The sequence below is a fragment of the Mya arenaria genome, chromosome 2 (genome assembly GCF_026914265.1).
Source record: "Mya arenaria isolate MELC-2E11 chromosome 2, ASM2691426v1".
Classification (NCBI taxonomy): Eukaryota; Metazoa; Mollusca; class Bivalvia; order Myida; family Myidae; genus Mya; species Mya arenaria.
In genome coordinates this window covers 40057294-40177999 of record NC_069123.1, presented here as the reverse complement: position 1 = coordinate 40177999, position 120706 = coordinate 40057294, and the positions used below count along the sequence as shown (strand labels likewise).

At 34.7% G+C, this 120706-nt stretch overlaps 4 protein-coding genes and 1 long non-coding RNA gene across 6 annotated transcripts; 2 read left to right on the top strand and 3 right to left on the bottom strand.

The window, feature by feature from the left end:
- Positions 1 to 27043: 27043 nt before the first annotated feature.
- LOC128209446 (putative sodium-coupled neutral amino acid transporter 10) lies at positions 27044 to 40440 on the bottom strand. The gene is made up of 14 exons (XM_052913474.1): positions 40238 to 40440; positions 39614 to 39731; positions 39225 to 39270; positions 38840 to 38933; positions 37779 to 37919; positions 36907 to 37028; positions 36009 to 36111; positions 34936 to 35121; positions 34603 to 34714; positions 34083 to 34201; positions 32622 to 32784; positions 31951 to 32042; positions 31099 to 31626; positions 27044 to 30373 (listed from the first exon to the last, which is right to left on the bottom strand). The coding sequence occupies exons 1-14, from the start codon at positions 40334 to 40336 to the stop codon at positions 29234 to 29236; spliced, it is 3063 nt and encodes a 1020-aa protein (XP_052769434.1). The 5' UTR covers positions 40337 to 40440; the 3' UTR covers positions 27044 to 29233.
- Positions 40441 to 40624: 184 nt separating this feature from the next.
- Positions 40625 to 49709, top strand: LOC128209456 (jmjC domain-containing protein 8-like). Its single transcript, XM_052913487.1, has 9 exons — positions 40625 to 40736; positions 43091 to 43192; positions 43409 to 43457; positions 44774 to 44870; positions 45116 to 45184; positions 45683 to 45802; positions 46237 to 46304; positions 46611 to 46745; positions 47866 to 49709. The coding sequence occupies exons 1-9, from the start codon at positions 40642 to 40644 to the stop codon at positions 47944 to 47946; spliced, it is 816 nt and encodes a 271-aa protein (XP_052769447.1). The 5' UTR covers positions 40625 to 40641; the 3' UTR covers positions 47947 to 49709.
- Positions 49710 to 50726: 1017 nt separating this feature from the next.
- On the top strand, positions 50727 to 105480 carry LOC128211046 (E3 ubiquitin-protein ligase TRAF7-like). Of its 2 annotated transcripts, none has more exons than XM_052915449.1 (21): positions 50727 to 50900; positions 55939 to 56002; positions 63615 to 63709; positions 64899 to 64985; positions 67260 to 67352; positions 67689 to 67728; positions 70647 to 70824; positions 81919 to 81994; positions 82357 to 82415; positions 82633 to 82850; positions 84323 to 84396; positions 84942 to 84996; positions 85416 to 85468; positions 87222 to 87290; positions 88627 to 88749; positions 89421 to 89543; positions 89725 to 89841; positions 92053 to 92172; positions 93244 to 93375; positions 101794 to 101913; positions 103360 to 105480. In XM_052915449.1, exons 1-21 carry the CDS (start codon positions 50823 to 50825, stop codon positions 103369 to 103371), a joined length of 1986 nt encoding a protein of 661 aa, XP_052771409.1. In that variant the 5' UTR covers positions 50727 to 50822; the 3' UTR covers positions 103372 to 105480. The 2 variants fall into 2 exon arrangements, with proteins under 2 accessions (XP_052771409.1, XP_052771400.1); XM_052915440.1 differs by having other exon boundaries at positions 103344 to 105480.
- LOC128211135 (uncharacterized) lies at positions 94203 to 97871 on the bottom strand. Its single transcript, XR_008257217.1, has 3 exons — positions 97734 to 97871; positions 95446 to 95514; positions 94203 to 94508 (listed from the first exon to the last, which is right to left on the bottom strand). It is a non-coding gene; the product is annotated as an uncharacterized LOC128211135 (long non-coding RNA).
- A 5449-nt stretch (positions 105481 to 110929) lies between the features above and the next one.
- LOC128211059 (histone acetyltransferase KAT8-like) lies at positions 110930 to 119609 on the bottom strand. Its single transcript, XM_052915462.1, has 10 exons — positions 119445 to 119609; positions 116991 to 117062; positions 115640 to 115821; positions 115377 to 115430; positions 114956 to 115120; positions 113943 to 114032; positions 113505 to 113645; positions 113192 to 113285; positions 112185 to 112335; positions 110930 to 111831 (listed from the first exon to the last, which is right to left on the bottom strand). Exons 1-10 carry the CDS (start codon positions 119521 to 119523, stop codon positions 111615 to 111617), a joined length of 1245 nt encoding a protein of 414 aa, XP_052771422.1. The 5' UTR covers positions 119524 to 119609; the 3' UTR covers positions 110930 to 111614.
- Positions 119610 to 120706: the final 1097 nt, after the last annotated feature.

The window sequence follows — 120706 nt, the reverse complement described above, 5'->3', positions numbered from 1 at the left end:
TAACTTTTTTTGTTCGAATGGTTTTGCTTAACATTGAAAAGTTATTGTTTCTTCGTCTTTGCATTATTGTCTTGTGTTCTTGGTGCCATTTCATCAGACATATGTAAGACTGCTGGGAAATAGGTTTCCCCTATAATACTTACTGATGAGGTTCCACCATAATTTGACGGTAAAGGCCAAAGACATATAAAAACATAACTTTGAAACTGATTTAGTTCCAAACTTATAAAGACTTACAGTGTACACACAAATGCAACTGACAGCAGATTTAAAATCAGACTCATGAAAAAGTAATTGGCATGTCTGTATATCAAGTTATAGTTTTGTGAAGCAAAAATGTTGCCACAGACAAGGTCGCTGGCGTTTTGAATTTTCATGTTTTGCAGAAGGAGAAAATGGAATTTAAATCACAGAAATGAATATATGACTTGGTTTATCTTAATATTTTGACCTAATGCCTATGAATAGTGCCTGCTGACTTCATTTAAATCAGTCCATAGTGTAGGAATCTTCATTGTTAAGACGAAAATAATTTCAAAACTATAGTATAAACCGTGCATGCGTCACTTTAAGTGTTTATAAACTTGAACGTGTATAGATTTACAGATTCGGCTTGTCGGGATATATATTCCGAGCACATGCTTTATATATTTACGAAAAAAGGTGCTTGTTATATTCTCGACATTTCTTTACTAGTTTGCCTAATAGATATGTCTTTAAACTGAAGCCTAACTATAAACATAAAATATAATCCTTAAGCAAATGCTTGATTCCAGAATGTTACACGACGTTTCTTCTAGACAGGAGGTAATTGGTGCCCGATTGGTAGATACAGAGTGGCATTACTTTATTTACAGGGGTGGTTCCATGATTTGGCGTTAGAGGGGACCTCTTCTTATGACACAGTGATAAAATAAAAGTGTTTGTCGAGCTACCTATCAATATTGTTTAATAAGGATTGCTCTTCTGATCAAATTATAGTATATCCAAAATAAAAAGATAATGAGCGACCATATTAACTCAATGAGACAGCTGAATAAACATTTGTCCATTATACAGACAACAATCTATTCATGATTATCAGGAAATATGTAATGTTGAATCTTGATAAGCATATTCCGACTGAGGTTTGTTTTCGTGGTAGAGGGGGTGAAAATACAATTGTAACATTTTGATACTTGTGACGTCTTGGAAAAGGGACATCGCCGTGAAGAAGAAGAAAATGGAGTGTTTTTTATTCTTCATTATCGCCCGTATCTTAACTCTTACTATCAGAATCATTTTAGTTTGGAGAGTGGAAACATGTGAGATTATGCACGTTTTATACCCCCATCCTTGTCCTTTTGTCAGTTGGGGAGGGAATTTCTGCAATGCACAAAACATTATTACTTATCCGTTCACCTTTGTAAATTATTCTTTCTCGACTGTAAACATAAGTAAAACTATATTAAGTGCCACTAAACGGGTTTATGTTTAGACTTTATGCTACTGAGCTTGTTTCTGTAGCTTTTTGCATAAATATTGTCTATCCCTTCGATTTTTTAATGGAAATCGCTGAATGATGCTATAAACATACATGGCGATAGTTAAGAGTCAGATCAAACGAAACCTCTCCACATAGTTTTCTCTTGACTTATATAAACTTATAAAGAACAAATAGTCGAATAAAATCTAATTTGTATACAGTTATTGAATGTCATGTTATTTTTGTTTTGACTGGCTGTATTGATCTGTTTTACGAGAATCTTGTTATGATCATAGTTTTATGAAAATCATACCTCCAATAGGGTGTAAAAAAAATCATCAACATCCGACCGAGTGGCCAACATATTAACAAATGGATAAGGTTATAGTATTTTCCATAAGAAATCCTCCAATTCAACATCCATTGAATCCATTAAAGCTAATTTATTCATTTGATATCCTCTTCACATGATAAAACCACAGAGTTTTGCTATCTTTTCAGCAACATTTCTCTGTTTCAGCATGCCCTAGCTTTGAAGGAGACAACACACATATTTCATGTATACTTTAATGGTAACATTCATGGTAAATGGTCATAAATTGATCTAGTATACATTTTATGCGCCAATGTATGCATTATGTGTATATGTTCTGTCGACCTCCATAGAAACATAAACAACACAACAGAGCAGCTTTATGACTATATTCCCAAAATAAATACCTCTTAAGATAAATTTCTCTTTTCAAAATGTAAATATTTAGTCACAAGGGGGTGTTGTCATATAGCGCAAGCTTTTTATTGAGGTTTCGCAGGGATATCTTTAGATACTCGACCTATCATACGAAGTTTGTGACGTATCGTCAATAACCAAACTAAATGCGAGATAACATATAAAGTAAAGAAACAACTGCTGATATCATTGTGTTTGTGTTGTGGAGCTTCGAAGTGGAAACGATGCAAAAAGGTAGCTGACTTTCAAAATTTTGCAAATTCGGACATATGAGAAGTTAGGATAGAACGTAAATACTCATACGAATACTGCGGAAAAGCATAAAATATATACATATATATTTACTGCTTAATTTTAATTTAAATTGCTTTTAAGTGTTCGTTTATTTACTTTGTTCTAAAACGATTTTAGGCACTGAATGCATGTTTTCGGACGTTGTTTATATCCACATTTCGTACAGAAAACATATAATAATTATTTTTATTTTCTTTAATTCCTTTTCAATTTCGTTAAATATAAGACACAACATTGCCCTGCCAAGTTTTCATGCAATTATGTTCAGTAATTCTGACAATGTTTTAAGAACACTTCAAAATTGATCGGAAGTAGGAGCAATTAACCAGAAATATCGATAACAAATCTTACAAACACAAAACATCCTTGCAACAACTAAAACATCCAAAAAAATCGCAAAACTTGGCATTCCATTCGGCTAAAGTGATAGTTACGCGATATGGAAATGTTGTCGATATTTATCGCCCAACAGGCATGTTGCTAAAGCCGAAAACAACATAACTTATATATGTCTGAGTTTCCTGCATCAATACATAATCATTTAAACTTTTTTGCTGCAAACTGTTGCACTGATCTTGGTCAGCCTATCTATACACTTCACCAAATTTATACATTTTGTTTGAAACTGTTCATTGACAGTAGTAAAATATACAACACTGTTCACAACACTCGAGCACCGACTCATGTTGTTTTATTCTATTTGCAAGAACCATAAGGACATTTTGAACATAAATACTTTATACTTATAATTCATGTTGTCACTGTATTACGTCTCTTAGCATATTGTCTTATCATGATTTTTAAGATAAGCGCGTATTTCCTCAAACAGACGTACCCATCGGCAACTTACGGCCAAAAACAATATTCGGAATTGTTTTAACAACAATGTCACTGCCTGGAAACAATATTTGCATGCTTGGGTTATATAACTCTTCCACGATAAATCTGAACAGAGTTGTTTTACAGAACTCAATGAAGTCAATGACACTGTTTACGAATATTATTTGCAAATTTAAAACATTTTGTCTTCTATAAATATCGACAACGATTGCAAAACGGAAAATAGATCAATAAGTTAGGGCAAAATTATTCCTTCGGGCTGGAAATTTAAATATGGCCTTTTACAAATTGCAACAACTGCATAATACGATCATTACTAGACAAGAAAGAAATGAATATAGTGTTTAAGTGTTATTTACATACTGATCTAAAGTTTGCATGTCTGAAACATGTTAAGTAGTTTATTTATGTTAACATAGACACCCTATGAGTTTAGGAACACTGTGATTTTAACCTCAGTGTACAAGAAAAGGTTGTGTTTCTATGTATGTTTCCTATGTTCATGGGGATAAAAAACAAATACGAAGGAAGATATAAGAATAAAATGAAATATTAATTTGAAAATATACACATTTGACAAAAATAATACATTAATCATACTTTATATTTATTGAAATTCCACCACATTGGAATTGTGTTTTTATCTATACAACAGAATGCTTTAACTAAATTTGAAGTTGTTGGAATCCTTGAGAAAAATACTAATTGCATCTAGAATATATTTGAGTAAAACATGTTTATATTGTTATAACCTAGTTAAGATAATATAAACTGTTAGTGCGGGAAAAGATGAAGCTTTGAACTAGCTCCTTGATCATGATTATGGCAATACTACAAATGAAATAACAGGACAACGCCCAGTAGCCAAAATATTAACGATAATCATATTTAGATGCCTCTTAAAGAGAAACACACAACGTCACAATACAACAAAGAGATATATTTAATATCTACATTAATAAACGTTGAAGGTTACAGCCTTGGAGCGGTCAGTTTTTTTTAAAATGTGTTTCTGGCTTCGGAAACAGGTGTAGAATCTGTAAAATTCAGACACGTTATTACAAATTACCATATTTGCACAATTCTAAAACATCGTGGGACACGCAAACCTTTGGATAATAAGCAATTCTATTAAGGACAATATGAAGAACAACTCATTTATCATATATTCCTTTAATAGTAAGCTCTGATAAACATCCTACCTAAATTCATATGCTAAGTGTATAGATAAAAGCATGTTAGCGATTTTTTGGTGCTTTTTAAACTGGGAAATTTACCCATGTTGCTATTAGTTTAAAAACGTTAATAAAGTCTAAACATTTTAAACTGTACACAATACATATGTTTCGTATGATCATCAAAGTAAAATTATGCATTTAAATCAAAAACAGGCAAAACTGCATCATCTAGTCGTTTATGACGTTATACATCAAAAGTTACCAGGACGAATTAAAATGATGCGCTGTTTTAATTGCACATTAAAATTGGTATCAATAAATGTTGATGGTCCCGCTTAAATGCTGAGATCTAAGATAGATGTTTAAAGGCGGTTGAATCATTTTTGGAATTCGTTTTTATTTAATGCATTATATCATTTATGCAGCCACTTTGGTTGCAGATTAAACAACTCCATTATTCGTAAACTTGGACGTTATCCCCCGGAACAGACGGCAAGGCGTTATCATTTTTTGGATATCTTTTAATTAATGATACCAACCAGGTGAAAAGCACAGCCATCTGGCTGCAGACTAAAACAACTCACTTACTCGTTTATTTGTTACCTTTTAGATGATTTATAAAATGACATCAGTTGTATTTTACAATTTCACATGTTTCATTAATACAGAAAATAATTAATCCTACCACGACAGACAAACGTGTGTTCATACCGGGCAACTAACCGGGTTTTATAAATTACAGTTCAACCTACCACATGATGTCCAATGGTCCAATATCCATTTGGATGCCTTTCCACAACATATATCAACATATATCTTTTGTTCTGTGGTTAACCTTGATTTCGGCCCGTGTATGTCTAGGGCGAGGAACATTATTTGGTGGCTTACAAATAAAACGAGCATTCTTAAAGCTGGGTTGACGCACGAGTGATAAAGCTTTCCAGTGATGAACTGCTGACAATGGGAGCTAAATAGTTTAATTCCATTATGTACCCAGACAGCTCTTATTGTAAATAAAACGTATATGAAAAAAACGTAATGTAATTTTACGTTTAAGGGTTGTAATTTGCTATTCTTTTTTTTGCGACAATAATTTAATAACTAGTAGAACTTATAATTCTAAACATGAGAAGAACAAAATAATCTTACCAATGGTACCAGAATATTGTTTTGTTTCTTGTAAGACAAACGAAATAAACAGGCTGAAAAAGCAATATAGAACTAGTCCTTGCACGGGGAGTATTACACCATTTGGGATTTTAAGCTTACGTATTTAATCACTTTCTTTCCAGTTACGTGTGAAGAGGTTCCACCGGGCATCATAAGAATGCGCAATATTGCCACTCTGCGGGGTCAGGTAAATCTCACAGCTAATGGAAGGCATATTTTTGTTTGTAAGGCTTTACCGCATCTGAATTCTAGCCTATTATACAACGAGCGGATTTTTTTAAACTTCTATGAAAGTGAGTACAATTTATATAGTGACACAATATGCATAATATGTAGAAGTAAGCGTATATGTTTGGTCTTCTATGCAATAAGACGGTAGGCCGGCGACTTTTGTTTAGAAGACCAAAAATAAATGCTACATTTTTAAGCGTTCAGCAGAAAATACCTAACGCATGCCTTTATTTTAGTAAGTGCGCAATTTCGGGGTTGTCATCTGTATAATGGATTTTGGTTGTCAGAGATTTTCAATTTAATTAAATGTGAATCTGTCCGGCAATCCAACTGTCAAAGGCATGAGCCGGAACACTCAGACTGAGTGCTGCAGCAGATGGGTTTTAACAGAGTTTTTTTTAAATGATTTTGTTTTCTGTGTCAACTTGCAATGCGTTGCACTATTTTGTGGCACACTTGGTAGCGAAGAGTAGCTTTTAAATCACATCAAACGAACATCGTGACCGCAGAAATAATGGGTTTACATCTGGGTGCTGATAATTCAAAAAGTTCCTCGGTAAATGCATTATATAATTACGTGTGTTTTTTTGTTTTGTTTTGGGTTGATTTTTTTTCGTTTAAGCCTGAAACTCGATACAGTTGTTTTTGGTACATTGTCTAAACATCCCTTTTATTTGGAAACTTTAAATACCAAAAAACAATATATTGCAAGAAATTAAAACGAATCATACTATTGTAAAAATACCGTACGTGATGAGTTAATTGCCGTCTATTGGTTTTTAAAAAAGATGTAATCGAAATTATTCAACGCAAGTACACTTACAAAACAAATTATTCTTTAATTATGGTAAAAACGTTTTGAAAAAAAACATAAATACATAAAATACTTTATCTTAGTCCTTAACATGTTTTGAATAACGATCTTGTTTCTACATATATATTTAAACTTGTCTTTTAGTCCCTTGTTTAGATTTGAGATGAACGAGACAATTAAGACGACACTCTTTAGGAGCAGAACATTTTTTATAAATGTTTTCTATTTTTAACGCCAGCCATAAACCTTTCCTGTAACAGTATACAATTTTCTTGAGCATTTTTTCTTTGCTGATAATAACACCGTGAGTCAGACCTACATACTGAACAGACTATGAGTTTTAATAGTGTGACAATAACACACACTTTTAAAGTCTATAACATGTTTAAAGATTAGTTTAGGACCAATTCCAACACATTCAGTTTTTTAAATATCCTCATTTTAAACTAGTCGAGATGAACACAACTCAGAAACCTTGCCAAGATAAGTAGATATAACACAAGGTTCGTTACGAGCAAAGAGAATTACACTGTCATCTGCATACACAATCTAATAACGTTCTGGGTTAATACTAATAAATATATCGATGACGTTATCTTAAACAACATGCGCTCCTAAAATGCTACCCCAGGGTACAATCCACGGGAATTTAGATAGCAGATAAAACATAACTGAAGACATAAAGCAATCGGTATTTTCGACACCCATCACTTCCAATACACCGTATAAGAAGCTAACTGTAAGTGTTACATAGAGATGCCAGTATATAGTGCGGAATAACCTGATCCATCAAATATACAATGCAACGATTTCTACAACCTGATTGTATGTCAGCAAAAAAAATAATAGCCCCATCGTTCAATGATCTAGCGGGAACTTTTTCTAAAACAAGTACTTTAAGATGAATCGAAATGCATTATTTCCTTATAAAAAAGACACCGTCACCTGTATGAAGTGTATAAGTGTATAAGTTGTATAAGTTGTTTATAAATATTTTATTATATTTCTCTGTATCGGCGTAGTTACTGCAGTAAGTATATTGTTCGTGCTATTGTGCTAGTTCTCTTGTGCTTTCCTGTCACGTGACCTTACAGTGCTCATGCCACTCAAGCTGACCAACTTAATCCTAGGATTTTCCCGTTTGTTGTTTATACAAATAAGTTGCACTCAAGCTTTCACGCAAATTACAAATACTTTTTATATATAACGATTACACGGAAGCGTTTTATTGCAATGAACCATTCCCGACGAAACATTCATTACATATGACAAGTGCATTAATGGAAATGCTTGCTAGTTATTTCCAGACAATATCAAACGCATTACATGTTATGATAATCAACAACAACATGTCAACAACAAAAATATAATCGCCTGATCTAGCGGGACCTTTATCAAAAACAAGTACTAGTACTTTAATGTGAATCGAAATGCATTATTTCCTTATAAAAAAGACACCGTCACCTGTACGAAGTGTATAAGTCCCATCCTTATCAAAATATCTCACAGCTTGTGAGTCAAGATCAGGCAATTTACTTGGACAATGCCACTTTTCAACAAGGTTTGTAGCAACATTTGTAATTTAAAGGACTATCACAATTCCACGCTCAATATTCAGGACAACATTTGCATTACTATCGCGCATTACGCGGTTTGTACGTTTAAAGTTTTTTTCTGTTCTCTTTGCTTACTTAAATACGCTATAAAACTAAATATTGTAGCATTGTAGTCATATCAGGGTATAAAGTGTATGATTTCCGGTTGAATATAAATATTTTATTATATTTCTCTGTTTCGGCGTAGTTTCTGCAGTATTTAATCTTGTTCGTGCTCTTGTACCTGTTCTCTTGTGCCTTCTTGTCACGTGACCTTTCAGTGCTCATGCCAGTTAAACTGACTGACGTAATTCTAGGAATTTCCCTTTCAATATTTATACGAACAAAGTGCACTCTAGCTATCACGCAAATATCCAATACATTTTATATAAAACGATGACACGGAAGCGTTTTATTGCAATGAACCATTCCCGACGAAACATTCATTACATATGACAAGTGCATTAATGGAAATGCTTGCTAGTTATTTCCAGACAATATCAAACGCATTACATGTTATGATAATCATCAGATAATAGTGGCACTTTTGTACCATGACCTTACATGTGAATGTTTAGCAACATACAAACTTTATTCCTTTCTAGTTACCATATATTTCTGGACGACCTTTTCAATGTTCCAACGTTGTTGAACTATATTGGTCAGGTAAATTTATTTGTTTCATACTGATATTGGTTTAGACCCGCCTTAGTCCGATCTTCTCTATCAACATTTTTCAGGTTGAGTGGCGAAAGGCTCGAGAAATAGGTTTAATACATGGTCAGTATTAATCAATTCCTAACTCAATTCAATTTCTGAAGGTATCACAATTGTCATATTGTTAAATACTACCGCAACTACGTCATTTTCGTTGATGTTATTGAATATACCAAAAAATAGTATGAATGTTAAAAAATCACTTTTGTTGAAGAATGACTTCGAAACATTTAGAAAATCGACTTAAGTTACGAAGCTTTATGAAAATGGCTCCAGACATTTTCCACTCATAGATAAAAAGGTACATGTACAATCATATTTTGGTTGAAAACATAATAAGGCTAATCAACTATAGTAATGCACTTTGTCACAGGTTACATGTTCAAATGTTGTAAAAAGGCAAACTACGAAATAAGATATGTTTTTATTGTTTCATAAAATTGAATCGGAATAACTGTATGTACTATGTCCCATCGATTTCAGTGACGTGGTATGCTGGAACTTCCGGTGGCAGATCATTCTTCCAGTCTATTCGGAATGGTTCCGACTATTTACGAGCCTTGCACGTTGATAAAAGTTTGATAGGGGCATTGGCTGTTAAGGAAAACAATTATGTACGTACAGTTACTACAGTATGATGAAAAATAAGCACAGCAAGAACGATCCTTGCCTCGAAGAGAAAGAAGGCGAACATGAATGGAAACGGGAATCGGACAATTACTTCCCGGCCTCTCAGTCCTGACGAGGAGACAAATGTTCGCTACAAAAAGTGCCCTTGGAATAAAAGCCCTCAACAACTTACGAATTAAGTGTGGATAGATTGAAGAATAATGTTTGGACTGCGGTGGGATGCATGTTGCTAGAGTACTCGGAGATAAATACGAAAACCAGAACGAGCCATAAAGCTGTATCGATCAATGGGTCTCCACACTAAAACAGTATTTCCATGGAAATTAAGAAATCAATCGTGTTGAGCCAAAACGATATTTAAGAATACAAAGTCCGGAAGATATGTGCAATAACGACTTCTAACCCTCCCCCTCTATTCGGCATAAAAGTAGCGTGGATTTGTGGTATAAAATGGTACACCGCTCTATGAGAAAAGGTTGAGGGGTTTCATGAAACTAATGGCAAAATTATCGACTTACCTAGCCGCAATACTCATTACTCCGCTCATAAGACGCTACGGACACGCCCTCTTTACCATATAGTATCACCAATGTGCGATATTCGTAAGCCGAATTAATTAAATTTAAAATATTTCGTTTTAAACCAAGTTTCAATGTATCAATTGTCTATCATATCTAAAAAGAACTATTGTCATCGGAAGGTAATATTCTACTATCGTGGGATTTCGCAGATTAGGAATATGGATTCCGCAACAACCAAATTCAATCAAGTATAGCATCTTGAATCAAAATGTAGTACCAATAACCCTGTTTAACTTGCCCTTAAAAAATATAAGCAGATTATTTTGAGAGCATTTTTTTTAATATGAGCAGGTATATTTTTATATATAATCTTTAAGAGGATCTGCTTTCCAAAAGTCCATACGGATGTGTTGAACGTCGGTTAAAACTGTTTTTGTTCATTCTTTCACCATTGTGGTTTTCGTGACATTTAATCTGACCAACTAAAGATGAGGAGTTTTAGTCCTGAAGATGACCGTGTATTTGCCAAATAAATTGGATTCATAACTATCACGCAAACGACCAATACCTTACATATACCGTCTGCAATTGTTATTAATGGTTTTCATTCCAGGAACTATTCCCGAGACATCCGGATTTAAGCTTTAAAAATGCATTTATATATTGTATTTGCCTTGTTATGTTCAAAACTATTTTATCATAATCTCACTTGTTAGTCGGACTACTTTATCATATTTTGACACCTATCACCGGTCTGATAAAATATATGGAATAGCGTGACGTTCGAGTAGTTTGTAAGACAAAATTCTTTCTGACATTCCTTTTTAAAAATAGGGTAACGAACAATACGTTGTCAATCCCTAGGGAAATCATTGCGTTTAGCGAAAAGATGTTAAACACAGGTTTCCTGATAAAGTAAGTGGGGTTTTGTAGACAGCTGCAACACACATGCAACCAGATTGAATGTTTATACATACTAAAGAATAATAAGATAGTCCTTGGACAAGTTGTAAAGGAAAGGCATGTACCACCCGGCATCCTCATCCTCATCATCATTATCATCCTCATCACCATCCTCCTCCTCCTCCTCCTCCTCCTCCTCATCATCATCATCATCATCATCATCATAAAAACTCATCATCCTCATCAGAAGCAGCATCATCATCAGCAGCAGCAGCAGCATCAGCATCATCATCATCAGCAGCAGCAGCAGCAGCATCGTCGTCGTCATCATCATCATCATCATCATCATCATCATCATCATCATCACGTCTTGCCCTTTATCTCCTTTTAAAATAAATGGAATTTTCATTCCTGGCAGTATCGATCAGACCATTCCTACCTTCGGGTCATCTTGATGTATAGCTGATTTTCCCTATCACAATGGCTTCTAGCGTTGTTGTTGCAGATTACAGATTGGCTCTAATGAAACCATAAAACTGATCGTAACCACTCACACTGATGGGGGTAAGGATAAGTGATAGTTTCTCTCTAATATTGTCGTTAACCAAGCAATTGATCGCGAACTCTCCTTTCAGGAGTAATCACAATAAAACAAAGCTTTAGCGTCATCTGTGTAAGTGTCCAACAAAGATCCGCTAGTGTTTTAACTGACTAATACATACATTCCCTTGTAATGATCACGTCATAATAGTCTAGACCGGGTGATCAACAATCTTGATTGTGGCATACTGATTAGAATTTATGATATATCCTATGTATAACAACAGGCTAAGGCAATATTGTTTCCATTTTTCTTTTGATTAGTTGAATAATTAATGTATGTAGAATTTAATGACTGTAATACATCCTTTAGTATACAATTTGCATTGTAGTAAACACAATGATTTCCTTTAACTTTCCATCTTTTGTATTCTGGCACAATACATAGACAAATCCGAGTGTTGCTTTGGAAAAAGTTGATAAGTAACCAGATCAAATAAGGGATATCTGGACGTAAGAGAATTGGAAATATTATTCAATGCTCAATCAATATGACCAGTTACATAATGAGCTGTCAAAGTACAGCCACGTACTTGAAAGTTAAAAGAAAGATTGAGACCAATGTACATTCCTTGGAGTTACATTTTTTAAAAAGACGTAGATCATTTTGATACATGAATTTGAAATGTTTAGTGAAATTACCTCTAAAAGATGTGGTAAATGGCGGTTTTCAATTCAAAATTACGTGGCCCAATTAAAAAAGAACCTAATTATCGCGTATATGTTTTTTATATGTACACAAATCACTTTTTTTATAAATAAAGTGAGTAAAATGAGTTAAAAAATACAATGTTTTAAAAATAGGTGGCATAAACATAAAGTGTTCCTCTAGCACAAACGTTTAAGACCTTGACCTTGAATCTCTATATCTGTAGCGCGATTTAATAGAACTTATCACAAGAAAATGATCAATAGTTTTATGTTGTTACAATGCATTTAGATAAAATTAAAAGCAGAATAAAAGTCTGAAATAGATAGTTCGTCGCTTTTTCAAAAGCTGATATAATGTTCTTCTCCCTTGATGTGGATCCTCATCAAGAATAAGGGTGTTATACAGCTGCAGGCAAAGAAGCTCCAGATCCATTGAATGTCAACCGGTCGTTATAAATGTTGTGTAAAAATGAAAATATTAGAAATGTAATGCCTGATAAATTCCATGACAAGTTTAAACAGAATGTATTAACACAAAACAAGTCCGAACTATTTTTAAGAGGCATTGTTCTTCAGAATGGCGGATATATTGAAATAGAGATTGAGTTAAAGCATGAATTAGTGCCTGTTCTAACTTCAATCTTACGGAAAAATGAGAATTGCAAAACCATTTTTTTTTCGTATTTTTAAGAAACCATTTCAGAAAAAAACATCATCTCGACGATCAGTAAAATTCAGATCATGAGTATGTATAGTTTTGCAATGCTGTATATGATTCGGTGACCAACGACTCGATGAGACTAATGATAACTGTTTTAAATAATCATAGTATGTATATAGTGGACATAATGAAATATGCATATATATACCTTGTGTTTGACCGATGCCTTGAGTACACTATGAAAAGTGTCACTATGGTATCTAGATGCGCCGACCAATACAGAGTTCCAAAGTTGTCATTAGCAAATCCTACACCACTACAAAGAGCTATTCTAAACCAGAAACAGCGGATATATATCATCTGTTTAGGTCTTCTAGATATTGTTGATCCAAAACAAAGGGTAGTATTTACTGAATCAAATAATACACTAAAAGTCTTGTTGAAATTACTAGCATTATCGTGATCAACCGGTCGGACCTTCAACTCATTTACAAAGAAGCTGACGCTACAACTACAGAAAATGGCTGGTTTTGCAAATGAACCTGTTGCAGAAGTATCAGTTCTATCAGGTACACATTTTATGGTTTTACTTACGCATTTCTACATACAGAAAAAAATCCCTTATGTATGGACTCTCCGGTTACGGAGCTTTCTTCAGTTGGCACGTAATTTGAATTGGAAAGGAAACACTCCTGAGCAACCAGAGCAGTGGCCAGTTAACGATTTTGAAACTATAAAAGAGGAGTATACCAAATGTATATGGGCATGCTTTGGTCATGCTGTTACTTCATTTATATCAGACCTTTGGGTATCTAAAGTTAGGAAAACTACTGCAACAGCTCCGAAGATACAAACACTACGCCAAGAATAGAAGAATTTATGCAAAACGTAAACCGTTCACTTAACAGGAATATATCATTTAGGAACATGCTTTTCCTCAGACCCACCTGATATTGATATTACAGAGTAAGGCTGGTTAATACATGATGAATTCGCGAAATGTCCCCACCAATCCCGAAGTTGTAAATGTTCTTTAATCCTATTTTTTTTATGAAAATGTAATATAACTTGTTCGTGCATCACATGTTGTACCCTTCCAGTTAGTATTGACTGCAAAAAACGAGAAAACAGCTCAACAGTAAAACCAGTATTTTTAACATATAATGCAGTTTTGTACTCGTTATACGTTATAAGTTCGTATCTGAATGATACTTTCAGGGTATAGCTATAACTGTTCGATTCCCATAGTGCAATTGGTGGATGTTATCTTCTGAAATGATTACTGCTTATGCATAATTAATAGTTTCATTAATGGATATGGTAACAGGATAGAAATATGTTGATTAATACTGGTGTACTGTTTATAACCGTTCAGCACATCTAACAACGTCATTGTTAAAGACATGTGTTGTCCATAATAAAACGTAAAATGTCGTGGAAGTCAAACAAGTTAAGAAACGAGTTAAACAACAAAAATACATGAATAAGACTTATATTAAATATGAAATCTTGTAAGACAATACGACAAATAAATACCCAAGGGTAACAAGGGTGCATCTACAATGTTAACATCTAGTATGTATTTTATTATAACCATAAGAAAAAGATGAATAAACAAATAATGTGATTAAAACTATAGGGAAAAGCCCTGCAAATCAACTGTTTGGCAACGATCCTGTTAAAAGGCATAGGGGAAGGCCAGGCACATTAAATATCCAAATACCTAGACAACATTATATTCATTGAATATTTACTGACCTGAGGTGATCGTTAAACATGTTTTGAACAATATCTTTTAACTGCAAGGACTGGCCTTAATGCTGCACTCTCACATATATACCATTTTTACAACTTTATTATTTGTCTTGAAACGAGCCATTGTTTGCGAAAATCCAAAGAAACCAGTCATATTAGACTGCATACAAAAAATCAGATCGCAGATTTTTATATTTAAGTTCAAAATTGATGTTTTATGCATTTTTTTTAAACCATTAGTTTAATTTTCGAACGGAAAATATAAAAATCTGCGATTTGATCTTTTGTCAGCATCTTATATCATTGGTTTGCAGATATTGACGCAAAAACTTGCTCTTTCCAAGACAAAACATAAAAAGAGTTGAAAAATGGTTTATCTGTGAGAGTGCAGCTTTAATATGACTGAGATAAAAAAATGTCCAAAATTAATGGGATCTTTTGAAAAACTATGAGTTTATTTTTCAAGCGACTGAGTATAAAACATCATTAAGCATTTCAGCGTTTAGTTTAAACTTTATGACTTGAATCCTTCTTAAGGTAACTTTACATGATTAATTTGACATGTAGCCCTTGGACCAATCTAATGTTGCATCTAAAGCGCGATGTTCTAATAAACAGCAAATCAAATACTTCCATTGTTTATTATTTTAAGTAGAGAGGCACCAAACATAATTTGATTATTTTCCATAAACAATATTTAATGTAGTTTAACATACTGCAAACATCAGTCAATCAAAGCCGTTAATTTATGTTTACAAATATATCTTATCATGTATGTTTACATTTCTAACTCAAACGTTGGACCTTGTTATATACCGCCAGAACAGAGGGGTGAATGCGAAAAGGTTCTAACTGACATAAAATAAAGAAGCAGATAGAACCTTTTCGCTTTCACCCCTCGAGTACTGGAGTCCTTAGTTTTGATACGATAAGTTCAACTTCTAAGGTGTCCGATTATCAAATATGTTTGTATCGTGTCATTGATGTTAATTGTATATTCTGAATCCTGACTATCCCATATACAATGTTTGTAGTATTTGAATTGGTTGCTGATTGTAAATTTGCAAAATAAGTGACTGAAAATACACCAAAAAATAAGATATTGCGGTTGGTGTTTTGTTTGTTTTTCATTCCAACTGAAGTAGGACGTGGAACTACATATTTTGCTATCTTTGTAGAACAAAAAAGCTCGGATGCAATATGTTTTGGAATACTGCTTACATAGAAGTTCTTAGACTGGAGTTCCATCCCCTTACACTATCGATATCGGAATATCAGTAAACAGGGAACCAGACGAACTAGTTCTCTACATACGAAAACACTTAAAAGAAACCAAACTCAAATGGGTTTACCAAGCATCCAGAATTAAAACTAGTGTACACAGGATATCAAAGATATTGTGCAGATGAAAAAAAATCATGTAGGACCTTAGCGCATCTTCATGTGTTGAATATTATTAAGGTATTACAGTTTTTGTTGTTGTTTTTAAATGACACTTGGAATTCTGGTATTGTACACCAACATTTGTATTGCGGATGAGCCTAAAGTACAGCTGACATAAGGAGAAATATATGGAAATGTCTATGGCTGTTGTACGAGACTCAGCTTTAGAGCTGCACTCTCACAGATTGGATTTTTTTTGTCTTTGAATGATCCAATGTTTGCGAAAATGCATGGAAATCAATGATACAAGACTGCTAACAAAAATCGCAACGCTAGTATTCAAATTTATGATCAAAAATTTATGTTTTGTGCATTTTTCTTAAAGCGTTAGTAACGCTCTTAGCCATAATTAATTAATTTTCGAGCGCAAATACGGAAAACTGCGATCTGATCATTGATCAGCAGTCTAATACCATCGGTTTTAAGATATTTACACAAAATGGTTCATTCCAAGAAAAAAATGAAACAGTTGTCAAAACAGTAAATCTGTGAGAGTGCAGCTTTAAGACGAAATCCAGACGTCTGTGTGAAGAGACAATAGGTCTAAACTAAGAACAAAAACGGCGGAAAAATGTCCCCTTGACATCTTCTGAACTGTATCCCAGCGATAGACGATGATCGAGTCTGGCATACGACCGGTGGCGACATGCATAAATGTAATGTTAGCGTGATATGTCCAAACACATAATATTTTGTTACAATTCCACAGGGCTGAGATACGAATATACGAGATCTTTCTTAGAACTTATGTTTCCAAATATGGCACCTTAGCGTCCTGAAAGCATATTTCAAACTGAACTAATTGTGATATAAGTTTCGTTTTGGCTTCATTTTAAGGCTATGACCTAGAAGTCCTAGACGTTGATATACTTTTTTAGATGTTGCACTTTTCGAAGAGTACATTATATGCATTTTTTCCTAAATAGTTTCCATTCATTTCTGCCTACCATGTTACCAATTTCCCAAAGTTCAACTCAAATAAGATATATGTAAACGTCACCTTTCACGTGATCGTGTTTCATTACCAACTTTGGAAAAATCCAGTGAAGCGAAAATGCCTATAGGGTTATATAGGGAAAACATGGTTAAACAATTTTCTCTCAAGCCCCTTTAACATATCATTCCAAGTACCCTTTCGATTCACCAATTCTTTGAACTTCCTATTTGTATTAGGTCATTTCATACGCCATTTCTCATTCAAATGATTCTTTTAAATTGATTGTTAAGTAATCATCTAATTACCAATACTCCCAAAACTCCTTTTACCTTTGCTTGGAAATTGTGTCAGTAATATCAAAGGTATGGCCCTTGAGCATTAAAATAAAGAAACCTAATTGGCTTATCACTTAAATAGTTAATCATGCCATCAATGAACTTGACTGAGTGGATAAACTCTGAAATCAAAGTTAATTTAAAGAAATGACCTTAAATCTCTTAAGAAAATATTGTAAAAAATAGTTATAACCCTCTAGACTACAAAGTGTTCACCCAATCTTCATGCAATTTGATAATAATGTTTGTCCATGTTATAAGATCATTCGTATATTGAAATAAAGCATATCGCAACCGGTTGCAATACAAAGGGGGCAATAGAGACACATTAGTTGTTCCTTTGTTCAAAGAATATATATGCTGACGCTCATACAAAAATACTACAACTAATTTCCCTTGGAAATTCCAGGTAAATGTCGATATAGGAGGTCATCGTTAAACCAGGTCGAATAGTAAAATTATGTCCATTTGGACAATATGATATTTAGTGTCATCAACTTCACTTAATTAAACAAAATGCAAAAAGAGCACTGAAGTTAATGTAAAAAAGATTACTTCCCATGAACCTACTGTAACGTGCGAGCCTAACAAGGCCAACAGATCCCTTCAGAGGAGAGCATGCTCGACCCTGAAGCGGTCGACTGGTCTGTATAAATAGTAAATTATCAATCCACACGGAGCCCGGGTTTTGCTAATTTGCATACTACCAAATGTACATCAATGTAATATTAAAGTAATTCCGTCTATAACGGAATGTTGTATCATGAACGCACGTTCGCCTACAGCGGACCGTTACACTACCTTATTCAACTATTGCCTTGAGAGGAACACCACGCCGTTAGAGTTTATGCGGCACTCGGTAAAGGTATATCATGTTCATAAGCAGACATTTGTCCATATGCCTATGTCACAAAATAAAAGGGCCATTATTTCGCCTATTATTCGATCTCTCACAAGGGAAACTTTCTGATGGAAATTAGTACTGGTTTCACCCTGGGGACCGTGATTCTAGACGCTATAGGGTCTCATGACAAATTATCCAAAAGATAGACATATAAACTTCGTACGTTAATCGCAATGAGTACATACAAAAAAATAATATGTACTTTTTAATTTGAAAGTAATTTAATAGAAAGTGTTGTCATCAAATAAGAAAATCCTCGCGCCCTTCATTCAAATATAACAACAAGGGAAACGGAAAAAAATCCCTTCATGTTATCAATTTTGTGTTGTGTCACATTATTTTGTTATAAGTATATCTTTCCAGTCAGATCTTATGAAAGAAAAAATATATCCCAAAACGTTCCCGTATTATTATTTGAACAGAAAAAAAATCAAAAAATTAAATTCATTACCTATTGCATTGTTTATTTAATAGCATTGGTTATAAATGTTTTCAAAGCACTAAACAAAGAATTTCCCCCGGAAGTTATGTATGTTATGACATAGTACAACACAGAAAGCAGAAACCAGGAATACATGAACACACAAAATGACCACCAATGTATGTGTAGACGCCATGTTTGTCATTGAACTGTATGTAAACAATTCGGAAGACCTCGGCCATTTTACAACCAAAACAACCTTGGATGTATGCCGGTACATCAGTAGAAGTAGTTCGTTCAATTTTAAATAATAGTGTTAATTAATTGTAGTTTTTATAATATGTATTTTGTATTGGTTGGTTTATACTAATTTATTTAAGCTTGATTGTGACGAAAGCTGATAGCTTATAAGATCACTCTCCATTCCGTTTCCTGGGCAGAAACCAGTACTCTGTCCTTTTGAAAGACTATGAGAAAGTACCCATGGAGGGATCGAACCCACAACCTCTTGGGTGAGAGGCGGACACCTATACCACTAGACCACCCTCACCCTTTGTATTATTAAGTTTGAATTTATTGGCACTGAATAAATTATTGCATATTTGAGATTCCAAAAAGTTAAGTCATTCAGTCTATCTGCCAATTTGAAATTACTACGCGATCTTCTTGTAGCGTAGTTAAATGTAAAGAATTCTGACATTGTAAACCGCCCATAAATATCCGTGGTTGTTTTGGATGGGAAATTGCCGAGATGTTCCGATTGTATGTAAGCAAACAAATTTATTTTGCTTTCGGATACGTCATGTGTACAATAGTGGAGAAATTTTGCCGGACAACTATTGATGAGTATGCTTTTTTATGTATTTGTATCAATTTAAAAAACAACAACAAAGCATTAAACCTTTAGTTTGGATGAACTTACTGTTCATTTGTCTCTCTCTGTACAAGTACTTCATGGTATATTAAACTAAAAGCTTGCATATTGTGAACGCCATACTGTATATCAAAATTGTTGACTAGCATTTTCTGCTGTTCTGCTTCTCCTGAAAGTGTCATGTTTAAGTACTTTCTAATGCAATCGTCAAATTACGAGTAATATAACCGCTTTAACAAAAGGAAATCCTTAAATGCCAGAAGTTTTAGTACAGTTTGCCCTAGTCTGTGGAACACACTGCCTTCAAAGGTAAGACTGCCTTTTTAGGCACTTTTAAGAAAATCCAGAAAATACACTTTTTAAGAGACTTTTCAATATGGTTTTAGATATACATAATTGAGATCTGTGCTGGGCTGTTGTTAGTTTGGTGTGTGTTTTTCTTTGTATTCATATGCTTTAAAGTGTGTCATTAATTGTATGGGTTTTTTTTAATTGTTTTATAGGCTTTCCCTCATCTTTTATATTTTGTGTTCTAATCAGTTTTATGTATATTTGTATGTATTATTACATGTTTTAAACTGATGTAGCACACCATTTGATTTTGTACAAAAAAGGCGTTTAATTTAATAAAACTGTTTCAGTTTTAGAACGTTCACGGCAATCCATCTCAGTAGAATGTAATAAAACAAGAATATTCGTTTAATTTAAATGTCCTTCAAAACAAATTACTATATAATGAAAAAGAAAACGATGGCATCAAATTAGTATCGCTTTAATAACTAAAATAAACTTAATTAAACGCCTATGCACAAATATACCCCGCAAATGATAAAAGCTTTGACAATTTTAAGAATACTTTCCCTTCAAGCATAATGCCATTCAGTCGAAAAATATTGAACCCTTTAATCAATTTGTACACATTTTTTCATTATTGTAGAAATAAGCATGTACAAAACGGCCAGGACAATTCTGAGAAATGATGATGGGGGATGTCGCGTACATGCCAAGCCAGCGAAGAAGGATTTCGAGCGTAACATTACATGTTGCCAGAGGACTTTTCAATGATTAATTTCACATTGTTTTACCAGGGAAATCAGTCCCAGGGGGTTCAACAAAACTGCCGAACTTTGGGTCGAAGTAATAAAAGAACATAAAAAGAACGCCTATTGTGATACATAGAAGAAGAAATTTCATTTTATATGTTCTAATGGGTAACATTCATTCATGAGTGTAATACTTTTTCTTGTACTTTCTTGATGAATAGTTAGAGTTTTAACTTGCTCTAACACGTCCAGTACGTTATGGTAAATGCAACCACTAAATGTGTGTTTATAAACAGTTTCTTACGAAAAATGGATAAAACAGAAAAAATGTCATTGTATATGTGACCCAAATAAGAGTAAATGTCTGAAGAGCTCCTGGGGTATGTAATTGCTTTATTCCCAGGCATATCTTCTTCCATATGCTGAGCTGGGCTCTACAAAGAGCGTAAGTAGCATATATAAAAAAACGTTACACTGTTCTTCTGCGGACTCGCAGTTCGTATCAGCAAATAAACGTTAAACATGAGATACGAGGTTACATTGGTATATATTTATTGACCAAACTTAGGTTCGAACGAAAAAAAAACAACAAAAAAAAACAGTTTAATGCAAATTCGTATAGATGCAGGGTGAAAACACAACCACGTTAATTGAATGGGGGAAATGGCAATTATTCACGTACTTGAAGCAATCTGTCTTACGCATGGTATTCACTTGCTCAGAAGGAATATACTCGGAGGCCGATGAATCCAAAACCGCCACCGTGTTTGGAATATTTCATAGAAATTAATTACAGAAAAATCACATCTAGGTCATTGAATCTTTATTGCACAAAGTTCAATTAACATCTACAACAATAGATTTACAAAATGACAAACAAATATGTAATTTCAGTCTTCATGCCGCGACCTGTCCACATTTGGGGTTGCTGACGTACTCCTTGACGCCCTCCGGCATGTTTGCGAAAGCTACGTTCTCCTCACACTGAAATATGCGTGTGGATTTATATATCAGTTTTGTATTCAATAAAGGTAAACAAGGGGATTTTAGTTACCAAATATTTCTAGTGAATGTGTGTAAGGAGAGGACGAAACTAATTTAGTATTTAGTATTTCTTCACTGTTTTCTCTGTATGTTCTAATTGTATAAAATTTAGTATATTATGTATATAAGGTAAAAATAAGTAGAAAGATATGTGTTCGGCGTATATAACGTCTGTGCAAAAGTACGGCCAATGTTCAAAACATTGTTTAATTTTGGTCAAGTTTGTTTTATCGGAGTACAGCAATAGAATAGAATAAACAATTGGGTCCTAGCTATAAATGCAAAATAAACGTAAGTATTTCTTTATGAAAAAGATTTGAGAAATATTTTCTGATAAAGAATTTACTTTCATTTCGTAAAGTATATTAAAGGCAAGATTGAAAAAGGAGTTCAACTGTCTTTGGACATCAAATGGCTTTTTTACAATTTGCTAATTTTCGTTAACATGGCATATTCATGGTCAAATTAAAGGAGGGTCCCGCAAGCAGCCACTTATCTTCCTAGCCCACTTGTGTAGGTACTTGCATGAACTGTAGGCAATGATCTACATTTGTTTCCAAATATTAATTATAAAGTCTGAGAATCAACACACAAATAACGTGATAATATTCAAATGTCAAAAACGTTTCCACGAACGATCATTATATTAGCTATACGCCCCCTCCCTCACATCTCTTCGCCCCGGATAAAGCACTGCGTCTCGCTCACCATGATAGGTCGTCCCTCCGCGTCTGGGTCGGCTGAACACTCACACTTTCGTCCGTACACTTCTGCCGTGGCGCCAGCTTGCATGAACATGTCAAACACCATACAGCCTGTACGCCAAAACAGAACAGTCATCAATATTATTTCATTTTAACTTAGAATGTTTGCAATGCCTTGTCTGGATTTAAAAATGTGAGTAGTATGTTTTTGAAGTCATTGCCATCTTTAACGTAAGAGCAAAACTTAATATCTGAAACATGCATTTTAACATTTCGATTTATTTGTATAATTTTATGTTTTTTCCTTGGCTATATGTTGATCTCCAAATTCAACATTCAAACTAATTAAGTTAAAATGCATAAATATTTATTAAAGTAAAAACTACGATACTAAAATAAAGGCATGTTCTGTTTTAAGCCGTTACCTGCGACACATTTTCCTTCATTGCAAACGCTCCCACAATCACATTCTCTGCAAGGATATTAACATATACTTAAAATGTATCAGGTATGATTTTCTTATCGTGACAATGCCATAAATTACATTGTCCCATGATGGTTATCATTTTTAAAAGAAGATAATTTATATTTTTGACATTACTCACATGATTGCGAGTTTTTGTACTATTAATTTGTTTGAAACACGTTATAAACTGTGTTTTCTCTTAGTATTATTGTTAATTATCAAAGGAAATCAAATACACTTCAATAAATGTGTACAGATGGTGTTTATGTTAACATTTAATGTTTGCATTTTGTGTGGGCCAATGACAAATGAGGATTTTTCAAATTTTCTGTTTCATAGAGTACATTTCAGTCAGTTAATTACCTGAGTGCAAGTAATAAAAGGTATAATATTCTTGGTGTATAAACTTTCGTGTGGACCAAAAACACTCGAGGATTTTCAAATTTTCCGTTAATTAATTTTACACATATTAATTCTGACGAATGCACCCCAAAACACCAAATAAGTTAGAGTCCAAGTTAGACGATCTATAACAAAGAGCGGCCAATCTCGGCCGTCAGCCGCGGAAGGCCCGATCCATTTTTTTTGTAAACAGAAAAGAAAAATAGCAGCGTATGAAACCGAATTATTACTCTATAAATACATTTTATTAATATCACAACTTAAAACTCCGTTCAGTCTTATTTTAATGGGAGGTTACTGGTGTTGTAGAAAATAAATCATGTTTCAAGAGTTGTATCCCTTGAAAATGACAACCTTGGTTGTCCTTTAGCAGTTATGGATGGCGTGAGCAATGCTGGATTTAAAGACAACTATGAGTTAGAGGACGAAATATGCATGGACACTTGTGGACAGGGCTACCGGCATGAAGTCGTTGATAGCCTTCTACGTTACAAGTTGCACCGGCTTTATTGTTGTTTTGTTGGTTAACAAAACTAGGTCAAATAGGAAAATTTTAGCTCAGCGTTTTTCGAAAGGTGCACGAAATTCAAATTTGGGGTTGTCTTGCATATTTTTCTGCTATGTTATTGCCACATGTAAGGAATCGCTCAAAAGCATTTTAGCGACAAACAGTGCACACATGTACACGCACTGGATATGCAATCGCTCTTGTTGAGGAATTGGACGGCTTTATCCCTATACATATCTAAATACGTTTATTCAGCTTTCGGGTTTGGTTGAGTGCTGCTACTAAAATAAGTCATTTACACATGCACGTATTATATTCTAAAGATGTAGATGGTTTTGCACCAAAATACAGTTCACTGTAAACCCATACATACGACCGAAAGCATACGAGTATGATGGGTCTCTTAGCATTTGGCTGGTGGATGGGCTCAAGATCACTTTCTATTTATCAAAACCATTGCAAATACTACGAACAACATGGTTGTTCTAAATGTAACAAATAGCATATCAATTGAAATATTTAGTTTCTTAATGCGGTCCTTAACTTATTTCGAAGAGTAAAGTACATAATTAGTGATTTTTGAAAAATTATTATCATGTCATACTTAATGAAGACACAACTGTTTTATATACAGAAAGTTATACCATGCGGAAAAAATAATACTAGCGTCAGTTCGACTTACCCCTGTTCCGTGCAGGTCTCGTCCGCCACGACAGCAGCCACCACCAACATTAAAGCAACACATACAGCCCGCATGATTGTCTGTAAGGTACTACAAGAGAGCAGCTCTTTTTATAAGAACTTTTTATACTCGCTTTACTTTGACATTGTAAACCAGCATATTTGTTGGGTTTAAAAAATCATATTTATTTCAATTTACCATTTCCACTTTCCATATAAACGAGTGCACAGTTTGAGCATAATCAAAGGACAAACCGTGAAAATAAAACATGAAAGGTAGAAAAGTGAGAGATGCGCAAAACAAAATAATCATGACAGAATTGAGAAGGAAGCTTTGAAGTTGAACCCCGATGGCTCGAGCGAACATAACTCGAGCCATGTGAAATTCGAGCCAAGCGGAAATGCTTGCTTTCAGTATAAATAAATCGGGACTTTACATCCAGTTCGAGCCAAGGAACACTGAATCGAGCCAAGCAAGTTCGAGCCAACGGGGTTCGACTGTACTATATCTGGTATATTTGTTTTATATTCGGCTGTAGAACTAACTCCATTAAACAAGATGTACATTATTTGAATATTACTGCTCTAATAAATAAGAATGTGTATCATTTCAAATGTAATTGAAATTAATTTACGTAAAACTGGAATTATAAAACCGCAGCAGTAAATAAAATCAGCCTACCTTCGATGTCCACTTGGAAACCAAATGCTTGGTAAGCACGTGTGGGCTAGCTTTATAAGACAGATTGACCACACAAGCTGCTGGTCAGTGCCTGCAGACTCTCAATCTGTGCCATGTTTTATTAGGTCGAGTAGGTTAAGGTCAAAGCAATTTCTAAATGAATAAATATGATTTTAGCGAACAGCTGGATCTAGTAATGCATATGCATATTATATTTCTTAAGCACACTTGTTATTGACTTACTATCTCTTTTCCTGATTCAATTTGGTAAATTATTTAATGAAAATCTCCTGAAAAAATAACCTGAATGTATAATATCTGTCAAGGGCTAAAGCTGAAGAAATTAAAAATGACTGAATTTACATAACGTTACTGTCAACTGTCGATTTTATTATGTCTGTTATATAACCAGGGAGGTACACGTATTCCGAATCTGCAAGGGTTTAAGTGAGGTTTTGGAGCTTGATATGCAAGATGGCGGCGAAACCATGACGAAATAGGATTTTTGGAACCTGTTTTCGCCTGGTAAGTGGAATAAAGTATACATTTCAAAAATATTATGACGCCCAATCCCTTTGCATGTCTGTTTTGTATGAGCGTATTCTCAGTCATTTTCATTATCATATGTTGTGTAGATGTATCTTCATGCAATAAATATAATAAGAATTAAAGTGTCTGTAGGCGATTAGCGCGTTAAAATAATTACGAGTTCTATATGATGCTGTCGTTGCTGTGAAGTTGAAGTCTGCCAGGTCGGCCTTTGCCCATTGGCTTCAACATGGCTTGACCCCACCGTGTGTATCATTACGACTTGAAGCTGTGACAGCTGGTATGACAACGAACAATGTACATTAAATACGCTTCAAGACATCTAAAGACTGGCCTCGAGTCTTCGGATGAAGTCGGTTACATTCCTTCTGGACGGCAATAAGGTGTGACACCTTGGTGAGGGTCACATTGGTGGCAGTATCGGTCAACGATGGTACCATAAATTGGTATCGTCCCTGACCTATTCTGCAACCAGAGTATTTGTGAGAGATAGTGACACTGACGTCAACTTCAGGTCACCATGTCTGTTCAAGCTGTTCGAAGTAAACTTTTTAAATAAAGGCCCAACCTCGTTTGGTTAAATCTAGATAAGTTATGCTAAAATACCAACTTCGTTTCGTTCAATCTAAAATACTACTGACCGTTTGACCAACATTTGTTGCTATTTACAAAAAATCCAAGTAAATCATCGTCGGCCCTCAACCACCATATACATGGAATGAGAGAACTGACATGTGGAATGAATATACATGTGCACGTAACCTGTTGAATAAAGAAGTGACTACTTAAGCACAACTCTGTATGTTGCATCTAAAGCAAAGAACAAACCTAGCCGTGGATAAAATACAACGTCCGTAAAGTTTGATTTTCGGCCATTTGACTGCTCTCCCCAAAGTCAAGCTAGACGTATCACCTTACTGCATCTGCCCTTCGATAATGTTGTTATGATGTCACTTTTGAGGTGACCACATATAGTTGGTATCAATTGAAAAGTAATTGCTTGCTGATTTCATATATCTCTAATAAAAAGGCCAAAATTACATTATACATCAAGTTATTACAGTTTGTACGTGAGTTCTATATTACAACTGAAGTCACACCTGAGATAACCGATTTTGCAATCTTTCAATGCCAAACAACTACTTCGTTTTATTATTTTAGGTGTATGTTTCACGGAATATTTCTATTTAGCACATACCAGAATTGGCCTTCAACTCATTTCCATCTAAATTCCTTTCAGTATTTCTATGAATTTAAAGTAGTGTTTTTTAACTTTCCAATTATCAAACCTGAAGTTCAATCTTATATCATTTTATTACCAATATATGTTCATTTAAAACCACGAGTAAATGTTGCGCTTCAAACATTCAAACAAGAACACTATAAAGGTGGATTTACAATGAAACATAAATAAGTGTACCAAAATCCGATGTTAATGCCCGTCTGTTTTTGATGTGGTTCAGTCCGAAAAGGGACTCAACTCAACAAGTATAAGAGCCAGAGTTACGGGTTGGCCAATGTTAAAATTGTTAACAACCACCACCAACAACAACAACAACCCAAATGATGAAGATGACACCAAGACTATCACAATACCTTTCATTGAAAAACAGACCAGCTTAAAAGCATCAATTTCTTTAGGCTTGATGAATGAAGTAGTTAACAAAACATTTGATATTCAATGCCTTAGACACATTTTTTATATACCAGCTTCAGTAAATTCTGTATAACAATCACGATGACTTATTTACAGAGGATTTCAAAACGTGAGAACATTTGAAAATACAAATCAGCGATATAAAATATGAAGTTCGTTTATGAGCAGTGGATACAGTGTGAAGAATTGAAGTCTGGAGGTAGTGTTAAACTACAACTTGTGAGGACCTTATCACATGAATGCGAAATGTTGTGAAGGTGACACCCTACCATTAATGTTTGTAAGAAATGAGTATTACAATCATTCAGTCTGATTGACTATCAATGGTCCCTTAACAGTTCGGTTATGAAATATTGGTCTACTTTGAGGAATATTTTAGAGACTGAGTGAATTTGATGTTCCAAAACCAAAACAGATCAAGTGTTGATACTTTTGTTCAACATCGGAAATATATCTGTGTAGTTTTATGGCAAGTATATGTCGATGGTTTTAACCGGTTCTATGTGCTTTTCCATTTAATGCCACTTTGAACCCCTCCATTTGCAATAATCATAAAACAATCAAGAAAAAAATCTAGTCTACCATCACAAAAATATTAGTTAATTTTCTTAAAAAATACGAATTTATACCACAGATACATATAAAGGTCTATGACAGTTCCAAAGAGAATTTATACAATCAATGAGAATGGTATATTGAACATAATGTATTAAAAAGAACACAGAACAGGTAAGGAGCTAATAAAACATATCACAGTTACCATTATGAGATAATTCTAAAGCATAAGATTAATTTTTGTTGAATGAAATTCAAAAGTGACAGAGGAATTTAAATCAAATTAATGACATGGAATATTAAAATGACATGGAATATCAAAATAAGGCAAAAACTGGATGAAAACATACAAATATGTGAAGTTTAAATCACTTGGCAAAAATAACCGTCTATAGGATATTACAGTAACCATGGCAACAATATCTACTGCTGCAAGATGTCAGAGAGACAATCATACACATTAATCAACACATGAAAATAAATTAATTACAGACACATTGTCAATGTTTAAAGAATGCCCTACTTTAATTATATAATGAACAGAACAGTGATCATTTAACAAAAGTTGACAAGCAAAAAATAATTCAGACCTGGAAGGTACTATATCTGTAATTTTGGTAAAATTAGCCACTGATACAGTGTTTCTTAAAAGAGCATAATCAATATTATTTTATCATAATTAAAACACCATAAGGATATCATTTACAATATTGATATTTTTGTATTAGGGGAGAAAATACATCTTAATCATAAATCATAACAAAACTTCAATAGTTTTATTGCATTTACATTCTTCTTCATATTATTTTATTACAGTTGGTATAAATATAACGGCTACAACAGTATTGCTAATATTCTCTTTGGATAATCTATGGCACTTATTCAATAGAATCAACAGCCCGAGCACTCACTGCAAGCAGGTGCAGACAACTGTCTCACCTCAGTTGTACAAGGGGCATAACTTGACAATTACTAGAGCCAGAGTTATGCCTGTTCTATATATATGTATATTTTCACTGGTAACATTTGTATAAAGTTTCATGTTAATACCTTGAAAAATTTGTAAGAAACAACCATGATTCAAGTTTTTGCCTGACATCAATGACACAAAGGCTTTGACAATAGTTCAACTGTTTTATAAAAACATAAAATTCAAAATGGATCATACTTAACATCATGACATACTTAACAATTGCATTATGCTCCCACATTCTTTAACCCAGTGAGCAAATCAACATATCACTATAATATACATGCACCATTATCTTTTACTTCAACCAGTATCCCCAACTAGAAGAGCAGCATTAGGTACAGGGTCTTTTTCATTTTTCAGAATATCTAAATCAATCGGTTCCTTAGCAGCAACATTTCCTTTCTCTTCCTGATAACCATCATCATCTGTTTTGTCAACTATGTCATTCATATGCACATTAAGATTTAAATCAACAACACCAGTTTGTTTAGCATCTTCTTCGTTGACTATGTCATTCTTATGTACATTAAGATTTGAATCCACAACACCAGTTTGTTTAGCATCTGCATCTTCTATGGCAAGCTCATTTCCATCACCATACAAGTTTCTGTCTTTAAAACTTTTGTCCTCAACAGGTTCATCATTTGCTTCACGCTTTCCCCTATGTTTTACAAGATCAATGTTTTCATTATTATCCACTGCACCTTGTAGTTTATTCCCTTTATTTGACAGTCCAACATTTCCATCTAGGTGTTTAGATTTCTCAATAAAATGTTCTTCATTATTTATTATTAGCTCTGGTCTATTTCCAACCAAATGTTTGGCATTTAAATCATCTTGTTGTCCCTGTTTTTGTATAAGCAAACCCTGCTGATTCTGCTGATCAGGAATAAACTGCTGATTCTGACCAAGCTGGCCTGCGGCTTTAACATCATTGTTAATTTCTATAACATTATCAACACCATGCTGAAACAAGTTTGCCTGCTCCTGAACATGATTACCAATACCCTGCTGTTTTTGGTCTTCCCCTCCAAGAAGATTAGGTTCCCGTTTGAGCACATTAGCTTGACCTCCTTGAGGCAGTAGCTGACCTTCTGCTCCCTTACCTACATCCTTTAACCCTGCATTCCCATCAGCTTGCCTCAACATTCCATCTTGCATGTTTAAATTTTGCTGGTTTTGACCCTGGAGATTAACTTGACCCAGTATGTTTTGCTGTTGACCTTGCAAATTTTGCTGTTGACCTTGAAGGTTTTGCTGTTGACCTTGAAGGTTTTGCTGTTGACCTTGGAGGTTTTGTTGTTGACCTTGAACTTGAAAGTTTTGTTCTTGACCTTGAAGATTTTGCTGTTGACCTTCAAGGTTTTGCTGTTGACCTTGATCTTGAAGATTATGTAGTTGACCTTGCATGTTTTGACCTTGTTGGACTTGTTCCTCACCCTGAAATAAGAATAAATGTATTAATATCATTTTAACATAGAAATAAAATAAAAAATAAATCAACAATGTGTACAAACCATAGGAATGCATACACAAGAATCAAGCTCAGCCATAAGTCTCACAAGTTTTGAAGAAAATGAAAATACTTTTTCATTCAAAATTGTACATTTTGTAAATTTTCAAAACACAATAAATTAATGATTCCATAACAAACATGTTATTTTACTTATGAACCAATTTCCTTGTTTAACTCTGTATAACAGCACTTTAGCAAACAAAACACGAGCAGACATCACTATTTCTGCTTTCAGCACTCAGTCAAGGGAATTAAGTAAAAACATGTTGGGCTTGAGTTAGGGTCTTGTTACACTTGTGTATTAAATCAAAGTTGAGATGTGTACTGGGGCTGGTAGTGAATGCAAAGTGTAATGTCACTAATGAGCAGCCATGAAAGATAATCTAGCCCAAATTGTTAAATAAATCTTTGGCATAATGGGGTTCATCAACGTTTTCTTCAGCTCATTTGATTAATTACCTTTCATTGATTCATTTGACTAAAATTGCCTATTTTGATGATCCACGTACGTATTTTCAAACAATTCTTTAGTTTTTGATCATCAATAAGGTTATTTCACATTGTCAACAATGACACCATTGAAGGCAACAACAATACCTGGATTTTTTCCTTCACAAATGACTGAAGGTAAAGTAAGCTAACCCCTTACCTTGTGCTTGTCATTGTGTTCCTTCAATTCCTGCAAGATCTCTTTTTGCTCTTCAATCAACTTCTGTTGCTCTTTCTGCTGCTGTTCCAGTTTCTCCAGGATCTCTTTTTGTTTCTTGTCAGCCTCTTCTTGCTTTACTTCACCTTTCTCTGCTTGTTTCAGCTCCTCATCTTGTGCTTTAGGATTTTCTATACCCTGCTTATATTTGCTTTTGTCTCCAAATTTATCATCTGGATGTGCCTTATCTTTTTCTTCATCTCTCTCTTTCACCTTCTCATCTCGAGCATGAGCATGTGCGCCTTTGTCAATAACCTCTCTTCCAATGTCTTTCTTCATGTCCTCTACCTTTATGATCTTTTCATTCTTTACATCTGGTGGAACATGTGCATCCTTAGATCTCTTGTTCTCTTGTTTAGGATCTTTACCACTCTTCACTTCTTCAACACTTTGGTGTTCCTTTCCCTCTTCTCCCTGCTTCTTTTCTAATCTTTTGTCATCCTCCTCTATGATTTTCGGTCTGGATTTCGTCTGAAATATCAACAATTCTTTCAAAGATAAAGTTATGGTATTGCAAGTTTGCAGGATTTATATTTAAATTGTTACAAAAATATTGTCAAAATAACATTAACTGAAATAATCAAGAGAAAATTGTAAACTTTAACATAGGATAGGATGTTTGCTTGATGTTAATCTTATTTCGATTTAAATTTTGATGCTTTAAGCAGATAATTGAGTAGAAATAATACTGGAAAATGTGATCAATAGAACATTTTTCTAGTCTGCAGACACTCATAGAAAAACTAGGTCAGGCTGGGTGCACACAGTAAGATGTAATTGAAATACTATTACCACCTTGTTTTCCTCTGGCTCCTGGGGTATTGGCGGCTCATGTCTCTCATTTGATAAACTATCACGTTTGACTGCTTCCACATTTGGTACCTCCACTAGAACAAACATTATCACATCAACCATGATGTATATGTACGTTAAAATAACACTAACTTGTACTGGTGACACAGAAATGTTTAAGGACTATCACCAATGTTAAGTAAAATCATGTTTGCTAGAAGAAAGTTACTGGACCTGAGTAGTCGACAATAACAAACAAAAATACTGAACAAATTTATCAAACCCTAAATCACTTTAACAGAATCAAGCTAAGCATTGGTTTTTGGTATGAAATGTGACATTTACTCTTTTTTAAAGAGATTTTAAATTCAAAACTGACGTTTAAAGTAAGTAATTTGCCTAATAAAATAAGGTATGTGTCAAGTATATTATAGAGCACTTCTGGCAAAGGCTAGCACTCATCTAAGGGGTTTATTCTTTGTCAGTGAAGGGGTATCAATTGATGTTATATGTGAGAAATATATGTGAATGGTTTTGTGTGATAGGGACTGAGCCAAAAAATCAATTATTGACACCACTAGCAATGGAGGAGAGACAGTGATGATGACACAAGGGCTATGACCAATCCTCAACTTTTTTTTTCATAAAGGCATTGTAGAAAACATTAACCTTACCCTTCTTGATGTCATTAATGATTTCATTCGCCTTGTTGATCTCCTTGTTGAGTTCGTCATTGATGGGATCCCTAGCCTGGTCGCTGAGCTGAGTGGTAGAATTTGCAGACAGGGTGGTGTATGTACACACGATCATAATCGTCACCCCCAATACCAACACCAGCTGCAAAAATTTGGCATGAAATTTAGCAAACATTATATATGTATAATTAATTATTATGACAATTATGCATCCTTGTGTATAAGTAAACCTTGTATTTAAAAGGTGAGTGGAAAACGTATTAATTCTACACTAATTCTACATTAATTAAGTGTTTCCAATAATGCTGCTATGAGGAAGAAATTGCATTCAATTAATAACACATGAATAAAATATTATTTACTACTTCCGTTTTGATTATATTTCTGTTTTAGAACTGTCCACTAAAATGTTAGTTTGAAAAAGATGTCTCGACATGTAAAACTACAGATTGCTTTTTTGAAAAAGCACTTGTTTCCCCTATTGTGTGGTCATAGCTGAGAAAAAATAAATGATGGACATGAAATTTGTAATTTTGGACTGGAGACGAACCAACAGTGAAGTTTGGTTTATTGACCCATCTCAAATAGTGAAGAGAAGAAAGTGTTGTTGATTAATCTTGGAAAATGTAAATGAAATTGTATTGTATGAATTTCATGGGCGCAAGTGTTATTCAATTATTGATCGGAAACCATTTTTCAGCTCAAGGTTTTCGTGACCTTGACTTTTGACCTACTGATCACAAAATCAATAGGGTGTCATCTACATGACCAACTTGAATATTAAGTATGAAGTTCCTGGGTGCAAGCATTCTTTAGTTACTGAGTGGTAACCTTTTGTTCACCTCAAGGTCACGGAGACCTTGACCTTTGATCTACTGATTTCAAAATCAATAGGGGTCATCTACTAGTCATGACCAACAACTAGCATAGCAAGTATGAAGTTCCTGGGTGCAAGCGTTCTTTAATTATTGAGCGGAAACGAAATGTGAGGTACAGACTGATGGACTGCCTGTCTCACTGACAGACTGATCACAAAATCAATAGGGGTCATCTACTAGTCATGAACAACTAGCATACCAAGTATGAAGTTCCTGGACCCAAAGGATCTTTAGTTATTGAGCAGACACCGTTTTTTCACCTCAAGTTTACCCCAACCTTGACCTTAGACCTACTGATTACAAAATCAATATCTGTCATCTTCTAGTCATGACCAACCAGCATACCAAGTATGAAGTTCCTGGGTATAAGCATTCTTCAGTTATTGAGCAGAAACGAAGTGTGACGTAGTGACGGACTGACTGACTGACTGACTGATGGACAGGGCAAAAATAATATGTCTCCCCATGAATGGGGGAGACATAACTATATAATAGTGAACAGCAATCACGCAACATCCCAAAAATATCAACTTATGCTGCCTATATAGCACACAAAACCTACCCGACCAACATTTTTCTTCTCTGCATTATCAGCCATAACGTTGAGGAAGAAGAGAGCCGGGAATATGTAGCAGATCAGTGTTCCCATTGTGGCTCCGTTAAGACCCAGCACAAACTCAACTGGAGATGGTTGAAAATGATTGTTACAAGCAAAGGCAAGGCAGATTACTATATACCATCTCTTATAACAAAATATACTTGACATAGGGAATATAATTTTGAAATTATAATCTAGTTCAAAATAAAACTTTAACTTAATAAGAAACAAAATTACTGAAATTTACCTATATATTTTACATAGATCTTACTGATTTAATAATCATCGCAGGACAAAACCTTTAGTATTGTAACAGCCAAATAAGTCACTGTGTCACAGTTAGATATAAGGAAGGATGCCATCAACTTTCATGAACACATCATTGTTAAGGTAAGCAATTAAGTTAGTAGTCCAAGAAGTCCTATGTCTTGCCACTCTAGGTAACCTCCACTGAGCAATAATTATCAGAACTCTGTTGACTTACTATTAGGTATAAGGATGCCGACAACCATTGCAGAGCAGACAATGGTCACTGTGAGCAGATGGAAGTGGAGTTCCGGCATCTTGCTACTGCTTGGCACATCATCTTTGGGCTTCTGTTGAAGAATGGAAACTCAAGTTATATTTTGGTGTTAAATTTACCTGTGAATAGTCTATTAACAGTAAAAGAATCTTTAACAGCTTCTTTAATTGATAATAAAATTCACTGTTCAAAAATCATTTTACCAATAATTTCTTTTGACCATTGTCACTTACACATACCCTTCATATATTTAAGAGTGCAATCTTTTGCTTGAGTTAGGATCAAACAATTTACCTGTGGGAAGAGGAGTGTAAACAATGAGGCTCTGCAGGGGAACACAATGAGTGGAATGGAGACGGCAATAGAGCAGACAAAACACAGCTTGATGAGGTCACTTGTTACATTCTCCTTGAAGTGGTTTACTATGTCTCCAGATATGTCATCGATACTGCAGAATGCAATGTAACCAAAGAATCCAACCTGTAAATTAAGAAATATATAAAGGCCAAATACAGCAATGAACCACAAAAAATACTTGTGGCTTGATAGCATCGATATTATTTCATTTGAAGAGCATAACTGTTTCCACAGGGAATTCCCTGACTCAGAAAACTTGACTCTATGACTCCATTTTCTTGTAAAGAACTCTCATTTCAAACTTAATGTGCATCCTTCCTTAGGAACCCCCAAAGTAAGGTTTTTAGGGTATTCACATTATATTTATTCCTCATTAAAACACAAGATCCAACTTTCAGGGTCAAAGTACACAATGGACAATTCTGGTCCAGTAATAAATCCCCTGGCTCCAATATCACCAAAATACTGAAGTCAGATCTCAATCTCAACTCATTTTACCACATAAAATCATATCATGATTCAAAATCTTGCATGTTTTTATACTTTTTGAAAACTTATTATCTAATAGAATGTGTTCATAAAAAGATTTTGTCAAAATTTCAAAGAAAAGTAATTCTAAAGCAAACATAATACTAGAGTAAGTGTTTAAACTCAATGAATTGTACTCAAATACATTTTTTGCTGTACACTATTTATCTTCCCATGGAATCTTGACCAAAGGCTTTAATCAACATGTTCTTTGAGTGAATGCGCTTTTAAAAGATGTAAAAACTTTTTTTATCGAATTTTGATGTTATGTGGTTAATAGAGTTGAGATTGAAGTTTCACTTAAGTATTTTTGTGATATTGGAGCCTAGAGTGTAACATACTGTAAATAGACATTGGTCAGAGAGATTGGTCACAGACATAAGTCTTGTCGCCTTTCCTTCACATAATGAAGTCACGTTGAAAATTGATGGCAAATTATTTTAAAATTCTTCGATGCAACTGATGATATAAAGTATGCTTACTAAAAGGTAGCAGACTGTACACATATGTACGGCAGAACTGACAATGCTGTTGATCCTCTTCAGTGACGGGTCAGCCAGGGCATCATACACAATAAACAACTGACTGAAAGATCAACGTAAAAAATTAAAAGTGGCCAATCAAAGAGGTGTTCTGTTCAAAACCATATGTATTTTTTTGAAGGCAATTGGTGCAACATTAGCTTCAGTGGTTGTAACCATATCTATATTACAAATTTTACATGATAAGTAAGCCGTATTACTTTCTGAAAAAAAAAGGGAATGCATTTATTTTTCCAACAGATGTTATCTTTATTTTGTCATATTTTAGGAAATTCCATGTTTATTAACATACAATGCTACTTCATCAATTCAACTATACATTCTTCAACTTATTACAAAAGCTCCAATACAAGACTACTTTTAAAGCTGCACTCTCACAGCTTGTTTGTTTTGACAACTTCGTTTTTTTGTCTTGGAATGAGCCATTTTTTTAATTATTGCCTGGAAACCAGAGATATGAGACTGCTGACAAAAGATCAGATGGCAGTTTTCATATTTACATTTGAAAATTGATGTTGTGAGTTATCTTATATGACTGAATTGAAGGCAAAATGAGCTGATTCTGAAACAAAAATAAATAAAAAAGGTCCAAACTGTCAATTTGTTGAGAGCGGCTTTAAAAGAATCTTCTAGTTACTTCTAAAAGAAAAATCCAGTGGTAATAGCAAAAAAAGCTTAATCGGCTTCTTAATTTAATGACACTTAACAACCTATAGCTATCACCCCTAAAATGCAAATGAGTCAACTCAGAGACACTGGAAGAGTCCATCCTGTCGCAAAAGTTAATATCTACAGAAAATGTTTGTATTTGTAAGGTGTACAAAATATCTTGACTTACGTCTGACAGCCAAAGGCAAAAGAGAAGATGGGTAGACATTGAAAGAAGCCCTCCGTCCTCCAGAAGTTCACTTTACTGTACCAGTTGCCTGACAGCAGATTAGGTATGGATAACAGGAACACCTGCAAGAACATAAGGTAATGGGCTAGCCTAGGCTTTTATTCAAAAAACACATTCTGTCATTTAAAGTTAGTTCTCAACATATTTAAGTATCTCATTGGTCAAACATGCTTGTAAAGTTCTTACATGCTTTATTTCCATTGGCTTTGTTACAAAAAAACATATACCTATATTAAAGACAAACTCATACATACATTGAAGTCCCCTTTTTACTTGACAAAAAAAAAATTGACTAAGATGACTCAAGTGTTTGAAAGCAGGCTCAGAGAAGTGAATGTTTTTCTGTAGAGTGGTAATAACAGAGTGATGTAAAAATACAAAACTCAAAATTTGATAGTCATATTTACAGCTAATAGCTTCAAAAAATTAAACAAAACCCTGTCCGCTCCAAATAACCACATCAAAACAGTGAATTACTGTGAATGTGTATAATTTCCTTTATTGTTTTAAGAAAAATATGCTACCAACTTACAGATTAATATGTTAAAATAGTTGTTTCCTTATATACTTGCTAAGAAGCAAAACTTTTTAGAAAATTGAGTTACTGGGGAAATTTACCACATAATAAAACTTGACCAGGATATAATGCTTATTAACTGTGAAAAAGTTTAATTATAAAATCAAAAGTTTCTTTCCCTGTCACCAAAAATAATATACACATATATATATATATATATATATATATATATATATATATATACCTGTTGCCTCAATTAGCTAGAACAACAGACAAGATATTGTGGTCAGCTTACATATACAGTGAAGAAAGCGTAGAATAGGATACACAGCGTGCTGGTCTTGGCGAGGGTGCGTACATCCTTCAGCATGGCCAGGGGCAGACCAACACACAGGCATAACATCACTATCAGCCCAGTACGCAGGTTACTGGTGTTCTGTAAAACATGCAGTATCCCATCATGCTTGCCAATATGACCAGTGTTACAAAATCACATTCAAAGAGTTAGACAAATTAACCTTAAGTTTCCAATTTTTATTTTCAATTCATTACACTTCCATTTGAATTTATTTGCCTATTCTGTTATTTCTTATGCGTTTTGTTACTTGCCAATTTTTATAATATTGGGTATTTACGCAAATTGGCACCTTATCTGTATAGAACGCCAAACATACTAGTGATCGAAATTAGTCTTTTGGATGAACAAGACTGGATTCTTATACTACTGCTTGGCATTACATTTTTGAACAAGCCCTGCTATATACAACCCAGGATTTGAGTAAGTCTGGAAAGCATTTTTACACTGCAGGGCTTGTGTGAATGTGCCCCATTTGGACCACTGATATACATAAACTCATATATTTGAAGATCTCTTCAAATAAATAGAGACCTCTTCAATACAAATTAAGAGGGCTCCAATCAAATCAATTGAATAAGAGACCTCTCCAATTCATTTGAAGATCTACAAATCAAATGGAGATAGTTCCAAATCAACTGAATTAAAGATCTCAATTATGGATATGATGTACTGATTTCTTAGAATTGGAGCTATCTACAAATCATTTGTTGCCCTCTTTAATTCCTGCAATTGATTTGAAGAGCTATGTAATACAATTAGTGAGAGCAGCATTCAAACTGTTGCTATCATTAAACATATAATAATAGCAACATATAATTAGGGACCTCTTCAAATCAATTAAAGAGGTCTTCAAATAATTTTAAGGTATCTCATTATTTGAAGAGCTCTCTAATTATTTGAAGAGCTCCTCAAATATTTGAGTATCTGTAGATTTAACTTTCCATATATCTCTAATTATGCATAATGACATATCATTCTATATACTAAAATACCATTACCTGTAGTCCTGTAAACTTTGAGACAATGGCTGGGCCCAGATCTCCAATGATCACCACCTGAGCAACCAATGTCCCCAGCTGCAGGCCTATCATACTACAAACAGAAGAGTGATGCAGCATGTTTAAAAGAATGTATGTATGTTTTAATTATATATATGCACTTAAAGCTTTTGGATGAAAAGCCAGAAAAAGTATCAATGTTGTAGTTTATTGATTAAGTAAATTCACACACAAAATGAAAGTTAACAATAAAAAGTACTCAGGTAAATGTAATATAATATCAGTGTTCTAAATATTATGAATACATGTATCTATAGGCTTTTTTAAATTTTATTTCATTATAAAATAAATCTGTACCGGTCGAAGATTATATATAAAAACTTACCCAATCTCTACTATCAGCTTGCCTGAAGACCCATGAGTATAAGATGCTGAAAACAACAGCAAATTTAATCAACCAAATCAAAAGCTGCTAAAGTTTTAGTTTAAGAATATTGCAACTGAATTCAATTTGTTTAAACTTAAAATCAGTGCAAACTGTAAACTAAAATAACTACAAACGTAGTACAATTACATGTATGTGTATGTACTGCATTAGCCACATCCTTTTTAGGAGACTTATGTTAAATTGTAATGCATCTGTCATGAACATTTTAAATACACTTTGATGAAGGGAATGGATCATGATTTAAAATTGTATCCGTCAAGAACTATGTTTTTTTAAGATGAAGAATGTAATTGTTTTACTCTAAATGTATCAGATACAACCCATACCCAGGAGAGAGTAGCTTCTTCTGCGCGATGTGACCCCAGCCTTCATAAGCAGCTGACATGACTCCATTGTAAGCCAAGTTGAGAAAAACAACATCAAACTTCCAAGCACTATCCCGCACTGAAATAAGCAATTCGGTGGCATATAATCATTATATTGAGATATATTGTGATATATGCATTTGTACTTGTTATAAATGTATGCAAGTGGCACCAAAGAAAGAAAAGCTGTAAATGTTCAAGATTATAGAAATACTCTATTAGAATTAAGGTACAAGCTGTATAGTAAATTTATAATTTAAATCACACATTATCACTTTAATCTGGGAGAACACTGAACACAGCTATAATTACATACGTGATACCATGTACATGTGGACATCAGAGCAGAGTAGGATTATGAGTCCACCTTACTTTATTTATTTCTATTCGTATTCAATCTACATCAGTTCTGTAGTATGTGACTTGTTGAACTCATATTTGTAAATGTGTTTGATATTATTTGACTATGTACTGTGATGGTATACGTCTAATAAATTTGTGTTCTGTTCTGTTGTGTTCTACAAAACAATCAAAATAATCAAATTTACGATACATAGTATAAATGTTTGAGACTAAAAAACTCACAGCTTGAAAGCAAAATGGCATGGCCAATACTGTCACGCCAATAATGCTGTTTCCCACATTGATAACGAACGGCCAATTGTTCTGCCACGCCGGCACCATTGTTTAATATTTAATGACCTTCCTTCATAAAATAAAAACAACTTGATACACTCAACTTAACTAGTATAGCAGTTTATCACTTATGTTTAAAATTAACAACGTCTTGGTTCACATGATCACATCTGGGAGAAGGATTTGTCCCTGGTCACAGAAATAACTTATAATGAAGATCTCGTTTGGTATATTTAATTTTTAAAACAAAACACCGTCCGGTTCAATCCAAATAAAAGCAAACACAACATGCCAGCGTGTAAACAACTTTTGACAGATGAGTATCAAAGGGCGGTCACTCTAGTTTCACAGAAATGAGACGTGTATATTTGACATTTATTATCACTTTTTCCCAGTGCATAGTCGTTTATCAAGCTGAACGAAATCAAAAGGAAGAAAATGGAGGATGGTAATCATGTTCAATTTTTGATTAAAAATATGATAATCAATTTCTTTAACTGAAGCAAATTAATTAATTTGTCCCATATCTTCGCGAGTTTCAGTCTTTCTAGGTTAAACACAACTAAATCTTAGATATGAAAAGGTTAGTAGAAATCAAGATTTTGAACTTTGCTATTATAATACGCAATCAGCCTGAGAGTAATGTATACTTTTTTGACAATTTGTTTAAAGCCTATGGAAGTTCTAATTCGTGTCGGCACTGTGTAAACTGGTCAATATACACTACTAGTCCAAATAATTGTACGTTGACGGATTTTTTTTAGATTTTTGATATGGCAAATCCTTTACGTAGTTAGGGATTGGAAGAATCCCGTATAACACGTTTATTATTTTAGACTATATACACTACCAACCACGTGTTTTTGCAACAATAAACGTATCACCATCACAACATTCTCACGGGATATTCTCCCCCTACCGCGTATGAATTTAAAAACGACATCGCCATGATGGGGCTTACTATGACATGCAGGTATTTTAACAAGTCACACTTTCGCTGAATTGTGAGGGTAAATCTCAACCCCAACACTTGATAATAAGGTCGCTGGAATATTGAGTGTTTGTTAAATCAAAGTGGATGGAATGGAAGAAAGATAGTCAATACAAAAATATACGCATTTTTGTAAGTGTCAAAACTAATAAAAAAAATGATTATGAAATTATTTTTCGTTTAAAAACTTTTCATTGTGCTTGTTTATTTGTTATTTATGTTATTATTTAAAGATACATGTATTCAGAAAATAATGATTAATGTGACAGGGTAAAACATGTGTTCAATGCTCCCAGCCCATGTTTGAAGGCCTTTTTGCCTTCTTTTTGTGTGGAAAATCACTAGCTTTTGTAACCACCAGTTATAAATATCTTAAAATTATGGGCTACATGGTATTCAATTTAATGTTTATGCACATTCATGCAAGTATAATGAGGGCATTCAAAATTATGTTTAGTGCAAATTAGATAACAATAGGATCTGACAACTTTCACAGTTTCAAAGCATTTTTTTTTTCAGGGATCATTTACTAGGCATTTTGGGTAAAATCCAAGTTATTTGTAGTTTACAGGTCAAGTTTGTAAGAGTTTGAAAAAACTTACTAGAATGATATTTTAATGACGGGAATAAAGAAATAGCCTTCAGAAAATTGAAAACAGGTTCTTCAGTTACCATTAATTAACACTTTGTAACGACGTGTAAAGTTTCAACTCGACGTAGGAAAATGTGAGGCAATTTATAGAAATGGATACAGTGTGTGAAAAATATATATAAAAAGATGTCTACGTTAAGAAAAATCATAGTGATTACCAAAATCTGAAAAAGACGCATGATTTGTTACATAAGTGTATTATCATGATAATGTCTATGTTAAGAAAAAATCATAGTGATTACCAAAATCTGAAAAAGACGCATGATTTGTTACATAAGTGTATTATCATGCGTATGTCAATGAGGCCGTTTTGATTGCTTGAAATCCGCCATGGTACCTTGTTCTGTAATTATATTGTGCTAGCCATTAGTGTTTTTCTATACTTAGCCTCAGACTTCAGACACTGTATTTGGTCACTGATAGTCCCAAGTAACTGGTTATCTATCGACACATAATGTGCTCATTAAGCATAAAAAAGTGTGTATTTCATACCCACATACTGGTACATCACATTTACACATCTGGAAGTTAATATATATATAGCCCCAGAAGTGAAAGAAAATTTTCTGTAATTTTGTTTGTAGCAGACTCTTGCTACAAGGAAGTATTCACCACCTACAATAGTGCATGGATGTCATAGAGTCTTTTTACAATTTTTGTACTTGGCAGACTTGTTACAGGGATATATAACAAAAGTCAACATTTTTTTTTTAAAAGTATCCCTGACTGCTCATTATTGTGGTGCACCGCACAGAGCTTTGGCAAGCAACAATCTGTATAAGAAGGGAATGCCCTCCGTTGAAGATATTTTCAGTTACAAAAAAACAGACACTTCAAGTTTTAACCATGCTTCAATAAACTGATAAAGTCTATGAACCTTTTAATTGTATGCAATTCAGTTGAATATTTTACAAAGCATCTTGAGTCTTGCTTTCTTCAGCTGCGAAGCACTTGCATACATAAGTTCTTAGTTTGTTATATTACACCAGCAGCTACCGGTAAAACCGCAATACCACTTATACAACATTCTTGTGGAAAAACTTCTGTTTTGTGGCATAGTGCATATCAATACTAGAATTCTAAAGGCATGCATATTAGGTTTATGTTTATGTCTGACTGGCTTTAATTCACATTATTTTTGCTATTTCTATGTGTTCAGGTTGACCCTGGAAGAAGACAGGATAGCGCAGCCAGGCCCTTGTAACATTGACCGAATCGACCTCAGCTCTCAGAAATTCACCCAACAGCATTTTCTTGACAAGTAGCTATATATACCTCATATATTGTGTTCTATATATACAGTGTGATATATGTATTTAAAATTTTCATCTGATACTGTGAATATGATATTACAGTGAATTTGAATTTTTAAATGGATTTAAATGGTTCCTTTAGTATCTTTGTTATTAATAATGCCGGTAGATGGGCATAATTGTAGAGTATTTCATTGTGTCCTCCATTCATAACTGTATTTCAGTTATGCCTTCAACAAGCCATTTGTGATAGCAGGAGCCACAGAAAATCAGGTATGAATCCACTAGTACATTATTGAAGAGTGTTCATGTTTTTGTTTATGCAGAGAACTTACTAAGCAAAACCCTAATAGTTGAAAATGTGTACATTGCTTTGTGTATACATGTAATTCAAATACCTGAGTAGTTTGTGCAGAAACTATTGCTGAAAGGCTGTCCTGTTGGGGAAAATGCCAACATTTCATAGAGTTTATGCACCAGTCAATTGTAACTACGGCTCCCCCAGGTCCGGGGAATAGCATAGATTTGGCTTTCGGTCCAGCCAAGCCCGGGCAAAATCCCCGCCCTACGGGGACGAACTGCTGGTAAAATCCCTGGCAAATGCTCCCGCACCCCAGGGACCCAAGGTAAGGCCCATTCCCTGCTTAACTTGGCGCATAGACAAAACCACCGCATTCACCCGGCACTGCGGGGCCACCTGGAAGGTAAAAACACGGCCCATTTCCCCGGCTATCCCTAGTATACCCCCGGACCTGGGGGGGCCTTGGTAAATATTGACTGGTGCATTATATTTTAGTACAGTATGTGATTTTTTCTACCAATGACCGAGCTCTGATATGCTGGTTTACATTATATTAACTCTGAAGATACGTATCTCAGTGGTAGAGCAGTTGAGTGTGGAAAGATCCCAGGTTCAATCCCCAACTTTGTCATACCAAAAGTTATTTTTATTAAATACCAGTCATTCCTTAGCCCAGCAATCACCAATTTTAGAATGTAGTACTGGAAAGTTTGAGTACTCAGTACTGGTTTAAACCTAGGAGGTTTTTGCCCGGTCATTAGTGCTTTACACCAGCAGAATCAAGGGTTCTATTTAAAATAAAGCTGGGGTATTGCACCCGGATCTCTTTGCATCTTGGTCTCTTTCTTTGTTTCTTCTGATATATCTTAAATTTGAAGTCACTTATATTTTATGTTACTTGTCACTTATACTTATTTCATGGTGTCACAACAGGGTCATGTCATTATTTAAGTGGTGGGCACAGGCAAACCTTCATTTCCTCAAAGAATTGAGATACAAAGCTGCGCACGCCTGATCCCTGTGCTTAGACATCTTATTTTTGAAGAACTGTTATATTTGATAGCTATGAAACAATACAACTCTTATGAATGAGTTAAAACATCAGGAGAAAAAATTCAATTATAAATACTAAATTTTTCAGTAATGGCTTTGTACATTTGAGAAGAAAAGTACCGTAGAGACACTATTTTACCACCACCACTAATAACGGTCTTAAAATAATAACGACAGCTGTTTTGACCAATTCATACTGTTAAGAATGTCTATTGCAGTAATATATTTTTTACAGAATTTTCAAAGTTTGTGTGAGAAGAGAAATCTGCTTGAAAGATATGGAAAACACACAGTCAGACTCAGTTCGGCAAATACATACTCATATGATAAAAGTAAGTGAACAATTATGAGCTCAAATTTTTACTTTAATACTTGGCTAATGAATGTGTAAAATCCTAGCTCTGTGATTTTAAATATGAGTACCTCTGGCTAACACTTTACCAAAGCTTGACCAATTACTGTAGTGATTCACTGTGTAGATATAAGATTTTCAACATATTTAAATAATACAACATATTGGTAATTATTTAAAGTTATATATTTCAGAATCAATAGTTCTGTTTGTATGATTTTTCAGGAGATGTTGCATTAACAAAATATATTGATGAAATAATGAAAGCCCAGACCCTGGACAGATATGGAAATGGTGAGCCATCAGGCCTAATTTGTTCAGAAGTTTATCCAACAGTTGTTTAATTTCCGATCTTTGCTGCTTTGGAAGTTTAATGAATACCCATGGATCTGCGGTATTTCTAACAAGATAAGAGAGAACTGGTTTCATTTAAAGATATTATTTTACCATAAAATATATCACTTTCAAAAATTTGTTAATCACATTGTTAACTCTAGCAAAGTTTTGAACAATCAACACCATTGATTATGTGCATGAATATAGCTTATCCAAAGGACTTGGATTAGTTAGGTAGTTTTAAACATTTTACAAACTGTAAATGATTAGCAAGAAAAACAATGTTCAAAGAACAGTAATTGAAAGTTTTAATATATTCAATGTTATTGTATTTATATCAGTAATATTAAATTAGGGCAAATGGAGATAATTTTTGTTATAAAAACTATATGATTCTGTAATGAAGTCTTAGCACCAATGTACATGTATACACAATTAAAATTGTATGTCTTGCAGAGACATTTTACTGGTTTGGTGACAATGACCATGAAGCATTTGAAGATCTGTTCAACATGTACAATCCACCTCCCTACCAGATACCCAACCTGACCGGCATGTACAGTTTTGGAGTGGCAGGTACATGTAGCAATATGAAAAGCTTGTCATAAAGTGCATCGCATATGGGCTTCGTATCACCGCAGGCATACCAGAGTTATGATTGCCTTTTTTGTTTGTAAAATTAAAGTTATGCATTCTAATTTTATCAATTAACAAATTTGAAACATTACTGACATTATTAGAGTGGAACAATTGTGCTGAAATAACTGAAAATTTTTAAGACATAAATGGAATGGTATAACTGTATTAAAACTTAAATTTTCAATTAGCTTCCTGTATTATTTTTGTCTGGTTTCTTGAAGTTAGTTGGCTTAAAGAGAGGAAATGAAAGTTTGTCAGTCTTAGCAGTACATTTTGCTACATAACGATGAATCATTATGTAGATTAATGAGCCATGATTTTAAATATAGTATTATGCCCCTATCTATAATTATAGATCATACTTTCTTCAGCTGCTGGTACAGGTGTTCCATTCCATTTCCATGGTGCTGGCTTTGCAGAAGTTATTTTTGGGAGAAAGGTATGATGTACAGGTATATTTATGCCTCTTGGCTGGCTAGCATTGACATCTGACTGCAATGCTCTGCGATTTTGAATTCTTATAAGTGATATTGATAATTGAAATCATTTGAACCATTTTCATTATATTTCATAACTTTGAATATATTCAAATATCTTTATATCTTAAACTTATCATTTATATTGACTTGTCATAGCCTAATACAATTCCCTTTTGTAATTTCTTTTCAGGTATTGATTTTTTTCACACTTACAAAAGAACATTGTGATATAAATACAATAATTGTTTCATCATACCCGTTTACAGCGCTGGTTCATGTACCCGCCAGAGAAGCAGCCTGCATTTAACCCGAACAAAACCACCCTCCATTGGCTGGAGGAAGAGTATCCGAACCTTCACGAGTCAGACATGCCACTTGAGTGCACCATAGACCAAGGGGAGGTGGGTAGAGATATGCTACCATAGTTTAGTTTGTCTGTTTTGTCACCAAAAAAGTATATATATTCTTATCATCCTCATGTTGTCGGCTTCATCATTTATAGGTGAAACTTTAAGCTTTGCCATTACTCACAATCTTTTAAAGATATTTACATGGAACTTACTTTACATGTTACCAGTGACAACATGCATATGTTTTCCAAAGCCATAAATCTGACTATTTATACTCATTGAGTTATGCCCCTTGATAGACCAAAAGTAAGTTGAGGGTCTGCATCTGCTTACTCTTGTTGTTTGAGCATCTCGATTGTACATTTAACTGAATTATTATATTTATCTGTCTTGTTGACTTCTGTGGGAAAATTACAAATAGTATCATGTCTAAGACAGGCCTTGGACTCGAGAGAACTCTTACTTTAAACTTATATATTTTACAAAGATTGTGAAGGAAGCTATGATAGCTTATACTAAGTCACTCTCGTTGGCACGATGTTGCGCGAGAGTGTGGTCTTGTGTTGTGGGGGAAACCGGAGTACCTGGAGAAAACCCACTTGTCCGGCTTGGTGACCACTAACCAAACTCACATGTCCAGGCCGGGAATCGAACCCGCGTCGCCTTGGTGAGAAGCGAGTGTGCTAACCACTGCGCTAACCGGACAACCCACTCGTTTTATCAGTGAACAAAAATCATCTTTATATTCCGTTGCTTTAACAATGATATATGAAAAGAATGGTAAAACATTCAATTAATAAATTAATTTAGCAAAGCTCACTATCAATGCTCTGCTTGAAAGAGAGTTAGAATGAAATCATGAAGATATGCAGTTCGAGTATTGAGTCTAAACTCAGACGTTTGTAAACATGGACCCTTGCTCTAAAATCAAATCCTTTGTAACTAAGATATAAAGGATTCGGTCATCAAAACTAATATTTTCCTAAACAAGCCCAAACTCTTCATTTTCACATTACTATGAAATAACAATATAATCAACAAGCCTAATTGCCTGTTTATATGAAGTCCGGGCTTGTTTTGGCTTTCAGGCTTGTTCAAACATCGATCACTGCTATGTCTCGACAGTTAACTTTAAATACAATGCTTACATCAGCATCTTGCTCTGTTACAGGCAATTTACTTCCCAGATCGATGGTGGCATGGAACATTGAACATTGACACAAGTGTATTTATATCAACATTCCTTGGGTAGTGTGAACTTGCCGTCAAAACAGCAGTTATTTCCATTGTTCTATGGACATGAACATTGTATAAGATGTATTTATTAAGTATATAGATATTTATTTTCAGTTTGCATCAAATTATGCTTATAATCCTCCGACGAATCGAAGATTTCGGGAGGGGGATATTGTTTTGGCATTGTCATTCCGTCCGTCCGTCCTTCCGTCCGTCCGGTACCATATCTTGGTAGGCATTGATCAGAAAATGTTCAAACTTGGTCAGAATGTTCCCCTTGATCATATCTCGACCTATTTTAAAACTGGGTCACATGGGGTCAAAAACTAGGTCACTAGGTCAAATCTTAGAAAAATCTTTGGAACATACTAGAGGCATTATACATGGTCAAATATTTATAAAACTTCATCAGAATGTTTTCCTTGATGAAATCTTGGACTTATTCAAAACTGGGTCACATATGATTGAAGATTAGGTCACAAGGTCAAATCTTAGAATTTTTTTGTACAAATGTATCAATGTCAGTGGATTTTGTACAGTCAAGTTTTGTTTTTGCTCTAAGTTTGCTCAATGGTGCTTATGAAGGATATCAAGTTTCTTTAGAAAGAAATGTGCAGAAAACACGGCATTGCTATCTTATGAGACGATAGTAGACCACAGTAAATCTTTTAGCAATTACCAATCATTTAATATTTTTGCTCTTTCTGCTATTAAATACACGGCTACAATCTTTTTATCAGTAATTAATAGTTTCCATAATTGCATTAATTCGTAAGTAGTTAAAGGTTTATCAGTCAAAATTGATGTTTGTTATACATGTATATGTATGGATTTTGAATAAGAATCTCACTTTAAACCAACAAATATCAGTTATCCATACAAAGGCTGCCATATATATCTTGACAATTTGTTCTACTCCTCAAACCTGCTCCATGGGAATCAACATTTTGGCGAGGGCATTCACAATGGAATATATTAGTTTCAATCCTTATTACAGTTCATGTTTATTCAGCCCCAAATGATACCTTGGATTGCATAGTATTTAGAATAATATACAGTGTACTTACATTTTTTGTGGAGCATGTCTCCATTTGTTTGACTTTCTGAAGTTTTCTTAAAAGTAATATAATCAATCAATTACATGTATAAACAAATCCATTTAGGGAAACACTTTGTTTTGTTGAAATCTATCAAAACATTGACCCTGATTTGTATGTGATATAAAATGTGAGAATTGATGCAGTGCATATTTAATGGACATATGTGCTTATGAAGGATATCAAGTTTATTTAGAAAGCAATTGCAGAAAACAGGGTATTGCTACCTTATGAGACAATAGAAGATCATAGTAAATCTTTTAGCATTCACCAATCATTAATATTTTTTTGCTATCAACTATTAAATACATGGTTATAATAATGTTATCAGTAATTAATATTTTCCAAAATTATAGTTGAGGGTTTATCACTCAAAATTTATATTTGTTATACATGTGTACATGTATTGATTTTGAATGAGCGTGTCTCTTGAATAATTCTTTACAGGTTGTTGAACATGTTAAATAATAATAATAATAACAATACAAGCTAAAATAACTTTATCGTAACTGTTTATTAGGTATTGTTATTCTTATCTGCATGACCACTCTCTCTCATTTAACAAATGTTTTAGTTTAACATAATTGAATGTTCTTGGTGTGGGCCAAATATGTAGTTTTTGCAAGAATTGCATAATTATTGTTTTCATCATATTATATTTAGAAAAAGAAATAAAATGAAATACCAATATTGTTCTTTGTTCCTGTTATGTATTTCTTATGCTGCTACAAGCTGTTCTTATTGATAAAGGAATAGACTTGTCCAGTGTTACTCAAGAAAGTGGTTGATTATACCTAAATATTCAGTAACTCCAAAATAAACCTAACGCTATATCATCTTGAAGTCACATTAAGAGTTCCTGCCCAACGCCTGGGATGCCTGGACAAAAAGGAAATTGCCTACCACTGAACAGACAACATACATGTTTGATGAATGACATGACGACGAAAGTTTTGTAATACATTAATGATCATTGTCCAGTCTGGATAGATAAAGGCCAGCTAGGCTTCATGCATGTCACTTTGGTTCAGTTGCATGATTGCTTCTTACAAATTAAGGGAGGCTCTTAAAGCTGCACTCTCACAGATTTACAGAATTTTTTTTTAATTTTTGTCTTGGAATGAGCCAATTTTTGTGTAAATATCTGCTAACCAGTGATATAAAATTGCTGACAAAAGATCAGATCCTAGATTTTTATATTTCGATTCGAAAATTCATGTTTTATGGCTTAAACCGTTACTAACGGGTACTTAAACCGTTACTAACGGTTTAAAATGCATGAAACATCAATTTTTGAACTTAAATATAAAAATCTGCGATCTTATTTTTTGTTAGCAGTCTTATATAATTGGTTAACATGGATTTTGGCAAACATTGGCTCGTTCCAAGACAAAAAGTAAAAAAAGTTGTCAAAACCTTTAAACTATGAGAGTGCAGCTTTAATATGGAAAGATAATACACTGATATTACAAATTAATTGGGTACGGTAATTGTAATTAATGTTCGAAGTACTGGTTTTTGTAGCTCTCCTTTATACGCTAGAAATGGACTACCTTCATTGTTGATCTTTGAGGTACACCTTGTCCTTCTTTGAAAGGGCAGCTAATTCAGACGTGAAAAAAATAGAATCTGTTGTCTGCCTCCTCGAGTTATTTTTCTTGATGGTAATTCCTTGTTCTATTTATAGCGTATACTCACCTGTAACTTCCTGTCACTTTGCAAAGTTACAAAACATGAAATGATTATGAGTTTTTAATTTTAAGACGTGTTTTACTATTATCTTATATGGTTTACGATGGAATATGGCCATCCTATACCACCCTTTGAAGAGGAGGAGTCTCATTCTGGACGGAGTTCCAGTGTTTCAGAAAGTGTAAGTTTTTATTTTAATCCTAAAAAACTAAAGCAATACTTTCAGTTACAAAAGTAAAGAACTTAAGCCAACTTGTTATACATGTATATAACTTTTTGTGACGTGTTGAATGTGAAGTAAACATTAAAAGAAATATCTGCATTAAAGTTATGAAAGCCAGAATTACAGCTACTGTATAGTATGTATCCATATTCATTGACTATATGGTTTTGAATTTTTATGTCTCAAAACTAGAAGACATGATTTATTTATAGTAAATGTTATACTGTGTCATATTATTAAGATGCTTGAATTATATGAACTTATTAAAGTCTAATTAAATTCTAATTACTCAATTGTACCATGCTGGAGAGTGTTATTTTGTGTTTTCTTCTCTAATATAAGTCTCATATCTGAATGGTAACAAATTGGCTTTAGTTGCTATAACTACCAGGTGGATAAATTACAACATAACTCCATTATATGCACTCACGTATTATTGAATGTTTTCCTTGACAACAAAATTGGTACAAAACAGTTATTTCACCCACAACTCTGTTGATTGAATTATTGACTGGTGTTGAAGCGCTCGTGTATAATTTTAATAATTCAGTTAAAAAATATTTTGAATTTTGAAAAAATAAATAAAAATTAACACCATTCCATTTATTTATTAGATTTGTTATACATCACTAGTGTGAAGTCGACATATCTTTTTTCAGTTACTCATTGTACATATCCATGATACATGTACATGCATGTGTCTAAAATGTTTAGACTTGTCAATCATATTTATAAACATTTTATATTACAGCTTAGTTACCCCTTTTCACTGAGAAATTAAGGTTTTTCCAGAGAAATACTGAATATTTTCAAGTTCAATTTCACATGGAGAAAATTAGACCTCTCTGATCTAATAATCAGTATGATCAGCTTTATAATGTACTGTAACGTTCTTGCAGAGTTACAGATAAGGTGCATAGTTCCGCAAATATGCAATTAATATCATGGAAAACGAAATTATTTTAATAACCGCGACAAACAAAATGCATAAGAAAAGGCAGAATACGCAAATGAATAAAATGAACACGTAATATTAAAAATCAGATTTGTCTAATTTGGTGAACTTGATTCGGTAGGCTTATTTAACCTCAGTTAGAAATAGATAATGATTTCTTTGATTGGCTGATCATTTTCCAGAAGCAACAAAGAAATACAAAGATTAAGGTACTTGACTATAAAAGCTTTTTGTTGATTGCCGAGTAAATACAATGCAGGCGTAAAATCACATGTTTTAATGCCAGCATTCCCTGCAAAAAAAAGTTAAAGAAAGAGGATGTTAAAAGCAGTAAAAATTTAATCAGACACTAAGACAAAATATTTGAATCCACCACAATATGAGAAGATGGTTGATAGTTAGCAATTAATTATTAAGTTTGTACAAGTTTGCTATTGATTCCTTTCACCCTACCACACTTTTAAAAGACAATGTGATGGGGTAAAAGAAACCTTAAATACTCATTGATGATGTGTGATACAGTACAGTTTTTTTTAAATTGGAGTTTAAATAGCCAAATTCATTGTACATCTTACTGTAACTCTGATGTGTGATTTATAGTTAAATAAAAAATTCACATGCTGTTACAGTGCACATACTCAGTAAAATCCACTGAAATGACTGTGTACTGTACTAATAAATCACTCAGTCTAGTTCTGAATAATAATATTTAAAACATAAAAAAGTTGACAACCAAATATGTTATTTCTATTTTATATGAAATAAAATATGGTGTTACGTTTAAATCAATATTCTCTGCTTGAAGAAATATGGCACATCCTGGTGCAATTTCAGGATTGCTGATAAATTGTTAACTTTCTGAGAAAAATATCAGTTGTACTGTTTTTAAACTTCATTTAAATAAAAATATCATTTGTATGAAAAATAATTGTACTGGAATTGCTAAGCAATGGTTTGACAGTATGGGCAGATAATTGGTACTGACAAAAAATTAGTGGTCCCTAACCACTAGCCAATACAGTATATTTTAAAGTCATAAATGTAAATGATGTGAAAATTAAAGTCATCATCTCAGAGGTTAATACTGTATCTCCTGGCCCCAATTTCTCGAAACTTCTTAAGCTTAACAGGCATAAGTCGCTTATTTCAATTAGCCAAAATACATACTAAAAATGGTTTTTGATAAATGAAAAATGGTTTATTCTGATAATCATAAAGTTTATTCCTACATAATTTCTAAAAATGATTGAAAACGTAAATATAACACATTTTATAGAACAACAAAAATAGTGAGATTAGCTTAATCCTGTTATAAGGGACTTAAGAAGTTTCGAGAAATTGGGGCCTGGTGATTTATTCTGTTAAACTGATGTGCAATTTGTTTTTCTACTGAAAATCCACTAGAGCTTGTCCTTTCACTAGAAATACAAGTCACATGTGTTCTTCCTTTACTGTGGGGATTGGAGTTGAGGCCCATTCAACCCCTCCTGCATAGAACTGGAGAGCGACTCGCTCCCCTGCATAGTCCTTGATCATGTGACACAGTGATATTGATAATCAATTAGTTGGAAATAATATTAATAATTATTCTTCAATTATTATTTGTTAATTACATGACTTTATACAACTTAGTATACTAACATACATAAAAAATGTGTTCCAGTATGTTCTGTTGCCTTTTTTTATCCATTTTGATAGCTCTAATATTTTTTTCTGGGAAAGGGTGCTTATATTTCAGGTTATCTGTGATTAATTAAACTATTATTACATTGATGAATCAGTGTACTTTACTTGGTCTCTGTAGTGTCAATATGGCAATATCATAGCCTCGCAATGACATTTTGTCAGGAAACATGGATCTCCAATAACGATAGACCCCTGCTGCATCTGATATTGGCCTGGACTTTTTAGAAATTCTTCCAAATTTGGATAACTCGGTGTTCTGCTGTTTAAAGATAGGAATCTTAAATTAATGTTGTAAATCATTCATTAACTGACTTCACAGACATTTTATAGCTCTATTATTTGGTGAGAAATTGCCAAAATTAAGGCAGCCCGATGAAAGGTTAATTGATGATTTCCTACTGTTAGGAAATCGGATAGGTACGTCATATGTGCATGAAATCTTAGTGCTCAAATGTGAGTGGGGGAAAAGGAGTTTAAAGACACTTAAAGACAGTTGACATATTTGATGGTTGAGAACACGGGACTATGGTTTAAATGTTTTGTAACCCTATGTCTAGGAAGAAGAAGTTTCCATATTCAGTAAGTATAACTTCTAAACTTAACACTTAGTGTTCAAAATTATGTTTTGTCCAATGGGATAGCAGTGTTATCCATTTGTTTGTACAATTTTCTCAGTAAATTAGCATAAACTTGCTTTATAATATTAATCGGGTAAATTGATGATATTAAACTGATGCGTTATTTAGACTGACCAGACTATTTAGTTTTGTTAATGCATACTATTAATCTTTAACCATTACATGATATTGAACATCATTAGAAAAGGTGAAATACTATGAATCAAGTATTTTAAAGTTATGTTACAGATAAACGTCACTAGCATTATTTTGTTAAAATACAAGTAAGATGATAGTTGAGTTCACTGAAAGCCTAAAACAGTTAGAGGAGGGTAAATACTATGTTTATTACTACATGTATCATTTAATGTAATAGCACAGAGTAGGTGACTTGTTTCATTGGGTACATACATGTACATGTTTCAAAGAGTTTTAATCTCCATAATCTCTACAAACATACTTTTTCAGACTTCCGTCCTGTGTTGACTTCATAGTTCTGAGACCATGTGTCATCCATGCTTCAGTCATTTTTAAATGTCGTCCAGTCTTCTTTTTTTTAATGATGTTTATTCTAGGCTAAACATAGGCTAAACATCATTCAAAAAAGAAGCCTGGCCGTCATTTTAGAATGACTAATCCATGCTTCTACTCGGAAGGCAAAATAATGCTTGCATGTCTGTGGACAATTTCAAGTTGACAGGCTATACCAAACTTGTATATGTTTAATGTCAGTTTCCAGTTCTAAAATCAAGTCCTTACTGATCAGTAGAAAAAAACAAAATGCCATAGAAAAGAAATTTTGTTCTTTTAACAAAACATGCCCTTACTTAAGCAGGTTTCTCCGATGAAAATCTTAAAAAAAAGCATTATATACATTTGCATTCTAAAGACTAAAAACCTACCCGCTTGATGACACTAAAATGATGAAATCATGCAATTTATCATGGCTGTCTCACATATACAATCATTTGCAATCCTATTATTACCATTATTTGTTCACATGTGACAATTATCGGGACAGGGTCAGTGACAGGGAATACACATTGTACGACTCGTCCCTCCAAATATTTCTGGAATCATGCAGATTTTCATGTTAACTCCTTTCATTATCCTCTTAATAGAATTTCAAATCATTAGAAGACTCAGGGGCTCATTCCTCTAATGCAAAGAAAAATAGCTGAATTAAGATTGATTGAAATGTTTGGAATTGTTCCATATGCATTTATGTTAATGAATTGTCTCCGAAATTTTCTTGTAATATGTTTGATGTCTTCTGAATCATTTTGTCCAGTCATTCTTCCTGTGTGTAGACTTAGATATAAATATATTGTAAACAAATTAAGCTTCGGTTGTCCCGTTAGCGCAGTGGTTAGCGCTCTCGCTTCTCACCAAGGTGACCTAGGTTCTTTTCCCGGCCTGGGCGCATATGAGTATGGCTAGTGGTCACCAAGCTGGACAAGTGGGTTTTCTTCGGGTTCTCCGGTTTCCCCCACAACACAAGACCACACTCTCGGGCAACATCATGCCAATAAGAGTGATTAGTATAATTTGCAATAGCTTGTTCCACAGTCATTGTATAATTAAATACGTTTAAACTTGACTAAATTAAGCTTATTTCTACCTGGAATTTAAAGGATTAAGAAAGTTATTTAAAACAAACATTTTTTTTGTTTTAAAAAATACAACTTATATTGGATGTTTCTCCACATTTTAACATGCCTGTTTTGTTTTGTTTCAGGTGTTTGTCGAGACGACTTTTGGAGCGAGCTCATCTGCGCCAGTAACTACAGTCTCAGCTGTTGGTATGTTATTTCAGTTTACAATTCAAACCATGTTGGCATTCAACTCTCTAAAGACCTCATATTATCAAGAATTCTTTTGTTCATAGGAGCGATTGTGTACATAGGAGCGATTGTATACATAGGAGCGATTGTGTACATAGGAGCTATTTGTACATTGGAGCTATTTTGTACATAGGAGCTATTTTGTACATAGGAGCTATTTGTACAAGGAGCTATTTTATACATAGGAGTAGTTTTGTGTGTAGGAGTGGGTGCATAGGAGCTATTTTGTACATAGGAGCTATTTTGGAGCTATTTTGTACATAGGAGCTATTTTGTACATAGGAGTATTTTTGTGTGTAGGAGTGGGTGCATAGGAGTCATTTTGTACGTAGGAGCTATTTTGTACATAGGAGTGGTTTTGTGTGTAGGAGTGGGTGCATAGGAGCAATTTGTACATAGGAGTGGTTTTGTGTGTAGGAGTGGGTGCATAGGAGCTATTTTGTACATAGGAGTGATTTTGTGCATAAGAGTGGGTGCATAGGAGCTATTTTGTACAAGGAGCTATTTTGTACTTCAGATCTTGGTATTATGACAATGCTAAATAGAGGATAAGATATAAATGTTAATTGAAAGTGTTAAACAAGTTGCACCGATTGATACTTAGCGCACTCTACCAAGCATTATCATTATGTGCAACAAGCTTAATATTTAAAAAAAACAATGGACACAAATGTGATAAAATATTTATAACATGTGTTATCTCTTTCAAAAAACAACGTTATGACGTCACCACAATATATGTATCACTTCATCGAAAATAATTAAGGCTTGCTATTTCATCGATGTTATAAATCAAGGACTCATTTTCCATCCTATTTTTAGCCAAAATAACCTTGACATTGATCTTACCTACACTACACACAATATGAAAAACTTTAACAAAATTCTTTTAAAATATGTTCAAATATCCAAGAATATTTAGGTTACCAATCAAACAACTTGTATTTCCTATATTCCCACTCTTGACCAGTGGTTGTGTATAATTTTGGTCAGATTCAACGTACCAGTCGGGTTGCGAGAAAAACAAAATATACTAAAAAACAACAGCGAGGGATATAGCCGTCCTTAATGGACAGCCTTGTGTGCATAGGAGTGATTTTGTACACAGGAGTTGTTTCTTACATAGGAGCTATTTGGTACATTAGGAGCTATTTTGTACATAGGAGCATTTTGTTCATAAGAGCAATTTTGTACATAGGAGCAGTTTTTGTGTCGCCTGAAAAGACGACATATAGGGGTTACTTTTGTCGGCGGCGGCGTCCGCGTCCCATTTTCGCTTGTCCGGGGTATATCTCCTAAACTATTAGTGGTATCAACTTGAAATTTCATATGTAGATAGATCTAATTGAGGGCAAGTGCAGTGCACAAGAACTGTTACTCTGGCTTCCATATTTTTAGAATTATTGCCCTTTGTTATTTTTCATGCTTAAAGTTGTCCGGGGCATATCTTGTAGAATATAAGAGTTATCAACTTGAAACTTCATATGTAGATAGATCTCATGGAGGGCAAGTGCAGTGCACAATAACAGTAACTCTTGCTTTCTTAATTTTAAAGTTATTGCCCTTTGTTAATTTTCATGCTTAAAGTTTTGTCCGGGGCATATCTTGAAGAATATAAGAGGTATCAACTTGAAACTTCATAGCTAGATAGATCTCAATGAGGGCACGTGCAGTGCACAAGAACTGTTACTCTTGCTGCCATATTTTTAGAGTTATTGCCCTTTGTTAATTTTCATGCTTAGGTTTTGTCTGTGGCATATCTCGTAAACCATAGGAGGTATCAACCTGAAACTTATTCCGTAGGTATATCTGATTGAGGGAAAGTGCAGTGCACAAAAACCGTAACTCTTGCATATATGTTTAGAGTTATTGCCCTTTGTTAATTTTCATGCTTAAAGTTTTGTCCGGGGCATATCTTGAAGAATATAAGAGGTATCAACTTGAAACTTCATAGCTAGATAGATCTCATTGAGGGCAAGTGCAGTGCACAATAACTGTAACTCTTGCTGCCATATTTTTAGAGTTATTGCCTTTGTTAATTTTCATGCTTAGGTGTTGTCCGTGGCATATCTCGTAAACTATAGGAGGTATCAACCGGAAACTTATTCCATAGGTATATCTGATTGAGGGAAAGTGCAGTGCACAAAAACCGTAACTCTTGCATCTATATGTTTAGAGTTATTGCCCTTTGTTAATTTTCAAGCTTAAATTTTGTCCGGGGCATTTCTCGAAAACTATAAGAGTTATCAACTTGAAACTTTATAGATAGATAGATCTTATTGAAGGGGATCGCAGTGCACAAAAACTGTATCTCTTGCTTCCATATTAGAGTTATTGCCCTTTGTTGATTTTCATGTTTAACTTTACCTTGCACACTTTTTTTAGCTCACCAGAGCTCAAGGTGAGCTATTGTGATCGGTCTTTGTCCGTTGTCCGTCCCTCAACAATTGCTTAAAGAACATCTCCTCTGAAACTACCTGGCCAAATTCAATGAAACTTGACAGGAAGCTTCCTTGGGTGTCCCTCTACAAAATACAACAAGGGGTTACGATCAATTAACAACAACAACAACAAAATGGTCGACTTCCTGTTTTGCTTTAAAAAACATCTTTTCTGAAACTATCAGTCCAAATTCAATGAAACTTGACAGGAAGCTTCCTTGGGTGTCCCTCTACAAAAATACAACAAGGGGTTACGATTGATTAACAACAACAACAACAAAATGGCCGACTTCCTGTTTTGCTTTAAAAAACATCTTCTCTGAAACTATCAGTCCAAATTCAATGAAACTTTACAGGAAGCTTCCTTGGGTGACCCTCTACAAAAATACAACCTACACTTGAAAGTTAAATGGCAACATCATTGTCTATAAATGAATAAAATGCCAATCTAACAGCTATAATGTCGACAGTAAATAATTCGTCAGGCGACACATCCGACTCGCGGAGTTCTAGTTTACCTAGGAGTGGTTTTGTACTTAGGAGTGGTTTGGTACTTAGGAGTGGTTTTGTACTTAGGAGTGATTTGTACATAGCAGCAATTTTGTACATAGGAGCAGTTTTTTTTACCTAGGAGTGGTTTTGTACTTAGGAGTGGTTTTGTACTTAGGAGAAGATTTGTACATAGCAGCAATTTTGTACATAGGAGCAGTTTTTTTTACTTAGGAGTGGTTTTGTACTTAGGAGTGGTTTTGTACTTAGGAACAGATTTGTACATAGCAGCAATTTTGTATATAGGAGCAGTTTTTTTAACCTAGGAGTGGTTTTGTACTTAGGAGTGATTTGTACATAGCAGCAATTTTGTACATAGGAGCAGTTTTTTTTACCTAGGAGTGGTTTTGTACTTAGGAGTGGTTTTGTAATTAGGAAAAGATTTGTACATAGCAGCAATTTTGTACATAGGAGCAGTTTTTTTTAACCTAGGAGTGGTTTTGTACTTAGGAGTGTTTTTGTACTTAGGAGTGATTTGTACATAGCAGCAATTTTGTACATAGGAGCAGTTTTCAGCAGTAGAACTGCGCTGCTGAAAATCGCTCGTAGGAATCTTGATTTAATGGCTGCCTGGCTTTCAATAAATTCTTATTAGAGATCTTTGTTGCATACGCTCCCCCACTGTGCTCAATTACACTATGCGCTTCACCATGTAACGTGCCAGACTAATGTTACCTCTGCAGGCAAATTATTAATTTAACATGCAGATTTAGCTTTATTCAAACTAAAACATCAAATTCTGAAGGGAGCTCAATTGGAAACCCCTACTGACTGTGATCTCCCATGAATGTTGTGTCACAGTTCCCAGTTTCACATTAACCATTTTTTTTTGTTGATTCCTTTTTACAATTAGTCATGAAAGGGACTCGCTCATGTCTTGGCACCAAAAATGTGTTTTCCCAGTAATGCATTTGAAAGCACTAATATTATAATTAGTTTACTCTTTGTTACTGAAATGGCAGAAAAAAAATGCAATTGAAGTAAAAAAAAACCTGGTTGTTGTTGAAGTTGTATTTGGGAGTGAACTCAGTACATTTTTTTAGAAAACTGATGCCTTATTCACTCGCCCACAAAGATTCATACCAAGCTGACAGATATTAAAACCTTTATTGAATAGATTGGTAGCATCAAATACTTATGTCAATCAACTGTTATACTAACGCTTTTCAAAATTGTGGATTGCAGAGACAATATTTGAGCATATATCAACATTTGTTTAAGTATTCCAGTCACAAGTATCTTTCAGTCGTCAGTTTTAATACTCCTATTGATTTGCCTCGCAAAAAAAAAATTGGTAAAAATTTTGTCAGACTATATATTGTGCTAAAGTAACTTGTGTAGTGTACCACGGAAGTGCAAACTTTGATTATTGAAGCATTTAATTAGAGCAGACCACAGTTACAATACAATTTCATTCCAGAAATTGGACAGACTTTCTTCTTCTAGAGGTGGAAGTTAGATAATTAAATGTAAAGTTCGTCTGAAAACCCATGATGTACCCTTCTCTCACCTACCCCTACCCCCTAATGGAGCATAATATTGATGTTTTGCACTACCACATGAAGCATTAGAAGTATATCAAGATGTCCCCAGATGTACATAATTATATATGGTTGAACTTGTAAAACAGCTGAATAAAATGTTCATTCATTAAATGATAGATCCATGCTAAAGAGTAGACATTGAATCATCCATGTTTTGTTTAAAAGGTTTTTTTGCTCTAGGGATAGGACTGCATGTGCCAACTTATATCATTCATGTTATGCTGACGGTGTTGATACTAAAAAGATTAATTTTGTTATAGTCTCATCTGTTTTTCAGAGAAAGGTATTGTCATTGTCTGGTGTCATGGTCTGGTGTCATAGTCTGGTGTCATAGTCTGATGTCATGGTCTGGTGTCATAGTTTGGTGTTTTGGTCTGGTGTCATGGTCTGGTGTTTTGGTCTGGTGTCATGGTCTAGTGTTATAGTCTGGTGTCATAGTATGGTGTCATAGTCTGGTGTCATGGACTGGTGACATTGTCTGGTGTCATTGTCTGGTGTCATGGTCTGGTATCATGGTCTGGTGTCATGGTCTGGTGTCATATCTGCTGTCATAGTCTGGTGTTTTGGTCTGGTGTCATGGTCTGGTGTCATGGTCTAGTGTTATAGTCTGGTGCCATGGACTGGTGTCATTGTCTGGTTTCATTGTCTGGTGTCAACATATACTGGTGTCATGGTCTGGTGTCATAGTCTGGTGTAATGGTTGGTGTCATGGTCTGGTGTCATAGTCTGGTGTCATTGTCTGGTGTCATATACTTGTGTCATGGTCTGGTGTCATAGTCTGGTGTAATGGTTGGTGTCATGGTCTGGTGTCATGGTCTGGAGTTGTGGTCTGATGTCATGGTCTGGTGTCATGGTCTGGTGTCATATACTGGTGTAATTGTCTGGTGTCATATACGGGTGTCATATACTGGTGTCATGGTCTAGTGCCATGGTCTTGTGTCATGGTCTGGTGTCATATACGTGTGTCATAGTCTGGTGTAATTGTTGGAGTCATAGTCTGGTGTCATGGTCTGGTGTCATGGTCTGTTGTCATAGAATGGTGTCATGGTCTGGTGTCATGGTCTGGTGCTATGGTCTGGTGTCATGGTCTGGTGCCATGGTCTGGTGGCATGGTCTGGTGTCATAGTCTGGTGTCAAGGTCTGGTGTCATGGTCTGGTGCCATGGTCTAGTGTCATGGTCTGGTGTCATATACTGGTGTAATTGTCTGGTGTCATATACTGGTTTCATGGTCTCGTGTCATGGTCTTGTGTCATTTACTTGTGTCAAGATGTCATATACTGGTGTCATGGTCTGGTGCCATGGTCTCATGTCATTTACTTGTGTCAAGGTCTTGTGTCATAGTCTGGTGTCATGGTCTGGTGCCATGGTATGGTGTCATAGTCTGGTGTCAAAGTCTGGTATCATAGTCTGGTGCCATGGTCTGGTGTCATAGTCTGGTGTCATGGTCTGGTGTCATAGTCTGGTGTCATGGTCTGGTGTCATAATCTGGTGTCATGGTCTGGTGTCATGGTCTGGTGTCATAGTCTGGTGTCATGGTCTGGTGTCATGGTCTGGTGTTATAGTCTGGTGTCATGGTCTGGTGTCATAGTCTGGTGTCATGGTCTGGTGTCATGGTCTGGTGTCATGGTCTGGTGTTATAGTCTGGTGTCATAGTCTGGTGTTATAGTCTGGTGTCATGGTCTGGTGTTATAGTCTGGTGCCATGGTCTGGTGTCATAGTCTGGTGTCATGGTCTGGTGTTATAGTCTGGTGTCATGGTCATAGTCTGGTGTCATGGTCTGGTGTCATGGTCTGGTGTCATAGTCTGGTGTCATGGTCTGGTGCCATAGTCTGGTGTCATGGTCTGGTGCCATGGTCTGGTGTCATAGTCTGGTGTCATGGTCTGGTGTTATAGTCTGGTGTCATGGTCTGGTGTCATAGTCTGGTGTCATGGTCTGGTGTCATGGTCATAGTCTGGTGTCATGGTCTGGTGTCATGGTCTGATTATTATTCATTATGCAAATGTGTAGCATGTCAAATAAAACTGGCTAAAATGTTTGAAAAGTCATGCCCCTTGATCAACTGAGAAAGACAGATGAGTGATGGAATCTGCCTGTGGTACTCTTACATTGTATGATATTTCTAAATGAAACTATTAGATGGTCAGTAAGTAGTTTACTTACTTATATTGTCTTTGATATATGATATTTCTCTTGAGCGGGGGATATTTATGCTAAAAGTGGCCAAGATTCAGTCAGTATTTGTTTTTGCTACTATATTCATGTTTCCAGCGGTTCCAAAACAAGAATAATTTACAAGTACTAAAGAATTTATGAGCAACAAATTGTTCTGAAAAGCTTGAGAGGGTTAGATTTACTGCATTTGTCAATGTTAATGGATATTCATTAGGTAAGATATGTTAAAACTGCAAAAAAAGCATCTTTATATTGATTACATCCATTACAGGCAAGAATTTCTGCAATTAAATGATTCTTCTGAGTGTTTGTCAGCATTTTGTTACACTCCTAATACCTCTTTATTTGTATTTGAAGTAGACTAATGTTATTTGTATATGGCATCTTCAAAATAGATGGAAGTCATTGATTGTATTTACGCACTGCGTAGAAAATTCAGTGAATCTTCAAGAAGCATATTTGGTTTCCAAATTTCTTTCTGGGTTTGAAAACAACTTATATTAGTTTTTCAATTACTGTAACATGTCTTACCAAATGGAAACATAGCCTGTCACTTAACTTCATAGTTCAGCTTCAATCACATTTGAAATAAGTTTGGCTTGAAATATTGTTAATTTATGTTCCTTCCTTGACTTAAAACACTTACGTTCAGTCACACTCCACACTGTGAATTCACACTCCACACTCTCCCAACTTTGGACATGCCAAGTCATGCTCGCATATCCCCCTTCCCCCATCATGCACTCAACACTTTGTGTATTACAGGTGAGGAGGCTGACAGTGTGATATCATCGACTGTCGCCTTCTCATGCCCCTATATCCCCCTTCCCCCATCATGCACTCAACACTTTGTGTATTACAGGTGAGGAGGCTGACAGTGTGATATCATCGACTGTCGCCTCCACTGGCACCAGTAACACCATCCTCAGTCATGCCGGCAGCACCGATTCCAGCGGGGTAAGATAAATATGCATATATGTCTTCCCTTCTTTTCCTCTAGTATATTCTGCTGTGTTCCTTTTATTATAAATAAGCACCTTCACACAATGATTTTTGCTTAAAAAAAATATTTCAAAATGAGTCTGCATTTGATGTAGCAATGTATGTAAGGAAAAATTATGTTACTCTGAGATATTTATGTGGATAATTGAGTGTTACGCATGACAAGAAACGAGAAAGGATGTGCAGCTGCCCGTATGCAAAGCACATTCCATAATTAAATCAAATCGGAAGTAGTATTTTGATTTACTATTGCAAAATAATCAAAACCTTTATTTTATGTCACTTTGACGATAATTTAATCAACCAATAGTTTATCTTAAAACTTACATGGGCATTTGCCATAATGACCTGATACAATTAATCTGGGAAAATTATACTCTGTGTTTTGTTGAGGCTTTATTTTGAAGGTTACTACAAGTATAAGAAATACAAACAAGGTAAACAATTTCTATGATTTAATTACTGTCGTCTGCTGCGTACACAGGATTTCAATATGTCACATTTTCTTAGAAAGAACAGGTGAAATACAAAATATTTGGTTCAGCAACTGAACAGTTTTCAGATAGAAACAAGACTTTATAGTTTTAATGATTTTCTTCCAAGCCTTACATTATCTTTGGTAAACATATACCAAGGATTAAAGGACAAAATTCTTGGCCATGCATTTGGGGATATTAAAATTTCTTGGCAATAATGTCGGGGATGGGGGGGAGGGGGTTCAAGACTGTTACTGCATGCATGATCATGCATTTTTGGGGGATTCAAAATTACTTGGTGCAAATTTTCACCATGACAAGAGTGTGTGTCACCAGCAACACTCGTGCCTGTACATTGTCACATTTGCTATTGTTTTAACTCATGGAAGCATATATAAACCATTGACAGTTTCCCTTCTCCATCTGCATTTTTATCCATTGGTTAATGAAATTGTCCAAACCCTCTCTTTGCACCAATGTTGCTAACCTGGCTTTTGTCGCATTGCAGCATTTCTAGTTTAAAATTACATGACATAAATAGTACCAGTAGTGACATCCATTATAGACCTACAACATTTACTGTTGCCGACGGGACATTTTCAGTCATGACTATTTGATAAAACTTGTTAATTGTTACATCACTTACTTCGTTACTTTTCCCCTGTCAGGTATCAGAGAGCTGGCACATGCTTGGTGTTCCCCCAAATAGCGACAGTCGACTGTCACAAACATCAGTGATTGGCGAGGAGGAGGAGGTAACTACCTAGAAGTTAACTTTGTAGTTTACTGATAATTTTCTAGCTGGATTGTGGGAATCGCTTTAAGACGATATGGTTATTATGCCCCTTCAAAGAAGTTTGGGTGTATTGCTTTGCACATGTCTGTCTGTTGGTTAATAGACCAATCTTTTTCCGATGGATATCTAAAGAAATCTTGGGTTGTGGGTATGCAAACTTGGTAGGGAGGTAAGTCATGACCAGCAGATCACCTTATTTATTTTGAGGTCAGTAGGTCAAAGTTCATAGTCGCAATGACCTAGATGACAGTAAGCATTCCCAATTGATAACTAGTGTATGCTTGGTCCTACTGTCCCCAAACTTGCTAAGGAGATCAGTCATTTCCAACATTCATCCTTTGAATGCAGCAGAACAATCACAGTGACTTTGAACACAAAACTTTGTTTGATCAATACAAAGAGAATGCATGGAACTAGTAAAAACATATAGGTAGCCACTTCATTAGACCTTTAAGCAGCAATTATCCATTTAACAAATTCACTGCCACCCAGAGGATCATTGATGTTTTACTGGAAACTATTACTCACCAACTCTTTAAATAACAGTTAGAACTCGGTCAATAAATATATGCACTATCTTCTAACTTGAAGGGATGTTGGTCATAACCTAAATTGCCCCACAGACATTTTATGTGAAGGGACTAATTGGCTGCCTTTAGGAGTGCATGTTTGTTTTACAAACAACTCTTGTGCCCTAATTATGGCTATCCATCCGACATGGCGCAATCCGAAACATTTCTCATGTTACTGTGACAGCTCTTGTTATTGTAATAAAGAATCACTTTGAGTCTGTTCCTTGAACATATAGCCGTTCCAGTATTTATTTAGAGTGGTTAAATTAAGTCCTTGGGCTCAAACCCATAAACTGATTCCTCCCTAATACAAATTCATACTTTTTATTGTTTATGATATGAGAAATTATAGTGACATTATGAATTTATGCCTTTTAATTTCAAAAAAAGTTTATATATGTTTTATGGACAGTGTATCATTTACAGCATCAGTGTTATTGTGTTCACACCATTCAGAAGTCATAATGCACTCCAGAGAATTTACAGGGCTGCATGTCTGAGTTACATATCAATTATGTAATACAACAGTGAAATAATTCACATTATAAGGCTTTTACAAGTCATCTGAGCAGTCAATAAAATAGTTCATTCATTGTTTGAATCTTAATATGGTGGTAGACCATGATATAAATCTGTAATAATCGCACTATGCATGAACACAATCTTTCTGCGAATATTCGTGAAATAAAACATTATATTACACAACATGTTTTATCCTTTTCTCCTCTTCCTGAGTTTGAATGTTCTCTGATTTATTTGCACTGTTTATTGTGATTTCTTAACTCTTTCCTTGAATAGTATAAAAGAAGAAAAGTATGTATTCTACTACGGTATAGCAATGTGGAATTATAACAATTTCTGAAGAAACTTGACTTCAGATTTTAACTTAAAACGAAGATGGGGGGGGGGGGGGGACTCATGTTAATACAACTGAAAGGGAAAACCTCTACTCAAAAATCGTTGATCTGATTTAACATAATTTCACAGATATGTTCCTTTGGTAACCCAGGTGTATCCAATTGCTGCACCCCATGTTTTTTTAAAAACATGGCTGTCAGGGGGCGGGCCTCCTTTTCACTTTATATCTATGTGTAATGTCTATATGGAAAACTGTGAAAATCTCCTCAGAATCTAACCTGAGAGTTTGCAAATAATCATGGTGTCTGGACCATAACTCATTAAAATAATGAGTGGTACATGTGTTTTATTATCACAATAAATACAGGTCAAGTTGATTTTGGTAGCAAACCCAACACTTTTTCAAGTAACCCTTTTCAAATTAGAATTTGCAAAATAAAATGTTGCCTGGACGATTTCTTATGACAGGGTTGAAGGATTTCAATATTTTTTGTACTCATGTGCAACACCTTGAAATACAGGTCAAGTTTGTCTTTGTTTACAAACCACCAATGATTGATGGAGTTCTGGCCTGCCTTTGAAAGAAAATGATTTATCATTCCTGTGTCCAGACAGCAAATAGTGGTCATTGTCTCTCCTGCAACAGCTCTAGTTATTGTGTGCAGATAAAAGTTTTATAAAATAAATTCACTAAAAAGAAGTTCCCGTAGTTTTTTGTTTAAAATTTGTAAGCTTTCCTCTCCGTAGCTCAAAACTTTTGTGACCACACGATGAATAATGACACATTCTTTTACTTTTTACAGACAGTTGTGGTTTTTGTAGAGCCTCCAAACAAGAAGTTGTGTTGCCGACTCTGTGGTCGCATTTTTAAGGATCCTGTGATAGTGAATTGTGGGGTAGGACTTGAATATTGACAAGTTCATGTAATTCAGGACAAGTATTCTAACTTAACCATTGTAATGATTACTTGGAGAGCCAACCTTTCGAGGGATGGAATGAAGATAACACCAATTGTATAAGAGTATTATTAAGTGTTATTTGTTTTCCATTTAATTTTTTTCTAACCATATGAAACTTATACTATAATTGAAAAACAAAATCAGTTAAGTATCATCCTTCCAAATATACATTGATTTAAAAACAAGTGTATAGAACTGCTTAAGACACATGTATATTTTGTTTAATATATTGACTATGTGTAATATTGAGTTTTATATCCTCCCTTTTTTCAGCATACATACTGCAGGCGGTGTGTTAATCAGCGACCTGATGGTCAGTATACAATCTTAAATGTTTAGCTCGACTATTCGAACAATAAGGAGGGCTATACTAATCGCCCGGACGTCGTCGTCGGCGTCTGGTTAAAGTTTTAGGGCAAGTTGGGATTTTCACTTATAAGTCCAATACCCTTCCTTCAATTGACTTAATACTTCACACAGTTGTTCAGGGCCATCACATGATAAGGTTAGATAACTCCATATTATCCTTTATACAAATTATGGCCCCTGACTATGGAACTTAGGTTAAAGTTTTAGGGCAAGTTGGGATATTTATTAATAACTTCTATACCCTTTGTTCAATTGACTTAATACTTCACACAGTTGTTCAGGACCATCACACAATGAGATTACATAACTCCATATTATCCTTTATACAAGTTATGGCCCCTGATTGACTTAGGTTAAAGTTTTAGGGCAAGTTAAAGTTTTAGGGCAAGTTGGGATTTTCACTTATAAGTCCAATACCCATTATTCAATTGACTTAATACTTCACAAAGTTGTTCAAGACCATTACACAATGAGGTTTTATAACTCCATATTATCCTTAATACAAGTTATTGCCCCTGATTGACTTAGGTTAAAGTTTAAGGGCAGGTTAAAGTTTTAGGGCAAGTTCGGATTTCAATAAAAAAAACTTATATACCCTTCATTCAATGCACTTAATATTACGCAGAATTATTGACAACCATCTTACAACAAGGAACATATCTCCATTTTAACCCTACATACAAATTATGGCCCTTGAATGATTTTTTTTATTATTTAAATTCTTTTGAAATGCACATTTATGTATTCGTAACCACATTTTCATATTGAATGACTTGCGTCATTGTTCGGGCGGGCTGGTGGGAGGTCAGCATCAAAGTCACCATATGTATTGAATAATTTTAGCTTTCTAGCTAGGTTTGACATAAAGAGACCAAACTTGGTAAATACGAAGAGTTTATGGAGACCTTTTATTGGAATGCGTTTGAGGCCCCTAGGATCAAGGTCAAGGTTACTATTAATAGAAAAAGGGTTGGTATTGAATAACTTAAGTAAAGGTCTTCATATTGTGACCAAACTTGGTATATAGAAAGAGTTTATAGAGACCTTTCCTGAGATTGTGTTATGGGCCCCAAGAGTTATGGTCTAGGTCAAGGTCACTGTTGCTAAAAATAGAAATATGGTTAGTACTAAATAAGTCAGTAAGGGTTGATATAGTGTGACCAAACTTTGTATATAGGACAAGTTTATGCAGAGCTTATATGGATTGCTTTTTGGCCCCCTAGGGTCAAGGTCACTGTTTCTTAAAATAGATTACTATTTCAGTAATGGTCGACCTACTGTGACTAGACTTGATATGTAGGAAGAGTTTATGGATGACTTCCATAGGATTGTGTTTGGGGCCCTTAGGATCAAGGTCACTGTTACAAAAAACAGAAGAAAGCAGTTGAAACTGAATCTTTTCTGCCAGTCATTAAAAACCTGGTTTTGTCACATCGTGATTCTTGTTCACTTTTTTATTTGGTTGTTTTATTGCTTTTGACAGGCACATAATACATCGTTATTGTATTTACTTCTAAGTCAAGCGGCATAGTCGAGCGTCTTATAAATGCATGTGCTTTTACTTGAACTTATTAAAAAGTGCCATAAAACCTAGAAAAGGACTTTCAATTTTTGGTTGTCTGTTTTTGAAAGAAAAAAGTTCAAGGTATTGTCAAAGCTTTTGTGCTTTTGACTTGAGTGGCAGCTTCAGGGTTTGTTTGTTTTTTAAACCATTGACTCAAGCCATATTTCTAAACTGTTATATTATATTCAAATGAATCCTTATACACATGTTATTATAGACAACAGGCACATTTTACAGCAAGGCCCGTAACTCCAGCTAAGCCGGTAACTCCAACAAGGCCCATAAGTCCAGTAAGGCCCATAACTCGAACAAGGCCCAAAACTCAAGCAAGGCCCATAACTCCAGCAAGGCCATAACTCTAACAAGGCCTATAACTCAAGCAAGGCCATAAGTCTAACAAAGCCCATAAGTCAAACAAGGCCCAAAACAGCAAAAAGGCCCGTAACTCCAACAAGGCCAATAACTCTAGCTTTAATAATTGTTGAGTTATGCCCTTATTTCAACTAAAAAGACCCAGATGAGCATTGGCATTCACTACATCGCACTCTTTTTAATATATATATACATTATCCATCACATGCGCTTAGCTTTGACGTTAATCTAGTTTTAAAAATCTTCTCTTTATGAAATAAGCAATATCACTGTATCATAATGCAATCTAAGCAATTTAACCATATTTACACAGGGAAGATGGTGAGCTCCAAGATTTATTACGTCACTTTAATCATGTCTCCCAGCTCCCAGACATACTGGCAGTATGATTAAAATCCAAGTTACTTTCAAACGAGAGGAACTTGGATCATACCAATTGAATTACATCGCTCAGAAATTGTATTGACCAAATATAGAGAGTCCTATTATAAGAAAGCAAATAGAGGGGAAAAAGATGAAAGTTTTTTTTGTCTAAATGAAATCTGATTTGTACTCGGTTAATAAAATTAGGCTTGATTTCCTTTAGAAATATTTGTATGATCATCCATATACCCAAAACTCTTCAGAAAAAATATGTTTTAATTAAGTTACTTTGTTTTCATTTATAAAATTCTAAAAAAGGTTTTATTAATATGATAAAACTTACTTACAGTAACTATACATCATACTGTACAGTAGGTTTAAAATGTATTTAGAGCTTATAATTGTTTGTGTGTTTTGTAAAGTTAGAATACAATTTGTCTTGTACTATAATTTCATGATTTTTTTAATAATATTTACCTGTGTATTTACCTATCCTTTAAACAATTAGTGTACAATTATGAATACATTTTCTGAAGTTTTCTTAGTCATTTTTCAAATTACAGAGAATTGTCCAGTAGATGGTCACACGTTGGGTGTGGTAGTGGCCAACATTGCGGTGTCGGAACAAATCGGGGAGATGACGGTGTACTGCAAGTATGGGTGTCACCTCTCCGAGGATGGCCAGACTCACATACGAGACACCACACGCTGTCCAGCAATTGTCAAACTGGCCAACAGAAGGTGAGACTCTACTAAATAATACTTAAATAATTGGATAAAACATGATGGTCAGTAACAATTTACCTCTGAGTGGAAAAAATATAAATTTTGAGGGTTGGATGCAGAAAGGTCTTTAGTGACACTAAATATTGACATGCGTAGAACCTTTTTGCCCAAACTTCTCAAAATCTACATTTGATTTGGCATTGTTAAGTATATGAATTAAAAAAACAACTTTTATGTAATGTTATTTAAAGCTACACTTTCACAGATTAAATTTTTTGACTGTTTTATTTTTTGTCTTGGAGCGAGCCAATTTTTGTGAAAATGCATGGAAACCAGTTATATAAGACTGCTGACAAAAAATAGATCGCAGATTTTTATATTTAAGATAAAAAATTGTTGTTTTATGCATTTTTCCTAAACCGTTAGTAACGGTTTAAGCCATAAAACATTCATTTTTGAACGGAAATATAAAAATCTACGATCTGATGTTTTGTCAGCAATCTTATATCATTGGTTTGCAGATATTTACGTAAAAAATTGCTCTTTCCAAGACAATATATAAAAAAGTTGTAAAAATGGTATATCTGTGAGAGTGCAGCTTTAAACAGCTAGAAACATTTTGAGACACTTCAAGGGTTAAAGTAAGTGTAGGCATATAGAAAATCATAGTAAAAAAAATGTATTACTTTTAAATGTGAGCAATTTCATGTCATGCAGGCATTTTTACATGAAATTTTTACTTTTGGGGCTAAGGTTACAAAAAAAACTTATTTGCTGTTCTGTATTTCTGGTAATGGCTGTGTACAGCTGTTTGACTTGACAGGATAGATTAGCTAAATTGACTGGCCAACATGAGCTCTGAATTATGTGTTTTCTATGCAATCATTCATTGTCCGCATGAACATGTTCTCTCTGAAAAAAACATTATGGTACCTATCAGTCCAGCAGGAGAACTGGGAGGAGCTAAAATATTTTTATGTATTAATAGATGAATAAAAAATCTCCCCAGCAAAATTGAACTGACATTATGTTTCTGGGTGTGATGTAAATCTCAGCTATGTGCATTAATTTAGTGCAGTTTTGTGCAATAAAACTTCGTTTAAAATTATTTATAACACTGTTTAGGAACATATTGGTGAAAAACTCGGGCCTTTACTCATTCTCTAGAGTCCAGCTGAATATTTATGATAAAAGTGTTCTTTTTAACACATAGAAAAGAATGTTTTATGGTCAAGATGGAGGATAAACTTCAGCTAATTTTGACAATATGGGTATAAGAAAACAATATGGAATGTATTGATTACCAAAGGAAGCAGTTATTTCCATCTTCTTTCCAATATGAGAAGGAGTTTTAGTGCTGGCAAACCTTTTTTTCTATTTTTAAAGAATAAAAAATTCAATTTGAAAGTACACCCTTTTCAGCATTTAGCGCAAGACTTGTGATGCCAGCTATTTCTATATTGACTTACAACTATCTTACACTAAGGCTGGGTTTGTGCACCAGAAGGATGCAAATCAGACTTATAACGATATTTTTCGTTCACTTTTTAGTACATTCCAAATACTTATTAACTGCTATGGAACTAGACATTAATTTGAAAAAAAACAAAAGAGTACACAGCATTATGATTATTTTTATATTTTTGTAAAACAAAGGAATGCCTTATTTAAACTAAATCATCTTTATAAAGAAAACTGACATAAATCAAAATAAAATATGTTTTTATTTCTTCCTTCTGTTAATTTAAAAAAAATAATTGATAAACAGAAAATAAAAGTGATTTGCCTTTGCCAAGAATATTAAGGGTTATTACAGAGGATATTTAGTTGAACAATATCAGTATCACAGCCACCTATCATCGGTATAAGAAATTAAAGTGCCATGTATCGATTACCCAATGTAGGCAGTAACTTACATGTGTAGGCTGTGATTAAACTGTCCTGACAGCCTATAGGTCACTGTGCTGTGTGAGGTATGGTCAATACAGACAAACTGTCACCTATACTTAGTCAAGACGTTCTACTCTCTGACTGGCATTGTTTGAATCGGAGGAGAATTTTTTTTCCAGATTTGGGAAAGAAATTTCCAGGATTTCTCAATCTGATTTTTATTTATTAAATGTAAATTGTATAAAGTACAGATATATATGTGAAGATTATACAGATGGCGTTAAATGAAAATTTAAAGTCATTTTTTGTTTAGGGACTTTTAATGTACATTGTCTGAAATGCGATGTAATGAGTATTGAGATGATGACTTTGTAACTATTTTTATATCACAGATCTATTTCACAGTGCGCATTGCCTAATGAATGGTGGGAAACAGAATGTAATAAACCCACTTAATCTCCTAAAACTGTCTGTTCCTTCTGTTTTAATCCATCACAATCACTTTACATCTTTACAGGGAATTGAGTTGAAGAAATCCCACTGGAATTGTTCATAGAACAATTACTAGACATGACTTTATCCCCTCTTAAAGCCACATTCTCTGCTCCAGCCAGTATATTTGTTTAATTATACTCAAGAATAAAAGAAGATTTTACTGGCTGCACTTGGCCTATCTTAACTTCTCATTAACATTCTACTTGAAAGCAAAATGAAAAAAAAACACTTTGTTTTTAAGATTAATCAATTCACCTTTAATGCGGCGTTCACACAGTGCCGATTATGGCTCCCGTTTGAGATCAGACAGCGCTACGACACAAAAAGCGAAAAAGTCGGATTACTATCCTCAATGATCTGGAATGTCCTATCATTGTCTGAACGCAGTCGTATATGTTCGTAACAGAGTCCTACGGATCGGGAATGGTCCGGAGAGATCGGCCAAGCACTCCCGACAGTTAGGTGCGTCCCGTAACATTTGGGAAACTCAGCCGATTTTGTCTAGTCGGATTACAATCGTGACTATGTCGTGACAGATTCTGCTGTATCGGATCAAAATCGTAACAATGTCCTGTGTTGTCTGGTCAGTGTCCTGTGGAACGGGCATGATCTGGAGAAATTTTGTATTGCCGTTTCTTGATGATTGAGTCCAGATTGCGTCCAGATCTTGCCGTCAGCATCGGTTCATTGTCTGGTCACTGTCTGATCTCTGTCGGATCGCATTCGGGAGAATCGGGACGCTGTCGGGACAGATCCGGTCGTTTTTTACCATGACAAAGATACAAATCGGATCAGAATCGGATTGAGAACGGGATAATCGGGACGAATTCTGCTGGAAACGGCTGGATCAGGACGCCTCCTGAACAATATTTGATTGTTGTCGTGATTAAATAAAAAAAATTACAAATTTTAGTAAAAGTTTGAATTTCCAGCCACGAATCACAGGATCTTGATCAGACTTTTGACACATTTTAATCGGGAATGTTCCTATCAAGGACGGCAGTAAAAATCCTGAATGTGTGACTTAGGCTTAACAAAAAACATTGGATATTGGCAAAGTTTACTGCAATGTAAACAAATTTGGATATAATTCTGATCTTGTACTCTACAATGATATAGTCTAGCAATCCAGTGATCCAGGAATCCATTGATGACTATCCAAAGGGCTTTATTTTAGCTATGTTTTTCAAAGAAAAAAGTCTGGCTATTGTGATAGCTAATGGTGTCATCATCACCTGAGGCAAATGGTGTTGTGCCAAAATGTATCAAATTTGCAATTACCCAAAAACAGCCCAAGGTGTTCAGACACATGTAGAGCAAGGCACATAACTCTGGCTGTAAATAATGACTGAGTAATGCCCCTTTTTAATTTGAAAAAAATAAGAACAGATGAGCATTGGTGCTTGCTGTGTTGCCCTGGTGTTCTATTTAAAGAATTGATTATTCCTAACCTTGCTTAAAATATATTTAAAAAAATCAACAAATGTTCTATAGGTGCACATAGCACAATATAAGTTGAAGCAACTGATTTTTTTTTTATTTTAACGCATTATCATGTTTAACACATTTGACTTAAATGATCAAAACAAAATTATAAGCAATATTTTGACGCTTTTTTATCTCGAGAATTTGTGGCCACATAGCTAATAATTTAAAAAACAAAACATTAATAAAGGCTAACATTTCTTTAAATGTATGCAAATCATTTGTTTGTGTTTTTATCATTTAAAGCTGCATTCTCACAGATTAAACTTTTTTTTTTTGTCTTGGAACGAGCCAATTTTTGCGAAAATCCATGAAAACCAGTTCTTTAAGACTGCTTACCACAATTAAGATCGCAGATTTTTATATTTAAGTTCAAAAATTGATTTTTCTTAAACCGTTAGTAAAGGTTTAAGCCATAAAATATTAATTATTGAACGGAAATATGACAAACTATGATCTGATTTTTTGTCAGCAATCTTATATCATTGGTTTGAAGATGTTTACACAAATATTTGCTCTTTCCAAGACAAAAAAATAAAAAGTCGTAAAAACAGTAAATCTATGAGAGTGCAGCTTTAAGTCAAATGCTTTAAACATGATAATGCATTTTAAATTCAAAAAAAAAAATTGCATGAAACTATGTCATGTGCCTTTAAAACTGTGGCTATATTAAATGGGCCTCTAATGCGTGTTGTGGAAGACAGGTTTGCATGTTTCTTTATTGGATTGCTTGTGTTACTCCAGGGTGACTAATAATTCCATCTTTCAAATAAACCCATCAGTATGAATACTAGATGAAATGTTATCAAGACAGTTTCTTTTGATGTTATCTTTTTAGAGCATTAGAGGATTTCAAGAAAACTTAATTTCTGTTTTACTATTTCAAGTTTGCATGCGATCTACATCAATGATTGAATATTTATTTGATCCGTCAAAAAAGAAATTTAATCCCTCTCTGTATTTTTGATTCACATAAGAATGGAAATGATCGAGAAAATCTTGGTCCTTGTGTAAATTGTCCGGATTCTGCACATATGGGAGACATTATTGTTCATGTACCAAAAGCCTAAAATCCTGAGATTCAGGAAGCATTGAACATCAATCAAAGTATAATAGTTGCTGAGAGATGCATTGGAAATATTTATGACCAAGCTAAGAGAAAACAGCAAATTATGTTATTATAATCCCCATTTCTGACAGATTCGTTGTCTTATCACAGAGTATAAACAGTTAATTAGGTTCCTGGATCTTGAGCTCTGAATTTTTCTATGTTGGCGTGTCATAAAATGTGTGGGTTTAAAACATCCAAGGAGAATTTAGTTTAAACTTATTTATATTACAATGATTATAAGTTATTCCAACACTATTAATCACTCACATTGGCATGCTGTGAGACGATAATGTTTAAGGAATTGAAATACCTGGATACAATCCATGTCTTATTGGGCTCTGTGACCACAAACCAATCTGTCAAACCCTGAAGAATCCCTAAGAATTGACCGAGGGCACCTTGGTGAGAAGCAAGCACACTTACCACTGAAATAATCAGACAACCCAAATTCATCTTTAGTGAAATAACAAGAAATACAAGAAAACTTGAATATATATGGGTTTTTGAATTGTTCCAGACTTCCATGCTTTTAGCTGCTTAATTGAAAACAAAGTTATAGCGTGACGCAAAAAGCAGTGTTAATATAGTTTTGGAATTTTGCAATGTCTACTGATTTATCGGGTGCCTAAAATGCCGTTTTGCCGTAAAATTCATGGAGCAAAATCACACTCACCTTGTTGTTTAATTAATAGGAAAAGAAATTGGTGTTTTAGTGGGATAAGACCTGAAATGCTACAACTATTGGATAGTTAGAACAATAGAGATAAAGCAGGATCATCGGGCCACACATTAGAGTAACTGGGAACTGTTGGAAGTTATCTATCACACTCAATAAATATCTGCTGCTGCTACTGCTGGTGTTAATGTTCAATGGCATATCTGTGCTAACTCGCTTGATTATGAAAAATTAAAAACAGGTGGTTGGTGGTTATTCCTTTTATTCTGTTTAAACAAATGTTTATATCTTGGATATCCAGCACTATCTAGATACTGGGTGAAGACTTGATGGATTATGGAGTTGTAGAAAACATTTCAAACAGATAACAAGCAATCTTTCTTGCTTGTGATTGAACGCTGATTATCCTGTTATGAATTGTAAGGATGCCAAAGTCTTTGAAAAAATATGTAAAAGTTTGGAACTAGCAACCCAAATGAATGAGTTCTGACATAACATTGAGGTAGGCCTTGGGTCAGGCTTGGAATACTTCAGAGGCCATCAAGATGCTGAAGTAAACGATACATGAAGTGAGGATGTAAATTACTCTCCTCTTTTCTGTCTTAGTGACAAATTGTTTGGCTGAAAGGTGAATAAACATAATTGTTATGGATGGAAGGCAGCGAGATCAGACACTGTTTTAGTCAGACAGCAATGATAACGAGGATGAATTGATGTACAACAGTTACAGACTTGCAGTTTCGGAAACGAGACAAAACCCAGTGAGACATGCACATATGACATACATACTGCCTTGTTAGCTTTGATCGATAAACAGAGAGAAACCTCTTTTTTCTTTAAATATTTAAACATGAGAGGTTGCATTACAAAAAAAAAAAATTTGATCCCAAGACAAAAAAGGTAGTCATCATTGCATGAAACATTTTAATCGGGTGAAGTTGCAGTGCAAGAGGGAGTAGAAATGAGCTGTAGCATGCAGGGCTGTAGGGAGGAGAGCGAGGGTGCGGGACTGTTTAAGATGCCTGTTATGTTCCAATGTAGCGTGTGTAAGAGTGATATTTGTGAAGTGACCTTCACTGAGCCTCACAGACGGGCTCTCGTTCAAACTCACAGGTGATGATCATGGTGTTAGTTTAAATTCTTTTTTTTTCGATTTTTTCGATTGTAAAATAATTTATTTATTACAACATTATATTAATCACTCTCATTGGCACGATGTTATGTGAGAGTCTGGTCTTGTCTTGTGGGGGAAACCAGAAAACCGGAAGGAAACCCACTCACCTGGTTCTGTGACCTAAAACCAAACTTGCATGCACCAAGACCCGGAATCAACCGGGGATTTGGTGAGAAATGAGAGTGCACTAACCACTGTGTTAACTGGACAACCAGTGCAGTAGTATAATAAAAGAAAATATGTTATGGTTGTATTACACTCAGAATACCCCTAGAAAATCCACTACTCAAGCTTCGTTACTCACCACCAACCAAACTTGAAGTCACCCAGACCGTGAATCGAACCGGGACCCTTGGTGAGAAGGGAGATCACTGACCATTGTCCATACCAAACAACCACCATGCTTGTATGATGATGATATTACACCATTCAAGAATGAAAAGACTAAAATAGACACTCACTGACAGTACTGTGGCTTATGCAGAAATTATTTTTATTTTTAAAGCAAACTTTTAAAATTTGATTTTTTTTAAGAAAAACAACATTTTGATTTTTCTACAAGTTGTGAAAAGTGATGATATCTAAGTTGATTTGTAAATAAAACTTATATTTCTAAAAACTACCCAAATTTACAAATCATTAATTTTTGCTAAAAGGCATCAGAAATGAATTATTTTCTTGGGGATTTTCCCTTGTTAATTCTTTCAGATTATGGCTTTTTAATAATTTGAACAATAAATAGAAGTATGTATCATGGCAAGGAATCAATAAAACTACAAGATTTAATTATTTAAAAGCTCCAGCGCATCTTCTGTTTGTTGTGCAAATTAGTTGAAAATGAACATAAATGGTGAACATGGACTGCTGTTTTTCCATTCCAGAGGTTTAATATATACGAGTAAGATAAATAAAAAATCTGCAAATGAAGTGCCACATAGGTCCTGCGCAAGTCAATCCTAATAGGATTGACTTGCGCAGTGTGTATGTATTTTAGCTTTAAATTTTGCATTACTTTGACCAGCAATAAGTACAAGTCATGCTAAGAAATACTGAGGTTTGCAACCTTGGTTGTCTCTTGGAACCAATCACTTAAATACAGATTGTATTCCTTCATTTAAAATTCTCATATTATGCAAACATTGCCATTGCCTCTCAAGAATTAGATTTTTTTTTTCGAATTGCTATTTCAGTACAGCTTAAGAACAATAAAATGTTTTGGACCACATTCCCTTTCATGTTTTGTGTGTTGTTTGGCAATGGAATTCCTGGAAAGAGTCTTGTTAGAATTTAATAGATGTAGTTTTCCAGCCATTTAGGGGATATTAATTGAATAAGCATGTTATATCAATAATGCATTATCTAATATTATTGTTTTCTTAAACATAAATTTATCCTGGCTTTACTTAAAGAAGGGAACCAAAGATGTACTTCTACATTATGGATGTACTTTTTGGTGTATTTTGATCACAGTACAGACAAGCCAGCCTTAAGGTCAAGGTCACAGTTCAAGGTCAAAGGTTTGAGCCATATAGATTTCAATGACATGTCCCCTCAGTATCAAGGATTTCATTAAACTTGGATAATATGTTAACTTCATCAAGACAACTTGCAAAAACCACATTTCAAGCAGGCCATCTCATTGTCACAGTCAAATGCAATTGAATAATTGCGTCAAATTTGCAGCAAACATTTGCTTTCTTAAGACAATGGTTAGAACATGCAAGAAATGACTGTGAAATTAATCACATTAGTCTGTCTGTTAAAATGTTCACTTTGTTTCTATAAAAAGCCTTCAATGATTATCATAACATGTGTGTCCAATGATCTCCTCATTGACACAACCCTGACATTTTACTCCATATTACCCAATGCTCTGGAACAGAATGAGATGAGCATGGGGGAAAACATTTATTTCCAAAAACAACTGACAACAGGGCAGTTGCCTAACTCTGGATAATCGTTAGAATTTTCTAGATTTTCTAACGAAGTTTATTGTGTACAAGCATAAACTTTTCACCAAGTAAGTTTTGGTCCGTATTTTATAACTTTAAAAGGTATGAAAAAAATGAAAGCAGATTTCATACTTAACTTTGCCACAAAGATTGTTAAGCAACTACGGCCATTTTAATGCAGAAGCGAGCCTAAATAATCGATGGCTTTAATTATTAAACAAATGACAACAGTTCATTTCAACAACCATGTCCAACATCTTACCTGCAAGCATTTTGTCATAGCAACAGTTTATATACATGTACAGTGCAAACACGCTATGTCGAAGTCGGATATCTCAACTTTCCGGTTATGTCGACTTTTTTCTCCGGTCCCGAATTCATTCCTTCTTATTCTATATAGAATAAATCTGCTTGTGTTGATTTTTCTATCTCAATTTTTTCGCTATGTCAACAAACTTTTTCTGTCCCATTGGTCGAATTTCACACATTTTCCTTGTCCCTTATGTCGAACTGTAGATCAAGGTGTAGGTGCGAAAGTTGTCATGGAGGTTTGCGGCATGTCGCTAAATTACCATGCGTGTCAAAATAATTAACTTTCATAATTGGAGGTTAATGGGTTAGTGTGAATAATTAAAGGTGTTTGTTTATGTTTTTGATTACATAGTCTTTTCTTGATCAAGCTATACATAGATGCGCACAACTTAAATTGACGCTGACATCATCGTAAAAATTCGACAACATTGAAAGTTATGTGACAAAGTAATTTCTCTATACTGCATGTAGAACACAAATGGGCAAAACATTTGTGCTTTACCGTGTTCTTACAATATAAAAGTATATACAATTGTGGTTTAATATTTGATTTGTGTAATCCATAAACATGAATAAAATTAATTTGGCACAAATATTTCATTTTTGTATCACTTTATCTTTTAAATAATACGTTTGCTGTTTCCACGATCGTAAGAACACCGTTCAATTTAAGTCGGATGTCGGACATGAATCAAACTCATGTGTGTTTGGATTGGTGATACCTTTTTGTAGTTCGGATGTGTCGAATGTTCATTATCTCGACTTTTTTCCCTAGGTCCCGACAAAGTCGACATGAGTTTGGACTGTATGTACAAATATACATGTATGTACAAATTTGAACCACAATACACTGATAAGGGACCCTGTTTCGTCCTTAAATGAAGTCTCTGTGCTTTTTCACAAATAAGTGAAGAAATAATAAATGTTTTTAAATGAAATTTCACAAACGCCTATTTCTAAAATAAATGTGATGCACTCATTTTGGAATTCAAAAATTGTAATGCTGTTAAGTGAAAAATTGCCGATATAATCGGTATTTTCTCCTATTGCTTCAAGATTTAAATTGAAATATTTTATGAATATGGCAGTATAAGTAATTGATTATTTTGTTTATTTAAACTATTTACATCTTAGTTTAAATATAAAAAATTAATACCTTATAATGCAATGTTACTCCCATTGAACCATGACCTCGGTAGAGCAATGGACTGGGAACCGGACAACCTGGGTTCGATTCCTGGGCGGACCAATTCACTTGTGTTGTGATTGGTTATGAAATCCTTTCTACGACCATTCACACTGTACCACTACCCCTGGCACAGAAGTTGTCAGTTCCTTGCAGAGGTGAAGGCACCTAGTACTGGTTAACCCTCAGATAGTTTGCCCAGGATAGGTGTGTGGTGGTTGAACTCTGGGACCCTTCAATGTGCTCACGCCGGGACCCGGAGTATAAACTACCAACACCACCACCATTAAACCATGACCTTGGAAGATTTAGCTATTTACATAACTATAATTATGGAAGTTAGGACAATCTTTAGAAGTAGTACTCTTGCATTTCCATGTATGGATTCTGGTCCATTGAAAAGGTATAATCAAAGACAAGTAAGACAAGCACATATCTTTTAATCATTAGTATCAATTGTCAAATATGAAAAAAAATGGATAAGGAACACTAATGATAAGAATGAGCATAATAATTGTTATATATCTCAATAAGCGATGGATATATCACGATGTATCATGACTTATTTTTTACAACAAAAATGATCCCTACAGTGTTCAAGATTGTTTGAATTTAATGTTTGTTTTTAGCATAATCAAATGCTTAGCACTCAATGCAAACATATACAGATTTACACCTCCTCAAACTGTGTCAGTTTTGAGAGTACTCAAAAAAGAACCCCACTTGGATAAGTGGCAGTCGTAACTATTCACGAGATGTCAAACGTAACAAGGGTTATCCAATTCCTCTAGAATACCTCAGCTAACATGCTATTATCTTGTATTCCAGAGAGCATGAAGAAGAGTGTGACTATATGCCTGTAGACTGTCCAAACAACGCTGGTTGTCCTCCATTACTAAAAAAGGTTTGTGTTATACTGTCTAGGGTTTGTTTATGTAACCTAGTAATGGTTTGTTTCAATATTGGATTTTCAGAATGTCTAGACCTATTTGTATTTTAGATACTTTTTAACATTCACATTCATGCTTGCTTTTCAGGATATTTATTGGCCTTGTATTCAAGGCGTCAAGATTCTATGTACAAAATACTTGAAAAATAAGAATACTTGAAAAATTAGAATACTTGAAAATAAAAAATAAGATTACTTGAATAATACATTTTTGTTGTTTTCAATACTGTTCTTCTATAAATGCATTTTTTACCCAGGAAACTGATATCTTCTCAATTTATCTAAGATAAAGAATTTTAACTGAACTAATGTTTCAGGAGTTGGAAGACCATCTACGACATTGCAGCAATGTGCGCTGTCCGCACCAGAAATTCAGGTAGTTCAGGTTTAGATATACCATACATATAAAGAATATATCATGAAGGGTCGGTCATTAATACAGAGTTTAATTCAACATTTTTTTTTTAAATTGATAGAAATTATAAAATAATACTTGATAAGTGATATTTAAACTCATCTTAAATAGCTTGAATATATCATACATCAATAAAGTCAATTAGCATAAATTGGTATAGCATTTTTAACTGCTACAGCTGTGAGTTCACCGGCACATCGGAGGAGCTGGAAGACCACCTGAAGGTGTGTAAATTTGAGAGCATGAAGGAGTTCCTACAGCGGACGGATGAGCGCATCACTGACCTTCAGTTCGCCCTCAACTCCAAGGACCAGGAGATTGCCTTCCTCAGGTCCATGCTTGGGAAACTATCAGAAAAGGTTGAGTCATTGGAGAAGTTCACTGATGTCAAAGTTCGTAAGTGGATGATATTAAAATTTTGCTGAACTTTTGTTAGGTTTTCAGCGGTAAGATTTATGCATTTCAGCTTTGAAAGAGGTCTTGGTATTGGATAGCCTCTGTGTCATTCTTGGTGTTAGTATGCAGACACATTTGGCCAAAATAAAAATCATTCATTGCATTCACATCAGAGTACATACATTGTTAGTAGCATCACTTTATTGTGGGTCGGAAATTTGTTACCGAAATTAAATGTATATAGGATACCAAGTGATCAATGAAAGGTGTATTTTCATGTGTAGCACAGCCATAAGTGAAACAAATATTTTCTGTGATCAAGAGTGAATTTTAATCTTGCTCCGAAATCAAACTTATTTTCAGTTTCTTTTAAACTAGAAAAGTGTCAATATATTTTGCGTTCATTGATTGGAAAATAATATTGTGACATAATTTTTGTGAGGTCATTTAGAATAGATTACCCAGCATTCTGAGAACTATATTACTTTTATTGATCAATACCGGAACCAAATCTATAAGATGAGTAAAAATATCAAAATTGTTATTTTCATTGCAGTGAAAATAACAGTACTGAAAATAACAGCAGTGAAATATACAACAATAGAACAGTATTTCACCGAAAATTATTTTAAAAAATGGTGAGAAAAGGATACAGGGAACTTATATAATATAATGAGACTGCTAATGTGACCTTGTGCATTGTTTGGTTTAAAAAAGCATGTTAAACTTTTAATCCGTGTAACGATATTTTTTATCAAATGGAATTTACTGCCAGTCTTAAAAGAAGTGAAACAAATTAAAGTTGTTACCAAATTAAGAGGCCGAACCTTTTCTGAGTCAATCATAAACAAGGTTAAAATCAGCTGGAACAATTTAAGTTACAATTGCAGTTAAGAATCTTTGCTGTCTGTTCCATGAATTTTATATCAGCTTTTGGTGCCATTTCCAATGATGAACGAGAAACATTTATTGCAATCTGCTAAAATGATTTGCACCAAATTCTCAGATTTGTTTTTGTTTAAGAAAACATCATTTTTTCCCACAAACAATATTTAACCTCCAAATGTGTCTTCTCTGCTGTAATAAATGGTATTGTTCTAACTTTTGCCTCATATTGGTGTACCATGCCATATGGGAAGATAAAAGCAAGTCCTCATTTGTCTGCTTTTTAAATGCTCTGTCTGGCTGGAAAATTATTTTTGGTGTTGAAAGTGTTTTAATACATGAAGGTTTAAATATAAAAAATGAAAGTTTGTATTGACACAAATACACGAAATGTACATGTTTCATTTAAGATTTCAATAAGTTTTGTGCACCTTTTGAAAACTCCACAGAAAATGTCATTGATTCTTATTCATAATCCTCTGAAACTTATCTAAAGAATTTGGTTTTCCAAACACATGCAGTATCATACATGTACTAAAACTGTGCACTATGAAAATGATTTCCGATTAAACCTTTTTTACTTCCAGAGTTACTAGAGCACAGTCAGAGTAAAATACTGGGTGAAATAGACGATTCCAGAAGGGAATATGCAGTCATCGCTGTACGTATGACACACATTAAACCTAGAGGTTGTGGGTTTGATTCCCATTTAGGGTACCGTACTTACTCAAGGCCTTTACAAACCAATACCAGTACTTGTTTAATACCAATTAAGCTAAAAGTAATTAATGTAAACTTATTATATATTCAAATGCATGTAAATTTTTATAATGTTTTACAAAAACAAAGACATTTTGAAACAGTTCTACACATGCCTTAAAGGCACAATAGTGCAATATAATTGCCAACACATATTGTGATATGATTCATCAGTATTTATTTGACTAGAATGCAATATTCCAAGCTTTGCTACTTTCTGTCTCCATTCAGTATGATGGAAATAAAAAAAAGAAGATTACTGCCGAAGAAACCAATTTTCCCTTCTATTCAAATGTAGTTTGTGTAACACTGTAGCACATTGGAATAAATCCTTATTGAAGCTGATTTGTAACAGTGAATCTCTTTCAGCTGAACATGCTATTCAGCTGGATATTTATGGCAGTATAGTATTTGATTGTAAACTGTATGTATGTAAATTTAATCCAGGATGAATTACAACATATCAATGGCTATCTCAGCCAGCAGCAGTCTGTAATGGGAGGTAAGTTATGTTTTATGTTTTAGCCGAGGGGCCCCTTGTTTTACTTAATTATAAAGCAAAAGCACTTGCCTATTATGAGATTTTCATATTCCTAGAGAAAGCCTTTTATTAAATTACTGTAATAAAAACTGCACGGAGAAGCCCAAAAACCCAAAACTTACTGTTGCTTAATAACATAAGGAGCAGACGCAAAAAAGACAATTGGCTGACAAGATAACAAATGTGTGAAACATCAGAATTACTTCCATTGAAACAATCATGAGTCGTTGATTATGATTTGTATTCTAATATCTGTCTGAAATCAATAAATAAATTACCACGTCCAGACTGTGGGCAAGGGTATTAACCATTCCTGTGGTAACTGTAGCTGATCTTGATTATGTTGACATACAAGTAATGCAGTGTGTTTTCTGTTTCAGCATATGATCCTCAGCAGATGTTTAAATGCCGAGGAACCTTTGTGGGGCATCAGGTAAATATGTGAGAAGACTTGAGTTGAAAAGGTCTGGGTATTGTGATAGCCTCTGTGTCATTGTCAGAGTTGGCATGCAAGAACATTGAAGAACAAAATGGATCATGTATACTAGAAACAGTACATTATAACACATACTTAATGGCAGGGTCCAGTCTGTTGCCAGACTATTGAGAATAATTGTACTGCAGGGTGCAGTCTGGTGCCTGATTATTGAGTATTGATGTACTGCAGGGACCAGTCTGGTGCCTGACTATTGAGTATTATTGTATTGCAGGGTCCAGTCTGGTGCCCGACTATTGAGTATTATTGTATTGCAGGGACCAGTCTGGTGCCTGACTATTGAGTATTATTGTATTGCAGGGTCCAGTCTGGTGCCTGACTATTGAGTATTGATGTACTGCAGGGACCAATCTGGTGCCTGACTATTTAGTATTGATGTATTGCAGGGTCTAGTCTGGTGCCTGACTATTGAGTATTGAGGTACTGCAGGGACCAGTCTGGTGCCTGACTATTGATGTATTGCAGGGTCCAGTCTGGTGCCTGACTATTGATGTATTGCAGGGTCCAGTCTGGTGCCTGACTATTGATGTATTGCAGGGTCCAGTCTGGTGCCTGACTATTGAGTATTGATGTATTGCAGGGTCCAGTCTGGTGCCTGACTATTGAGTATTGTTGTATTGCAGGGTCCAGTCTGGTGCCTGACTATTGAGTATTGTTGTATTGCAGGGTCCAGTCTGGTGCCTGACTATTGATGTATTGCAGGGTCCAGTCTGGTGCCTGACTATTGAGTATTGATGTATTGCAGGGTCCAGTCTGGTGCCTGACTATTGAGTATTGATGTATTGCAGTGTCCAGTCTGGTGCCTGACTATTGAGTATTGATGTACTGCAGGGACCAGGTGCAGTCTGGTGCCTGACTATTGAGTATTGTTGTATTGCAGGGTACAGTCTGGTGCCTGACTATTGATGTATTGCAGGGTGCAGTCTGGTGCCTGACTATTGAGTATTGATGTATTGCAGGGTCCAGTCTGGTGCCTGACTATTGAGTATTATTGTATTGCAGGGACCAGTCTGGTGCCCGACTATTGGGTATTGATGCATTGCAGAGTCCAGTCTGGTGCCTGACTATTGAGTATTGTTGTATTGCAGGGTACAGTCTGGTGCCTGACTATTGAGTATTGATGTATTGCAGGGTGCAGTCTGGTGCCTGACTATTGAGTATTGATGCATTGCAGAGTCCAGTCTGGTGCCTGACTATTGAGTATTGTTGTATTGCAGGGTCCAGTCTGGTGCCTGACTATTGAGTATTGTTGTATTGCAGGGTGCAGTCTGGTGCCTGACTATTGAGTATTGATGTATTGCAGGGTCCAGTCTGGTGCCTGACTATTGAGTATTGTTGTATTGCAGGGTCCAGTCTGGTGCCTGACTATTGAGTATTGATGTATTGAAGAGTCCAGTCTGGTGCCTGACTATTGAGTATTATTGTATTGCAGGGACCCGTCTGGTGCCCGACTATTGAGTATTGTTGTATTGCAGGGTCCAGTCTGGTGCCTGACTATTGAGTATTGATGTATTGCAGGGTCCAGTCTGGTGCCTGACTATTGAGTATTATTGTATTGCAGGGTCCAGTCTGGTGCCTGACTATTGAGTATTGATGTATTGCAGGGTGCAGTCTGGTGCCTGACTATTGAGTATTATTGTATTGCAGGTTCCAGTCTGGTGCCTGACTATTGAGTATTGTTGTATTGCAGGGTCCAGTCTGGTGCCTGTGTCTGTTTGGTGACTATCTGTTCAGTGGCTCCTCAGACAAAACCATAAAGGTACAGAAAAGCAATATTTCGGATTAACAATTTTCAGAAAATGATAGCGTTCGCGAATTATAGATGACGTGAAAAACTAAGTCGTGAATATTGCAATGTAGGTTACACATTATTAATACGATACATTCTGTTCGAGTGAACTTTCGTATAGAAAAATATTTGTTGATTTATTGCGTAATAAATGACAAATAATTTGTTATTATACTTCTTTATTAAAACAACATAAAACATTTATGACAAAATGACATCACATGTATGCATTCGGGACATAGCACGGATTGTTTCGGGTCGAGTGGGCAATGCGGCGATCGAATCTGATGAGATTGAAATATTTAAATGATATTGTAATTATTAACACACTGCATCACCCAAATGAATCGCTCATTTTCTGACATAGATGTTTGTAACATAAGTGTGCTCAATGTCATTCTTTAACAAGCGCTAATTGTGCTCCATTGTCACCTCGAGCCAATGCCTGAGTGCATTCGCAGTATTGTGTGAAAAACTATGAGACGATAGAGTTCAAAATAAGAATTGATATATAGGTGAGAAATACCAAGTCTGGACTGTAAATTTTACTTCGGAATAGCAATTATTTCGGACTAGCAATTTCGGATTAAAGATTAAAAATTTAGTTAAACAAAGAAGAAGTAAAATCGGGACCAAAAATTAATTTTGAAATAGCGATAATTTTGGATAAACAGTGTTCAGAATAAGGGTGTTTAACTATATATTTATAGAGGGATACTTTGAGATAATAAACAAAACTTTTGTGTAGATAAATTCTATGAGCATAGGATACAATACTTTTCTTTCAATAATATTTATGTCTCCACTTCAACAAAGGGACTACACTGTTTTTGATCAATACTATGAAATATTTCTTGTTCATCTGGCATTTGATTTATTTATTTTGTATTATATTAGAAGCGTTGAATGGTCAAGGGATTATAGACAAGACAATAGCAGGGGAATTAACAATCATATAAAGGCCATTTCTTTGTAATGCTTGCATACCCTTGTTACTGGAGACTTGAGTATTTCTGGTTCTTTATTGAGGAGAGTTGTGTAGATAATTGCTATTCAATTGGATCACATTAAAGATCTATTTACCCTTTCAAAAGCATGTTCTGTTAATAACAAAATATTTGAAAATAGAAATAGAGATTGAATGGTTAAGACACGCCTCCAAAAATTCAATGTAGATATAATCATTCATTTAAGCTGAAAATTTCTTATGCAGACATGTCACCAAAAATCGTTCTTGGCAAAGAGACAAATATCGAGTGCTCTGGAGCTGACCCCTAAAGCGATACATCTCTGTTCTCTTTTGCAGGTTTGGGACACGGGGAGCACGTATCGTTGCCTGAAGACAATGGAGGGCCACTCAGGGATTGTTCTTGCCCTCTGTACCTATGGAAACAAGTTGTTCAGCGGCTCACAGGACTGCTCCATTATTGTATGTGGTACAATGAATGATGATAAGTTTTAGAGTTTCTTATCCAAAAGACAGCTTGGTCACTGGTGGACGCTGTTAACCATTATGTAAATTGTTGATGCCTTTCACTTGAAAGTGTATGGCTTACTGGTTACTTATAAGTAAACTAAATATGTATGATGTAGATTTGGTCATTTTTTTATTATAAGGGTTATATGTGTGAGTAATTTGAATTTTGCTCGTTACTTCAACTGGAAATGACCTTTTTTACAATAAAATTACAAAAAAGCTTGTTTTTTATACTATTTTCTGGACATATAACCTGTCCAAATTTGACCAAAATTATAAAGGTTCTCCAGGCATCCAAAAGGCCACATATTTCTCTACCAGATTCCATTACTACTATTTAATGTAATTTCTTATTAAGATGTTCTTGATACATTTAGACAGATACTTGACATATACAGGTTTCCTGCACAGAATATTGACTTGTATAGTGAAATCTGGCTTTATATACAGATTTAAAATAACATATATGGTATGTTGTTACAGAGTTTGTAACACAAGAAATTAATAAAATGAGGATTAGTTACAAAAACAGTACACACTCATAAGAGTGCAGACATTCTTGTAATGCGTTCAACTATAGTTACATGTATGTTTAGATGAGAATATAAAAATCATCATTACAGATCTGGAACATAGAGGAGAATGACTTTGAAAAGGTGAAGGTCATTGATGCCCACCTGAACCCTGTATGCACCCTCGCATCAGCCAAGAACATGCTCTTCAGTGGATCGCTCAAGGTCATCAAGGTATGCTGGGAGTTCAGAGATAAATATCCTGCCCATATCACATAGCTAGAACATTGTTTCAAAAATGTTTTTATGGTGTTTTGCTCAATTTTGCAAAGCTTTGAACAACTAGCTATAGTCAAATTTGAATAGATAAATGTCATCCTTAATCCATGAAATGATTTTGCTTTATAATGATCAGGTGTGGGATGTTCACACCCACCAGTTGAAGAGGGAGCTGACGGGCCTCAACCATTGGGTGCGGGCCCTGGTCGCCACGGGAAACCTTCTCTATAGTGGATCTTACCAAACTATCAAGGTAACTAGATGTTGGTGGCTGATAGTGTTGGTGGTGTTGTAAGATGTTCACAACCATCAGCTGAGGAGGATTAGAATGGGCTCAACTACTGGATGTGGGCCCTGGGTGCAACAGGAAACCTTCCCTATAGTGGATTTTACAAAACTATTAAAAACCATCAAGATAACCGGTTGTTGGAAAGGAGGGTAGAAAATGGGGGGGGGGGCTATGAAAACTGTGATCTGATCTTTTGCCAGTAGTCTTATATCACTGGTTTCAAGACATTGACGCAAAAATTTCAAAGCTCATTCGAAGACAAAAAATAAGAAAGTTGTCAAAACATCTTAGAGTGTGCCGCTTTAAAAACAGTCCTGTCGGTTTACGGAGCTCACATCTTCCAAGAATAGTATCACCAATAATTTATCAGTGTTCATAATTCTCAAATTCAAGGACAAGGTCAATAATGTCTACTTTGTGGTTAAACAGGTATCTGTATTATCTATTGGAGAGTCAATTATAAAACATGGCAACTTTATACAGGCCACATAGGCTCAACAGAAAATTACCATTATTTAAACACTTATTCCACTGTTAATTAAATTACTGTCTAGCTACATTAGGCAAGTTTAACTTCTTGGTCAGTATTCTTTGTATCTTTTAAAAATATCAGATAAAAGAGTTTGCCCCACTTGCCTTTTAAACTTCCCTCAAATACACCTTTTCATTTACAATAGGATTTCCTCACCATTCCATGGATTAATATTTCAAAATCGAATTTTGCCCTTCCCATCTTTTAAATTATTCTTTGCAGTTTTTTCCTTAAATTGCAATCTTCAAATGCTTGGTTCTTCCAGAATTCATCATGGAGCGGGTGATATCAGTTGTCAAATTTGCTTGTTGATACCAACTTCTATTGCAAAATGTTGGTTTTGTCCAAACATCCGATGGTTAATTTGTGAATGTTATTTTCTGAACATGTAATTTTTTCCATTAGCATCATGTGTCTGTCAAAGTTCTGAATTAAAGTTGTCAGTATCACATTATGGAAGAACTTGAAATGCATTGTACTTTACTGTGGCTCGTACTTGTAGTTTCGTGAGCAAAATTCTCCAAATATCACAATCTTGTTGAAGTTAAAGATTAGTGTTGAAAGCAAAAAAAAAAATTGATTGTAAACACTTTTTTATCCTGCCTAAGAAGCAGGGGAGACACATATGGATTACTTTTTCCTCTAAATTACTTTTGAACAACTTGGTGTAGTCTTTAAACTTGGTTGGCACATTGGTCATGTTGAATAAATGACCCCTATCAGGCCAATAGGTATAAGGTAAAATCATAAATTAACCAAATTTAAGATCATCTCAGATATTTTTAGAAAACTGTGCCATTTGGTGTTTTTTTGATTGGCCGACAGAAAGTAGACCAGTCAGGAACCTTCTCTGGAATCATTCGGAGGAGAATTTACTGTATTATTGTTGTGGAAGAAATGATGTGAACAATCCCATTTACAACACATTAGATGACACATAAGGTCAAGGTCAAGGTCATGTTGACCATTTCTAGAAAAGAGATGGGCTCTACCAACAGGAGACACATCCCCTGTGCAAATCCTAGTGTAAGACTACCTGGCAGGCATATATGGAGGACAATCATGTAACTATATTGTGTAACGAAATATTCATGATTATAGGCAGTGACCCAAGACCAAGGGACTTAACTAGTAGGTCAAGGTCAAATGCACAAACTCCATGTTTGAGTTTCTATTAGGGATATTAAGTACAATAGTATACCCTCATTGAGATAACGTGTCATGTGAAGGACCTGTTTTACCAGAGATCTCAGTTGTTATGCAATTTATCTTGGTGTCTTACAAATATTTTACATGTATTTATATGAAATGTATTTAGTTGTATTGAGTTAAGGAAATTTTTGCCATCTGTAATGTTTCTACAAACTTAAGATTTTGAAGTTACTGCTGAGATTCCGAAATACAATGGTGCTCAGGGGCCTTTCACAAAAAACATGTAAACCTGCATAGATGGCCACATTTCTTAAAGTACATTTGACTTTTTATCAAGCTGTTCATTGCTTTAAGAAGATTTTAGGGAGTCCTGATTATATCTCATTCCATTGGTACGAATAAATGTACCTTCAAAATGGTGGTGTGAGTTAATGTACCTTCTAATGGACCAATCAAGATCATTTATCTTTGAAACCCCTTGTGTTTTTCAGATCTGGGATATAGACCGCCTGGAGTGTGTGCGTCAGCTGGAGACGTCAGGGGGGAGTGTATACAGTATCGCCATTACCAGCCATCATGTCCTCTGTGGCACATATGAGAACGTCATACATGTAACTTGCTCAGATTATTTCTGCTTAAATAAATAGTTAAATATTAAGGAAAAAACTTCATTTTAGCTTTTCTGTCCTTTGAAAGAAAAAAAGTAATGGAATTGTCATAGCCTTTGTGTCATCAACGTTTTGCATTTTTTTGTCATTGGTCATTCCTCAAAATGTTAAAGATATTCACATGAAACTCTGTACATATGTAACCACTGACAATGTGTTGCAAGGATAATTATTCTAGTTTTAATAACTGCGGTTAATTTAGTGATGTCCCATGATCGACTGATGAAAAAAGACTGGCATTGCTCATGTTTCTTAACCTGATAATGATTGCCAGCGTTGATTACATGTATATTTTGCACTTTCATATTCTCCGATGTACCCAGCACCTAAATCGAGTCCTTTGGTCAATGTTCTTACTAATTTTATAAGCATAAGATTGGGGTCAATCCTTTCATCCCTATGAAACATAGTCATCTGTACTGATACCCTTGAAAAAAATTGTGTACGGTATTTTGGCCACTTTAGATGAGGCCAAAAAAAAAAAATTGTTTGTTTAGGGTAACCTTCCCAAAATTTCTAGGTAGGGTAGGTCGGGATTTTTTTAATTTTTTTTTTATTTTTTTTCAAAATCTGTCCTAAGTTCAGAGTGTTTTCTTGCACATGGCAGTCTTTCCTACATTACTGTCATTGCCAGACTTTGTTTTATCATATAAACAATAATTCTGATTAAAAGTTGCATTTATCCGCCCTTCGTAACTCTCTTTTCGCTAACAAATATTTTTTTTGCTCAGAAACGGAACAAAATAGTTAGGGTCGGCGCATTTTTATAGATAGGGTTGGGTTACCCGAAACAGACATTTTCTTTTTTTAGGCCTGATGCAAAATTTCTAATGCTTTATAATGCATAGAAGGTTAACTGCTTAACTTAGTGGTACAAGCTAATGACCTCTTCTTAGAACACTGAAATCAGAAAGAATGTTGTTTGGTAAGTTTGTCAGGCTTAAATTAAAGCTAAGACTAAGAATGGAACACTTCCATTTTAAACTTCCAGTAAACATGGATTCATTCTTATAGGTTTGGGAGACAGACGGTGAGCAGCCGATCACAACCCTACGAGGTCACTCAGGCACGGTGTACGCCCTCGCAGCCTGCACAACCCCTGCGGGGGTGCGCGTGTTCAGTGCCTCATATGATAGATCACTCCGGGTAGGTAGCCACATAACTCTTGAAAACATTATCATTAGTCTCCTATACAGTGATCTCCCTTAGCGATCAAAGAAATTCTTAGACACAACGTAGGAATAATAGGTGGATTTTCTTGGATATAAATTATTGAAAAGATCATTTTTATTAGCAACAGTATGAAATACTGGTAATATATAAAACTAAAACTAAAGCGATTACAAATAACCATCCAAGACAGTCACTTGCAGCTTTGTTCACATATTTACCAGGTTAAATGTAAAAGTGTTACATGGCCCAAAATTCAATATTTATTAATTGTCATGTTATGCCTATGGTTCAACTGAAAAAAAGCAGTCATGTCTGTAGTTCCCAGCGCTTTTGTAATAACTTTTGAGGTTGAAATGATGTAACTCATAGGTAAAGTAATTTGAAAAATAAGAACAGAATTAGATTTGTTTTTATTTATTCAAACAAAACTAAACATTGTTAAAGAAAATCTGACATTGTTCCATGGTTAACAAATACTAAAGTATTCCCCCCATTTTTCATAGTTCTATGGATATTGAATATATCTTGACGTTTAATGCCAACATCTCTATTTGTGATCAGAATTCACATCATCAATGGTGATCAGAGGTATTGTTCAAGTGGTCAATGGTAATCAGCCTCTCCTTCTGTAGTTGCTTTTGGTGCTGTAACCCGAATGTTAGAAAAAGAGAGATATGGGGAACTCTGTGGGGGGGTTTAAAACTCTGATCCACGCAGCTAGTGTATACTGCTTATGTTCTCTTAATACTTCATTGTTTGAACTCCAAAGCAGAAACTTGAGAAAGGGTCGAGCTGGAGAACATGTAGATTAATGTTGGTCTTGTACTTAATTCTAAAAGTTTGGTGTGTCTATTCAGGGTGACTTTTTTTGCACAACAGAGCTCATGTAGAGGTAGTCTAATATGTATAAGTCTGTTTGTGCCAGTCATAAAGGATTGTGTTTTGAGTTCATTTTTCCCCTCCTCCTGTCTTGATTGGAAGGTTGGAGTAGTGTGTTGTAGTCAGGGGAGATTACTTGCGCCCAACAGAGTTGAGGTAGTTTATGAGCTGTTTCATGAAGTCACTGCGGGCTGGGGGGTACTGCCCAAACCCATCCTGGGCCTCACCTGGAAATGAAGGGTTTTTTACTCATAACAATTGCAACATATACATTCAATAGGTTGAAATTATTGTCTTTGTAAGCAAGTCCTTTGTATGATGAAAACTAGTGTAGGTTTTTGTGATGCAAAATCCTTGGTCGTAAATAAAAGATGGATAATATATTCAAAGGAAACTTAGTACATAATTAATATGTTGAAGGAAAAAAACATGCACATGTGTAGCAATGCCCAAAACACTTCAACAATTGAAGACTTATTCCCTTTTTGAACCATTATAACAGACAATAATTTGCTTTCCTTGTGGTACTCTTGTTGCTGTTAAGTTTCATTGTGGTTGACATCTGAAGTTTCTCGGTGAGGTGCTACTAAATAGTGCATATATTGAAAGAAAGTGCAAATCACTCTATCATCCATCTTAATGCAGGATAAAAGCAACTGTCAGACACAATTAGGGAATGGTCATGCAGTTGTTTCACTTTGTGACACATTTGATTCCTCCCCTTGGCAAATGGACACGTTTTCTGGATTGTTGTAAACCCCTGATAATCAGCATGACTTACAGAATGGACAATATATCTATGATATGTATACAAATTCCTCTATTAGTGATATTATACATGTATATTGTATGTTTGAACAAATATGATATAGCATGAAAAAGGAACATGTTGAAAAAATGTGATAATGATTAGCCAAGTAATAACAATGTTAATTATCATACAAATTAAATCAATAAAGTTGCTATAAGACCAAAGATTCTCATTTAAAAAAAAAAGTGGTATGGTCTTAGTTTCTAATGTAATTTCATATAGCACCTGATGTTTTTGCACCATTTGCCAAAATTTTAGCCACTTCTGACTCCAGACATTTTTTGTCAAATAAACAAACCGTGAATGTGCAGTGGTAGAGTACATGACAATTCAAACATTTGTTTTGAACTTACCAATGTCCTGAACAGTTTTCATTCTCGCTTCTCGTTCATATGTGTCGGCTCCGGGCAGAATTCTGTAGCCTGAAAAATCATCATTAGACTGCATGATACTGATCTTGCATTTCTATAAGCGTTTAATAAGCTTCGTTTGATAAAAGCATGTAATGTGATCCTTCTAATCGAGCATGAATGAGATGTGGACAAAAATAATGTCTGAGCAAATGTTGCATGTTTTTGGCATGGCCAGAGTGATATGCCAGAGACATTATTAGAGTTTTAGTTAAAGAGTGATGGAAGGGTGCTGCACCCTGCCCTTTCTTGCTAGCACCCGTCTGCTCTCATGGAGACCAGCATGGGCTCCCTTCTGCCTTCATAGATTTATTTGCGGAATACTAAATATGAGTCTTATTTTTTTAATTTGATCCTATATTTAAATTATTAATACATATACACGTCACATATTTGGTAGTTTAAACCTAAAATTACTTCAATTAAACACATCCCAATGCAATGTGCCCTTTTCTGCATCACCCTGTCCTTTTTAAAGCCTGGCTAAAACCCTACATTATTCACTTGTGGTTATTATGTTTTGCAAGAAGGCAAAATGTATCAAATTACTTAAAAGTTTAACTTTTTCTTTTGACATTGCACATTTGTCTGGTAAATAAGGTTTTCCCTCTTGTGTGCTTATAACAATATCTTGCAGTGTCAACTTGGAAGTATAGACACATTTGTTACAAAATGGTGAAACAAATTGGCTAATGTGTCTCAATTGTATTGAAAAATTTTTTAATCTTCTGTCTGATGTGAAAAATCTCCCTTTAAATGAAATATCTTCTACAACTGTATGCGATAATCAAATAAGTTTTCTGATCACACATAGAATATTTGTCATTAAGTTAGATTGAGAATGGCTTAAATGGGTTTAACCTTATTGTCATTCATATTGCAATACATTTTTTTAGATTAGATAGAAATACTTTGGCTTCAATGTGATTCAGTAATGTTCCATGATTGTCTGGAACTATGCCAAAGTAAAAATAATGTTTCTGATTCAGTATTTCACAGCCTTTCTCAATCATTTTTTTCCAAATCCGTCTGATCTTATAGTTTTCACATTATACTGTGACAGCTAGCGATCATCGATTTGAAGTGAAAATAAAGCAAATTTAGCACTTGTTAAAGAATGACATTGAGCAAGTGTATATGTAATAAACAACAATTGCAGATAATGAGCAATTTGTTTTGGGTGGTGTTGTTTGTACAAAGTGGCTGGTTTACATAATCTGAATTTTATTTGAAATGTCTATCTCTTCCGCTGTTGAACAAGATTATTGTGAGGGCGTAATGTATTTAAACATGTTGAACAAGATTATTATGAGCGCGTAATGTATTTAAACATGTTTTAATTATATCAACTGTGCTTTGTTACAAATACATTCATGTGTCATTTTGTTTTACATGTATCACGTTGTTTTATTAAAAAGTGCAATATACATTCATTGAACAATAATTCAACAAACATGTATACTGAATGATGCAACATGTTTGTAACATGTAACCTCATTGCAATCTTTACCACTAAATGTTTTACCTGACTAATAATTGGCCGAGGCTGTCATTTTCTTTACTTGTTAATCCAAAATAATGTTAATGCGAAGTTTTCATCTGGCTCCCGAAGACTTGTAAGACATAATACCAGTTACAATACATATTCATATGTGTTTGCAAGATTTATTAATTGTAGGGCTGTGTGCCCCTTAATGGTAAAAAAATTCATGAAAAATATTTAACCACAACCATTAATTATTACCTGCTCCAAGATATTGACCTGAAACTTTGTACGATTGCTTACAATGAGGACATACACATTTGTGGCAAGGCCATCTGCTTGTGATGCCATTGTTTTATATTTCATGATTCTTGGCTTTACAGAAAATCACCATAAAAATACAAGTACTATGCTGGACAACAACTGCTAAGAAGCTTAAATCGTATTTTTAATGTCAATTTTGTCAAGCTTAAAAAATATATAGCTTCCTACTTTCATAAAAAAATATTAAGTAATGCTTGTGAATGAGAAAGACATAAAAAAATATTTAACAATACAATGTATTACAATATTAACTTTAAGTTAAAAAAAAATGGAACAATATTGTCATTTTATCATTCATTGTTGTTGGATTAAATAAAATAAGTTGCACTTTTTATCATGCAGTGTAAATTTTTGTTTGAGTCATTGAGTCAGTTACAAACAAAAATAAGTTAAACATCATGCTAAAAATGAAAATGATACTCACCAGAAGAACCAATTATAAACAAACAGAGAAAACATAAAACCAATCCAGAAAGTTTCATGTTTGTATTTTGTGATCGTCCGAGTTCTATAATGACCAATGCTGATCAACTATTGTTCCGTACTCTGTTGTCAGCTCTCCTCAGTCGGCCCTTTATACAGCCTTCTTGGGTGCTTATGGTAATGCAATTCTAAGTCTTTCAGCCTAACTTGGCTAAGATCACCAATAACTAACTCATGGCTATTTTAGAATAGAGAAGATTTTCTGTTGTCTATTGGCTTAAAACTGTTCTTGGAAGGTCTTCATTGATGAATATTCATCTTGTCTTGAATGTACTTTTTTAAGTTGAAGTTATATTGAAAATGATTGCATTATTGTGAAGGCAGCTATAAACTTACCTGTACCATAAAAGGTTTGCTTCTGGCTTAGATCTCTGGGGTAACAGACCAACTCAGCATACTTTTATTATACCCCCACAAACGAAGTTTGAGGGGTACATAGGAGTGAGCTTGTCGGTCGGTCGGTCGGTCTGTCAGTCAGTCGGTCAGTCAGTCTGTTTTCATGGTTTCCGGACGATAACTCATGAAAGGCTAGACAGATTTGAACAATTTTTGGTACACAGGTGTAACATCAGAAGATACAGGTCAAGTTCGATATTGGGGCTGGTGGGGCCAAGGTCAAGGTCACTGTTACTAAAAATAGAAAAACGGTTTCCGGATGATAACTCATGAAAGGCTTGACAGATTTGAACAATTTTTGGTACACAGGTGTAACATCAGAAGATACAGGTCAAGTTCGATATTGGGGCTGGTGGGGCCAAGGTCAAGGTCACTGTTACCGTAAATGACTGGGTATAAGACGATAGGGGGTATTAGACGCAGGGAAAAAAATATGTGAAAAATCCGAGAAAAAAACTTTTAATCTATGTTTTTGGTTAAAAGACGCATAGAAAAAATGTCAAAATCGTCCGGCATTTTCAGCCACCATGTTTGTTGACAGTGACAAAAAAAAAATTTTTTCGTGAAAATGGCGATGGTTATCTTTAAAACCATACTGTCGAGAATGAAAAGTTATGTTAAGCAAAAAATATTTTGACAGTGCCCAACTTTGCTTTTTTATATGTAAGTTTGATTATTGTTTAATTCAATTTATTATTCAAAATAATATTGAATACCGTAATTCACAAGAGTTCGGACACCATAAATTAATTATTTTTTTCGCTCTCCGAATACATAGAAAATTATCATTTTTACATTTTATTTACATGTTTGTTTAACCTGCCTTTTTTCTTCATGTTTGCTTTTTACCACTTATTAATTTATCCGTAGTAATCAATGGTCATAAACTTATTTATTACGCCTATAAGTGTAAATCCTTCATGAAGTTAATTAAAACACCATTTTATACATGCACTGAACTGAATAAACACATTCTATCGGCTTCAGATCAAAGAGTCACTCTGTGTGACGTCACATAACTTACAGTTATGCCCACGAGGATCTCGTGGAGAGCATGGACATTGCTATGCAGGATTAATGTATAACTGTACGATTATTGCTTCATACAGTCTATAAGTGTGGTACAAGTTTGAAAGCTTATTGGCTGATCGTTTTACAAACATGCCATGTCGATGTTTTCTTAATCCCTTGATTGCCCTTGTTGTTTGTTTAATCCTCAAATAAATATATCACACTTCCTTTTCAACAGGCAATAAATCGTTTAGGATGGGTAGTAACTAATTAAATTGTCACAGTGGTGTATACGGTTAGGTAATCTAGCCAGGCAGTGTAAAGATAAAAATCAATATTCTTCGTCTGTGAAACTTGGTAACTATGAAAGTTATGATTGATGTCCTTTGGGTGTCCGAAAATTAGGTACGCAAAATAAATTATTTTGGGAAATAATTATGGGTGTCCAAATATAAAATATTTTTGTTGAAATTATAAACGTCTTACGATATACCGTATCCCGATCTTCAACTGCCGTTTTAACCCGTATATACTCGATCAATATGACGCGAGTAACATCCCTTTCTACATAAATCTAAACAAACTCTCGGCTTGAAATTGACATCAGAAAAAAAGTTCAAAAAATTGTTACTGGGTATTATACGCAGGCATTTTTTTGCATCAAAAACTGAGGGAAAAAAGTGCGTCTAATACCCAGTCATTTACGGTACTAAAAATTGAAAAACAGTTTCCGGATGATAACTCATGAAAGGCTAGACAGATTTGAACAATTTTTGGTACACAGGTGTAACATCAGAAGATACAGTTTGGTACACAGGTGTAACATCAGAAGATATAGGTCAAGTTCAATATTGGGGCTGGTGGGGCCCAGGTCAAGGTCACTGTTACTAAAAATAGAAAAACGGTTTCCGGACGATAACTCATGAATGGCTTGACAGATTTGAACAATTTTTGGTGCACAGGTGTAACATCAGAAGATACAGGTCAAGTTCGATATTGGGGCTGGTGGGGCCAAGGTCAAGGTCACTGTTACTAAAAATAGAAAATCGGTTTCCGGACGATAACTCATGAAAGGCCAGTTTTTCTTGTCAGCAGTGCAACTTCTAAATTACTCAACAGATTAAAATAAAACAATAAATGCATGATAAAAGAAGATGCAGTGTGCAGTAACCTTGGAGTTATGGCCTCTTTTTAAAGGAATGGTTTGCCATTCCTGTGTCCAGGCGGCATTTGGGGGTATTCGTCACTCCTGTGACAGCTCTAGTTATTTTTGTTTTAATATAAATTGAGTACTATTCTCCTTTTATAAAATGTTGCATGAAAATGTTGCATGAGGCTAATGAAAGAAATTTTATTGAAAATGAAGCTTAATAGATATTTTTAGAAATTGGGACCATTTTTTAGTGTTTTTGGATGGCCAAAAATGAGTATGACAGCCAGGGGCCATTTGTGGAACCATTTAGAGGAGTAATTGTTGTATTATTGTTGTGGAAGAAATGATGTGAACAATCCTATTTACATCGCATAAGGTTACACATTAGATTTTTGCTGAATTGTCATAATTTTCGATAAAATTTCAAGTATCAGCATATATGTGTAGTTGCTTTGTTGCCATCATATATTTATAATACTGGTATATCTTTTATGTGAAATGCATGGTGGCAGTAACACTGAAAGAAGGTGAGAAATATATAGGAATTATTATTAACATCCCTCTCCTTTGGTGGTAAAGTGCTAGAAGGGGATATTGTGGTCTGAATTGTGCAAGACTGTGCTACTGTTAATAGACTTAACATGTACAGCTTGTCTTTGAAAAAGCAGGTAAAATTCTCCCATTTTTCCATAGCAATAAAGCAGCAACGTTGTGATGTTTTATAACTTATTTAACTGGTTGTTTGCCTTGTTCATGCCTAGGATTAATGACAGGATAGCTTACAGCTTAAAATAGAGACAAATTTCAAATTATGTGTCTGAATGCTATATTTATCATGAAACCCATTATTGCGTTCTGTGAAACAGACAGGGATTATTCTAGCCAATAAGAAGTACCGGTATATAATAATTAATTAGGTAGATCCCTGATCTTAGTAATTAATGTACTTCTAAATAAAAGCTTGACTGCTGTATGGACATATTTCAGAATGAGCCTTACATTCAGATATGGGGATTATGTGTAAAAACAGTCATAATTCCTGATGTACAGCAGTTTAGCAGATTGCTTTTCCTGGTAGCAGCCGGCTAAAGCTGGCAGATCTGATGATTGATGGACATTAGCCACCCATTTATAATCTTCCATGCATTCACCATGTCAGTTCCTCTGTCATTCTAAATGAAGAATGATTGTGAGCATTTCAGTATTCCTATGTTGTTGACCTTTTTAGGAGTTCAGACTTCTGCTTGTTTCCATCAATGAAACTATTTTCATGATCATTTTTCTATTTTAAGTTTATTTATACTTCCAACCTCATGACTACCAACATACCACAATTTACTAAATAAAGACAATTAAATACAATATGGTCTGAAAAAAATATGCACATGGTATGCCCAAGAGGACAAATACGGTAGTTTTGTAACTTTAAATATGTTTGCAGGTGTGGAGTATGGACAACATGATTTGCTCACAGACACTGGTCCGACACCAGGGCAGCGTGGCCAGTCTCGCTGTATCCAAGGGACGAATATTCTCTGGGGCTGTTGATAATACTGTCAAGGTCAGTGGTTCATATTTTGTTACACAGAATATTTTGATGGGTGAAGGAGAACATTTTACAATTTGAGGGGTAGAGGGGTAAATGTTCCACTTTGAGGGGTGAAGGGGGGAATATTCCACTTTGAGGGGTGAAGGGGGAAATGTTCCACTTTGAGGGGTAAAGGTGGGAATGTTCCACTTTGAGGTGTGAAGGGGAAAATGTTCCACTTTGAGGGGTGAAGGGGGAAATGTTCAACAATGAGCTCATCTTTTGTTTGAAATGAATTTTACCAGTTTAAAAATTGTTGGTCAGTTATTATTAGGGATGGCAACGAGTACCCGAGTACTCGATCGAACGTCCAAGTACTCGAGTACCAAATCACTACCTGAGTACTCGGATGGGTTTTTTTTAATAAAAATCACCAAATACACGATTTACAGACGAAGTATCAGATCTGGTTAGTTGCGAAGAGGACAATTTACGGTCCCTCTAATCCCCGCTGTGTACACAATTGACCCTAATAAATTTGTTGAGAGTTGCAAACTGTCAACAAAGGGCCCCGATTTCCAATTAGCACTAATGTCAATTAGCAAAGTTTTGATAGTGGTACTTTCACCTACACAATTCTATTGTTTACCAATTAGTGACTTTTTACCAAACAAAGGACACTAACGAGCGACCGTGTAGCGACCGTTACGAGCATTTATTTCTGTATGGGTGTATTTTAACTATTTTTGCAATGATTATCATTAGCTGTTTGGTTGATATCTAAAATCAAGAATTATGAATATTAACGAGGTAAACAACAATAATACAGTACGAAATATTTCGTTCATTACTTTTTTATGTAAGATGTTAATGTTCGCTCATTGTAATTCTGATTGATGTTCTTTATAAATCTCGATTATCTAGACGCTCGAATAAAATCCGGGTTTAATTTTCCAGCTAAATTGTAGCTAATTTGCAGTGCATACTTATAAATAAAATAATTGAAATGAAATGAAAAAGACAAAATTAAAAGCCTGAAACAACATTTGTTTTCCTTTATTTAATTTCTGTTAAAGTACACAATGCAAGTCTAATTTATACACGAAAATGACCAATGATACGACCAACGTGCAATCAATGTCATGAACGATACACGTATACACGATCTTGTCTTTCCCAAAAACAAATTGATTTTTTCCGAGTAATCGAGTACCCAAGTACTCGATCTAAAGATTGTCCGAGTACTCGAATACCAATTTTACTTCTCGTTGCCATCCCCAGTTATTATTAAAATAATAAGTATTAACATCTACACTGATGCTCATATCAGAATTTTAGACCGATAATTCCTCACGTAACAATGTACCAACATAGTTCAATGACATAAGAAATTGTTCCACAAGGATTGATGAAGGAATGATTAAATTAATGTACACACATTTAATTTTTATTATACTTTTAAGGTGTGGTTACTTTAAGGTGTGGCAATAAAACGAGCTGATTGCAAAATATCTGATGGACGGTCATGCCCTGATCCACAGGGCTACAAGGGCCCTATATGATGATGATCTGACTCCAGAGATGTGCCAGCTAGACAGAAAAAGGACAGCGAAGATGTGTGTATGTTTGTCGAGATGGTATAATGAAGATTGTTATAATTTTTCTTGATTTTTCGCAAGTCAATCAGATATTTGCAAATTTAAAAATAAAAGAGATACTACAATTTTCCTTTGCTTTCTTATTATGAAATATGGCATTGGAAGAAATATAGCATTGGGAGTTTTATACCTCATTATAATCATATGCCAAAACGAAATTGCGAAAAAGAACATCATGAAATTAAAACAATCTACCTTAATCAAAACACCAAAGTAGATCCCAGGACACATAACCGTACATCACTAGATACATGACGACACCCAGGAAATAGCTGAAACCTCCAGAAGCGGCAAAATGACATGGAGGTCAAGGTCAAAGAAAGGTGTAAGGCCAAGGACATGTGCAAAAAACCTAGATACACATTAGTAGGGAACAGTTGTTCTGTGGTGTAGTTAGATGTAGATGATATTAACGTATTCAGAACCAAGAGTGTTCAAGAAAAAACTTTACTGTTCCACTACAGCATAGAATTTTTCGCTGCACTACAGAGCTTTCATCTGTGCAAAAATAATAGTCAAAATTGGCTTTGATGTTTGAAATCAAAATGTTGTTTTCAGAAATAGTTGCGTAACTGCTTTTCAGTTCTGGACTCTTTTAAATGATCAAGCTGCAGCTAGCCTTCTACAAGTATTAGGCAGTTAAGTTGTTCAGTGTGTGTAGTAACTCTGGTGAATGTGCAATGTATATGTCTTCCATGTATATGTATACATATAAACATATATATACAGTTGAATCCCTGTTGGCTCGAACTCACTTGACTCAAATGTTAAGGACCAATTTCTTAATACTGGTCATAAGCATTTTCGCTTGGCTAAATTTCCCGAGGCTTGAGGTATTTTCTAGGAGTTGAAGCCAACAGGGTTCGAATGTATAAATATAGAGGTGTATGTCACAATTTCATTCCTTCAATCTTTTACCCTGAAGTAAAAGCATTTCCAGAATATCTATGAATATATATTGAATGTTTTGGAAACCTGAAATATATTGTACCCCTAAAGTTTTTTTATGATTTTCAATTTGTGCCCGTTTGTTTTCTGATTCGTTCAAGTTTAAACTAACAGTTTTCGATTTATTAACCTAAGTAAATGAGAAATCATTTTTCATTCTGTAATTTGTCAGATTAATGTCATTTTTATACATGTTTATTCATTATTGAAAACGTACCAAAAATATCTTTCGTTTCAAATTCATTTATCAAACAGTTCACTGTTATAGTAAACGGTTTACTAGTATTGTGCAAATTGTATTAGATTTTTTGGTTGCAAGCGCTAAAAAGTAAATGAAATATTTTGATAAAACATCTTTCCGGTATATAGTCTTTGATGTTACAATTTACATGTAGGTGTGTTGTCAGATTAATGTCATTTTTATACTTGTTTATTCATTATTGAAAACGTACCAAAAATATCTTTCGTTTCAAATTCATTTATAAAACAGTTCACTGTTATAGTAAACGGTTTACTAGTATTGTGCAAATTGTATTAGATTTTTTGGTTGCAAGCTAAAAAGTAAATGAAATATTTTGATAAAACATCTTTCCGGTATAAAGTCATTGATGTTACAATTTACATGTAGGTGTGTTATTGAAAAGAATAAAGTGCCTTGAAATTACATAGTAGCTCTTTTACTTGAACATCCTCAAGTTTGTTTCTATACATCATGACAGACTCGGACCCTTCAACAGGCACAAGCAAGATCTCCAGGATTATGATTATAACGTATTTGCTATTAATAGTTAACTAGGTTCAATTGTGTAACAATACTTTTAATGGATACCTCATTTAGAAAAGGGCATTTTAAGGTTGCGGTATGTGTCGATGAGATGCTATCAATACCATTAAAGTAGCATGTTTAACTATAAATAAACTAAATGTTACTATTTTGGTTACTTTTGTTACATGTAATACATTAGTATTCTTAAAAAAATCATAATAAATGTATGGAAATATTTAGCAACTGTGTTTTTGTTGTTCTTACACCGATGTTTTACCCTCATATTGTAACTGCCACATTAAAACCAGAGAATTGTCAACTAGAGTTATTATGTAGTGAGAAGTAACCGTGGACGCCACCTGGACACAGGAATGGTTAAATGACATAGTTGGGAATTATAAACCTGAGCATCTGTGTTATAAAACCGTCCATCACTCTGTTTTTGTTGTAAGCAATTAGATTTTTCCAACCATTATTGATTTTACAAGTGAAGCCTAAAGGGCCATAAATATTGTGCAGAGTTAAAGGTTGCACAAGTTATTTTGGAGCTACATGCAACACAGTATTTTTCTTACCATTTGTGTAATGTCAGGGGCCATATCTATTGTGCAGAGTTAAAGGTTGCACAAGTTATTTTGGAGCTACATGCAACACAGTATTTTTCTTACCATTTGTGTAATGTCAGGGGCCATATCTATTGTGCAGAGTTAAAGGTTGCACAAGTTATTTTGGAGCTACATGCAACACAGTATTTTTCTTACCATTTATGTAATGTCAGGGGCCATATCTATTGTGCAGAGTTAAAGGTTGCACAAGTTATTTTGGAGCTACATGCAACACAGTATTTTTCTTACCATTTATGTAATGTCAGGGGCCATATCTATTGTGCAGAGTTAAAGGTTGCACAAGTTATTTTGGAGCTACATGCGACACAGTATTTTTCTTACCATTTGTGTAATGTCAGGGGCCATATCTATTGTGCAGAGTTAAAGGTTGCACAAGTTATTTTGGAGCTACATGCAACACAGTATTTTTCTTACCATTTATGTAATGTCAGGGGCCATATCTATTGTGCAGAGTTAAAGGTTGCACAAGTTATTTTGGAGCTACATGCAACACAGTATTTTTCTTACCATTTATGTAATGCCAGGGGCCATATCTATTGTGCAGAGTTAAAGGTTGCACAAGTTATTTTGGAGCTACATGCAACACAGTATTTTTCTTACCATTTATGTAATGTCAGGGGCCATATCTATTGTGCAGAGTTAAAGGTTGCACAAGTTATTTTGGAGCTACATGCAACACAGTATTTTTCTTACCATTTATGTAATGTCAGGGGCCATAACTATTGTGCAGAGTTAAAGTTTGCACAAGTTACTTTGGAGCTACATGCAACACAGTATTTTTCTTACCATTTATGTAATGTCAGGGGCCATATCTATTGTGCAGAGTTAAAGGTTGCATAAGTTATTTTGGAGCTACATGCAACACAGTATTTTTCTTACCATTTATGTTATGTCAGGGGCCATAACTTTTGTTAGATTTAACAAAATGTCAGGCAAATTGTGCACCATTTATCATGCTTGTCAATATTCCTATAAACTTTCATAGTGTGTAAGTGCAATACTTCTGGGGAAACATGTGACACAATATTTTTCAGACAAATGATGATAACTAAGGCAAGGGCCAAAACTTGTTTATACCAATTTAAATGTCACACAAAGTGCAGGTGCATTATTTCCCAATTTGAGCTACATTCGACACAGTTTTTTTCAGAACAATTTTGATGAAATCAAGGGCCTTTTGTTAGACCAAGTGAAATGTCAAACAAATTGCTGGGGCACAATTTCCCACATTGACAAACATTCCTATAAAATTTCATGAGTGTAGGTGCAATACTTTTGGAGCTAAAAGCAACATGAGATCTTATGTGATGCCATAGAACATAACATATGCAACTCCAAACAGCCCCAAGAGGTAGATATACGTGCACATAGAAGCTGGGGCTGCAATCTTTGTCTGTATTTGAACATAACATAATCCGACAGTAAATAATTGATAGCTGGGTTTCAATGTGGTATACTTGATCAAGCCATTTATCTACATCATTCAAGTTATCAAGAGCTTCGTTAGCGATCAATAGTTCCCAACTGCATTGGAAGGTCTTCCCATAATAGGTTAGATACTAAAGGCTTTCTGCCCAACAAGGCACATTTGCAACATTCTGTGACAAGTTATTTTTTGGCTTTTCTTTGTCGAAGTTGATTAATATCAGTATTAATCCTTAAATCAACCCTATGATGTTTAAAGATTCTAACCAATTATGCAAGCATGTGTCCATAAAATTTTATACAGACAATTTGAAATAATGTCCCATATCAGGTATTCTTTACAGTAAACCACACAAAAATAATGTTAACAAGAGCTGTCACAGTATGTGACAAATGCCCCCGAATGTGACATTGACCTACGAACAAGGTCAGTACATGAAAAGTTGATCTTGCCTTTACGTGTCAAATACATATGGCAAGTTATTTTAAATTGCCTCTGAACATAAAAAAATACCACCCATACTTGACAACCTACACTGTTATGTCCTTATATTCAGAATTCCCTTGTGAATAAACACTTAGTGTATCTTTCACCTTAGAGGTAGGGACATGGGTCTTGCACACGACACGTCGTCTTCGTATGTGGAACACATGTAGCAAGTTATTTTAAAATCTGTCCATACAAGAGAAAGTTACAGCCCGGACACGACAACCTATACTCTATGACCTTATATGCAGCACTCCATTGTGAATAAACACTAAGTGTGACCTTGACCTTTGAGGTAGGGACACGGGTTTTGTACGCGACACGTCGTCTTGGTATGTGGAACACATTTGGCAAGTTATTTTAAAATCTGTCCATACAAGAGAAAGTTACAGCCCGGACACGACAACCTATACTCTATGTCCTTATATGCAGCACTCCATTGTGAATAAACACTATGTGTGACCTTGACCTTTGAGGCAGGGACACGGGTCTTGCACGCGACACGTCGTCTTGGTATGTGGAACACATGTGGCAAGTTATTTTAAAATCTGTCCATACAAGAGAAAGTTACAGCCCGGACACAACAACCTATACTCTATGTCCTTATATGAAGCACTCCATTGTGAATAAACACTAAGTGTGACCTTGACCTTTGAGGTAGGGACACGGGTCTTGCACGCGACACGTCGTCTTGGTATGTGGAACACATGTGGCAAGTTATTTTAAAATCTGTCCATACAAGGGAAAGTTGCAGCCCGGACACGACAACCTATACTCTATGTCCTTATATGCAGCACTCCATTGTAAATAAACAATATGCAGCACTCCATTGTAAATAAACACTAAGTGTTACCTTGACCTTTGAGGTAGGGACACGGGTCTTGCACGCGACAGGTCGTCTTGGTATGTAGAACACATGTGGCAAGTTATTTTAAAATCTGTCCATACAAGAGAAAGTTACAGCCCGGACACGACAACCTATACTCTATGACCTTATATGCAGCACTCCATTGTGAATAAACACTAAGTGTGACCTTGACCTTTGAGGTAGGGACACGGGTTTTGTACGCGACACGTCGTCTTGGTATGTGCAACACATTTGGCAAGTTATTTTAAAATCTGTCCATACAAGGGAAAGTTACAGCCCGGACACGACAACCTATACTCTATGTCCTTATATGCAGCACTCCATTGTAAATAAACACTAAGTGTGACCTTGACCTTTGAGGTAGGGACACGGGTCTTGCACGCGACAGGTCGTCTTGGTATGTGCAACACATGTGGCAAGTTATTTTAAAATCTGTCCATACAAGAGAAAGTTACAGCCCGGACACGACAACCTATACTCTATGTCCTTATATGCAGTACTCCATTGTGAATAAACACTAAGTGTGACCTTGACCTTTGAGGTAGGGACACGAGTCTTGCACGCCACACGTCGTCTTGGTATGTGGAACACATGTGGCAAGTTATTTTAAAATCTGTCCATACAAGGGAAAGTTACAGAGCCAGACGGACGGACGGACGGACGGTGCGATTTTAATATGCCCACCTTCGGGGGCATCAAAATGAAAGAAATCCGATGTGCTCTGTCTAGTATTTACACTGATATGTTCATTAATAAATGCAGTGCTCCACATGCCGGAGCTTGCTGTTTTAAAGAGCTTGATTTTTTATCTATCATAGACACAAGATCCCTGCCCCACCCTGTACGCACCCATCCTGTACATGCCCATGCCCAACCCTGTACATGCTCACTCTGTATCGCCTCCAAACATAAGTACCCTTAAATATTTTAGCTCCTGTGTACTAAGATTGAGCAGAGATATTACAGTCATATTGATCCCCCTGTAACACCATTCTTGTTGAGGCCACCAACCAAACTTTGTAGGAATTTTCACAAGCAATAGGAGAATAAATTCAAAACAAGAGCCGTCGTAAGACAGCGCGCTCGACTACGCCGCTTTGACTTAGAATACAATAACGATGTAATAATACCAAGTTTTTTTTTATGTCAAACCTAACTAAAATTATTCCATACATAAGGTGACTTTGATGCTGCCTGCCCAAACAATGACGCAAGTCATTCAAATAACTTGATTTCCCATTATGAAAATGTGGTTAGGAATATACAAATATGCCTTTCAAAGGAAATTAAAAAAAAAAGATTCAAGGGCCATAATTTGTATTTAGGCTTAAAACGGAGTTATGTTTCTTGTTGTAAGATGGTCATAAATAATTTTGAATTTTATTAAGTGCATTTAATGAACGGTATAGAAGTTTTTTTTATTAAAATCCCAACTTGCCCTTAACTTTTACTTGCCTAAAACTTTAACCTAAGTCAATCAGGGGCCATAACTTGTATTAAGGATAATATGGAGTTATGTAATGTGATGGTCCTGACCAACTGTGTGAAGTATTAAGTCAATTGAATGAAGGGTATAGAAGTTATTAAACAATATCCCAACCTGCCCTAAAACTTTAACCCAAGTTCCATAGTCAATCAGGGGCCATAATTTGTATAAAAGATAATATGGAGTTATCTAACCTCATTATGCGATGGCTCTGAACATCTGTGTGAAGTATTAAGTCAATTGAATGAATGGTATTGGAGTTTTAAGTGAAAATCCAAACTTGCCCTAAAACTTTAACCTGCCCTAAAACTTTAACCTAAGTCAATCAGGGGCCATAACTTGTATTTAGGATAATATGGAGTTATGTAACCTCATTGTGTGATGGTCCTGAACAACTGTATGAAGTATTAAGTCAATTAAACAAAGGATATAGAAGTTATTAATAAATATTCCAACTTGCCCTAAAACTTTAACCCAAGTTCCATAGTCAATCAGGGGCCATAATCTGTGTAAAGAATAATATGGAGTTATCTAACCTCATCATGTGATGGCCCTGAACAACTGTGTGAAGTATTAAGTCAATTGAATGTAGGGTATTGGATCCCAACTTGCCCTAAAACTTTAACCGGACGCTGACGCTGGGGCGAGTAGTATAGCCCACCTATTCTTCGAATAGTCGAGCTAACAAGCCATGACCCTTTCCAGGCAAAAAAAGTGAAATGTAACTTGTATGTACAATGTTTTGACAATCGTCCTGTCTGACAACAAACAACAGAACACAAAAGTGAACATTTTGCAAGTTTTAATACATATCATATTAATAATTATGCCCAACTGCAATAATATATAATCATTTTGTACATGAACACAACAAGAAATCTAACAGATCTGTAAGCATTTGTGGAACATGTGGAACTGATCAAGAAACTGTTGACCAGAACTTAAATGTAATGCATTGTAATGAAATACATATACGATTAAAGGACTAAAGCCCATTTACAAGCAACAACAACAATACAGAAAAAATTGTCTCAGCAAAAAAACATGAGATCAAGAAGAAGACGCCAGTGACACACTTAACCATATCAACTCCTTATGAGCATTAATCTTGATGAAAACACACACACACACAAACAGAAAGCATTGCCAATTCAAATTCTGTCAAACAATGGATAGCTTGCCAAGAGTTGAAATTTACCTTTTAATGGTTACCGGTATTTCATATAACAAGTAAAAATACATGTACAACAAAGTTCTTTGAAAGATCATGTTTAAGTACTGTTTTCACTTTTCTCTTATTCATATCAAATTCACCAGTTGTACATTTAACAGTATGACAGGAAAACATTCTACAATGTATATATGCATGTTTGTTTCTAAATGAATATCAATATCACGAGCTGCCAGCTTTATTCAACATAAACCATCCAACAGAGAAAACATACATCAGTTTTGTCTTGTATAATTACTTCACTGTTTCTTGCTGATCTTGTGTTTGCGCGGAGGTTCCCATCTCAAGCACGTGGTATCAACAGTGAGGACAGGGCGCTTGTACTGCGCGCTCTTCAAGTGTTCCTCAACAAGCTTCGGAGTGACACAGATCACATGCTGGCCCTTCCAGTACTTAACCATGTTCAGAGATTGTAGCGTGCTGATGATGTCATGCTGTGTGATGCTCGTCAACTCACTGAAAAGATCATGACACACATATGAGTAGGGATGTAGATCAATTACTATGGTATAATTTGGGCTGCTTTAATACATATGACTAGGTATGTAGGTCAAATCTGTCAATCTATGAGAATGCCAACAACACAATTATGCAATAGACCAAACATTTATGCAATAGACCAAAAATTTTAATGAGAAATATTCAGTTTTACAATCCCATATGTTTTAGATTTGTGTTTACAATTAGATATGTAATATCTTCTTATAAATACAAAAATCAGCTTATGTATACATTTTCTGATCTTATAAAGTTTTCATTCTGGCATTTCTGCAAAACTTCTAGATGCAGATTTTGACAAATGGCCTTACCTCAGGTCCTTGATGGAGAGAGTTCCACGGACGTCCCTGATTATCTCCAGGAGAACCCAAGACCAGTAGCTACGGTAACTAAGCTTGCCCAGATCAGACAGAGGTTTCTCCGGGGATCCTACTGCACCATCCAGCTTGGATAATTCATAGCCTGCAATACAGAAGGCAGATTAGACAGACAATTCTAGGATGTAAACTGGACATGTTTAAGCCATATAACTTACAACCAAAAAACTTTTTTCTTGAGTTAAATCTTCTTAATTTTAGCTGTCAGAAATATGGCAAATCTGATCTTTTATTATATTGCAAAAGCAGTTTTGGGTTAAAAGCAAGTTTCAAAAATTCGAGCAAGTGTATTTTAATTGGGAATTTACAATTTATACATCAAATCTCAAGTTTGAACAGTAAATATGTAAAACAAAACTCAAAACAGATTCACTAAATGTCTTGAAACTTTTCTAGTTGTCTTAGTTTGGATAATTGGCAATAAGTTATGTTGTTGTTTTTTTCATAAAATACTTTTCTTTATTTTCTTAAGCAATGTATTGTTATTCCTAAGCAAAATCAACTTTTCTTGCTTATGAGCCTGATTTCGAAAATTTCTCAATCCCGAAATACATTTATCCTTTAAATTTTGTTAAATAAAATATTACCTATAAGAGAAATTTATTTGTTTCCACAGTAGGTAATATGCACAAGTTATTAAACAATTAACTTCATAAAACAAGAATGGCCCTGCAAGTATCCTCAGTAGGTAGTAACTGTTCAGTTGGAAAGACACCCATTACATTTGTTACCAATATCTGGACTGGTTTATCCTCAGTGGGGATAATCGGAGACACCTTTTACATTTCTTGCCAATATTTGGACTGATTTATATGTCATGACAAATGATTTAAGCAAACTTGAGTCTTTGAATGAATCCATTAATACTGTTGCCAGCACTAAAAGCCTTGTTAAAATGCAACATTTATACTAGGAAAATGGTTAAATATAAATGAGCTTACTGAAAGCAATGAGAAATTTTCCATATCCCTTCCTCTGGAATGGGGGCAGTGTAAGGATACAGGCCACATTGTTACCATCTGGGGACTCCTTCTCCTGTTAACGACAAAAACAGTTGGAGGAAGTTTGCTTTATATGCATTCTATTCTAAATTGATGTTTTCCCCAATTTGTGCTGAATTGATAATACATAAATGAAGTTTGTGTTTGCAGTCAGCATAATAAGGGAAAACATCCAAATGATGTGCAGTTAACAAGAATGAATAGTATTATCTCAAAAGGATGACTTTCCAACATCACATCACACAAGACCTACCTTTGAGAAATACCCAACAAGATGGCATCCATGCCTATCGACCTCTGTGAGAATGTAGAAGAGGAATGGTTCTACATCGAAGTACAGGGTCTTGTGATCCAGGAACAGCTTTGCTAGCAGGCACAGGTTCTGGCAGTAGATCTAAAACATACACATAAAAATCATCAAAATTAGACTTTTAAATTAAAATACATGAATTTAGTCTTGTTTTGTAAAATTGAGAAAACCAGCAAGCCATGATTTGTTTTTACCAGTCCAGTGTTTCAAAGCAGAAATATAATTTTCAAAAGTCTGAAATTAAACTAACTCTCACCAGGGATTTTCTAGGGCTTCGTAAATGGAGCCCTTGTTCCCTGTTTTGGTTCTTATTCTCAGAGGTAAAAACCTAATTAAACACTGCATTTGAGTAATAAACTTTAGATGTTTAACAATGAGTACCTTGCTGTCTTTACCGTCAACCTCGAACAGAGACAGGGTTCCCTTCCTGTAGATCTCCTTGCCTGGTGGGAAGCGGTACACACACTGGCTCTGTAATACATCATAAATAAGTGCAAGTAATACCAATTTCATTTTATAAGCATTACAACATACCTACAATCCAAAATCATATAAAACTGAATATATTTAATGACAAATTATGCAACATTTAATCGATTTATTATGATTTATTTTTTTATGAAGATCAATAAAAACAAGTTTTTTTATATATATTATATAGTACTTAATGTAAATGTCATAGTGACAAGTAAATATAGTAACATTCTTCCATTAAAAAACAACAGTATAGTCCTTGGTAAGGATACCCTTCTTACATATAACGTTAACAGATATAAAATTTTACTAATTTCCAAATGGCCTTGTCTGTAATCAGACGCAGGCTTTTGTAAGGTCTAAAAATTTAATTACTGAAGTTTCTTCATATCGATGGCACCATTTAAAAAAGCCGAACCTACATTTTTTTGCTATTTCAGGGTTTTCCTCTTTTTATTAACATATTTTAGTTTGCCGCCTTTTTTTGAAAACACCGGACTTAACAGCCAATAGAAATTGAGTTTACTGGTCAGAAGAAGTTACAGAAAAACCTGAACCTACATGTCATTGTATATGACATTTTATATTGTGTTTTGTATCTCCTGAAAAAGTACAAAAATGTAAATTCGGCATTTTTAAATGGTGCCATCGATATTGTTTTGGTCTCCAATAACCAAGAGCACCAAAACTCAACAAACATTAAAGCCCAAATTATGGGCTTTGCCATAAATGTGAAAATTGACTCTGGCAACATGTGTACCAAGTTTCATCTGAATATCTTGACTGATGAAGTCTATGGCCAAGGTTAGATTATTTGCACTACGACGATGATGCTGACAACACCAAGGCTTTTAATAACAACAGCTGAAAACTTTTTCTTTGGAAAATAAATGAGCTTACAAACTCAGTGTGTTGCCTACCTGGTGGTACCTGAATGTCTTCTCCAGTTTCATGTACTTGAGGCAGTACTCGCAGATGTACAGTTTGGACTGCTTGCCATACTCCTCCGGAAATGGGGAGAAGTACCAGGTGTCAATCTCATAACGACCTATCTGGACCTTGTCTATGTATTTCACTTTGGTGATCTGCAATCAGTGTGCCATGTTTTTCAAGAACTTATCAAATCAATCTTATGTAAACAGCACAAGAAAACTAGCAAAATTATATTGTCTAAACAAATTATGTAAAAAAATCAAGATTCAAATTTATCTAACTAAACACTTTACCTCTTACTAAAGTGAAGAGAGACATGTATGTGCATCTATAGCAAAGCCATTAAACTTCCACAAATAATGAGACTACATTTACAATATGTTTAGATGACAATACAAACATACTTACAGCTTCATGCTCTTTCTCAAGGGCAGCTGTAGTGGGATCCATTTCAGCATATGTCTGCAAACATTAATTTTTTTATCACACATTGCTATTTAGAACAACAATATATTTTTTCTTTCCCTTTCAATTGTATTATCATACTAAAGTGCATATATATATATATATATATATATATTTCAATTACATTTCCATTAATCTTCATGTTAACAGTGAATCATATTTTAATAAAATCATTAAGTTCTCATTTCTGGTCAGCAAGTGCATACCTTCTGTACATGGTTGATCTCGTCATGTTTTCGTTTCTGGTTGCGGGTGAGTTTTCTGTCAGTGCCATCACTGAGGTCGGTGGACATGACCTTGACATCACGGATCTTGCTGTGCTGGTCCTCTATCTTGTTACTCAGGTCAAACCTGTCCAGGTCCACCCACTCATCCAAGCGACGGTTGACTACAATGTAACAAAATATTTCAATTCAAGTATACATGCAGGATTTTCAATAAGTTTCGTTTGAACCATCTGAAATAGTAAAGTAATCGACCAGCTACTACTTATTCTACTTTAAACTTATTTATTTTTCCAAATTTGAACCGGCCAAATTGCCATTTGAACCGTCTATTTTGGCCGGCAGCTGGTTCTTTTTGAAAACACTGTACACGACAATTAACAAAATAGTTAAATGACAACATGGATGACTTTCAGTTACATGTTCTATTGTACATCATCCTACAATAATGAGTATGTTCAACATTTAATCATAATCTTGTGACTTGTTACAATGATTTACAACCATGGCATTGATAGTTTTTGTTTCAGATGTTTCTGCCAATTTTTTTTTATAATGAATAAGCAAATCGGAAAGTATTTAGTAAAAGGAAGTACTGGTACATGTATATTGTTCTTTAGTCTGGTTCTATATTTTTATTAATGACCACAGATCAAAAGGAGGTGCTATTTAATTAAGGAATGAATTGCGGGGTTGGTCATTGTCCGAAGGATTCTACGCGTACTTTGACCATCCCAATTGCGTTCATATCCCGATAATTACAACAAACCCGCAATTCATTACTTATATTTACACCAATAGTTCATTATTTCATTCAGGAAATGTTAAAACAATACTTCATTTCATTTAAGAAACCTTTCAGTAATCCTTTCTTACACATTCTGTAAATGGAACGACCTGTCTGTAACTGGCAACATTTTATCAAATGACATCACAATAACGCAGGAAAAGATCAACCACTTGAAATCACTTTTAAACGTAAAATTGAAAAACTTTACGACAACAATACATTTAACATATAATAAATTAACACTTTCTAAAATGTTGATTTACATTTACGTGGTTTGCTGTGACAATACAAACAATAACAAGATGAACAATTTTCATGTATATTGTTATGCGATGAATTGTGATCCGAACATATCCGAAGATGTTGTGTGCATCAGATGATAACTGCAATTGCCAAAAGGCAGTTCAATTAAGGGGTAAATATTTTTAAAATGACACAGAATTACCGTAGACTGTTTTCAAATAGTGTAAGTTTTATCAAGAATTTTTCAGTTGAAAATCAATGTTTTGTTGTGAAGAGTGCAATAACAAAATCAACACTCACAGCCATCATAATGTACATAATATTCATAATCAGATGTCTCTTTAGCTCTGGTCTGGATAATCTCTGCTGCATCTGAAAAAACACAATTATATTCTATGGTTACTTTTAAAACTTCAGCTGACAGTAGTTGAAATTAGCTTGCAAGCCAGACACAGGTAAAAAAGCTTTCCAGGCTTCCTCAAATTCTTTGTTTTACACAGAAGGGCTTGTTCAAAACTGTTATGCCGCAGAAGTATTTGAATTCAGGCTTGTTTATCCAAAATTCTAATTTTGATGACTGGGCTGATGCACAGCATTCCATATACTTAAACATAAACATTTCATATTAATTTGTAAGTTTTAAATTGATTGAACTAATAATTCAAAATTCAATTTTATAACATTTTAGAATAAACAATTATTTGATTGTTTCACTACTTTCATCACAACATATATTTTATTAGAATAAACAATTATTTGATTGTTTCACTACTTTCATCACAACATATATTTTAAGTTTTAAAATGATCTTTTAGTCAATTACTTGCCATATATCTGCAGTATATGGAATTTGTGAAAATTAAACTTCTATTATACATTGAATTGACTCTGTTTGAGTAATTTAAATGACAATTTTTGCTCTTTTCATTTAAGCTTTATAAAGAAATTTATATATATGCTTGTCTGAGCGGTTTTTTAAATGTTCAGTATTGTGTATTGTGCATTACCGTAAATGCCTGGCTATAAGACAACAGTGATTTAAAATAGAAGACGCTGGCAAAATAATCCATGAAAAACTTTTAATCTATGTTATGGGTTATAGGTAGTCCAAATAATTGTACGTTGATGGATTTTTTTTAGATTTTTGATATGGCAAATCCTTCACATACAAATTGTTTAGTATCAAAAGTGGGTAGTTGTTCCGATCAGGATTCCGGGTTAAAGCATATAGTGTCTATAAAATATCATAAAAACAAGAAATATTACCAGAAAATGTTATTTTATATTAGTTACGTACACAAAAAATAAATATCCAACTTCTGATTATGAGTTTGACGGCTTTTCTTCATTTCATTCTGTCAAAACATAACGATATATACATGAAGGACACCTGCAATGCTTTAGGGCACAGTTTTAAATCGCTCGGAACATTTCGGCCATGGCCGAGTTGTTACGATTGTATAAACGAGGTCTATCTCGAAGCTTTGTCGGAGGAGGCCGAGTTATTACGATTGTATGGAGTTTTTCCCCTTCGCATAATTGTTGTCTGTGTCAGTCAACTTTCGTTTTATTGGAAAGGTAAACAACTTGTTTTAATGCATTTAATGCTTGTTTAGTGCAAAATAAAAATTCACTTACATGGTAAAATATGAATATAACTCTTTATGATCAATTTCAACCATAAAATACTTCACTTAAAACAATTTCAATATTTTTAAAACACCCCGTTTTTTTGCACATTCCCGTTTAGACGTTAGGGATTGGAAGAATCCCGTATAACACGTCTATTATTTTAGACTAGGGTTATAGGATACATCGAAAAAATGTTAAAATCGTTGGCTACCATGTTAGTCTAAAATAATAGACGTGTTATACGGGATTCTTCCAATCCCTAACGTCTAAACGGGAATGTGCAAAAAACGGGGGTGTTTTAAAAATATTGAAATTGTTTTAAGTGAAGTATTTTATGGTTGAAATTGATCATAAAGAGTTATATTCATATTTTACCATGTAAGTGAAATGTTGTTTTGCACTAAACAAGCATTTAGTGCATTAAAACAAGTTGTTTACCTTTCCAATGAAACGAAAGTTGACTGACACAGACAACAATTATGCGAAGGGGAACAACTCGATACAATCGTAATAGCTCGGCCTCCTCCGACAAAGCTTCGAGATAGACCTTGTTATACAATCGTAACAAATCGGCCATGGCCGAAATGTTCCGAGCGATTTAAAACTGTGCCCTAAAGCCTTGCAGGTGCCCTTCATGTATATATCGTTATGTTTTGACAGAATGAAATGAAAAAAAGCCGTCAAACTCATTATTATAAGTTGGATATTTATTTTTTTGTGTACGAAACTAATATAAAATAACATTATCTGGTAATATTTCTTGTTTTTATGATATTTTATAGACGCTATATGCTTTAACCCGGAATCCTGATCTGAACAACTACCCACTTTTGATACTAAACAGTTTGTACGTGAAGGATTTGCCATATCAAAAATCTAAAAAAAATCCGTCAACGTACAATTATTTGGACTAGCTACCATGTTTGTTGACAGTGACGAAATTAAAGAAATATCGTGAAAATGGCGATGGTTATTCTTAACCATGCAATACTAATAACAACATGTTCAGTTTTACAACGGATATATTATGTAGTTTCCGGAGTTGACTTCACTGCAATTGTTTTGACTTATGTGTTTTTCGTATTTTTTAGCTGACTCTCTCAAACTTTGTACGACACTTACGCCATGATTTGTCGTTTCTCTGTACAAGATAATGATCTCCTATCTCAAGCATGGTTTCTTCTTGATCTTCTGTTTTCATTTTGAAGTTGTTAAAAGTCCAAAATTTGTGCTCAAAAACAAGGATCTCAAACGAACAAAACAAATTGACTTCCGGGGTAATTTACCTCAAAGGAAATTCTAATGAAAGTCAAGAGTGGTGCTAAAACCCGGACCCCTAAAACCCGGTACCCGATATCGATATTGAAAAAAGCCGATATCACAGCACAGTCTATGATACCGGGTGTTTCGTCACAGTCGGTACCGGGTAATATAATATTCTCTAAAGAAATCCTGGTATCGATAGGCCCGGTATCGATGTCCACAATAATCAACTATGACTTTGAATATCTTTAAAAAAAAAAACAGTGTGTTTGTTTGAACAAAAAATATCCTAATAAACATGTATTAGTAGGTTGACAGTCTCCTTAAAATTACACACTTTTAACAAGCTGTAAATATCGAATACAATAGATTCTAAATCAATAATAATTGTCTTTTGATTTTCAATGTGATATTTGGGGAATAGATTCGAACCCCAGTGTTTGTTGCCAGGCTAAACATCATTAAAAAAAGAGTTTTGACATTTTTTTTATTGATTGTCTTGGAAAAATCCAATTTTTACATAAATATGATCAGATCGCAAATTTCAAATTAATGTTCGAAAATCGATGTTTTATGGCTAAAAGGTTTACTTACGCTTTATGAATACGATATACTCAAACACAAGTACAAGCGAATCCATACTTAGGAATAATTTTCGGAAAACATGAAGTGGTCATCCGAAATATACAACATAAGTAAAACTCCAACTCTACACTCGGTTTCCTCAGATGCAACTTGAGACACTGTCCAAAACCATGCAAGGAAAATGTCTATCTGCTCTTATAGGTTCTGAACTCAATTAGCCAGACTTATATGGGATGCTTATGTGACCAGGTATTCAATATGTATATAACAAAATTTAAATACTGTCTCACGATACTGTAGAGCTAGCTTTTAAAGCGACACCGTCGAGTTTCTACCCCCAGAGCTGGAGGTCATGGGTTTGATCCCCAACAGGTGCACATAGCAATATGGGCAGTCTGTTATATTTGGTGCCCATGTTGCATGATAAGCCTCAAGCTCATTGCAAATTTACCTTTCTTGCATACCGGACGTGTGTTTCCGGTCATGTGACCAGTGCTGGAAAAACCCATCTTACATACCCCATGTAAGAGGAGTCA

Coding starts and splice junctions, on each gene's coding strand:
- LOC128209446 (XM_052913474.1), bottom strand. CDS start 40,336: ATGGTGCCGGCGTGGCAGAACAATTGGCCGTTCGTTATCAATGTGGGA. Junction 39,732..40,237: donor TGCCATTTTGCTTTCAAGCT/GTGAGTTTTTTA, acceptor TGCTTATTTCAG/TGCGGGATAGTGCTTGGAAG. Junction 36,112..36,906: donor TTTGCCTTTGGCTGTCAGAC/GTAAGTCAAGAT, acceptor TTGATCTTTCAG/TCAGTTGTTTATTGTGTATG.
- LOC128209456 (XM_052913487.1), top strand. CDS start 40,642: ATGAGACGTGTATATTTGACATTTATTATCACTTTTTCCCAGTGCATA. Junction 43,193..43,408: donor CAACAGCATTTTCTTGACAA/GTAGCTATATAT, acceptor ACTGTATTTCAG/TTATGCCTTCAACAAGCCAT. Junction 44,871..45,115: donor TACATACTCATATGATAAAA/GTAAGTGAACAA, acceptor ATGATTTTTCAG/GAGATGTTGCATTAACAAAA.
- LOC128211046 (XM_052915440.1), top strand. CDS start 50,823: ATGGAATATGGCCATCCTATACCACCCTTTGAAGAGGAGGAGTCTCAT. Junction 82,416..82,632: donor TGTCCGCACCAGAAATTCAG/GTAGTTCAGGTT, acceptor TAACTGCTACAG/CTGTGAGTTCACCGGCACAT. Junction 87,291..88,626: donor CCTCAGACAAAACCATAAAG/GTACAGAAAAGC, acceptor TCTCTTTTGCAG/GTTTGGGACACGGGGAGCAC.
- LOC128211059 (XM_052915462.1), bottom strand. CDS start 119,523: ATGAAAACAGAAGATCAAGAAGAAACCATGCTTGAGATAGGAGATCAT. Junction 113,646..113,942: donor TTGACGGTAAAGACAGCAAG/GTACTCATTGTT, acceptor TGTATGTTTTAG/ATCTACTGCCAGAACCTGTG. Junction 111,832..112,184: donor CTCTCCATCAAGGACCTGAG/GTAAGGCCATTT, acceptor TGATCTTTTCAG/TGAGTTGACGAGCATCACAC.